Source organism: Lithobates pipiens, unplaced genomic scaffold (genome assembly GCF_037356315.1).
Source record: "Lithobates pipiens isolate NorthernLeopardFrog02 unplaced genomic scaffold, aLitPip1_a1.2 Scaffold_22, whole genome shotgun sequence".
Lineage (NCBI taxonomy): Eukaryota > Metazoa > Chordata > Amphibia > Anura > Ranidae > Lithobates > Lithobates pipiens.
In genome coordinates, this window is record NW_027507784.1 from 319,659,386 (window position 1) to 319,803,564 (window position 144,179).

Genomic DNA, 144,179 nt, shown 5'->3' on the forward strand with positions numbered 1-144,179 from the left:
GGGTGTGTATGGCTAGTTATTTCCCATACGTAGGCTGCCATGGAGTCTGTCAGTAAAATTTATATCAAATACTTACCGTAATTTTCCTTTCCTGATGGACTCTATGGCAGCAGGAGTTCCCTCCCATTTGCTGGAGTAGGCTAAGTTACAGAACGTGGTCTCTGACTAGAAGCAAAGATTTATGGGAGTAGGGTCCTATGAGGTAGGAGAGGCGGGATTACCTATACGTAGGCTGCCATGGAGTCCATCAGGAAAGGAAAATTACGGTAAGTATTTGATATAAATTTTCCGTTATATAGAGAAATCAGGATCTCCTTCCTCCAGTTTAGGATTCTCTATATAAAGATCTATTCAGAGGAATCAGGATCTCCTTCCTCCCGTTTAGTATTCTCTATATAAAGATCTATTCAGAGGAATCAGGATCTCCTTCTTCCTGCTGGCAATTTCCAAATTGATAATTAATGATCTATGTAGGGGAATCAGGATCTCCTTCTTCCTGCTGGCAATTTCTATATTGATAATTAATGATCTATGTAGGGGAATCAGGATCTTCTTCCTGCTGGTGATCCCTCTTGTGATAACTAAAGATCTCTATGGAGGAATCAAGACCTCCTTCCTATTGCAGTGATCTCTCTAGTGTTATAAATATCTACATAGTGGAATCAAAACCTCATTCCTCCTGCTGGCGATTCCTCTAAGCTATGCTTAGGTTCCGCTGAGTTTTAATGTCTAATTCCCCGTACACACGATTGGACTTTCCGACAACAAAACCGTGGTTCTTTGTTCGAAGGATGTTGACTACAACTTGTCTTGCATGCACATGGTCACACAAATGTTGGCCAACAATTACGAACGTAGTGATGTACAAGACGTACGTGATATCTCCATTTATATCTCTGGCTCGTACTTGATTCCGAGCATGCATGGACTTTTGTCCGACGGACTTGTGTACACACGATCGGAAAGTCTGACAACAAACATTTGTTGGCGGAAAATTTGAGAACCTGCTAGCCAACATTTGTTGGCGGAAAATCCGACAACAAATGTTCAATGGACCATACACACGGTCGGACTTTCCATCAACAAGCTCACATCCAACATTTGTTGGTGGAAAATCTGATCCTGTGTACGGGGCAGTTCCAGGACTGCATATTTAACTTTATTGCTAAATTAGCAATCAGGCTCATTGTTTATGATTTGAGATGCAAGCTGGGTTCATTTTTCTCTAATAACTACTTTGCACACCACAGTGTCTCGAATGATGTGTCTGAAGAAAAATTGAAGGTGAAGTATTCATTTAGTGAGTCCGTTTTAATTTGGTGTACTTGGCTACTCAATATTGAATTGCTTAGAGTCCATCTCCCACAACACTGGATGATCTTAGCGGCCATCTTGAGTGAGGGCAATGCTAATAAATACCTGTGTCCTGCTGCAGTTGATGTGCAGTTGCAAAGTGGATAGAGTAGGGATAGGATCCATGCTGGATAGGGACAGCTTATTGACAAAGAGGGACTGAATAAGGACACCACTGCCCGTCAGGAAAGTCCCGGTAGAAGACGCAGTATTTGCCGCTCTGGCGCACGCGCGCTACTTGGTGCTGAATGGCCTATTTAAACTGGAAATGCACACTGGATTGGTGCTGTCTGATCTGCAGCTCCCTGTGACCCCTGCTCCAGTTTACCTGCCTTTGTGTGTTTGATCTCCTGAACGACCCAGTTTGCCCTTTTGACTCTCTTTGCTCTCACAATCACACTAAATATTGATTGATCACATTGGACTTTCACTGGATACTTTATCTTCACTGATTTATGTTTGAAAATAGAGAACACTTTTTTGGACTTTTACATATATTGATTTATGTTGTGCTGATTTATAGATTTACATATATTGTTCACATATCAGAGCAAACATAATTGTTACACTTTATGCTAGGTATAAAGTGCAGTTCACTTATTGCACACAATATAAATATATATATATATATATATATATATATATATATATATACATATATACACTACCGTTCAAAAGTTTGGGGTCACATTGAAATGTCCTTATTTTTAAAGGAAAAGCACTGTACTTTTCAATGAAGTTAACTTTAAACTAGTCCTAACTTTAAACAAATATACTCTATACATTGCTAATGTGGTAAATGACTATTCTAACTGCAAATGTCTAGTTTTTGGTGCAATATCTACATAGGTGTATAGAGGCCCATTTCCAGCAACTATCACTCCAGTGTTCTAATGGTGCAATGTGTTTGCTCATTGGCTCAGAAGGCTAATTGATGATTAGCAAACCCTTGTGCAATCATGTTCACACATCTAAAAACAGTCTAGCTCCTTCCAGAAGCTACAAAACCTTCCTGTGAGCAGATTGAGTTTCTGGAGCATCACATTTGTGGGGTCAATTAAACGCTCAAAATGGCCAGAAAAAGAGAACTTTCATCTGAAACTCGACAGTCTATTCTTGTTCTTAGAAATGAAGGCTATTCCATGCGAGAAATTGCAAAGAAATTGAAGATTTCCTACAACGGTGTGTACTACTCCCTTCAGAGGACAGCACAAACAGGCTCTAACCAGAGTAGAAAAAGAAGTGGGAGGCTGCGTTGCACAACTAAGCAAGAAGATAAGCACATTAGAGTCTCTAGTTTGAGAAACAGACGCCTCACAGGTCCCCAACTGGCATCTTCATTAAATAAATGAATAAGGAAGGCTATCACTCCATTTTGCAAGGCCATGCCATACCCAGTGGACAGCGCTTGATTGGAGCCAATTTCATCCTACAACAGGACAATGACCCTAAACACACCTCCAAATTGTGCAAGAACTATTTACAGCAGAAGCAGGCAGCTGGTATTCTATCGGTAATGGAGTGGCCAGCACAGTCACCAGATCTGAACCCCATTGAGCTGTTGTGGGAGCAGCTTGACCGTATGGTACGCCAGAAGTGCCCATCCAACCAATCCAACTTGTGGGAGCTGCTTCTAGAAGCGTGGGGTGCAATTTCTCCAGCTTACCTCAATAAATTAACAGCTAGAATGCCAAAGGTGTGCAATGCTGTAATTGCTGCAAAAGGAGGATTCTTTGACGAAAGCAAAGTTTGATGTAAAAACAATGTTATTTCTAATACAAATCATTATTTCTAACCTTGTCAATGTCTTGACTCTATTTTCTATTCATTTCACAACGTATGGTGGTGAATAAGTGTGACTTTTCATGGAAAACACAAAATTGTTTGGGTGACCCCAAACTTTTGAACGGTAGTGTGTATATATATATATATATATATATATATATATATATATATATATATATATATTTTTTTTTTTTTTTTTATTACACACATACACAAAAAATACAATACAAATGCACAGAGGGTTCTCAATCACACTGAGGACAGTAGTCTATGCGTTTTGCAGGATACCCAGCTTCTTCAGGATCCTTCGAGCCTCTGGAACATACAGTATGAACAAATTCTTTCAGAAGCACATTTGTGAAGTCAGGCACTGATGTTGGATGAGAAGGCCTGGCTCGCAGTCTCCACTGTAATTCATCCCAATAGTGTTCTATTGGGTTGAGGTCAGGACTCTGTATAGGCCAGTCAGGTTCCTCCACCCCAAACTTGCTCATCTATGCCTTTATGGACATTGCTTTGTACACTGGTGCGTAGTCATGTTGGAACAAAAAAGGGCCAACCCCAAACTGTTCCCACAAAGTTGGGAGCATGAAATTGTCCAAAATTTCTTGATATGCTGACGCCTTACGAGTTCCCTTCACTGAAACTAAGGGGCTAAACCCAACCCCTAAAAAACAGACAACTCACCATAATTCCCCCTCCACCAAATGATTTGTATCAGTGCACAAAGTAAGGTCCATAAAGACATGGATGAGTTTGGGGTGGAGGAACTAGACTGTTCTGCACAGAGTCCGGACCTCAACCCAATAGAACAAATTTGGTATGAAGTAAAGCGGAGACTGCGAGCCGTTCCCCAATCTCCTCTGTGACAAGTGATCCCAGAAGTCACAAGGATTTAGTCACTTACAGTTTAAAAGCAGTCATATCCTGACTGTTACAGCCACTGAAGCATCTAACCAAGCATGATCTGTGTTCGGTTAGTGGCTTTGGATGACAAGGGAGACATCAGGAGTCTAATAAACCCCTGATGTCATTAAAAGCAGTACCCATTCCCTGCACAAGGTTGAATGGAGCTTGTTTGCAACATCATTTTTAATTCAATATTTTTTATTCATATTCATAAGAAATTACAAAAATACCTGATAATTTCAGACAGGTTATCTTGAATACATACAAATGTAGCACAAAAAAATTCTGAAGTCTAAAATGGCAAATATAAAGTATAAAGAGGCTTGTCAGTCATGTGAATCAAAAAATACTGTACATGAATAGAAACAAAATTCAGAGTGATCACAGCTCATAATAATTAATCACCCGAGGTGGAGTAGAGCCTGGGTCATATTAGAGCTGCACAATTCTGGCCAAAATGAGAATCATGTTTTTTTTCTTGCTTAGAATTAAAAGATCACGATTCTCCCGACATAAAATCTTTCGCATTATACAAAAAATTAGGCTAACTTTACTGGTTAGTTTTTTTTTTTTTTATCTATCTATTAAAGTAATTTTTTCCCCAAAAAATTGCATTTGAAAGACTGCTGCGCAAATACAGTGCGACATAAAATATTTTAACAACCACCATTTTATTCTCTAGTAAAAAAAAAAAAAAAGATATATATATATATATATATATATATATATATATATATATATATATATATATATATATATATATATATATTTTTTTTTTTTTTTGGGAGTTCTAAGTAATTTTCTAGCAGAAAAAAAAAAAAGTTTTTAACTTGAAACCAGCAAAAGTCAGAAAAAGGTAGGTGGTTAAACCCTTCTCACTGAGGCTGGATTCACACCTATGCATTTTTAGTGCTTTTTGCATTTTGCAGATTTGCACTACAGAACATGTTCCATAGGAAACCATGTTAAATGGACTGTAGTCCAAAACTGCAAAATGCAAAAAGCACTAAAAAGGCATAGGTGTGAATCCAGCCTCACACACAAAGTCTATTCCATTGACAAATTGTTACAATGTTTATACTTAGGTTTCACTGATAAAGAATGTTGTGATTCTTAGCAGACTGCCCGTTTTTTTTCCCTTCCTTTCCTTTGATGGATGTTGGCTTCAGAAGAGCAGAGAGAATTCTTTGCATAGCAAGAATGGTGAAACACTTTTGTCAAGATCGCAACAAGAAAAAATAAAAATAAATTGCGATAATGATTCTTGACGATTAATCGTGTAGCTCTAGGTCATATATAAGATTAGTACAGGTGCTAATGGGATATTAAGGAAGTGGGAAAGAGAGAAAGGTATTGTAGAACAGAGCAAAAGGGGAAAAGAGAGGTATGTGGTGGAAGGGGGACTAGGTAGGTTGGGGCTGTTAGTGGTCACCATCGGGGTAGTGAGCAAATCATGACCATTGTAGCCTGGTTGTTTAAAGCTCAAGGTGGTGATCGAAAGTCCCTGAAAGACAATGAGAACTCTAGGGGTACCATAATCTCTTATACTTTACCAAAAAAAAAAAAAAAAAAAAGGGTAATATAATGTGTTTGTGTACATTAAAATTTATTTAAAGAGTAACTATGCTTTTGTTGAGAAAAAAAAAAAAAGAAGAAGATTTCTCCTCTGGGTGATTGCAGGGATTTTAACAAACATTGTTACAGAGTCCTACCTTTTTTTGTCCTGAAGGAATAGCTGTTTGTTTGTGTCCATGTGCTAAGTAAATCTGTATGGGAGTGGTTATACAATTATCAGCCAGCTGATGCACCACCTGCAGGGCTCTAATGGGAAAAGTGGCAGGGTCTGCTTCCCTTTAGACATGATTTCAATTTGGGAGTATCTCACCAAAAATGACTGCTTCCCTTTAGACATGATTTCAATTTGGGAGTATCTCACCAAAAATGACAATTTTGTTGCAGGGGATGCCCAAAATCTGACTTGTATCTTAGTGCAGACTTCTTGGAAAATCAGCGAGCCAATCACAAAAGCAGGAAATTACATTTAATGGGGGCTTTCTGTGCACCATCTGTGTAGAGAACACCTCCAGGTAGCCCTTTTGCATTGAATTTTTACAGAAAATTTCAGCGTTGCTGATTGAAAAGGAAAGTTAATTTTTAACAACATTCAATTAAAAAAATGACTTGAGTCACAATTGTATACACTATATTATTATTATTTTTTATTTGTTAATTCGATTTTTTAATCCTACAGAAATTGGATTTACCCTTTTCCTGAAAATGTGTGTTTGATAAATAGCTGCACAAATATTGTATGACATAAAAAATTACAACAGCCACCATTTTATTCTTAAGGACCACTGCTTTCAGAAAATATATGTTTGGGAGTTCAAATTCCCCATACACACGGTCGAATATTCCGACCACAAAATCCGTCGGATTTTTACCAACGGATTTTGGCTGAAACTTGTGTTGCACACACACAGTCACACAAAATTGTCAGAAAAGCTGCATCGTCCGGAATGAGGTGACGTACGTAACATACGACAGGAATACGTAAAGGCCAGTAGCCAATAGCTTTAATGTCCAAACTTTTTCTGAGCATGCGTGGCACTTTGTGCGTCAGGATTCTCTACACAAGATCGGAAAAAGTCAGATCAGATTTTGTTGTCGGAAAATTTTAGATCCAGCTCTCAAACTTTTTCTGAAATTCCGATAGAGCCCACACACAATCGGATTTTCCGACAACATAATCCGATCGGACTTTTTCAGTCTGAATTTTCGTGTGTATGGGGCATAAGTCATTTTCTAGCAAACAACGCAGATTTTAACAAGTGTGCAAGAATTTTAAAATTGCCCTGGTAGGCAAACAGTTAAGGTTTTTTTTGCAGTATCCCGAGAAAAAAATAAAACAACAAGTTAACATTACCCTGACTTGTAACATCCAACATCTATTGTTCTCCACTCCTAATATTTGTCTCCCAAGATACTATACAATGGTGTCACGGATAATCTGCCTTGTGGTCAAATTTTGGGACATATTAAAGGGCACGTTTCAATAGTTATTTAGACATACATGACTTAAACCAGTAGTCTCCAAACTTTTCAAACAAAAGACCAGTCTACTGTCCTTCAGACTTTAGGGGGGCCGGATTGTGGGCAGCGTTGGTAAAATAAATGCCCCAAGCCCAAAATCAGTGAGAATAAATATGGCCTCAGGGTTGGTGGTCAGTAGGAGGAGTATTGCCCCATCATTGGTATTAATAGAAGGAATAGTATCCCATCATTGGTACCACTGGAAGACATAATGCCCCATTGATGGCGTCAGTGGGAGGAATAGTGCCCCAAGGGCCGGATAAGGGCTAGCAAAGGGCCACATCTGGCCCTCAGGCCGCAGTTTGGAGACCCCTGACCTAAACCATGTGAGCTTACATAAGGCCTGTCCAACAGCCAAGGCTGTTCAATTGGTGGATATAAATATACTTTAACTTCTGCTAAATTATTGACAGGCTGCCATTAGGCGAATTACTTCTCTATTTTCCCAAAGCTAGACAATCATCCTTCATCATGAGTTGATTTGTATCAGTAGGTTATCATTACCCAACTGATTTAAAACTTTACTACAGGTAACAGCCTGGTAACTGATAAGGCAAGAATTTAGGTGTCTCAATAGTAACACTTCCTCAATTTAGAATGGGAATAATTCTCTGGTAGACCAAGAGGACCTCTTCTGCTTTCTGGTCTTTAGGGTGGTTCTTGTGAAGGCCACATTTACTTGAGCAGCAACGAGACCAACCCGTACCAGTTATGATTTTTGTTTTTATTAACCACTTCCGGACCGCCCACCATCATTATACGGTCTGGTTTAAGATAAAAGTGGTCTCTGCGGCGGATTCGCCACAAGATCACTTTTATCGGCGACGGGAGAGGGCCCCCCTCCCTCCGCTTACCGGAGCCATCAGCAGCGGCGGATATGATCGTGTCTGTCCCCTATGGAGAAGAGTGAGGGGAAGATGGCCCCCACCCGTCACCATATCATTGCAGGCCAGAAGCGATGTCAAAGCATCACTTCCGCCCATAGCTCTTCAAGGGACATTTTTTTTCTTCATTTTTTTAAATGACAACATTTTTCTTTTTTTTTAATTGCATTTTAATGTAAATATGAGATCTGATGTCGTTTTGACCCCAGATTAGTCCTGTCATGCTCTTTTTTCTATTACAAGGGATGTTTACATTTCTTGTAATAGGAATAAAAGTGACACAATAAAAAAAAAAAAAGACAGTGTAAAAAAAATATATATATAAAAAAGGTAAACTAAATAAGAATTTTTTTTTTTTAAACATGCCCCGTCCCGCCGAGCTCGCATGCACGCATATGTGACTAGCGCACGTATATGAAACCGGTTTACAGACCACACATGTGAGGTGAGGTATCGCCACAATCGGCAGAGTGAGAGCAATAATTCTAGCCTTTGACCTCCTCTATAATTAAAACATGCAACCTGTAGAATTTTTTAAACCTCACCTATGGAGATTTTTAAGGGTAAAAGTTTGTCGCCATTTCATGAGTGGGCGCAATTTTGAAGCGTGACATGTTGGGTATCAATTTACTCGGCTTAACATTATCTTTCACGAAATAAAAAAAATGGGCTAACTTTACTGTTGTCTTATTTTTTATTAAAAAAAAAGTTGTTTTTTTTCCAAAAGAAAAGTGTGCTTAAGACTGCTGTGCAAATACAGTGTGACGGAAAGTATTGCAACAACCACCATTTTATGTGTTAGAATTTTTTTTTATAATGTTTGGGGGTTCTAAGTAATTTTCTAGCAAAAAAAAAAACCTGTTTTTAACTTGTAAACAACAAATCTCAGAAAGAGCCTCAGTCCTTAAGTGGTCTATTTGTGGGAACAAAATGATAAAAAATTTGTTTTGGTACAGTGTTGTATGACCGCGCAATTGTCATTAAAATTGCAACAGTGCTGAAAGCTGAAAATTGGCTTGGGTAGGAAGGTGTCTAAGTGCCCGGTATTGAAGTGGTTAATGAATAGAATGCATTAATATATAAAAACCTCCTGACTTTAGAATCACTTTAATTACACCTGCCAACATAGTATAATTACTGTTGCCAGGTGTAATACATACATATGACTAAGGCTATTGCCGAAACGCGTCAGTTTTATTGTTGTATTGTCACTCTGATGTACCAATAAACGACACTTCAAAGATTACAGTTTTGTCGGCTCTTCTTATTAATAATACATACATATATAGTGTTCATAAATATATAAAATATAGGATTATCATTTCCACATAAAGATTTTTTTTCACCCATTTTTCACATGCCTTATGCTTTAGCTGCAAAGCTTCTTTACAACGGTGCAGTCCATCTAATAAAAAAGGATATAGTTGTCTGGTATCTGAGCTACAGTGAGGGTGCAAAATCGGGTGCAGCTGTGTATGGCAGCCAATCAGATTCTAACTTCAGCTTGTTCAATTAAGCTTTGATGACCTGGAAGCTGATTGGTTTCTATGCAGAGCTGCATCAGATTTTGCACTCCCCAGTTTTAGTAAATCAACCCACTTGTGTAAACTTGAAACAACATGGTCTATATGGTTAGACATGATGTATCTCTATACTGTTTTCTGTTGAGAACTTTGCTTTTAATGTTAACACTTCAGCTAGCTAGTCTGCCACTGGGTGGTCCTGTGACAGAATAGTGTCTGGTTACAGTAGAGAGTGTCATCAGGTGTTAGGCCCCTTTTAGTTAAAGCGGTGTTCCGCCCACCGCTGCAAAAATTAAAAGCCAGCAGCTACACATACTACAGCTGCTGACTTTTAATAAAAGGACACTTACCTGTCCTGGAGTCCAACCATGTCGGCACTGCAGCTGGTGTTTCCATCAGCTGTTGGGTGCTGCCACCGCCACTGAGAATAAGGGAACCCAGCAGTGTAGCCTTATGGCTTCACGCCAGGAACCCTACTGCGCATGCACGAGACTCCGCTCCTCTCTCCTACTGGCCCGGCGGCAGGGGAAGGAGGATGGAGGAGGAGGGAGCCGAGTGGTGACGTCATGAGCCGTGGCCCAGACTCCCGTATGTGTAAACAGGATACCTGTCAAAGACAGGTATCTGCTCCCTCCCCCCCCCCCGAAAGGTGCCAAATGTGGCACCAGAGGGGGGGAGGAGACAAATCAGTGGAAGTTCCACTTTTGGGTGGAACTCCGCTTTAAGCCAGGTTGGGAGGATTCCTAGTGCACTTGGAGCATGGGAGCTAAACACTCCACACCAGCACAGATGTAGCCAGCACATGTAGGCCATGAACAGGGAAGGAGGCTGGGAGAAGAAGACCTGCACCTAAGAGAGCTGGCTGTAAACTTTCTAGTCCTTATGGAGATGGGGGCAAAGGTGGATTGCAAAAGGCCTTTTAGGATATGCCAAGAGTTCCCTGAGCGAGGCTGGGTCCTGCGAGAGGTGTACCTCTAGAGGAGGTGACTACAGAGAACACTAATGACCCTTTGTTAGGGGGAGATGGCTGCTAAAAGTTCTACATATGCTTTCACATGTGACTACTGCGGACAATCCACTACATGTGACTGACTATGTACTGTCAAGCGACTGTACAATATGTCAACGTGATGTGACTATTATGCCATTCCTTTAATTCCATCAGTAAAGTGCAACAATTCTATTGTGGACATTCTTTCCTTGGGATATAAAGGTCAACAGCCCCTACCAAGTTTCTTCAATCAAGTGGGCATCCCATATGTACCTTATTCCAATCCACATTCTATTCCCTTAATAAAACAAAAAAAAACAAAGTGCAAGGCCTGAGTATTGACTCGATGTGTCTGGAAATACATGTGCCTGGTTGTGCAGGGTGGGAGAAGAACCACATTCACCAGTGACCTTTACGGGGGTAGTGCTACACTTTTATATTTTAACAAAAAGTAGGTATTATATTGTGTTTGTGTGCACTAAAAAAGTTAGTCAAGTGTATTTTTTCCTGAAAATTTGCATTTGATAAATGGCTGTGCAAATATAGTGTGACATAAAGAATTTCAACAACCACCATTTTATTCTCCAGGGCCTTTGTTTCAGAAAATATATAATGTTTGGGGGTTCTAAGTAATTTTCTATCAAAAAGAAAATTTTACATATATGTAAGAATCGTCAGAATTTGCTTGGGCACAAAGCTTGGGCACAAAGTGGCTAAATAAAATCAGATTTTGTTTATGACAAATGTAACAATGTCAATACATCAGCGGACATGTATCCCATTCTCTTTATTTCTAACAAAATGTGTGATGGCTCTCAGTTTCTTCTCGTTAAACCATTCAGGAACAAGCAAAACTGAATGTCAGGCTCATAATACCCTCAAACGTATACCCTGGAGGATGAACAGATTCTGTGGCAGATGCCACCGTCATGTCCCAGGCATCCACAAAACCCACATTGACCCCTTGGAAAACCTCTTTAAGCACCAGGTACTGAGTATAACCATGAAAATCACCAATTCTTTCTAGTGGAGCATTTCTTTCTCTGGTGTTTTCAGTTTTGATAATAACCTTGGTTTCTGGGCTCCGAAGGAAGAGGCGTTCCACCGCTCTGCGGATGTTCAGTGCCCGTCTAATAAAAAGTTTCAGAGGGAATTGTCGGAAGTGCTGTCCCATGGTAATGACAAATATTGTGTCCTTTCCTCCACCTTGTCTGTCAATCTGGCGGCTTGTGTACATGTCCTCCATGAAGTAGTAGAAGACAAAGCTCTCTAACGGAAACCCATGTCTTTTATAAGACACATAGATATCTTTTTCCATGTTTATAGCCTCGAGTGTCTTCTCCCAAGAGTGCCATCCAGTCTCATGATGACGAAAATATTTCACAACTGGTGGAGACAAGAGAAACCTACCATGTTATATATACACTGGATAATATAATTTGCATGGTCTTTTTTAAGTGTATGTAAGGGCAAAATGTAAAAATATTTTTTATGTACAGAGCACCAGATATGGGTTCTGGACAGATGATACATGTAGCATTTGAGTTATGGTCCCTTGAGGGCAATGACTTGAGTGCAGTTTCAGGGGTGAGGGACTCTGGTAGGAAAGGGGCAGGGGCGGACTGACCATTCGGTCACTCGGTCACGGACCGAGGGCCCGGCCACTAGGGGGCCCCATCAGGGTTGTCAGCCATAATAAAAACCAGGGACAGTATGTAAAAAATCTGTGTTTTTTTACTTCTGTCCCTGAAATGTCCCTTACCGACATACTTTTAATGTAAAAATCCTGAGATTGTAGTTGCCCCGCCTCTCCACTGCCTCCTCAGCCAATGGGAAAACAGTGTATCCGCCTCCTTCTTCAGCGCGGCTTATTTGAGATATGAGCAGGAGATGCCGACAGCTGGACTGGAGGAGAGAAGAAGAAGAAGGAGGGGACAGCCTGCAGCCTGATAGAAGGTAAGCTAACTGAGCTGAATGTATTATTATGAGTGGTTTACCCTTGTCAGCAAGGGGGAGGGGGGGAGGCTGTGTTTGCTCAAGCAGGGCTCTTCCTGTCTCTGAAGCAGTTAGATCATTTGTCTGAGGAGAAGTGAACTGCTTCTGGAGGATGTGCTGAATGTCTCCCCCCCCCCCCCATCTGTGCTACACCTCCCTACTCATTACCTTCCTACCAGTACACAGGCACAGTCCCCTCACATGCATTACTATTCCTGTGTCTGTGAGCTGCTGGGGTACTACAAGTCCCAGCATGCCAGGAGATGGAGGCAGCAGTGTGTTCCATCAGACTTTTTTGGGTGAAAAGTGCTGGTGTGTGTACATGTATACTGTATGTGTACTGTGCATGCATGTGTGTGTATATATATATATATATATATATATATATATATATATATATATATATATATACTGTGCATGCATGTGTGTATACTCTGTGCACATGTATATACTGTGTGTGTGTATATATACTGTGCAGGCATGTGTCTGTGTCTATACTGTGCACTACTGTGTGTGTGTGTGTGTGTGTGTGTGTATCTACTGTGTGTCTATATATACCGTGTGTGTGTGTGTGTGTATGTATATATATATATATATATATATATATATATATATACTGTGCACTAGTGTGTGTGTGTGTGTGTGTGTGTGTGTGTGTGTGTGTGTGTGTGTGTGTGTGTGTATATACTGTGCAGGCATGTGTCTGTGTCTATACTGTGTGCGTGTGTGTGTATACTGTGCAGGCGTATGTGTGTGTGTGTCTGTAAGTATACTGTGTCTGTGTGTTACTGTGCATGCGTGTATGTATACTGTGCATGCATGTGTTTGTGTATATACTGTGCATCTGTGTGTACTGTGCATGCGTGTGTGTATACTGTATGATCCATGTGTGCTCACTGCCGCTCAACAGAATTTGATCCAACAATCCTGTGCCCGTGAAAAATGCCCTTGTTGCCATTCGGAGCCATCTGATTGGTGCACTGCTGAGCGCAACATCGGATCAGGCAGCAAGGCAGGTCTGGGTGCACACCTGTGCAGTGATAACATGGTGCACAGCTTTTATTCATATGCCCCACTGCCCGATCTGAGGCCAACCACTGCAGTTCACTATTCCGCTGGCTCTACGACAACACATGTGCAGTTCAGAGCCTGCAACATGTGGCTTTATTTTTTTTTAAAGGCCTTGCCCGCCAGCTGCCTACCTCACCAAGCACCAAGGTGCAAAGGTGTGTGTGTGTGTGTGTGTGTGTGTGTAAGGGGATATTCATGGAAGGTGGCACTCTGGGGGCTCTGCCGTAGGGCATGTCAAAAGTGTCCAATCTGTCTGCCATAATGTCGCAGTCCCGCCGTCATTACTAGTAAAAAAAAATGGGATTTTTATATACAGCTTACCTGTAAAATCCTTTTCTTGAGAGTACATCACGGGACACAGGAGCTTCATTACATAGTGGGTTATATAGGCACCTCTGGTGATTGGACACTGGTTGACCCCAATTAAGGAGAATTCCTCCCCTATATAACCCCTCCCATCTGGGAGGCACCTCAGTTTTGTAGCAAAGCAATAAGAAACCACGTAAAACCCAAGAGGGGCGGGAGCCCTGTGTCCCGTGATGTACTCTCAAGAAAAGGATTTTACAGGTAAGCTGTATATAAAAATACCATTTTCTTGATCATACATCACGGGACACAGGAGCTTCATTACATAGTGGGATGTCCCATAGCAATGCTCAGATTGAGGGGAGGGAGACACAGATCATAAATATAGGCCGCCAGGGACCGGAGGACCTAAACTGCAGCCTGCAGTACACTGCGCCCGAAGGCGATATCCTCTTGCCCTCTGACATCCACCTGATAGAATCTGGTGAATGTGTGGACTGATGACCAAGTCGCAGCCTTACAGATCTGAGCCAGGGAGGCCTGGCGATGCACTGCCCAAGAAGCACTAACAGCCCTAGTAGAGTGCGCTTTCACCCGAAAAGGAGGAATCTTCCCCTTTAAACCATAGGCCTGAGAGATAACTTGCCTGATCCATCTTGAGAGAGTGGATTTTGACGCCGCCTGGCCCTTTCTAGGGCCTTCCGGCAGAATAAATAAACAATCAGTTTTCCTTATCTGAGTAGTTGCTTGAAGATAAATACTGATTGCTCTAACCACATCTAAAGTGTGCAAAGATTCTTCTTCTGTGGATTGAGGGTCCGGAAAAAAGGATGGTAGGATTACATCCTGATTCAAATGGAAACCCGAAACCACCTTAGGCAGAAAGGACCTGTTGGGACGCATGACCACCCGGTCCTTATGGATAATTAAATACGGCTCCTTACTGGAAAGAGCTGCCAACTCTGATACTCTTCTAGCCGTAGATATGGCTACTAAGAAGACCAGCTTTTTAGTCAGGAGAGCTAAAGAAGCCAGGTGTAAAGGTTCAAATGGTTGCCCCTGTAAGGCAGAGAGAACCAAATTCAGATCCCATGGGCATACCGGAGGTTTAACTGGCGGTTTTGTCCGCATAGCCCCCTGGATAAAAGCCCGTACTAGGGAATGTGATGCAAGCGGTTTTTGAAAAAATACCGACAGGGCCGAAATCTGCACTTTGATAGTGCTTATGGCCAAATTCATTTCCAGGCCTGACTGGAGAAAGGCCAAGATTCTGTTAATGACATACTTTCTAGGATGCCATTTCCTGAGTTCACACCAGGAAACATATGTCCTCCAGATCTTGTAATAAACAAGTCTGGAGGCCGGCTTTCTGGCATTGACCAGAGTAGAAAGGACTGGCCCCTGAAAGGCCACGGTCTCTCAGAATGTGGGTCTCAGCAGCCAGACCGTCAAATTCAGACTGCGTAAAGCAGGATGGTAGATTGGACCCTGTGAGAGCAGATCTGGCCGGAGAGGGAGGGTCCATGGCCTGCCTACTGCCAACTTCATGATTTCTGCATACCATGGTCGCCTGGGCCAGGCCGAGGCCACCAAAAGGACCGACTTTGTCTCCCTCTTGACCCTTCCCAGGAACCGCAACAGAAGCGGGCTCGGGGGGAAGGCATAGATCAGATTGTACTGATCCCAGGGAACTGTCAGAGCATCTGACCCCTGAGCAAGTGCATCTCTTGTCCTTGAAACAAACTTGTCCAGCTTCCTGTTGAACCTGGAAGCAAACAGATCTACGTCTGGAGTACCCCACTTGTGACATATGTTCTGAAACACGTCGGGGTGCAGAGCCCATTCTCCTGGGCACAACTGCTGGCGGCTGAGAAAATCCGCCTGCCAATTCTCCACTCCTGGGATGAAGACTGCAGAAAGACACGGAACATGCTTTTCTGCCCAGACAAGTATGCGATTCACCTCTTTTTGGGCCACCAGACTTCTGGTACCGCCCTGGTGATTGATATAAGCCACTGCGGTGGCATTATCGGACTGAACCCGAACTGGGAAACCTCGCAGTCTGTAAGACCACTCTATGAGTGCCATGTAAACTGCCCGGATCTCTAAGATATTTATGGGCAGTAGATTCTCGGTCACAGACCATTTCCCCTGCGAGCATGTTTCCTCCAATACAGCTCCCCAGCCTGTCAGGCTGGCATCTGTTGTGATAATCTTCCATGAGAGAGGAAGAAAGGTTTTGCCCTTCAGCAAATTCTTGGTTTGTAACCACCAGACAAGACTCTTGCGTGTCCCTGGGGATAGACGCATAGGAAGATCCAGAGATTGGGGCTTCCTGTTCCAAGCCGCAAGGATGCATCCTTGTAAAGGCCTTGAATGGAACTGGGCGAATGGGACGGCCTCGAAGGAGGCGACCATCTTCCCTAACAGTCTCATGCACAACCGAATGGAGGAAGATCTTCTGCCCAGAATCAGGCGCACCAGATCCCCAGATACCCTGCCCTGAGCGGTGTCGATGATCATACCTAGGTATTCCAACCTGGTAGTCGGTTGTAGGGACGACTTTTCTAGGTTTATAATCCAACCTAGGCGTTCTAGGTGTTCTAGCGTTTTGGTGACGCTGCAACTTAGGAACGCTGCAGTTTTCCCCATGAGAAGCAAGTCGTCTAGATAAGCCATGACGGCTATGCCCTGAGCTCTTAAGATTGCTAAGAGAGGGTCTAGAATCTTTGTGAAGACTCGAGGGGCTGTAGCAAGCCCGAACGGCAAGGCCACAAATTGAAAATGGCGCCACTCTACCGCGTACCTTAGGAATTTTTGGTGTGCGGGAAAAATTGGCACATGGAGATATGCATCCTTGATATCTATTGATGCCATGAATTCTCCTCCTTGCAGGGAGGAGACCACAGTGCGGATTGACTGCATTCGGAAGGACCGGATGTGTAAAAACCGGTTCAGGTCTTTCAGATCCAAGATAGGTCTGACACTTCCATTTGGTTTTGGAACGGTGAAGAGATTTGAGTAAAACCCCGAACCCTGATCTTTCGGGTTCACTTCTACTATCACACCCTGGGATAGTAACTGATCTAAGGCCAGAAATAGCGGTTTTTGCTTTACTGGATCCCTGGGGATCCTTGACCTTACGAAAAGAGAAGGTGGAATCTCCTGAAACTCTAGCTTGTAGCCCAGAGATACTGAAGAGATCACCCACTTGTCCTGGATCTCTTCCCGCCAGGCGCCTGCAAACTGCAGGAGCCTTCCCCCCACTATGCCGAGCGGGGGCGCCCCTTCACAAGGAAGTTTTTGGGCTCTGCTTGGAGGCTTTCGCCCCCAAGTCTTTTTCTGTCCCTGGGCTTGGCCTTGAGCCTTTCTAGTAGAGGAGGACTGAGAAGGCCGTCGCCACTGTTTAGAGCTTGATGCTTCGGGAGAGAGAGCACGCCTGAATGAAGGACGCTTGCTCTTTTTGACTGGAAGGAGAGTAGATTTTCCTCCTGAAATATTTTGGACGAACTTATCTAGTTCTTCTCCAAACAAACGCTCCCCTTTAAACGGGAACCCAGTCAAATGCTTCTTGCATGACAGCTCAGCTGCCCAATTCTTTAGCCATAGGGCCCTTCGCATGTGAACCAACATGAAAGACAAACGTAATGCTGGTTGGACGGAATCCAAAATCGCATCAATTATGAAACACAGAATGTGAGGCAATTCTGTATAATTTTCTACTTCCTCACTGGGAAGGAGCCCAAGCATCTGTTTAACCTGTTCCTTGAGGAACTGACACAACCCCACGGCTGCGACTGTAGGTTGCACCACAGTGCCAGCCATGGAAAAGGAGGCTTTTAATAAGGTTTCCAGCTTTTTATCAGTTGGATCCTTGAATACCTGAGCATTATCCAAAGGACAAGTTAGGTTCTTATTCACACAAGAAACAGCCGCATCGACAGATGGGACCCCCCACTTCTTGGTGAAACTTTCCTCCACAGGATAATGCATAGAAAACCTTTTAGGAGGAGCAAACAGTTTATCGGGATGTCCCCAATCCTCATACATCAATTTATCCATTAAAGGATGAATTGGGAAGGAATAGGCAGTCTGTGGGGCTTTCCTGACTCCCAGGGAAGAGACAGAGGATGTAGCGACTTCAGCAGCAGGCATTCTGAATGTGGTACGCACCAATTCAGTATAATACTGCACCTGTTTTCTGAGCGCCTGGGAGGAGGGGACTATCTCCTCTTCCTCTGACTCATCCGACTGCTCATGATCCCTATCCAAAGATAGGGATCCCTCCTCATTTTCAGAAGAATCATCTGAGAGAGGGATATCAGCAGAGGGAGGGGATCTACCCCTTTTCCTGCTATCTTTTAGGGAAGCAGAAATAAAATTCATGATTCTCCCTTCAAAACCCTCCAATGTAGCCCTAAGGGAGTCCTCAGTGACATAAACCGGGGCTGCGACATTAGGAGAGGCTGCAAAACCCGACAGGGGCACTGACTCATCTTGAGAGGCTGGCTCCAGTCTTGCAGGGGGGGGGGATGGTAATTTACAGGCACTTTTGGAACCCCTGGACCTAGGCGGTGATTTACCAGTGCCCTTATTACCTCCCCCTGAAACCCTCTTACGAGGAGACATAGTACTAGGCTACAAAGCAGAGGTACTAGTACAAGTGCAATCACTGTTGTGCTTAAAGTCTCACAATAATATATATGCTTAAATTGCACAACCTGATGCTGAGTAGGTGTCTAAGGTTTGCCTGGATCCAATCCCCACGGATGCTTACTGCCCACAGCTCCTGTGTCTCCAATTACAGCCCCCTGACGCTCTGGGCTTTTAAAACTGCCGCCTGGCGCCTGCGCAGTACAGCGCCATGCACACTGACGCGCACGGCTCGCAACCACACCCCCCCTCTCCATTAGGCCGGGAGCGCGCGTGCACGAGGACCGCGGAATCCAGGGGGGGAAGGAGAACCCAAAAACGGAGCTGCGTGGGACCCCTGAAGTGTTTACCTTATTTGTGGCAGGGACTGCAATGGAGACGTGAGTTAGCTGGAGAATCAGGCTTTCACTGAGCATGTGTATTGAAAAGGCATGTAAGTATGCATCAGGCTGCTCTTACTCCCTCTAGTGGTGGAAACCAGGTAAGACATACAACTACTCACAATGAAGAAATCCATTCATATAATTAAATATACAGGATAACTTCCCTTACCTCTCCCCGCCGCAGGAATTGCTGAACCAGACAAATTCCAGCCTTCACCCATCACGGCGGGTATTGTTAGCCAACCTTCAGGTATATCTGGGGTTCCTTCTCGGAAGAACCTCCTACCTGGGCCATGTAGAAAGCTCTGCCAGAAACTTTCGTGCGCTCTGTATAAACAGTACACCAAGTCTGGTTTTCCCAGAGCCCAGTCTTCCAATGGAGAGGACTTACAGGCAAAACCTCGCTTCTTCGGCTGACGAGGCCCGGGTACCATACCATCTTGGGAGTCAAATATCGGCCCGAGGCATGGATCCGGTTTATTGTAGCCCTTAGGCCCTCGCAGGGACCTTCATAGAGCTAAAGTTTTACGTGACCATCACCATAGACACTGGCGAAAAAACTGAGGTGCCTCCCAGATGGGAGGGGTTATATAGGGGAGGAATTCTCCTTAATTGGGGTCAACCAGTGTCCAATCACCAGAGGTGCCTATATAACCCACTATGTAATGAAGCTCCTGTGTCCCGTGATGTATGATCAAGAAAAAAAATTATAATAAAAATGCCATAAATCTATCCCCTATTTTGTAGACGCTATAACTTTTGCGCAAACCAATCAATATACGTTTATTGTGATTTTATTTTTTAACAAAAATATGTAGAATACATATTGGCCTAAACTCTGGAAAAAAAAAAATTATGTATGTGTGTGTGTGTATATCTATCCATCTCTCTATCTATCTATCTTTCTTTTTTTTTTATAGTATAAAGTAAAAAATATTGCTCTTTAAAAAAAAGTGTCTGCCTTTTTTCGTTTTTAGCGCAAAAACTAAAAATCCCACAAAAGAAAGCTCTATTTGTGGGAACAAAAGGACATCAATTTTGTTTGGGTACAACCTCGCACGACTGTGCAATTGTCAGCTAAAACGACGCAGTGCCGAATCGCAAAAAGTGCTCTGGTCAGGGAGGGGGTAAATACTTCCAGGGCTGAAGGGGTTAAGACTCTCCCATTGACCATGCCCATTGTTCGCCATGGTTCACTATGCATGCCACAGATCATCATCTCCCTGGTAGGGGTCCCAGTGCAGTATTTTGCCCAGGGGCCCATGATGTTAAGATGGCACTGCCCATGAGAGGCTCGTGGTGCCTTTACTGGGTCACCAGCTCTAGGTCTCCTGCCACCCTGCATGTAGCCGAGCTTGGTGCCCCTCCTCAAAAAAAAATGGCTGCCACGTGGCGGCCATCTGTAAGCCTGGGGGCCCCATAATCTCTTATTGCCGGGGGGCCCCATAAGTTGTCAGTCCGCCCCTGGAAAGGGGTAAACTGATTTGCAGTTTGCCCAGGATTGGTAATGGTAAGTCCTTATATGTGATCCTTAATTCAAAGGCTCATAGAGACTTTCGGTGGGAAGGAGCCCCCAATCCCGAGTACAGGGACTTTGGTTCCAAAAGCGTTAACCTGCCTACAGAGGAGGTCTGAAAATGGAGCAGTAAAGAGTCAGAACCAGTCAGTGAGGTGGAGGAGAGTAGTTCACAGCTATGAGAAACTGTCTGGTGACTGAAATATTGGTTTGTTGAGCTTGTGCGGCCTTTGAGGTAAGTGGAAGGGAACCCGAAACCCAAGTGTGGAACTGGCATTCTGACGTGGAGCTGTTACATTGTGGTAATTACAGCTGTGTTCAAAATAATAGCAGCGTTTTTAAAAAAGTTAGTAAAGCTTGAAATCCTTATAATAGCTTTTATTTCCATACGCGCAAAGGCATTAGGAACAATGCACAGTCTATTCCAAATCAAAACACGAAAAATTTTTCAAATGTGTTATTACTTTACAGAAGGTAAAGAAAAAAGGAATATTATGCCGCGTACACACGATCGGAATTCTAGTCGGAAAAAGCTCTGATGGTTTTCCCGATGGAATTCGGCTCAAGCTGTCTTGCCTACACACGGTCACATCAAATTCCGATCATTTATAACGCAGTGACGTACAACACGTACAACGTGACTAGAAAAAAGGAAGTTCAAAAGCCAGTAGCCAATAGCTTCTGTCTCGTAGTTGAATCTGAGCATGCGTGATTTTTGGCATGTCGGAATTGCATACACACGATCGGAATTACCGATAGAAATTTTTTCCGTCGGGAAAATTGAGAACATACTATCAATTTTTGGCTGGCGGAAATTCGGACAGCTAAATTCCGATGAAGCATACACACGGTCGCATTTTCCGAAGAAAAGCTCTCATCTGTCTTTTTCTGGCCGGAATTCCGATCGTGTGTACGCGGCATTAGGCTTTTACAAAAAAAAATAGCAGTGTCTGCATTTTTCTATACAAGATCAAACATTTACTGTATAAACTGAAAAATGTTTGAAGATTTACCTTTCCTCTGAATCACTGAACTAATATTTAGTTGTATCAGCGCTGTTTCTGAGAACTGCTTCACATCTGTGTTGCATGGAGTCAGTCAACTTCTGTGAACAGGTATTCCAGCGCAGGGCGATTGTACTACATTCCACAATTCCTCTGCATTTCTTGGTTTTACCTCAGAAACAGCATTTTTGATGTCACCCCACACATTTTCTATTGAATTAAGGTCCGAGGATTAACAAAACTTTGGACCGCTGTAAAGCAAAGACTAGGTTTGGCAGTTTTTTTTTTGTTTGCTTTTTACACCTATTTGGCATAATCACTTTTATGTGGAACTGGCAAAACTAAGCCCTTGTACACACGGTCGGAGAATCCGTCGGAATGTGTCCTATCGGACCGTGTTGTCGGATAATCCGACTGTGTGGTATGCATCGGACTGATTCTGTCGGAATATCCGTCGGACCCAATTTTCCAACATGTTGGAAATATTTTCCGACCAACTGGTTCCATCGGACATACTCTGATCATGTGTAGAGAATTTTGATCGGACCAAGTGCCACGCATGCTCAGATCAAATTCCTAGACCAAAGCTATTGGCTACTAGCCTGAACGTAGTCCCATCGTAACTAAATAACGTCATCACGTTCTGAATGATCGGATTTTCCGACAACTTGGTCCGACTGTGTGTATGCAACAGTTTCGGACAAAATCCGACGGATTTGGTTGGCAGAATGTCCGACCGTGTGTACAGGGGCTAAGGAATCATTCTTTGTGGATGAATGTGGGGATCAAATATATCTCCCGGGGGCGTGGCTTGGCGCGCGCGGATAATGGCTGCCTGAACGCAGAGCTCCGGGAGACCCGCAATCCTTTAGCCTTTCCCTTGGCAGTTTGACGTCTGACAATGAGCAAATCGGGGCGCCACAACACGGGGACACGATCGTGCCGACCCTCAGCTCCCTCACGCACCCGCAGCATCCAGGACATCTTTGCTACTCAGACCCGCTCAGGCCGCAACATGCCGCCTAAAATGGCGCTGGCATGAGGAGAGAAGGAAGAACTCAGTGACGGCTCACAGTCAGTGGCGGAGGACACGGTAAGCGGACCGGGACACCCCAATCACCCCCTCACATTGGGAGACATGACCTCCATAGCCACAGACATTAAAAATACCCTCTTCTCAGCGATTACTGATTTGAAGGTTGATTTGCTATCACTGACTGAAAAGATGACCGCCATGGAGAGAGCGGAGGGCAGGAGGGACAGAGCTATAGACAGGCTGGAAGCCACTGCTGCTTCTCACTCTGCCCACTTGATTGAAATCAATCGCCATTTAGAAGACCTCGATAACAGAGGTAGAAGGAGCAACATCAGGGTGCGGGGAGTCCCGGAGTCAGTGGGCCCTGAACAAATCCCTTCTGCCCTGAGATCGATTTTTAACAATTTCCTAGAGAATCCAGCTGATACCCCCATAGACTTGGTGCGAACGCACAGGACTCTGAGAGCGAAGCCTATGGACTCAGCACCACCCAGGGATATCGTATGCTGTCTTCAAAGCTTTCCATTAAAGGAGGAGATTTTGAACCAAGCACGGAAAAATGACCATGTTTTCTTTAAGGACAGTGAGATCTCCCTATTTCAGGACTTGTCTCCTATCACTTTACGCAACAGGCGGGCAATGCGCCCTCTTCTGGATGCACTCAGAGGCAAAGGGATTGTCTACAAGTGGCGCTTCCCCTTTGCTTTGCAAGCTACTTTGGATGGGAGACAATTTGTTCTGAGGATGCCAGATGAGCTTTCAGATTTTTGCGCTGCCCTAAACATCCCACACACGGATCTACCGGACTGGTATGCCGAGTTCAAGATCCCTCCAATGGATCGTAGCCCTGTGGGCACACCCCATTCGTCTCCGGCCAAACCACCGCCTAAGAGGAGCAAAATGGGAAAGCCTGGAATCCTAGGCCCGAGCCGCTCATCCCTCTCAGTCCGGCCTCCAAGACACCGTGATTGCACCTGAAGGAGCTGCGTGACTTGGAAGGACAGGTCATGCTTGCCCATACTGTGGGCGTAAGGATTTTGTTTTGTTTTTGTTCCTGCTGCCCTATTCTCTCACTGGGATAACGATACTATCCAATGCTACTCTAATACCTCCCCCTGTTTGTTTTGTTTGTTTCTTCTTGGTTTCTTTCCTTTTCTCACCCAGGGTGGCCGTGCCTCTACAAAGATGGGCCGGGAGGATAGCTATCTGTTGAGACTTAGACTGGGACCTTCTCTACCCCTGGACTATATCTTAGGCCATGTTCTGGGTGGAGCTGGGCCCAGGGGTCCGCTGGGGCAACAGTAGCTCTTGCTTCTATAGTTCACCTTGGAGCACCACCCTCACTGCTCCGAGTTTTTATTTTGGAAACAGGTTAATATGGTGCCACTGTACCCTCCCTTTTTGTTTTCCTTCCCACGTCCTGGTTATCCCCTCCTGGTGCCGCTGGATTTTCTACAATTATTTTTGCTGCTGTGTTTGCTGATGTGTTTCCTCTCTGTTAACTGTTATATGCAACGCCTGTGTTTTGTTTAGTTATGTCCTTTTTATACTGCCAAGGAACTACACGTGCTTCCTTATGGGAATGTTGTTGAACCGCGGGCCCTTCTGATTACAGCTCTCCTGTATGGAACTTAGTTTAGATATTTCAGTGCACATAGCAGATTGCTCATAGTTCAGAAGTGCCTTAGCATCCTCTGCTCGGAGTTCCTCCCACCTACCCCACAGGTGGGCAGAACCGTGCCGCTGTTGCGACACGGATACTGCTCACATACTATTAAAAAGCTTGCAGTTTTGCTTACTGCAGACAGCTTCTTGATTTCTCTTCCCCGTTATACGGTCCGATCCTACGGGCTATACTCCCCTTCCCCACATTTTTCCCCTTCCCCCTCCCTCTCTCCTTTGATCTTTTTTTTCCTCATTTTTCCCCCTTCTTGTCTCTCTTTCTTATAGGTTGCAAGTCTGTTTGGAGCCGGAGGACTGTCTGAGCTATGGCTTATTCAATGCTGGGCCACGGACCCACTTTGGTCTCCCACAACGTCCGCGGACTGAATACTCCTGAGAAGCGCTCCTCCTTACTTAGAGAATTTAATAAGGTAAAACCCCTGTTTGTATTTCTACAGGAAACACATTTCCAATCCACCAAAATTCCGAACCTGAGACACAAAAATTTCCCCAAGGCATATCATGCCACGAACCCCATGGCCAAGACTAAGGGGGTCACGATCTTGCTACATAAAGCGGCGGGCTTCGAGGTCACCCAGCAGCTAGTGGATCCTGAGGGCAGGTATCTGTTCTTGAAGGGGATCTGGGGAACGATCCCGTTAACTTTAGCTAACGTATATTTCCCAAATAGGGCTCACATAACTTTTTGTAGACACCTTATCGAAGAACTCAAAAGCTTTGCCGAGGGATGTGTCTTGCTTGGAGGGGACTTTAATATACCACTTAGCCCCTCTCAGGATACGTCTACAGGTAAATCCAGTGTGACCTACAGCACCCTGAAACGTATCAAAAGTCTTCTGCACTCTATGACACTGGTAGATTCGTGGCGCACTCTAAACCCGTCAGGTAAAGACTTTACTTGCTATTCAGCCCCCCACAATAAATATGCACGCATTGATTAAATATTTATCACGCAAAAAGATTTGTTGGTGTTACGTGAGGCACACATTGGAATCCAAACACTCTCTGACCATGCACCTACTTCCCTCTCTATTGACCGTGCGGATCGCCGGCCTAGGCCATGCATGTGGCGATTGAATTCTTCCCTGTTAACGGACATTGAACTGTTACCCAAATTAACTAATGCTTTACGCTACTATTTTTCTGAAAACAGCTCTGATGGTCTCTCCCCCCTTACAATCTGGGAGGTGCACAAGTGCGTGATGAGGGAGCTCATCAGAGCAAGGGCCATCCGCAAGAGGGAAGCGGAAAAACGGATTAAGACCTTATCAGCCAAAATTGCGGGTCTGGAGGCCCAACATAAACAATCCCTGGACTCTCAAAAAGCGCAAGAACTTTTGGCGACACGCCACGAGCTCAGAGATATTTTGGAAGCAAAAAGTAAACGTGCTCTCTTCCTTAAACATAAAATTTATTACGAACACGGAGACAAGGGAGGGAAATTCCTGGCTAGGGCGTTAAAGGAGGCCTCCTAAGCTAACACCATCCTGGCGATTAAAGCCGTAGACGGCCAGTTAACGAATAGAACGGTCAAGATAGCGGAGAGTTTCCACCATTTCTATTCAAAACTTTATGATATCCCTCACCAACACAAACCTGGGGAGTTAGGGGGAAACAGGAATCAAATTATTCAGGACTATTTGCGGCATAGTGGCCTCCCCACACTCTCCCCGGAGGATGCGGAGACTCTAGAGAGACCAATTTCCTCGGAGGAGCTATTGAACACCATCAAGAACCTTAAGCCTGGTAAGAGCCCAGGCCCTGATGGGCTGTCAGCTCACTATTACAAGACATTTGTGAATATCCTGGAAAACCCGCTTTTGAAAACACTTAATTTTCTTATGGAACCTCACCAAATTCCTTCCATGTTCTTGGGGGCACATATTATGGTGCTCCCTAAACCAGGCAAGGACCCGTCGGATTGTGCTAGTTACAGGCCCATTTCCCTTCTCAACCGAGATTTGAAAATTCTGGCCAAAATAATAGCGAATCGCTTAAGCCCCTTTCTATCCCACATAATTGGTCCGGAACAGGCTGGGTTCATGCCGGGGAGGGAATCCAGAGACAATGTGACCAAGGCCCTGAACCTGATCCACCACTGCCACAGGTTGGGACTCGAGGGCCTTCTCCTGTCTACTGACGCGGAGAAGGCCTTCGACAGGGTTGTGTGGGACTACCTGTTGGCAACCTGCGCTCATATAGGTTTGAAATCTCACATGCTGTCCTGGATCTCCGCCCTGTACAGGAACCCCACAGCGCAGTTAAAAATTAATGGAACCCTATCAGAGGCGGTACATATTAAAAACGGGACTAGGCAGGGCTGCCCCTTATCGCCCCTCCTATTTATACTCTCCCTGGAACCTTTCATACGCGTTGTTAACCAAACTCCCGCTATCACAGGCTTCCAAGTCGGATCTAAAACCTATAAAACAGCGGCGTACGCTGGCGATTTATTGTTTTTTCTGACACAGCACCACATGTCCATTCCCAACTTATTAAAGGCATTTTCTATTGTAATATTTGGGGGTTATTTTAGCTTAAAGGTAGAGCTTACCAGTGAGCTGAGTCCACGCCAGATATGCCGTTTTAAGGGCTTGTAGGCCCACTTTTATTAAAGAAAGAAAAGTCCGATAACAAAATAGTTGCCCACACAGGGGTTTCAGCTTTCCACAGCAATAATGTACGTAGAACCAAAAATACCAAGCCACCTGGCTCTCTTTAGCAGCACTGCTGCTCAGACTTCTGCTGCAGCCCTCTTGGCTCTATAACAGAGTTCCTGTACACCCAGTACCTCAGCACTCTTTACTAGCTTCTTTTTCAGCCCACAAGCTTGGACCCTCTGTCTGCTCTGACAGACCGACCTGTGCAGACATGCACACTTCTTCTCCCTTACACGCCTGGACTCCTCGGGAGGGTGGAGCCCAGAACCATGGTGTTGGCTTTGTTTTAAGCCCAAGACCCACCTGTGCAATCATCCAGCCAGACTGCTGGCTGTTCCCAAAACCCGGTCCCAGGATTGGAGATTCCGTACTACCACATATCCCCCCCCCCTTTGTTTCGACCCAGAGGGCGGAACACCCAAGTTACTTTTGGCACCTCTGTGCCAGATACCATTTACAGAAGTACCCTCCTGTCCAACCTCGCTTCTCCTAACGGGGAACTCCACCCAATGCCTCCTTTGGTGTCTCCCTCTAAGCCTAACTGTCATTCTGCTATGAGCTTTGATGCGACCTTCCCAACTTTTCTTCCGAGTGCATTTTCCTTAAGCACTTCCTCTCCTGAAATCTTAATGGGTTCCCGTTGGTCTTCCTACCAACCCTTCTGCCTCCACGCTTCAGGTTTCCCCAAAACTCTCTCAGCAGTACTGTTCTGAGACTGTAGGGGGCCTATTTCTATAGTGTTTAGAACGGAAACCCACCTCTTATTTCTGGTACCTGACTCAGCAGTCACTAATTGATTATCAGGTTTACCTGTACCTTTGGACACCACATTATCATGTACCATTAATACATTATTTGGTTCATCATTGACAGACATATTCAAACCAACATTAGACCTCTCAATGTTGCACATGTCACCAATGCCTTTTTTTCCAACATTTGCTAGGGCAGAGTCTGCAGAGGGCACACATACCAGAGGGCCGCCATCACCCACAGGAACCTCACAGGACGCCACCTCCCCTGGGTTCACCCACTCTGCAGGCAGCTGTCCTACCACTTGACCCGTTCTGATGCCATCTGTATTTTTATCCACCGGAACAGGCCAGCTCTCGTCTGATCCACATACAATTTTTACCACGCTCCTTGCCCATTCCCCTGTCCCGGGGACCTTATTAGGTTTGTCACCTAAACCAACCACTGGACTGGGGACCTCAGTCTCTTTAACCACCTTTGTTTGAGCCCTGGTCAGGATCTCTGCTGCTTTCAGGTCCACACATGGCCCTTCCACCTCATGTGGTTTTTCTACTGGTGCAGTATACACGCCCTTCACCAACTGACCAGCACCACACTGGACCATAGCAGCAGAAATGCTTCCCATCTGGCTGTTAGGAGGTGTAACCACAGACATTTTAGGCTTATTTTCAACTTCTCTAAAGTCTGTCTCAAATATTTCTTCTGCACGTAGTCCAGCAGCATACGTAGCAGCAAATTTTAACAAAAGTAGCAAATTTAGGAATAAACCATTCCTGTCCCGTTTTGCTTTGCTCTGTACAGCCTGCCATACAGTGTTCCACCTAGTGGTACTCCGCAATACCAGACCATCAGACTGTGGAGGAGACACACTAGTATAGATTGGCTGTACATCCCAAAGTTCAAGCATCTCTTTTAATGCTTCGGTTATAAACCAGGCCCTTGACTCCAGACCCAAGTCCTTCCTGGGGATTTTCATGACACTGGGGATGCAGAGAGACTCACTTGCTGAGACTTGAAAAGTTGCGACGGTTAACGGACCCTTCTCGCAGCTGGAGGTAAACACAGCCTGGTGCTCCACCAGAGCGCTGCCAATTGCTGGACTCATACCCAACTTCTCAGGCTCAGCATCAGTGAACTGCTCCAGAACATTACCAGTGACAACGTCACTTTGACACTCCATGCCAACCTCAGTTTTGTGGGCCACGGACAATGTCTCTGCTGTGCCCTTATTTGGTTCATCCTGCTCACCAGGGTTAACCCCTGCAGCAGCCACCGCGCCCTCAGGTACAGGCTGTTCTGCAGCCCCTCCTGCTGGCCCAGCAGAAACCGTGTCCACCTTATTTTTGTGCATAAAAGCCTTATCTATCAGGGAGATAAGATTTTTGCTCCAACTATCCCAATCTGTTGTATGTGCGCTCCCTTCTGCGGTACTCCTCAGCACCGATCCATCTGCCCAAGGAGACACATAAGAACAGACTGGCTTAGTTGCAGACTCATTACACCAGTCATTGTAAATCATGTCAGACTGTGGTAGCACAGGTTGCAATACACCATATTCACCACCTTTCTCAGCTTGCATTTCATAAGCCTCACACACCTTTGCATTTTTCACAGGTTGTGTTAATCCACCATTTACCTGCACATTTTTAGTACTAGCGGCTTGCACTAACACATTACCATTACACGGTACAGTTCCATTCTGTCCCACCAGAGTGACATCGCAGTTGTCCAGGGCAACCTCTGACTCCAACACATGAAGTTCCCTGGAGATTCCTGTGGACAACTGTGCCGTCTTACCACCAGTTGCAACAGGCAACGGCCCCTTTTTGATAACCCCAGGTTCTTTCAGAGCAAACGTTTTCCCAACAGCAGCAAACTTTTCATTAACATTAACACTTATAGCATTTTTCGCATTTGTAGGCTGTCCTAGCCCATGGTCAACTTAAGCCTGATAGTCATTAGACACAACACTTTTAGTCATCAACACAGGTTCTATTTGGATTTTAACCCTTGCATTCCCACTATATAGGGAAAAGTCATTCTCAAGTGCACATTCAGTGGCCCTACTAACTGGGGTCACTCTCACATCGTCATGGACAGTCTCGTAACCAGTCCTTTTACACATGAAATCAGCAGTTTCAGCCCCCATTTCATTAAAGACAGTCTTACCCACTGCAGTAGTTGGTGTCACCATCTTCATTTGAGTACGTTGTCTTATGCACCAGTCCTCTGCTGCACTTTTACTGGCCAATTCCTCCTGGTGGCCATGGGATGAAACTACAGCAGGCATCTCCCACCGTTTAGCACCCCCTGCAGGCACAACAGGAAACTTCTTGTTGCTAGGGGTGACTGCAAACATATTTTCACCGGAATCTGAGCCTACAGACAAAACTTTCTCAGCAACATTATCTCCAGCCGTATTCCACAACCTAGGGCAAGAAAACATGCCATGCCCCAGCTGGCCACCTTCCAGGCATGGTACTGGACGATTTTTTCCCAAAGCGATTCTCTCCTGGTGATTCCCAGCTGGCCGGAATGCACAGGCCTCTTTGTGGGGACGCTGAACCAAACCTCTACTGCAGCTCCTTTCAGGCATAAATTTCACTCCGGTTGCCATGGGAGACCGCACTCTCCCAGCAGAACTTTGCTGGCTCTTTCCAACATGATAAATTGGCTCCTCCTTAAGCCACTTTCCACGATCCTTATTAGACATAGCCCATGGTACAGAGACAGCCCGACTGGCTTCCTCTGCGTTGCTATGGGCAAGCACTCTCATCCTCAGCCTTTGATCAGCCTCGCTCCTTGCATATAGCATGGGCTTCTCTCTGCTGGATCCCGTCTCATACTGTGACACATTCACATCTTTCACATTAGCTGTTTTAACTGCATCAGCTTTGCCAGGGGCAACAACAGCACTCTTCCAGTTATGAACATCCAGCGGCTTTCCCCTTGCACTGAGGGTTGGCTTCCTTTCCTCTGTAGCTTGGTCCAGTGCTGCTAAATGCCGCTTGCACCAATCCACTGCAGATTCAAATGCTGGTGGACTCTCTATAACAGCAGTCACCTGTGCACTCATTGCACCAGGGTTGCTAGGGACAACCCCAGCCCTTTTTCTCCTTGATACACTCTGATCAGGTATGTATGGGGCTCGTTTGGGTGGTAACAACCCCTCCAACCACAGAGCTCTGTCTCTCATTTCAGCAAACCTTGCCTCTTTTAGTGTCTCTTTTAAAGCAAGTTGCTTTTCTCTTAATGCAAGCTTTCCTCACCTGCACATTGCACACACTGATTGTGCTGTCTCATGCACACAAACACAGTTCATAGCAAGAGAAAATTTTTTTTTGACTTTTCATTCACAGGTACACCACCTGCAACACGCAATGCCTTTTGCCTGGCTGCACTTCCACACACAGCCAATAGTTCCTGACTTGAACTTACTGTAGAGCAAGGACCCGGATTCCACCGTCTTGTGCCCGCATTCGAACACCACTTGTAATATTTGGGGGTTATTTTAGCTTAAAGGTAGAGCTTACCAGTGAGCTGAGTCCACGCCAGATATGCCGTTTTAAGGGCTTGTAGGCCCACTTTTATTAAAGAAAGAAAAGTCTGATAACAAAATAGTTGCCCACACAGGGGTTTCAGCTTTCCACAGCAATAATGTACGTAGAACCAAAAATACCAAGCCACCTGGCTCTCTTTAGCAGCACTGCTGCTCAGACTTCTGCTGCAGCCCTCTTGGCTCTATAACAGAGTTCCTGTACACCCAGTACCTCAGCACTCTTTACTAGCTTCTTTTTCAGCCCACAAGCTTGGACCCTCTGTCTGCTCTGACAGACCGACCTGTGCAGACATGCACACTTCTTCTCCCTTACACGCCTGGACTCCTCGGGAGGGTGGAGCCCAGAACCATGGTGTTGGCTTTGTTTTAAGCCCAAGACCCACCTGTGCAATCATCCAGCCAGACTGCTGGCTGTTCCCAAAACCCGGTCCCAGGATTGGAGATTCCGTACTACCACACTATCTATGGCTATATCTCTAATCTTAAGATCAATTATACCAAGTCAGAGGCCATGAATATTTTGCTCCCGCACGAGGCTCAGGCACAGGTACAAACAAACAATTCCTTTAAATGGGTGGTAAGTGCGCACAAATATTTAGGAATCCTGCTACCTCCTCAGCTTAGCAGCGTCTTCTCCAAAAAAATTTACACCCATGCTGCAGCGGATTCAATCTGACTTAGCTAAATGGTCCCTTAAGTTCTTCTCTTGGTTTGGGAGAGCGGTCATAATAAAGATGGTGGTACTCCCTAGACTACTTTATCTTTTTCACACATTACCAGTCGCGGTACCGGCCAACTTCTTTAAACAGTTACAATCTGTGCTCTGGAGATTTGTATGGGCCGGCAAGAAGCCATGCATTGGCCTTCGTTTGTTTATGAGGCCGAAAGCAGTAGGTGGCTTAGGTTTTCTGAATTTCAAGCTTTACTAATACGCCGCGCATCTGGCCAGAGTTATAGATTGGCACTGTCACACTGAAAATAAGGACTGGGTGGCGTTAGAAGAGACAGTTTCCCACACCCCTTTAAAATTCTCCCCGTGGATACCCTGGGCTAAATGCCCCCCAGAATTGTTGCAGCACCCTCTCTTTAAAGCTACTTTACAGGTCTTTCACAAAACCACCGCAGATTATCGGATTGCTTCCTCACCGGGACCCCTAACCCCCCTGTTGAATAACCCGGATTTCCCTCCAGGAATGGGCACGAGAACATTTGCCTTGAGGGGTACATCACCCCTTCTGGCTCTACATCTGAAACGGTCCGGACAGATCCTTTCACATGATAGCTTGCTGGGTGACCTTGAACCTTGGGAACTCCCTTTTTGGAATTATAGACAGGCATGCCACTACTTACTTGACCCCAAGGGACAGAAGGAGATGTTGAGAGTTCCTACCCCTTTTGAAGCTATTTGCTTTGAGGGCAAACCGATGGAGAGGACAACATCACTTATGTACGCATGTCTACAGCAGCACGGCAATACGGACCCGGTCCGTTTTAGGGACCAATGGGAAACATCGCTCCAGATCCATTTTACTGACCTGCAGTGGCAAAATGCATGTATTCTGGCGCATAAGTGCTCTATTAGCACTAGGCTTCAGGAAAACTCTTACAAGCTTTTGTCACAATGGTATGCCACCCCAGAGAAAGTAAAGAGATGGTACCCTGCTTCCACAGACCTTTGCTGGAGGTGTGGTGAGGCTAAAGGAGACATGCTGCACATCTGGTGGAATTGCCCCCGGATCTCTGTATTTTGGGGAAAAATCTGTGACTTAATTTTACGCATTACGAACATGAATCTGCGACTTACACCGGCATGTTGCTTGCTACATATTTCTGATTGTCCCCTGGGTAGATACAAAAGGTCCTTGTCAAAACACCTCCTCATTGCCGCTAAATCCCTGATCCCTAGATATTGGAAGTCAACTTCAACCCCAACAGTTGGAGAATGGCTGAGGGAGGTAAACCGTATATTTGCAATGGAAGAGACTCTGGCTATAGCCAATGAATCATCTGAAAAATTTCACAAAACATGGTCCCCATGGGTACAGTTTAAGTACTCAGACGCATTTGATAGCTTGTCCACGGGTTGAGGGGCTCCTCGACCTTAGCGGAAAGTCCAATTATGTCTATGTCTGGCCCCGCCTGGTCCTTATCGGAAGGCGATGGTGAGAACCCCTCTGTGAGGGCTGCCTCGGAATACAGTCTTGCTCCTTCTCTATTTCTATTTCTATTCTATTCTTTTCTACCCTCCTTCTGTGTTCCCCTATACCTCCCCCCCCCCCCCCCTTGTTAATCACTTAACCTATTTCTCAGGATACTGTACTGTTTATGAAGGTGATATCACATAAGTCTTTCCAGTTTTCCTTTTTACAAATGATGTCTCAGCTGGTTTCAGTTCTTGAGTTCATGTTTATGTTAATGTAACCGGATTAGACATTAATAATTGTCATGCAATATTTGTTTATTATAAAAATTATATAGTATATGGCTCTCGTAAATCTATTGTCCAATATATACCATATTGACAGCGCTAAAACAACAAAACAATCAATCTTAAGAGGGTGATAGTCCCATGGTTATAAAAAACACCACAGTAATGTCCTTAAAAAGTCCCACGCATCTAAGGATGGGATTTCAGTTGAAACAATCAAATGATGAGAAACAAAAAGAAAAGTCCATCTCCAAGATAAGATAACCAGTGCAAAAAGAGCTTGACAGCCGGTGACACCCCTTATGGTAACACACTCACCAGAACCCAAAGGGTTAACAGGCACTTCGTTATGAGTAATCTTTCTCTGGTGTTCCTCTGTCATCAATGACCAAAGCAGGTTCTCAACCTCAGATTCTTTAATATCGCATCAATCTCAGATATTTCAGGACTTTTTATACTTCACTCCCAGAAACAGAAGTAATACGCATGACACTCTTTGATGGTCAATCAATGGGGCGATGGATGACCAAACAATTGGCAATGTTGATAGGCTGAAGCATTTCGGGGACACATCCACTTCCTCAGAGATCAACTATTCTTCAGTAGCAGCCTTAAATATTGCTGAATGTTAAGCGGACAGCCAGTCCATTTGAAACTCTGTAAACTCAGTCACAGTCCCTGTAGCAATTTCAGGCATCTAATCCTCAGCACTCTGAGGGCAACGATGCTGTATTTAGGGGTGCAAGCTGATACAGGTTTTTGTCCAACATCAACAAATCATCGTCAAACAATATTTGTTTATTGAAATTGCTTAATGTGATTTATTTTGTTTGTTATGCTATTTCACTTGAATAAAAATTTTATTGGAAGGCAAATATATCTCCCAATTGTTTACCGAATCTAGGTTAAAGCAATTTGACTGGTTGGAGGAAGATTTTCAGTTTTTATTTTTTATATTTGCAGCTATGTCATGCTGCTTCGGTACAAGGTAGATGCTCTTCCAATGCGATTGGTCGAATCCAATTTCTTAGAATCCATTTGTATGCAAAAAGAGAAAAAGGGTATTATTTCTCTGACCTATTTACATTTATTGACATGTATTCAAGCCTCTGATCTTCTGCCTTGTCGAGAAAAATGGGAAAGGGCTGTCGGACCAATAGATGGAGAGAGATGGGCACAGATCTTGACTGTTGGTCCCCTAGTTTCAGTATCGGCAGCTCAGAAGCTGTCCCACCTTTTAATTCTCCACCATACATATAGTACTCCAGTGCAGCTGCATGCTTGGGGTAGGCGTGAGACTCCCATTTGTCCCAAATGCCAAGTCCATAATGGTGACTTCATACACATGCTATGAAAGTGTCCAAAAGTAGTGAGGTATTGGGGACAGGTGGTGACAACCATTAACCGTAGATATCAAGTCCAGTTGGCCATTGACCCATTGACGTGTTTGTTTGGATGACCAGATGAGGAATTATATAGCATTCCTATATATACAGCCCTTATTCGGCTGCTATATTTAGCCAGAAAATTGATAGCAAGGTTTTGATTATCAAACCATTCACCAACGGGCACGCAGTGGATTCAACAGGTCAATACTATCCTATTAAGAGAAAAAAAAACTATACTCATAGGAAATCCCCAAAAAAGTTTATGAATATATGGCAACTTTGGTTGGATACCCCAAGGGTGGTGCCTGAACAGCTGATTCTTATTAGATTGTAGCAGATTTAGAGAGCTGGGTCTTCCCTACTGTAGAGAGGTAGGATTCCTATCTCTATTATAAATTTGGAATAACTGGTGTGTGCTTTAGTATATTCCTCTCATAAGCCGACCAGATGTATTCCAGGCTATCTTTGTTTTTGTTTTGTTTTCTCTTTTTTGTTTTTATCAGTTTCTTCTAATTCTGTTAAAATATGTTACTTAGAAAATCCTATGTGCAAGCGATTAAAGCATTATTGTGGTTGTTCATTATTAGACTGTAGTTGAAGTTATGCTATACACCCCTTACTTTGTAATATGGAAATTTTAGTTGGACTACTAGCTTGTACACAACATGGTTGTACTGTATAACTTTTTTTGTTACAATAAACCTTTATTTGATAAAAAAAAAAAAAAGTCAGAGGATTAAGTTGGCCACTCCATAACGTTAATCTTGTTGGTCTGGAACCAAGATGCTGTTTGCTTACTGGTGTGTTTGGGGTCGTTGTCTTGTTGAAACACCCATATCAAGGGCGTTTCCTGTTCATCATAAGGCAACATGATCTCTTCAAGGATTTTGATGTTTTCAAACTGATCCATGATACCTGTTATGCGATAAATGGGCCCATCACCATAGTATGAGAAACATCCCCATATCATGATGCTTGTGCCACAATGCTTCACTGTGACAGTGTACTGTGGCTTGAATTCAGTGTTTGGGGCTTGTCTGACCAACAGTCTGCGGCCCCTAGACCTAAAAAGAACAATCTTGCTTTCATCATTCTACAAAATATTGCGCCATTTCTCTTTAGGCTAGTCAATGTTTTGCTAATTCTAATCTCTTCAGCCCATGTCGTTTTCCCAACAATGGGACTTTTGGGGGCTTATTGTTGATATCTTGGTTTCACATAGGCGTCTTATAATTGTTACAGTACTTTACACCTTCTTTTATCACCGTGGAGCTGATCATTGGGTAAGTCTTTGCCATTTTGGCTACTGTATTCTTCCATCCATTTGAATGGTAGTTTTCTGCTTTCTTCCACGTCTTCCTGGTTTTGGTTGCCATTTTAAAGCATTTGAGATCATATTAGCTGAGCAGTTTCTGCACTTATTTATATGTTTTCCCCTCTCCAATCAACTTTTTAATCAAAATACGTTGTTCTTCTGGTCTATGGGGTCAATTCACTAAGAGTTAAATAACAGCAAGTAAAATGCGGTAAAATAACGCATGCGGTAAATCCGTTGTGAAAGTTCAATTCACTAAGAATTTAGCATTAAATTACTAATGCGGAATTTTTTTGATTGTTCGGTAACTATCGCATTTCTCATGCGGTAATTTATCGAACATGTCAGTGGTTAAGGGTTGTTTAAGGTAATTTCCCTATAATAAAAATGGTCAATTCACTATATAAAAATGTTTGTTATTTTTGTCTTGCAAAAAAAAAATTTTTTTTTTTTTTTTTTTGAAAATTTATGTTTATTGAATATTTTTAAACACACATATAACATACAAACATTACAAAAGGAGCCCCAAAACAGAGCCCCCAAACCCCCACCCCCCACCCAACAAACTCCTCCTTGTGCAGCCCTCCGCTCAACTTCTTAGCTCATTTTATGAACACAACCGTATCTCCCATACAACAAAAATGACTCGTATCGTAACCGACAATTTGAATACCCAGAATGAAGATGTAGACCAACCCAAATATAGCATCACCCTCCCCGCCCCTCCCCCACCCCTCAGAGAGTGCACCTCCCGCCTAGCACTTAATTCACAGTATCTGCAGCATCAAGCCAGCATCTCCACACCCTCTCAAACTTAGTAGGACACCCTCTACTGAGATAAGTGGCTTTGTATAACGGCAAAGCTTTATTAATTAAACCCTTCCAGTAGGAAATCGTTGGAGGTGCAGGTTTCTTCCAGCATAACAGGATAGCTTTACGGGCATAAAATAACGCCAAAGAAATCAGAGTCCTCTGCGCCTTTCGAGGTGCCAACTCCTCCACCAGCCCGAGCAAACACGTCGCGACCGTGACCGGAATCGGCACCGAAAGTACAGACTGTAAGACCTGCGTTACACCCCTCCAGAACTCAACAATCTGTGGGCACAGCCAAAACACATGATCAAAGTCAGCTCGGTCAGCTGTGCAACGCCAGCATCCCTCCGCACCCGTACCATAAATTCTGGCCAGTCTAGCTGGGGTGTAATATATTCTATGCAGTAATTTAAACTGAATAAGTCTGTCCCTAGCCGAGACTAGGGTCTGAAACGGGTAGCCCCACATGTCATCCCAATCATCCCCGTCAAAGTCAGGTACCAAGGCACTCCAGATGTCTCTACATTTTTGGATAGAACATTTTTTTACAGTACTCTGTATTTGTAGGCATCGAAATTTGAACTACCTTCTCAAATGTATGTCTCCTGATGCTTGGTAATCCAAGCTCCTTTACTAAATCCATCACGCCATACATTCATAAAAATTTGTTTTTTTTGTAAATGTATGGCCTACTAAGGTTGGTGAAAGAGCTCTTTTCCATGTTCTTGGTCCAATTCTGTGCTTCTGCCTATGTTTATATTGTGGAAACTAAAGAAAAAGGGACTATGTTATCCAAGTTTAACTTGTTGTAATGGTGTATATAGCCAAAAGTATTACAGTGGCCACTTCAAGAGGTTGACATACTCCATTGTTGCGCTTTTGTAGACGTTTACTTAAAAAATAAGTATTCTTTTTTTTTTTAAGTTCTTGATGCTAAACTTCAGCTGAAGTTAGCATTTAATTTTCACTGCATGTCATGGCTTTTTGATTTAATAAAAAGAAAAAATACTTGTGTGCTCATGATGTAAAATGACACATTTTTGTGTGTCCACTGCTGATGGAATGGTGTCAACTTTCTGTGGGTCCTCTGTGGGTGGAATTAGACCCCACTCTGAGGGTGCTCTTTGGGTGGAATTGAGCCTCTTTCTGTAGGCAGAATTATGCTCTCTGTGTCCATTTCTGAGGGTTTGAATAGGCCCTTCTGTCTGGTACCGCACTGGTTACCACCACCAAAGGGTGGTGCGTTAGGGAAACGGGTGGCGCTGCTCCCATCTGACAACACAGGGAAAGCCATAGGGAAGTCCCCATGCGTCAGAGTGGGCGGGTTCACCGGATGGCCCTGCCCTCCGTTATATAAGAACTGTCACCTGAACAGAAGCGTCACACAGCGGAAGACTCCCATTGAGGCGGATCGTGCAGAGGACGTAGCGGAGAAGAAGAAGCCGGAGAAAGATGGCGGACAAGAAGATCGGAGGAAGATAGAGGAATAAGCGAGGGAAGAACAAGATGGAGGAAGAAGAGGAAAACTGAAGGAAGACCAGAAGAAAGTAGATGGAAAAAGAAGTGGGGAAAGAAGAAGACATCAATAAAGGAATCGTCAAAAACCGTCTATTGTCTTTTTTAACATTTTTGACACTTTTTTTGCAAAATGGTAGGGGTACATTTGTACTCCATTACCAATTCACACGGGGGGGGCGGGGTCTGGGGGTCCCCTTGTTAAAGGGGGCTTCCAGATTCAGATAAGCCCTCTGCCCACAAACCCCCATAAGTACCGGGCAAGGGTTGTGGGGATGAGGCCCTTCTTCCCATCAACATGGGGACAAGGTGCTTTGGGGGGCTACCCCAAAGCACCCTCCCAATGCTGAGGGCATGTGGCCTGGTATGGTTCAGGAGAGGGGCGGTCTCACGTCCCCCCTTCTTTTCCTGCGGCCGGCCAGGTCAGCTGTTCGGATAAGGGTTTGGTATGGATTTTTGGGGGGACCCCACACCATTTTCTTTTTAATATTGGTGCGGGGTTCCCCTTAATATCCATACCAGACCTGAAGGGACCCCCACGCATTTTTTTTTTTTACATTTTGGTTGAGAAAATCCCATGCCCTTTTTATCAATGAACTTTTATGTGTATTCCCATACCGACAATTCATTATAGCCGCTAGTACTAGTACTTTTAAATGACTTTTTTTCCTTTTAGAAATGTCATTTTTCACTTGGACTGTTCTAAACACGGGACACATTCGCCACTTTACAGGCATAACATAGACAGCCCCCAGGAATATTACACTTTTATTGTTTCACTTTAAGCATTAATAAAATCACTGTTCCCAAAAAATCTGCAGTTTTTAAAACTTTTTTTGCAACGATACATGTCCCCTGGGGAAGATACCAGGTCCCCAAACACTTTTTATGACAATACCTTGCATATTAACCTTTAAAATTAGCACTTTTGATTTCTCCCATAGACTTTTAAAGGGTGTTCCGCGGCTTTCAAATTTGCCGTGAACACCCCAAATTGTTCGCTATTCAGCGAATGGGTGAACAGCCAATGTTCGAGTCTAACTCATGTTCGACCCGAACATGAAGCCCATCCCTAGTAGAAATATAATTTATACCCAAAATAGTGCTTGATCTGGTTAGTGATGTTGGACTGCTATTATTTTGAACACAACTGTATACCAGAATTATGGACTGTTTGCCTTTACTTCTGCTGTTTTTGTTGGCTTGTCTTTGACAACTCAATAAAGTTTTACAAGCGGTTTTACAAGCTGGCCGGTGACCCCAGTCTCCCCATATTACAATATATGCAGTACATCTCTATAATACATTTAGATTAGATATTTCCCTATCTTTTATCTCCTTTGGACCCAACCTTGTGCCATTTTTGTCTAAATAAGGGCCCCCAGTCCCTTTAAAAAAATAAAAAATAACTCAGGCTGCAACATTTACCTTCAATCCGAAGGTTTCCCCTGCAGTACTTTATTTTTGCCACACGATGCAGTATATAAATAATGTCCAGTGGAAGACTGAGGACATGCTATGAATGAAAGGTGTCAGGGCCCTGCCACATCATCAGGGCCTCACCATGACATCCTATTTTCACAGGCTATTTATGCAGAGAGTGAAGCTGACCTCATTGCCTCTGTATCTCCAGGGACCACCCACCCCTAGGCAGGGCCAGATTAAGAACATCATGGGCCTGATGCTGAGGATTTTGGTGGGGCCTTTTATAAACAATAAATAAATAAAAATGCAAACTATTTTTTGTTATAACAAATTAAATTAAAGAGAGAGAGAGGGAGGATGATGAGAGAGAGAAAGGGGATGAAATAGGGTGTGAGGGGTAAGGGAGGGAGGATGAGAGAGAAAGGGGGATGAGAGAAAGAGGATGCACATGAGCATGTGTGGGAATGGCATCAACGCAGCCTGGCCAAGGCAAGTGACCGAAGGCACAGAACCCAGAAGGAAGACCGGGTGAAGATGGAAGTGCCCGGGCCCCGCCGGATTGATCACAGCACAGCACTGGAGGGCTCAGTCTGACAATTTAAGTGTACCCTAATGTGCTAATATGCTGGGCATACTTGTACATTATGGCATAACCTACCCCAGGGCCTCTAAAAAGTAGTAATGTTATAAAAGTTTACTACCGCTTTAATATCACAGGAGCCTCTCATGGGGCCCCCTACTGACCCTGTGGCCCTTGGGCAGTGCCTAAGTACATAGTTGTCAACATTTCAAAAATATTTTCAGGGACGCTCTTTACAAGTGCTATATTTAGAGTAGCTGACATCCCCTATGTTCCTCTATACATCACAATAGTAATTACAAAATTAAATAAGTACTAATAATGGGGCAGAATAAATATGAGGACTGTGAGATTTCCTTTAGTTGGACTGACAAAAGTGTGCCCATTCTAGAGCTGGTAACATTGAGGATATTCAGTATAATTTTAAAGAACAGTTTTTGTGGGTAAGAGGCATAGGGGAGGAGTATGGATGGTATAAAAGTGGGAAGTATGTGCAGGTGAGGGAGAGGAATGTGGAGGGTCTAACAGTGGGCACTATGTACATGAGAGGAGTGCAGAGGGTATGGCAGAAGACACTATGTACAGGAGAGGAGTGTGAAGGGTATGACAGTGGACAGTATGCACAGCAGAGGAGTGTAGAGGGTATGACATTGGGCACTATGCATAAAAGAAGCGTGTGGAGGGTATCACAGTGAGCAATATGTACAGGAGAGAAGTGTGGAGAGTATGACAGTGGGCACTATGTATCGGAGAGAAGTGTGGAGAGTATGACAGTGAGTAGTATGTACAGGAGAGGAGTGTGGAGTGTATGACAGTGGGCATTATGTATAGGAGGGAAGTGTGGAGGGCATGACAGTGGGCACTATGTATAGGAGAGAAGTGTGGAGAGTATAACAGTGGGCACTATTTATAGGAGAGGAGTATGGAGGGTATGACAGTGAGTAGTATGTACAGGAGAGGAGTGTGGAGCTTATGACAGTGGGCATTATGTATAGGAGGGAAGTGTGGAGGGCATGACAGTGGGCACTATGTATAGGAGAGAAGTGTGGAGAGTATGACAGTGGGCACTATGTATAGGAGAGGAGTATGGAGGGTATGACAGTGAGTAGTATGTACAGGAGAGGAGTGTGGAGCGTATGACAGTGGGCATTATGTATAGGAGGGAAGTGTGGAGGGCATGACAGTGGGCACTATGTATAGGAGAGAAGTGTGGAGAGTATGACAGTGGGCACTATGTATAGGAGAGGAGTATGGAGGGTATGACAGTGAGTAGTATGTACAGGAGAGGAGTGTGGAGCATATGACAGTGGGCATTATGTATAGGAGGGAAGTGTGGAGGCCATGACAGTGGGCACTATGTATAGGAGAGAAGTGTGGAGAGTATGACAGTGGGCACTATGTATAGGAGAGGAGTGTGGAGGGTATGACAGTGAGTAGTATGTACAGGAGAGGAGTGTGGAGGGTATGACAGTGGGCACTATGTATAGGAGAGAAGTGTGGAGAGTATGACAGTGGGCACTATGCATAGGAGAGGAGGATGAAGTAATCTGGGAAGAAAAAATGTAAAGGTTTGTGGAAGGATGATTAGGGACTGCGTAGTTGTTAAGCGGGCCAGACATGGATTGAAATTACACCAATTAAGCAGAGACCAGTCATAGTCGATCTATGTATGGGCTAGCTGGTTTTACACAAGTCAATCTATTAAGCGACTTGAGTACAACCAGCCTGTCAGGTTTTCCACAAAACAATCAGTGCTGCCAGCTATAGTTAGAAACACTAATCATTGTATTCACTGGCAGAACACAATAACACTGCAGGAGTGATTGCCCCATTCACAGGTCAGCAGGTGAGAGGGTGTGTGGGGACAGGCTGGGGAGAGATACTAGTCAGTCCCTGGGTAGGCACTGGTTAGTATCAGAGCCAGATACACACAGGTTACATATGCCATGATCATTAGACTGAGAGCAATAATTCTAGCACTAGACCTCCTCTGTAACTCTAAACATGTAACCTGTAAAAAAATGTACAGCATCGCTTAAACACACAACAAAAAATTGTGCTAACTTTTGTGTTTTTTTAAATGAATGAAACAGTTTCTTTCCAAAAAAAACTTTTGAAAAATTGCTGCGCAAATATCGTGTAACATAAAAAGTTGTAAAGGTCACCATTTTATTCCATAGGGTGTCTGCTAAAAAAATGGCTTGATATGGATTGCTTTTGACGTTATAAATAGAGACGCTCCAAAATAATTTTTTTACTAGACTGTTTAGTTTACCTTTTTCTTATCATTGCTTCACTGTATGCACTTTATGGATTGAGACACACCCTGGATTTTTATTGCATTTTTTATTTATTTTCATTGTTTGAATCTTATCCGTAATTTTAGTATTTATTTATTTTTCACTATTTGCACTTTATTTGGAATATTTTATTATCCTTATTTGGAATATTTAACCATTCACATTACACTGGTTTGAACATTGTCTGATTGGCACTGATGCACTTTAAAAGGTGCACACTTGAATAAATTGATTCTGAATAGTCACATATAGCTACTTTTGTATTTGCGTGAAATTTTTTATCATCATTTGTCTAATTATTGAATTGATTTAGTATTTTTTGTGGAGCGCAACACCATTTTTCTATTCAATATATAATGCTTGAGGGTTCTGAGTAATTTTCTAGCATAAAAAAAATTATGATTTTTACATGTAGGAGAGAAGTCTCAGAATGGGCCTGGTTGCCAAGGGGTTAATTATCATAAGTAATATACAAATAATTATTATAAGCACTGTGAGGTCATCCTCTCAGTCTGCTGCAGAGTGTCCCAGCTTGTATTTAAACTGGCCGCTCTGTATGTAGTTTCTGATAGTCTGTACAAGGAGCCCCGTATCTCTGGAACCATACATGATAGCAGCCCCATATTTTAACCAATGCTGGAGTGGGTCTTTAGCTATATACCCCCCAAATGTGGGGTCTCTGTGACTCCTGGCTGCCGAGCTACAATCCTCGAAGTCAATCTTTTTTTTTTTTTTTTTACTTTTTTTTTTTGGGCAAATGGGCCTATCTTGAGAAAGGGGCCTGGAGCTGCAGCTCCAATAGCCCCTATGTTAATCCGCCCTGCCCCTAGGGAAGATCAGAGAGGATGAGGAGCCTATGTGTCACACGAGTGACCAGAAAACTTAAAAAAAAGTGTATTAAAACATGACACAGGAAAGCTCTGGATTTTTGACATGATAAAGCCTATCTCCTTTCCTTGCTGGAGGCTGTCCATCATCTAGCTCTTTTCTTTCCTATATTGCTGTCCCTGGATTTCTGTTTTTGCAATCAAGGAGGCTCAGCATCACATGTAGGTGATCTATATAGGGTAGTCTGTATGCAAATGCATCTTGTCTACTTCTCCAGGCTGAGATTTGCATAATAACTCAAAAGAGTCAATCCACTGCTTGTATTGAGGCTGAGGACTCTTCAAAGGAGTACGGAGGCAGGGTGCTGTGATATTTTCAGGAAGTTATGTACAGCGCCCTGACTGCCCCTGCCATTAGCCATGATCTGCCTTCATTGTATAGAGAAGCCAAAAACGAGTGATGCATACCTCCCAACTTTTGAACTTCAGAACGAGGGACAATTGAGGGAGTAAATGAGCTGCAGCGTGCATTGTGACAAAATGTGGGTGTGGCCAGAGTCTTAATGGTGGGAGTGGCTTAACAGGGTGTGGCTAAAGAAAACTCAGCTCTCTCATCAATGCTCCCCATATCTCACTAATGCCCCCCCACACTCTCTCATCAATGCTCCCCAGCTCTCACCAATTCCCCCTCCTCTCTTACTAATCCCCCCTCCCCTCTTACTAATGCCCCCCAGCTCTCTCACCAATTACCCCTCCTCTCTTACTAATCCCCCCTCTTACTAATGCCCCCCCCCCGCTCTCTCACCAATTCCCCCTCCTCTCTTACTAATCCCCCCTCCCCTCTTACACCAATTCTTCCTCCAGTCTTACTAATGCCCCCCAGCTCTCTCACCAATTCCCCCTCCTCTCATACTAATCCCCCCTCTTACTAATGCCCCCCCGCTCTCTCACCAATTCTCCCTCCTCTCATACTAATCCCCCCTCCCCTCTTACTAATGCCCCCAGCTCTCTCACAAGTCCCCCCCTCCGCTCTTACTAATGCCCCCCCAGCTCTCTCACAAGTCCCCCCCTCCGCTCTTACTAATGCCCCCCCCAACTCTCTCCCAAATGCAGATCAATATTTATTCCTGTACTTTTTTTAAGCACAGTGCTGCTGATAGCTCCCAGTGCAGTGATTGTAGCATGGAGCCGAGGAGTGTCACAGCACTTCACCGCCTCCATGCTTCAGTCCTGACAGGCGGGGAAAGACACCTCTGGCATCCCCAAATGTGAGGGCAGCAATGTGGGCAGTTGTGGACCCAGGGCACCCACCAGCAAATGTGGGCTATGCCCCCCGCCCTCCCGGGTGCCTGGTGCTAACACAGAGAAGCATGTGGAGTGCTTCTGTGTGAAAAGGAGTTCAGTTCCACTTACCTTCCACAAGCCGCTGACAGGCAGGAACGTGGCCGTTGAGAGGAGAGCATCGGGGCCGCTGAAAGGAGAGCACTTAGGCTGCTGGTAGGCAGAATCGGGGCCAATGATAGGCAGAATCGGGGCCAATGATAGGCAGGATCGGGGCCACTGAGAGGAGAGCATCGGGGCTGCTGATACGCAGGATCAGGGCCCCTTATAGGCCAGATCAGGGCCGCTGAGAGGAGAGGAACGGGGTCACTGACAGGAGGATCCGGAGCCGGGACGTGGGCTGAGAGGTGGCCTGCAAATGATGTCATCGGTTGCTAGAACACCAGCGGTCCTATCAACTGGTGATTGCATTGAGTAGGGGGAGCAGAGATTGCCAGCCAGATCTTCTCCAAGGAATCCTCAGTTGGTGCTGCGTGTGATAGCACACATTGCACCCATTGAGGATACAACTACAGAGTGGAGCCCAGTGCTCAGGGGCGGACTAACCATTGGGCCACTCGGGCACTGCCCGAGGGCCCCATGCCCCTAGGGGGCCCCATCAGGGTTGCCAGCCTCAGTAAAACCAGGGACAGTATGTAAAAATTTGTGGGTTTTTTTACATCTGTCTCAGAAATGTCCCTTACCGACATCCTTTTGGTCTAAAAATCCAGAGATTATAGCTGCCCCAGCTCTCCACTACCTTCTCAGCCAATAGAAACATGTCTGTGTATACTGTGTGATTGTATACTGTGTGTGTGTGTGTGTTTGTGTATACTGTGTGGCTCCATAATCTCTGATTGCCTGGGGGCCCCATGAGTTGTCAGTCTGCCCCTGCCAGTGCTCCAGCCCAGATCTGCGGGACCCTGGGACTTACTTCAAATTGCGGGACGGTCCCATAGAATCCGGGGTGGTTGGGTATGGTGATGACATTCCAAAGTCTAAAATAAAGTATGTGATAAAAACCGTTGAAGTTTGATTTGAAAATTTTCATTAACGTGCTAATGAGAGGGAATGTAAATACCAGGGAAGGTAAAATATAAGCAGATTAAACTTCAGTTTTAACACACCAATTTGGAGCAAATCAGAGAAGTTGATTGTCAGGGTTTACATACATGTTATCAAATATATATTATAGCTAAAAAAATGAACCCTTCATTGCTCCCTATTACAGACTGAGAACCTTAAAATACTTTTAGTTTTTTTGATAGTCTAGTTCAGAGGTCAGAAACCCATCGCTCCTGATCTACACATTGATTGAAGGTAGGTGACGAATAGATAGTGTTCAATTTCTGCCTTGCTGACCCTCAGCCCAGCTCCTCCTCCACCTGCAGAGCACTGCAAGGAAACTATATGCTGCAGTGTGCTGCATTGGTCTCTGTTGGCCTTCTCTTCTGTCCATCCCAGGTGCTTCTGTGTGACATATATGGGATGGACCAGGCATATATGGGATGGACCAGACATGAGGGCTGGGGGGCATTGGCATGCTAGAACAGGTAGATTTGTCTGCATTTCTGGCACACTGTCCTCTGCCCTGTGGACCCCATCCTCTGCCCTGCTAACCCCTGTTCACTTCCCTGATGACCTCTCTAATCAGCTCAGTTAACCCTTATAATCTGCCCTACAAACTGCTTACCTCTGTAGTCTACCCTACTGAACCTGTACACTACCCTATACACACAGCCCCTGTAGTAAGCCACTGACCCCATACACAGCCATATAATTACTGACCCCTGTATTGCCCTGCAAGATAGTGACCCCTGTACTGCTACAAACTCCTGACCCCTGTACACTGCCCTACATAGTAATAATCTCTGTACACTGCAATACATCCTACTGACCCCTGTACACTGTTCTACATGGTAATGATCTCTGTACACAGCAATACATCCTACTGACCCCTTTGTACACTGTCCTACATAGTAATGTCCTCTGTACACTGCAATACATTCTGCTGACCTCTGTACACTGAAATACATCCTACTGACCTCTGTACGATGCCCTACATACTACTGACCTCTGTACACTGCCCTACATATAATGACCTCTGTAGGCTGCCCTACATACTACTGACCTCTGTACGCTGCAATACATCCTACTGGCCCCTGTACACTGCCCTACATAGTAATGACCTCTGTACACTGCCCTACATAGTAATGACCTCTGTACACTGCAATGCATCCTACTGACCCTTGTACACTGTTCTACATGGTAATGCCCTCTGTACACCGCAATACATCCTACTGACCTCTGTACACTGCCCTACATATAATGACCTCTGTAGGCTGCCCTACATACTACTGACCTCTATACGCTGCAATACATCCTACTGGCCCCTGTACACTGCCCTACATAGTAATGACCTCTGTACACTGTCCTACATAGTAATGACCTCTGTACACTGCAATACAGCCTACTGACCCCTGTACACTGTTCTACATGGTAATGCCTTCTGTACACCGCAATACATCCTACTGACCTCTGTACACTGCAATACATCCTACTGACCCCTGTACACTGTTCTACATGGTATTGCCCTCTGTACACTGCAATACATCCTACTGACCCCTGTACACTGTTCTACATGGTAATGCCCTCTGTACACTGCAATACATCCTACTGATCTCTGTACACTGCAGTACATCCTACTGACCCCTGTGTAAACTGTCCTACATAGTAATGGCCTCCGTACACTGCAATGCATCCTACTGACCCCTGTACACTGCCCTACATAGTAATGACCTCTGTACACTGCTGTACATACCACTGACCTCCCTACACTGAAATACATACCTCTGACATCTGAACACTACCCTATATGCTACTTACACTGGCCAGAACTCAGAGCAGACAGCCAACTGTAATCTTTGACCTCTTCTATGTTGTTTAGGTAGATCTTCATCCCACAAAGATTGCCTACCCCTGGTTTTGTCCAGCTGCTGATGTGGGCAGAATCTCTGTGAGTCAGATAGACTGATTTGCTCCCTACTTGTTCCTCACCACAATTGGCAACTTCAGTGACCAGTAGTGATCTTCCCTCTCCTAAATTCTGTGCTTACCTATTGGTCTAAGACTTCCTAACCATTTCACTGGTTAATATTCAGACATGGAAAGTTAACCAACTTCATGGTTACAATATGTATTTGCATTTGAGCAGGTTCCTGGATTTGAGGGATCCTGCCTTCAGGCATGTTAGAAAGCACTTACTGTGGATGCCCTCTGTGAAGTGCATGATGAACTGGCGCAATGTTGAATCTCCGATCAGGAAGAGTTTTTTCCCTTGTAGGCACTTTACAAAGTCCTCTGCAGTTTTGTAGGTGGTCATTGTGCAGTAGGCAGGATTCCATATATTATTGAAAAAGTATCCGCTTGGAAGCGTGGAGTTCATTCCTGGCTGACATTTTGGCTTTGGAGGTAAAGGGATCTCTGAAAAAATGATGGTTTTACAAAGGGAATGATTATTATATAGAAGAAGAAGAAGTTCAGCCTCACAAAAATGGCTCTTTACTTCCATAGAACTTCCAGGGGCATTTTATTTAATTGTTATGGGATAAATGTCAAAATGATGACCCCCTCTGTACCATATGTTAAAAAAAAAAGTTCATTAGTACATGTCCCCCATGGCAGTGCCCAGATTCCTATGCCCTAAAAATGGCCAGGATAATAAGGATCAGCCTCATGAAGTTCAGGTTTCCTGAATCTCAAACAAACTTTGCAGGACTCTTGGAAACTCATACCTGGACAGGTTGGCCCATCCCTAACTAGCAGTAGAGATATAATGGTTGGATGAGTCCAATACCTGTCTGTTGTTTCTCCCATTATCTTGTACATTATGTAGTGATGTACAAGCTGGTCGGGAAGAAGAAGTATTACGGGAGATGGGGAGTGGAGATGTGCCAGCTTTTCAAAAGTCCGGCTAAGTACTTTCACACTTCTTTCCCAGGTGACCTATTGGGTAAAAGTGACCTTGTCATGAAAAGGTCACATTAAAGAGTAACCCCACTTTTGTTGAGAAAAAAACATTCCCCTCTGGGTGATCTATGTACATTACAAGGATTTTACCAAACTTTGTTGCAGATTCCTACCTTTTGTTAGAAGAAAAAAAGCTGTTTGTCTGTGTCCATGTAACGTGAATGGGAGTGATTTTATAAATATCAATCAATTGCTGCACCTGCAGAGTTCTAATGAGATGTGATTTTCTATTGGGAGTATCTCACTAAAAATTACATTTTGTTGCAGGGTATGTACAAAACCGGACTCGTATCATGCAGACTTCTGGGAAACTCAGTGAGCCAATCACACAAGCAGGAAATTATGTTTCCGGGGGTGTGCTCTGTACACCATCTGTGCACACATTCATGTTGCCATATTGCATTTTTACAGAGAATTACAGAGCTGCAGATTGAAAAGGAAAGGCCATTTTAATAACATTCAATTGTAATATAACTTGTGTAGTAGCAATTTTATATGCTATAATCATTTTTTTTTTATTTACAAATTTTTTTCCCCCATGAAATTGGAGTTACCTTTTAGGATGCCTACCCCTTCCTAACATATCAGCTTCGTAAGATGGAATGAGCATGAAGCTGCATGAATATTGGAGACAAAGCGTTAATATGCCTTTGCTAGCACAGATGAGATGATCTATTATCTTTATTATCTATATGTACAATAAGATAACAAACAAGAATGTTTCACTTGTTATTATTGAGTTACACCCTATACCAGCCTTTCTCAACCTTTTCAACACAGAGGAACCCTTGAAATAGTTTTCTGGTCTCTGGGAACCTCTGCTAAAATTTTGAATTCTACAATTCAGGATACATTAGTGTGATGGTCAGTGGGAAGAATTGGCCTTAACACTTGTGATCATTGGGAAGAATTACCCCCTTACAGGTAGCTAAAAAGATCAATGGTGTTGGTGGGAACTTATCTGAGAGGCAGAAATGGCCCAATGCTGAAGGAACCCCTAGCAACCTCTGGAGGAACCCTAGGGTTAAGAATCACTGCCCTATACATTCTACCATTTTTTTTTTTTTTTTTTTTTTACAGGCTATGTAAACCTCTTTTAGGCTTTTATTGCTGGCCATGCCCAGGGCCAGATTAAGAACATCATGGGCCTGGTGCTGAGGATTTTGGTGGGGCCTTTTATAAACAATAAATAAATAAAAATGCAAACTATTTTTTGTTATAACAAATTAAATTAAAGAGAGAAAGAGGGAGGATTATGAGAGAGAGAAAGGGGATGAAATAGGGTGTGAGGGGTAAGGGAGGGAGGATGAGAGAGAAAGGGGGGATGGGAGAGAGAGGATGCACATGAGCATGTGTGGGAATGGCATCAACGCAGCCTGGCCAAGGCAAGTGACCGAAGGCACAGAACCCAGAAGGAAGACCGGGTGAAGATGGAAGTGCCCGGGCCCCATCGGATTGATCACAGCACAGCACTGGAGGGCTCAGTCTGACAATTTAAGTGTACCCTAATGTGCTAATATGCTGGGCATACTTGTACATTATGGCATAACCTACCCCAGGGCCTCTAAAAAGTAGTAATGTTATAAAAGTTTACTACCGCTTTAATATCACAGGAGCCTCTCATGGGGCCCCCTACTGACCCTGTGGCCCTTGGGCAGTGCCTAAGTACATAGTTGTCAACATTTCAAAAATATTTTCAGGGATGCTCTTTACAAGTGCTATATTTAGAGTAGCTGACATCCCCTATGTTCCTCTATACATCACAATAGTAATTACAAAATTAAATAAGTACTAATAATGGGGCAGAATAAATATGAGGACTGTGAGATTTCCTTTAGTTGGACTGACAAAAGTGTGCCCATTCTAGAGCTGGTAACATTGAGGATATTCAGTATAATTTTAAAGAACAGTTTTTGTGGGTAAGAGGCATAGGGGAGGAGTATGGTTGGTATAAAAGTGGGAAGTATGTGCAGGTGAGGGAGAGGAATGTGGAGGGTCTAACAGTGGGCACTATGTACATGAGAGGAGTGCAGAGGGTATGGCAGAAGGCACTATGTACAGGAGAGGAGTGTGAAGGGTATGACAGTGGACAGTATGCACAGCAGAGGAGTGTAGAGGGTATGACATTGGGCACTATGTTTAAAAGAAGCGTGTGGAGGGTATCACAGTGAGCAATATGTACAAGAGAGAAGTGTGGAGAGTATGACAGTGGGCACTATGTATCGGAGAGAAGTGTGGAGAGTATGACAGTGAGTAGTATGTACAGGAGAGGAGTGTGGAGTGTATGACAGTGGGCATTATGTATAGGAGGGAAGTGTGGAGGGCATGACAGTGGGCACTATGTATAGGAGAGAAGTGTGGAGAGTAAAACAGTGGGCACTATGTATAGGAGAGGAGTATGGAGGGTATGACAGTGAGTAGTATGTACAGGAGAGGAGTGTGGAGCGTATGACAGTGTGCATTATGTATAGGAGGGAAGTGTGGAGGGCATGACAGTGGGCACTATGTATAGGAGAAAAGTGTGGAGAGTATGACAGTGGGCACTATGTATAGGAGAGGAGCATGGAGGGTATGACAGTGAGTAGTATGTACAGGAGAGGAGTGTGGAGCGTATGACAGTGGACATTATGTATAGGAGGGAAGTGTGGAGGGCATGACAGTGGGCACTATGTATAGGAGAGAAGTGTGGAGAGTATAACAGTGGGCACTATGTATAGGAGAGGAGTATGGAGGGTATGACAGTGAGTAGTATGTACAGGAGAGGAGTGTGGAGCGTATGACAGTGGGCATTATGTATAGGAGGGAAGTGTGGAGGGCATGACAGTGGGCACTATGTATAGGAGAGAAGTGTGGAGAGTATGACAGTGGGCACTATGTATAGGAGAGGAGTATGGAGGGTATGACAGTGAGTAGTATGTACAGGAGAGGAGTGTGGAGCGTATGACAGTGGGCATTATGTATAGGAGGGAAGTGTGGAGGGCATGACAGTGGGCACTATGTATAGGAGAGAAGTGTGGAGAGTATGACAGTGGGCACTATGTATAGGAGAGGAGTATGGAGGGTATGACAGTGAGTAGTATGTACAGGAGAGGAGTGTGGAGGGTATGACAGTGGGCACTATGTATAGGGGAGAAGTGTGGAGAGTATGACAGTGGGCACTATGCATAGGAGAGGAGGATGAAGTAATCTGGGAAGAAAAAATGTAAAGGTTTGTGGAAGGATGTTTAGGGACTGCGTAGTTGTTAAGCGGGCCAGACATGGATTGAAATTACACCAATTAAGCAGAGACCAGCCATAGTCGATCTATGTATGGGCTAGCTGGTTTTACACAAGTCAATCTATTAAGCGACTTGAGTACAACCAGCCTGTCAGGTTTTCCACAAAACAATCAGTGCTGCCAGCTATAGTTAGAAACACTAATCATTGTATTCACTGGCAGAACACAATAACACTGTGGGAGTGATTGCCCCATTCACAGGTCAGCAGGTGAGAGGGTGTGTGGGGACAGGCTGGGGAGAGATACTAGTCAGTCCCTGGGTAGGCACTGGTTAGTATCAGAGCCAGATACACACAGGTTACATACGCCATGATCATTAGACTGAGAGCAATAATTCTAGCACTAGACCTCCTCTGTAACTCTAAACATGTAACCTGTAAAAAAATGTACAGCATCGCTTAAACACACAACAAAAAATTGTGCTAACTTTTGTGTTTTTTTAAATGAATGAAACAGTTTCTTTCCAAAAAAAAACGTTTGAAAAATTGCTGCGCAAATATCGTGTAACATAAAAAGTTGTAAAGACCACCATTTTATTCCATAGGGTGTCTGCTAAAAAAAATGGCTTGATATGGATTGCTTTTGACGTTATAAATAGAGACGCTCCAAAATAATTTTTTTACTGGACTGTTTAGTTTACCTTTTTCTTATCATTGCTTCACTGTATGCACTTTATGGATTGAGACACACCCTGGATTTTTATTGCATTTTTTATTTATTTTCATTGTTTGAATCTTATCCGTAATTTTAGTATTTATTTATTTTTCACTATTTGCAATTTATTTGGAATATTTTATTATCCTTATTTGGAATATTTAACCATTCACATTACACTGGTTTGAACATTGTCTGATTGGCACTGATGCACTTTAAAAGGTGCACACTTGAAGAAATTGATTCTGAATAGTCACATATAGCTACTTTTGTATTTGCGTGATATTATTTATCATCATTTGTCTATTTATTGAATTGATTTAGTATTTTTTGTGGAGCGCAACACCATTTTTCTATTCAATATATAATGCTTGAGGGTTCTGAGTAATTTTCTAGCATAAAAAAAATGATGATTTTTACATGTAGGAGAGAAGTCTCAGAATGGGCCTGGGTGGCAAGGGGTTAATTATCATAAGTAATATACAAATAATTATTATAAGCACTGTGAGTTCAACCTCTCAGTCTGCTGCAGAGTGTCCCAGCTTGTATTTAAACTGGCCGCTCTGTATGTAGTTTCTGATAGTCTGTACAAGGAGCCCCATATCTCCGGAACTATAGATGATAGCAGCCCCATATTTTAACCAATGCTGGAGTGGGTCTTTAGCTATATACCCCCCAAATGTGGGGTCTCTGTGACTCCTGGCTGCCGAGCTACAATCCTCAAAGTCAATCTTTTTTTTTTTTTTTTTTTTTTACTTTTTTTTTTGGGCAAATGGGCCTATCTTGAGAAAGGGGCCTGGAGCTGCAGCTCCAATAGCCCCTATGTTTTTTTTTTTTTTTTTTTTTTTTAATTAATGTTTATTAAAGAAGAGAAGCGTGTACAGAGCATAACAATCAATATAGAAACCAATAGCAAGATCTACAACATTATAACGTTAGTTACATGGGCACATAAATATACACCCTCCTCTTCTATCATAAAAGAGGAAATATAGTAGACAGAATTAGAAGGGGAGTAAAGGAAAAGGAAAATAAACAGAAAGAGAGAGAGAAAGAAAAAGAAGGGAGAGGGGGGGGGGGGCGGGGAGGGGGCAGACCACCGTCAGACAACCTATTGCAAAATAACAGTAGATGTAGTAAAAACAAGCGTCATGTTCACTTCACTCTGGTTGAGACATTATGGCTGCATAACTCGAGGAATATTTGAAGGCAACCCAACAGGCCCAGATCTTTGTTGACAACTCAGATTTACCCCGGAGGGAAAGGGTCATATCCTCCATGTAATATGTGGTATCCACAGTGAGCAACCAACGCTGGAGGGTGGGGATCGTCTTCATCTTCCAAAACTGAGGAATGAGGGTTTTAGCAGCGTTTAAGAGATGTGGTGTAATCGACCTCTTGTAGGAGCCTGTCGGCCTTCCCGTGCAATGGAACAGGACATACCACGGGTCATTAGGTACCTCCCATCCCTGGATTTCTTTAATTGTGTATATGATCGCCAGCCAGAATGGGCGGATCCTCGGGCAGTACCACCAGATATGGGCATGAGTGGCTACCTCCCCGCACTCCCGCCAACAGAGTGGGGAGGACTGGGGAGAGAACCTATGTAGGACAACCGGTGTGTAGTGCCATCTGGTCAAAAGTTTATACGCCATTTCTGATGTCTTAGAGGATCCCGAGGAGGCATGAGCCAGTGTTAGGATTTGTGACTGCTGGGACGGAGACAGCTCCATTTGTAGTTCCCTTTCCCAGTACCGTAGAAAGGAGGGGGTACCCGTAGAGGTGAGGGACAGCAAGGCCTGATAGAAGTACGAAACTGGCCGCTCAATCGGGTCAGGTTCAGCAAATGCGGTTTCCACAGGTGTAAGCTCCGCCAGGGTGCGCAGGGGTTTTGGGAGCATGCGAACAAAGTTCAACAGTTGATGATGTTTCCAGCGATCCATGTAGGAAATGGAGGAGTCACCCATGATGGAAGCAAGAGGTAGCACCCCGGATGGGCCGGTGAACTGATGGAGATAGGTGTTAGTGCCCAGCCGCCACGGGTGAATCTGAGGGTCCATGTTACCCGGTGGGAAAAAGTTGTGACCCACCAAGGGCATCAGGGGGGAGTTATGCAGCCAGCCATTTCTCTTACAGATAGAGTCCCATACCATCAAGGAGGAGTGTGTAAGTGGGGACGTGGTAGGCAAAAGGGTTCGGAACTTCCTCGGTATCCACATCAGCGTGGAAGGTTCAGCTCCACAAAGGTCTGTTTCCACATTTACCCAGAGTTTCGTGCCCTTGCAATACTTTAAGTCAGAGAGTCTGGTCAGCACAACGGCCCTATAGTAGAGTTTGAAATCTGGTACAGCTAAACCCCCGCTACACTTAGGGCGGATGAGGAGCGTTCTATTCAGCCTGGGCCTTCTCCTATTCCATATGTACCGGTATACCATAGATGTCAAAATTGTAAAAAACCCCACCGGTATTCCAAACGGGACCATCTGCAACATGAAGAGCACCCTGGGCAGCAAGTTCATCTTAACCAGGCCTATTCTTCCCAGCCAAGAATGTCGTAGCTGGGACCACTTTTGGATATCGGATCTAAGAGTGTTGAGTAAAGGCAGAAAGTTAGCGCGGAAAAGGGACGATAATGAGGGCGTTAGGTAAATGCCCAAATATTTCATGGAGCTCAGCTGCCAGTTAAAAGGATAGTTCTTTTTCAGGTGGGATACTTGTTTGGCGGGTACAGAGATGTTTAACATTTCCGATTTGGACATATTGATTTTAAAGTTCGACACCGCGCCGTAGGCCGAAAACTCGGACATAAGATTTGGAAGGGTGATCAGAGGCTGTTGCACGTAGAACAAAATATCGTCCGCGTAAGCCGCGTATTTGTGTTCCGTCGTACCAATGGTAACACCACGTATATTCGGATTTTGTCTAACAAGGGATAAAAATGGTTCTAGGGATATCGCGAATAAAATCGGCGAGAGCGGGCACCCCTGACGAGTGCCGTTGTATAGGGTGAAGGGGTCACTAAGGGTTCCGTTGATCCGTATCTGAGCTGTGGGGCAGTGGTACAACGCCGCTATTTGGGAGCGCAGAGTGGGACCTATGCCCAGGTGCGCCAGCGTAGCCATAAGGAAGTCCCAGTCCACCCTGTCAAACGCCTTCTCAGCATCCGTGGAGAGTAACAGGGTGGGCTGGGCAGTCCGCCGCACATATGCCATCAAGGAGAGTGTGCGGAGAGAGTTATCCCGCGCTTCCCTCCCGGGGATGAATCCTGTCTGATCCCGTGAAATCCATTGTGGCACCAGGGGGAGCAGCCTATTCGCTATAGCTTTAGCATAAATCTTCGCATCTATATTCAAGAGCGAGATAGGGCGGTAGCTCGCGCAGTCACTAGGGTCCTTGCCCTCCTTGGGTAATACCGTGATATGTGCATGAGTGGTCTCCGGGCGAAGGTCCCCGCCGTCCGAGGTCACGCTAGCATATCTGGTCAAGTACGGCATCAGTATGTCAGCGTACGCTCTATAATACGATACCGTGAGGCCGTCTGGACCCGGTGCCTTACCGCGCGCCATAGCTTTCATGGCGCCCAGAAGCTCCGCAGTCGTCAACTCCCCCTCCAAGGAAGCCAAAACCTCCTCGGAGAGTTTCGGGAGAGCGGCGCGGGCCAGATAGTCCCCAATAAGGCGTCTCCGAGCCTCTCTATCATGGTCCCCCTGGTGCACCCGATACAGGCGCTGGTAAAAGTCCCGGAATGTCTTGGCTATACGGGGTGTCTCGAACACCAAGTCTCCCGAGGGGGTCTTAACTTTGGCAATAAACGCTGCATTCTTCCGCTGTCGCACCGAATTAGCCAGCAGTCTACTGGGCCTATCGCCCCACTCATAAAAACGGTGAGCTACCAACCGCGCGCGACGTTTGTGGTCTAAATGAAGGAGAGACTTCAGGGTCTCCCGTTTTTCCGTTAAGGCGTGGAAAAGGGCTGGAGTCTGGTTCAACTTATGTCGGCGTTCTAAGTCAGTAATGTCCCGCAACAAGTTGGCCTGTTGAGTTAAGCGCTCCCTCTTTTTCCTAGAACACAATTCTATGAACTTTCCCCTAATATAGACCTTGTGGGCCTCCCAAAGCACTCCCGGTGAAACTTCAGGACTGACATTAGTCTTAAAATAAAACTCCAAACTATCACCCATCACCTTTTTATCCGCTTCTTCGGCTATAAGGTCCTCGTTCAATTTCCAATTAGTGGCCTTCAGGGGTATGGACGCCACGCTAATGGTTAAGGATATCGGAGCATGGTCCGAAATGGGGGAGGAGTCAATGCTTGACTTCACTACGAGCGGAAGATGTTGGTGGTCAATGAAGCATAAATCTATTCTAGAGTAGGTTTGGTGCACCGGGGAAAAATAGGTAAAGTCCCTTTCCCGTGGGTGAGCAATTCTCCAGACATCCATCAATTGTAGGTCATGGAGTCGAGAACGTATATACCTTATTCCCCTGCCGGAAAGCGAGGAACCACCCCTAGAGGTGTCCAGAGTAGGTTCCAAGGGAACATTAAAATCGCCTGCTAGGAGAATGCATCCACGTGCAAAGTTCCGCAGGGAGCTAAGTGTGGAAGCCAAGAAACGCACCTGGTTTTTGTTAGGGGAGTATAAGGTGGCCAAAGTACACTGCATGCTGCCCAAGGTGCCCCGCAGAAACAGAAAACGTCCCGCAGGATCACACAACATTTCCTCAAACGTGAACGCGGTTCCCCTACGAAGCCCGATGGCCACACCCTTGGCTTTAGAGATGTCCGAGAGGCTGTAGTACCACGTAGGGTACTGTGGTGAGTGTAACCTAACTCGAGTCGTCTGCGTGAGGTGGGTCTCCTGGAGGAAGACCACGTCCCCCCGCAAACGGTCCAGTTCCCTATATAAATTGTGTCTCTTCCCTGGGGCGTATAGGCCCCGTACATTAAAAGATACAATGTTCACAGTAGCCATGGGGTCTCAGGAGGAGGAACCGCGATCACCACAACATTATCAATACAATACCAAGGCGGTCTGCCGCCAGAGAGGGGGGAGGGGAACAGAGGAGGTGGAGGCAGTAGACAGAAAAGGTGAGAGAGAAGAGGACAGGAGAGAGAAAGGCAACAAAAAAATACAAGGCCCCACCTTAGTGGGAAAAACAAATTGAACCAAAAAAGGTGCTGTCGAGAAACAGCCATTAGTGCACGCATTACTATGCCGTGCAAGAGCGGGCTGCGTGACCGCCACAGGGCCCCCACGCCCGCCACCCCAACGGGGGAACGGACGCCGAGGCCCCGCGCCGGGCAGCCCCCGCTCAAAAAGGGGGAGGCGGGACGCAGGCAGCCGGGCGCAAACCACACCATAAAGGTCCAAGGCAGCGCCCCGCGGTCCGGTGCCGACACCCAGGCAGAAAAATCTATGAATAACATCATCCAAAACCTAAAGCGCCTGTACAGAACAATATTGGTATAAAACTGAGGCGGTAGGGTACCCAATGGGGGGGGGGAGAGGGGAACCATGAGTCAGATACGCTCCAGAGGCACAGCGAGGAAGATGAAGAAATGTCACGCCAATAAAAAGACAAAGGGCAAAAGTGCAGCGATGTTCATATCCAGATTGAGGGCCCCCTAGGGGTGCTCAGCCCTGGCCTGCAAAAACACGTTGTCGCCAAAGGCGGTCAGCTTCCTCGCACAAACTTAGTAAAGGAAACATTCAGGCGGTATGCCCCACAGATGCAAGTAGACGTCCTGAACAGGTAACCAAGCTGAACAAGTTGGTGGGCAGGATGCCCTTTCAAGGGCGGCAATCAGGTGCAGAAGTACGGCGGGCACGGCTCACTCTCTGCCAGCCCTGGTCGGTCCCAGCGGGCAGGGGCGGGATGCCTTCATGCCATCCAGGTAGTTCTGGGGTAGGAACGGACATATCCGTGCAGAATTTGGACAGCTCCTCCGGAAATCGAAGTATTGCGGTTTTGCCATCTCTAGATGCGATCAAGGCCGCAGGGAAGCCCCACCTATATTTAATGGACGCCGCCCGGAGCAGTTCCGTGAGGGGCCTTAAAGCCCTGCGTCGATCCAAGGTTTCTTTAGCGAGATCCGGGAAAAAGGATAGCATCGCCCCATGAAAATCAAACGGATTAGCTCCCTTAGCTTTCTGCATAATCAGTTCCTTTTCAGGATAATGGTGGACCCGGCAAATAATGTCCCGTGGGACGTCTGTAGCAAGATTGCGTGGGCGGAGTGCCCTGTGCACCCGGTCAATCTTCAAAGGGGCGTCAGGTGCTCGTCCCAGAAGGCTATTAAAAATGCCCCGAACGGATGGTAACAGATCGTCGTCTCCAGTCGCTTCGGGAAGTCCCCGAATCCGAACGTTATTACGTCTGTTACGATTCTCTTGATCTTCGATCTTGTAAACGGTCGTACGGTGCGAAATGGCAAGTTGACGTGTAGTCGCCTGGAGGGATCGAATAGCGTTCGCGTGGCGATCGAGACGTTGCTCCGACTCTTCAACACGAACCAATACTTGCGAGAGATCCGAACGAACTGCGGAGACCTCCTTCCTGATGACCCGCTCGAGGTTCAGAAGCATGGCGGCGAGATCGGAGGTAGTAGGGAGATCGCTCACTCTCGGCGCCGCTCCGGCGGAAGGATGTGACTCACCCTCGGCCCCCGAGCCCGCCGAGGACTCGGGCGAGCGCGACCTCCGGTCCGGCCCATCGCGGGATGCGGAATCCACTCTACTCCGCGGCTTGCGGCCTAGGTCGTCCTGCTCTTCCACCTCGTCCGGTTCCACGGAAAGGAATCGCTTAATCGACCCCGTCGAGGCTCCTTTCTTGGGCAGAGACTTGCCCGTCCGCCGGCCCATCACTCAGGTAGGAAAAATATGAGTTTTTGGATGATTTTATGTATATTTCTCGGTGTCGGCCTCGGAGCTCACAGAGCACACGTCTGCTCTAGCACATCACCAGGCCACGCCCCCCCCAATAGCCCCTATGTTAATCCGGGCCCTGGCCATGCCCCATCAGCGAGAGATACACAGCAAAATTTATGAAGTCTTTCCAAAAAAAGGGGGTATTTACTCAACTTAGACATTTGTCACTTGAATTGGTGTCCTTATTGGAAGGTATCCCCCTCTATTTCTGTCGGACCTTTTCTGCAGGAAAGTCCAGTTGTGTGTGCGCGGCATACCAAATACAAAGATATTTCCAAACTCAAACTTGCCATCCTTCTAATTGGCCAGAACTGTAAGACATCCATGCTATCTTCTCCAAGGTTTCCTCCCGCTGTCCAGTACATCCCATAGCTACCAGACCAGTGTGAAACTTTCAAGACAGCATGAGCAGCACCAGCACACACCAAGCAGACTCTATCATTCAATCACAGCTCTCTGTTAACCACATGCCGACCGGCATACGCTAATTTACGTAGGCAGAATGGCATGGACAGGCAAATGGGCGTACAGGTACGTTCCTTCAAATTTTCCGCCACGCCATCACGTGCGCACCGGTCGGGACCTCCTTGAGTCCGATCGTCACGGGGATACCTGCGATCGCCTCATGGGAGGAAGAACGGGGAGATGCCAATGTAAACAAGCATCTCCCCATTCTGCCTAGTGACAGTGTCACTGATCTCTGCTCCCTGTGATCGGGAGCAGAGATCAGTGAAGTGTCACACACAGCCACACCACGCCACAGTTAGAAACACTCCCCAGGGCTCACTTAACCCCTACACTGCCACCTAGTGGTTAACCCCTTCACTGCCAGTGTCATTTGCACAGGAATCAGTGCATTTGTATAGCATTGATTGCTGTATAAATGACAATGGTCCCAAAAATGTGTCAAAAATGTCCGATGTGTCCAGCATAATGTCGCAGTTATGATAAAAATTGCTGATCGCCGCCATTACTAGTAAAAAAAAAAATAATATTAATAAAAATGCCATAAAGCTAGCCCCTATATTGTAAACACTATAACATTTGCACAAACCAATCAATAAACGCTTATTGCGATTTTTTTTTTTACCAAAAATATGTAGAAGAATCCATATTGGCCAAACTGGGAAAAAAAAAAATTTTAATATATTTTTGGGGGATATTTATTATAGCAAAATAGTAATAGTAAAAAATAATTTCGCTCTTTTTTTGTTTATAGCGCAAAAAATAAAAACCGCAGGGGTTATCAAATACCACCAAAAGAAAGCTTTTATTGTGGAAAAAAAAGGATGTCAATTTTGTTTGGGAGCCACGTCGCACGACCGCGCAATTGTCAGTTAAAGCGACGCAGTGTCGAATCGCAAAAAGTGGTCTGGTCTTTGGCCTGCAAAATGGTCCGGGGCTTAAGTGGCTAAGTAGACAGCACATAGATTTTTATAGCTGTCTCCCTGTTAAGCAGAGAAACCAAAAACGATATGCACTCACTCTAGCACCTACCTAGGAGGGCGCTACATTAACTTTACAGTAGGTAAACTCCCATGTATGATTTTTACCTATAGGTAAACCTCTAATAATAATGCTTACCTATAGGTACTATAAACATCTCCTAAACCTGCACCGTTTAGGAGATATTTACTTTAGATGCAGCTGGTGACATCACCGGCGCGTGGGCTCTGATTGGAAAGGCATACCAATACCAATCCTTCAGAGCTGTGCCGTGAATAGCGACTCCAGCGTGCATCATCACCAGCTCAGCCAATCAGATAGCCAATACCCGCAAACCCCCTAAATAAGACCGAGTGAAGATGAAAGCACCTTCATCGGTGACAGCACTTTTGGGCACTGTTTGTGAACAGTACATTCACCCTTTTACCTAGTGGTGTAACTAGAACCTTCAGGGCCCCGATGCAAGAAACCATGAAGGGCCCCCTGAACCCCAGCCAGGGCCCTTCCCTCGGAGTCTGGCGGTGGAACTCCAGGGCGTGGTCACAGGTATGACCTTTGTGAGCCCTGTAGTTCCACCACTGGTATCAGTAGTTTTTTTTATTATTATTTTTTTAATTTTTAGGTGCCCCATTGGGGGACTGTCCCTAGGAAGGATGGGGTCCCCGTCCCCAGAAGAGATGAGGTCCTTTTCTCCAGGGCAGATGAAGTTACTGTACCCAGGTGAGAAGGGGTCCCTGTCCCCAGGGGAGGTGGGGGTAAATGTCCCCACGTGAGAAGGGGTCCCTGTCCCCAGGGGGAGATGGAAGGGGTATGTAATGGTGTGTGGGGGAATGGGGTCCTCTCACTCACCATGACCAAGCTGCAGGCTGCGCACTCATCCATGTTGGCCTGGGCTCCATCCAGTGTGCTGGACGGGCGATCAGCATATCTCCCAGAAAGACCTTTCATCATCTGTGTATGACGGGGGAGGAGGGTGGCTGGCAGACAAGCCTGCAGTGTCCTCCGGGGGGCTCTCATAGGGCTGCACTGCATCTGTGTGCTTAAAGTTTGTTTACCCGGGAGAAGTATGCAGTGCAGCGTGGGCCGGACTCGGGGGGGGGGACTCTGGCTGGGGAGAACAGACATCGGACTGAGCGGCAATGCATGGAGCAGGAGAGGGGTACTCTGAGGAGCCGGCTGAGGACACAGGTCATGCGAGGAATGCACAACTAAAGAGCAGCCAGTGCGATAGTCGAGCATGGAGCTCTGCTAGTCACCCTCCACCTCCAGCCACCCGTGTGCATGGTGCACTGGTACCCCTAGCTGCCTATGCTGCTGCCGGCCATATGTAGAGGGGGCTGCATGGGCCCCCTGCATCACAGGGCCCAGTTGCGGTCGCGACTGCTGCACCCCCTATAGTTACGCCCCTGCTTTTACCTCCTCCTTCCTCTGTGTATCACCTTTTCAATTCATGTTTAGATTGGAAGCCCCATGAGCAGGCCCCTTCTATTACTTCTGTATTGAACTATTGTAATTGTACTGTCCCCCTGTACATTGTAAAGCGCTGCGTAAACTGTTGGCACTATATTAATCCTGTATAATAATAACATATTTAATGCATCATTCTCAAGCTCTGTGTTAACCACTTAAGCCCCGGACGGGCGGGCCAAAAACCAGAGCGTTTTTTTGCGATTTGGCACTGTGTCGTTTTAACTGACAATTGCGTGGTCGTGCGACGTGGCTCCCAAACAAAATTGACGTCTTTTTTTCCCCACCAATAGAGCTTTCTTTTGGTGGTATTTGCTCACCTCTGCAGTTTTTATTTTTTGCGCTATAAACAAAAAAAGGGACAATTTTGAAATAAACTTTTTTTTTTACTTTTTGCTATAATAAATATCCCCTAAAAATCTATAAAAAAAATGTTTTCCCTCAGTTTAGGCTGATACATATTCTTCTACATATTTTTGGTAAGAAAAAAATTGCAATAAGCGTTTATTGATTGGTTTGCGCAAAAGTTATAGCATCTACAAAACAGGGGATAGTTTTATGACATTTTTATTAATCATTTTTTTTATATTAGTAATGGCAGCGATCTGCGATTTTTATCGTGACTGCGACATTATGGCGGACACATCAGACACTTTTGGCGCTATTTTGAAACCATTCACATTTATACAGCAATCAGTGCGATTAAAATGCATTGATTACTGTGTAAATGTGACTGGCAGTGAAGAGGTTAACCAGAAGGGGGCACTGCAGTGTGTCCTAGGGAGTGATTCTAACTGTGGGGGGGAGGGGCTATGAGTGACACGACACTGATCACCACTCCTGATCACAGGGAGCTGTGATCAGTGTCAGTGTCACTAGGCAGAATGGGGAAATTCTTGTTTACATCAGCATTTCCCCATTCTTTCCCTTCATGAGACAATCGCAGGTATCCCCGCGGACTTGAACTGCGATCACACTCACGGAGCTCACGCCAATGTCGTGCGCGCGCCACCGCCTGCGTGCATGTGACCACACAGCGGCAAATTTAAAGGGATGTACCTGTGCGCCCATTTGCCTGTCCGTGCCATTCTGCAAACGTAAATGTACATGCAGCAGTTGGCAAGCGGTTAAACCCCTCAGTATCAGTATGTTTCTTCATTTCCAAAAAATGTAAGTAAAAAATGAGATCACCTTGGGGTGTCATATCAGAGGTTTTATTACTATTTTAGCATTTTTATTTTAACAGCAAGTAAGGAAATAGTTTTTGTTTTGTCTTTTTTCTCTTTTTTTAGTAAAAGATATAAAACCCAGTGGTTATTAAGCGCTTCAGCCCCAGACACTTTTACCCCTTTCCTGACCAGAGCAAGCGATTCGGCACTGCGTCGATTTAACTGATAATTGCGCGGTCATGCGTTATTGCATCCAAACATAATTGACGTCCTTTTTTTACCACAAATAGAGCTTTCTTTTGGTGGTATTTGATCACCTCTGCATTTTTTATTTTTTGCACTATAAACAAAAAAAACAATTTTGAAAAAAACTCATTCTTTTTTACTTTTTGCTATAATAAATATCCCCCAAAAATATATATAAAAAAAAATTTTTTTCCTCAGTTTAGGCCGATACATATTCTTCTACATATTTTTGGTAAAAGAAAATAATAATAAGCATATATTTATTGGTTTACGTAAAAGTTATAGCTTCTACAAAATAGGGGATAGTTTTATGGCATTTTTATTATTCATTTTTTTTTTTATTAGTAATGGCGGTGATGTGCGATTTTTATCAGGACTGCAACATTATGACGCACACATCAGACATTTTTGACACTATTTTGGGACCATTGTCATTTATACAGCGATCCGTGCTATAAAAATGCATTGATTACTGTGTAAGTGACACTGTCAGTGAAGGGGTTAACCACTAGGGGGCGATGAAGGGGTTGAGTGTGTCCTAGGGAGTGATTCTAACTGTGGGGGGGTGGGCTACTAGTCACGTGACAGTGATCACTTCACTCGATGACAGAGAGCAGTGAACGGGGCACTTTTTTACATAGGCACTTCCCCTTTCTGAGGCTCTGTGACACGATTGCTGGGAGACCAGCAGACATTGATTCCGCTGGTGCCGTGTGCACCCTCACGCTGCTATCACCGGCTCTTAAAGGGCACGTACAGGTACGCCAAGTTGCCCACCGCTGCCATTGTGCCGATGTATATCAGTGTGCGGTGTTTGGCAACTGGTTAAATACCAGCAAAAGAAAGCTTTATCTGTCAAAAAAAAAAAAATTATATAAATCTCATTTGGGTACAGCATTGCATGACAGGGTGTTTGTCAGTCAAACTATCACATTGCTGAAAACGGCTGGCTGGGAGAAGAGTATATAGGAAGTATAACGTTGAAAGAGGTTTGTGGGAAAGGATTATTTTTCAATAATGTTTTTTTGTTTCATATGGACTGTGTGGTATATAGTAGACATGTGCGTTTCGTAACAAATCAATTTTTCGGATGAAAATGTGATTTTCAAAGATTCAGATGTACACGCATCCTTGAATAGACATAGTAACAAATCCGAAAAAATAAGTTATTACGAAATGAATGAATGCATTAATTTCATTTGTATGACGCCACATGATGCGATAGTAGTTCGGGCCAAAGGGGAAATTAATTACATTTTCAAATTTGTTCTATAATTTAGATTCGAGTAAAGTTGTGAATTCAATTGGATTTGTAATTATCACAGCCAGTCAGTTCGGTTCCATAGTCTAATGGCATTCTTAGGTTTAAAAAATTTGGAGCCACCAAATCTTGCATTATTTATTCCGTTACGTCTTGAAATTTTAAATAGTTTCAATATATGAATAATGAATCCATTTGAAATATCAAAACCGAAAACGAATATATAGAAATCTTTTAAAAAAACGACAAAATTTCTCAAATCAACCTGGACCAACTAAACAAACGCAGAAGATACGAAACGAATTCTGAAAACGTATCGGTTCAACATAACAAATGACTAACCAAAATTTTTCAGTGAATGAATGCACTCGAAACGAAAGGAAAATTTCTGGCGTGCACGTGTCTAGTATATAGTAGATAACAGAGAGCTGTAATTGACTATGTTTAGCGTAGTTTGTTGTTTTTTTTTTAACACTTACATGATAGCTGCACCTGTTTGATATGTTTCAAAATTTCACTTTACTTTGTTATAAAAAAAAAGTCTGTTCTCTTAAAGCGGTAGTAAACCCGCTAATGTTTTTTTTTTTTGCCACCTGCAAAGGAAAAGGCACAATGAGCTAGTATGCACCGCATACTAGCTCATTATGAAATACTTACCTTAGAACAAGGCCCCAACATCTGTGCCGATCCACGCCGAGGGAGCTGACATGCTCCCTCGGCGTTTCTTCCGGGTATCGCGGCTCCGGCGCTGTGAGTGGCCAGAGCCGCGATATCCTCACTCCTGCGCATGCGCGCGGGAGATTTCATTCCGGCCGGCTGGCCACTGCCAGATTTTCAGCCGAGAATCCCCTTGTGCGCATGCGCCACTGCAGTCAGCGGCGCATACCGAGGGGAATATCTCCTAAACCGTACAGGTTTAGGAGATATTTTTTTTACCTACAGGTAAGCCTTATTATAGGCTTTCCTGTAGGTAAAAGTAAAAAAAAAAGAGTATACAGCCACTTTAAGTTTTCTTTAAAATTATTCAAATCTTTAAAATCATTATTATTAATAGGCTTTTGTTATATAAGTTTAGAAAAAAATTAGGATGCCACAGTGCTTGCTAACAAAATGTTAGTAATAATCAGTGCCAACATCTTCCAATTTATGAATATACTTACCATCACAGTTTGTTACGATTATGGGCTTTAAGTTTTTGGCAATTTCGATACCCACTCTTGGCCTACAAGAAATAGTTTCATTTTAAATTACTTAAATGTGTAACCAGCAAACTATCTACAAAAATGTGTTTAGCTTCTAGAACAGCCTTTTTAATCATTTTACTGCAGAGAAACCCCTAAAATAGTTGTCAGGTCTTGGGTAACCCTAACTAAAACCAGTTTGTCAGAGGTCAATGAGAATAATGCCCCTTAAGCCCCATACACACTATCAGTTTTTCTGCTGAGTTTTTCCTTCAGGCCGCGTACACACGGGCGGACTGTTCGCCCAACTTTGTCCGCTGAACAGTGTTTGGGCGGACAGTCCGCTCGTGTGTGGGCTTTCAGCGGACAGTTTCAGCGGACAGTTGGACGGACAAGGTTTTTCGGAATTTCCGAAAAACTGTCCGCTGAAACCTTGTTTCAGTGAACAGCCCGCTCGTGTGTAGGCTTGTTCGTCAAACAAAGTTGCGCGCATGCTCAGAAAGGATTTTCACGCCAAAAGCTATAATGCAGTGTATAGGACGTCGTATTTTTCGTCCCGTCGTACGTGCCGTTCACGTCATCGCGCACGGTTTCAGCAAACTGTTCGTTCGTCGTGTGTGGCCATGTCCGTCCATGCTAATTTTGAGCGGACTGTTTGCCGAAACTGTTGGGCCGCGTACACACGCGCGGACTGTTCGCCCAACTTTGTCCGTCCAACAGTTTTGGCAAACAGTCTGCTCAAACTTAGCATGGACGGACATGGCCACACACGACGGACGAACAGTTTGCTGAAATCGTGCGCGATGACGTGAACGGCACGTACGACGGGACGAAAAATACGACGTCCTATACACTGCATTATAGCTTTCGGCGTGAAAATCCTTTCTGAGCATGCGCGCAACTTTGTTTGACGAACAAGCCTACACACGAGCGGACTGTTCGCTGAAACAAGGTTTCAGCGGACAGTTTTACGGAATTTCCGAAAAACCTTGTCCGTCCAACTGTCCGCTGAAACTGTCCGCTGAAAGCCCACACACGAGCGGACTGTCCGCCCAAACACTGTTCAGCGGACAAAGTTGGACGAACAGTCCGCCCGTGTGTACGCGGCCTTGGACGGACAAAGTTGGGCGAACAGTCCGCCCGTGTGTACGCGGCCTCAGATTTACCAAAGCCATATTATATGAGGTCAAACTTAGGAGTGTCAATGCCGCATACACACGACCGGACTTTCCGTAAGAAAAGGTCAGACGGAATAATTTCATTGGATATTCCGATCGTGTGTGGGCTTCATCAGACTTTTTTCTTCAAAAGTTCTGACGGACCTAGAAATAGAACATGTTTTAAATATTTCCGACTTAATCAATTCCTATCGGGAAAACCGTTCGTCTGTATGCTGGTCCGATGGACCAAATACGATGCAAGGGCTGCTATTGGCTACTGACTATTGAACTTCCTTTTCTAGTCCGTCGTAGGTCATCGCGCTCGAAACGAATGGACTTTTTTTTTTTTTTTTATTCTTTTTATTGAAGTTTACATTTTAAGCAAACAAAAAACGAAAAACAAAAAAACCACAAAATGAGGACCACGCAGGGCCCAGCCATTCCTGACTAACATTGATAGCTCCTATCTACTACCCAGAACACCCCCCCCCCACCCTCCCCAAACCCCCTCCCATATTGTCACAGCTCACAGTGGATCGCAGAGACCCAGGTCAATAACAGAATGTCCCCATTAAATACCTTCTTTTATTGCCATTCACATATATGTCCTCAGCCGCTATAGGGCTCTCCCCTCACACATCTACAACCCAAATTCTCCCCCTTCCACACACCATACCATGTCCAGTTGTATTTCAGGGGTCATTGTGCACACAATAGATCAGTATCATCATCCCCAGGAGACTATCACCCCACAGTGTCTTCAGCCTCATACCACACCCTCCACACTCTATCAAATTTCTTAAGACGAAACGAATGGACTTTGGTGTGATCGTGTGTAGGCAAGTCTGTTCGGTCGGAACTCCGTCGGAAAGACTGTCAGAGTTTATTCTGACAGAAAGTCCAGTCGTGTGTATGCAGCATTACAGTGGTGGTCAGTATGCCACTCTAATGCCCTATACACACGGTTGGATATTCCGACCACAAAATCCGTCTGATTTTTTCCAACGGATTTTGTCCAAAACTTGTCTTGTATACACACGGTCGCACAAAGTTGTCGGAAAATCTGATCGCTCAGAACGAAGTGACCTACAAAATGTATGACAGGACTACGTAGAGGCCAGTAGCTAATAGCTTTTGTCTCCAAATTTTTTTTGAGCATGCGTGTCACTTTGTGCGTCGGAATTCTCTACACATGATCAGAAAAAGTCAGATCGGATTTTGTTGTCGGAAAATTTTAGATCCAGCTCTCAAACTTTTTCCGTCGGAAATTGCGACAGAGAAAGTCCGTTCGAGCCCACACATGATCGGATGTTCCGATAACATAATCTGATCAGACTTTTTTCCGTCAGAATTTCCAACTGTGTGTACAGGGCATAAGGGCTCATTTACACTTGCTTCGACTTTAACACACATTAACCTCCTCGCGCCCGCCCTATAGCCGAATTACGGCCGTAGAGCAGGCGCGTTCGTTCGGGCGGTCGTCCCTGGACGGCCTGATGTTTACTTCCGCAATGCGCGCCGCCGCGGGCGCGCATCGCGGAAGTTCTGTGTTCGCCGTGTCCCCCGGGGACAGGCAAACACAGATCGCTGTAAACGGCCAATCACAGCGGCCGTTTACAGCGTGATCGGCGTGTCCAATGGGAGATGATCTCATATGTAAACATATGAGATCATCTCGCAGCGCCGCTCTCCTTCCTCGCACAGACAGTGCGAGAGGGGAGAGATGAACGGCTGCAGCGGCAGCCGTTCTGATTCTGGAAAGAAAAAAAAATTTAAAAAATGAAATAAAAAGTGCCATCCGCCCCCAGCAGTGCCATCCGCCCCCAGCAGTGCCATCCGCCCCCAGCAGTGCTATCTGCCCCAGTGCCATCCACCCCAGTGCTACCTGCCCCCAGTGCCATCCACCCCAGTGCTACCTGCCCCCAGTGCCATCCACCCCAGTGCTACCTGCCCCTAGTGCCATCCACCCCAGTGCTACCTGCCCCTAGTGCCATCCACCCCAGTGCTACCTGCCCCCAGTGCCATCCACCCCAGTGCTACCTGCCCCCAGTGCCATCCACCCCAGTGCTACCTGCCCCCAGTGCCATCCACCCCAGTGCCACCTGCCGTCAGTGCCACCTGCCCCCAGTGCCACCCGCCCCCAGTGCCACCTGCCCCCAGTGCCACCTGCCGTCAGTGCCACCTGCCGTCAGTGCCACGTGTCATCAGTGCCACATAGTGCCATCTGTCATCAGTGCCACGTATCAGTGCCATTTGTCATCAGTGCCACCTGTCAGTGTCACGTGCCATCTGTTGTCAGTGTCACGTGTCATCAATGCCACTTATCAGTGCCATCTGTCATCAGTGTCACGCGTCATCGGTGCCATGTATTAGTGCCATCTGTCATCGGTGGCACATATTAGTGCCACGTATTAGTGCCATCTGTCATCGGTGCCACGTTTCAGTGCCACGTGTCATCAGTGCCACGTATTAGTGCCACGTGTCATCAGTGCCACGTATAAGTGCCACGCGTCATCAGTGCCACATATTAGTGCCATCTGTCATCAGTGCCACATATTAGTGCCATCTGTCATCAGTGCCACCTGTCATCATTGCCACGTATCAGTGCCATCTGTCATCAGTGTCACGTGTCATTGTCCTGGTGCTTCAAAAGTGTAATAAATAGTCAACAAGTTAGATGTGTAACTTATGTTCCTAGAACACATGATGGCGCTACCTGCATGTTGGGCCTCTCTATGTGGCCAGGCTGTGAAAAAGTCCCACACATGTGGTATTGTAATACTCAGGAGGAGTAGCAGAATTTTTTGGGGGGTGTCATTTGTGGTATACACATGCCACGTGAGAGAAATAACCTATTACAATGACAATTTTGTGGAGAAAAAAAAAAAAAATGAAAAATCTTAATTTTGCAAAGAATTGTGGGAAAAAAATGACAACATCAAAAAGCTCACTATACCTCTTACTAAATACCTTGGAATGTCTACTTTCCAAAAAGGGGTCATTTGGGGGGTATTTGTACTTTCCTGACTTGTTCGGGTCACAAGAAGCGAGATAGGCCACCAGTACATCAGATGTGATCAATTTTGTGCGATTCGCACCACAGCTTGTAGACTCTCTAACTTTCACAAAGACCAAATAATATCCACTAATTTGGGTTATTTTTACCAAAGACATGTAGCAGTATAAATTGTGACCAAAATTTATGAAGAAAAATTAATAATTTGCATAATTCTGTCACAGAAACAAAGAAATATGCGTTTTTTTTCAAAATTTTCGGTCTTTTTTCATTTATAGCGCAAAAAATAAAAACCCCAGAGGTGATCAAATACCACCAAAAGAAAGCTCTATTTGTGGGAAAAAAAGGACAAAAAATTCATTTGGGTACAGTGTTGCATGACTGAGTAATTGTCATTCAAATTGTGAGAGCACCGAAAGCTGAAAATTGGTCTGGGCAGGAAGGTGTTTAAGTGCCCTGTAAGCAAGTGGTTAAAGCGCCTACTGCTTCAACATGCTTTTTTGATGGGTTTTTGATGCTTTGTGGTGCTTTGATAATGCTTTAGTGATGCTTCAGTGATGCTTCGATGATGCTTTTTTTAAAGCTATAATGAAGCTTGGCAGATGCCCTGTGTGTGTTGATATCTCATACCTGCAATTACTCCAAAACAAAGCAAAGTTTAAGCTGAATTAACCAGATCCGGCCCAGCCTACGGGACGTCATATGAGGTCCACCAGGATGTGCTGCCAATGAGGCGTACAGCACAGCGATTGGTAATGAGCCATGTCCTCAGGACTCATCCCAACCCCATTCAGGGTAGACAGCCAATCCAATCACAGCTGGTCACAAGTGTAAACATACAGAGTCACGTGCTGTTCCCAGCTTTCTTCTCCTCACATACCAATCATGTGAGGAGGAGAAGTGTCAACTGTGAGTGAACATCAACTCTGCTACTTCTGTACACATTACTGTGCACCACCTCCCCCCAATAAAGAGAACCTGTTGGATTAGCCCAACACTGATCTGTCACGCAGTCCAACAGTGGATCTGTCATACAGCCCATCGGTGCCGCCATCAGCAGATCTGTCACAAAGCTCATCAGTGCCGCTGTCAGCGGATTTGTCACACAGCCCATCAGTACCGCCATCAGAGGATCTGTCACACAACCCATCAGTGCCGCCATCAGCAGATCTGTCACACAGCCCATCAGTGCCGCCATCAGCGGATCTGTCACACAGCCCATCAGTGCCACAATCAGCAGATCTGTCACACAGCCCATCAGTACCGCCATCAGCGGATCTGTCACACAACCCATCAGTGCCGCCATCAGCAGATCTGTCACACAACCCATCAGTGCCGCCATCAGCGGATCTGTCACACAGCCCATCAGTGCTGCTATCAGCAGATCTGTCACACAGCCCAACAGTGCTGACATCAGTGGATCTGTCACACAGCCCTTCAGTGGATCTGTCACACAGCCCATCAGTTGATCTGTCAACCCTTTAGTGCCACCATCAGTGGGTCTGTCACACAGTCCATTAGTGCTGCTGTCAGTGGATATGTCACACAGCCCATCAGTGGATCTGTCAGGATAACCCCTTAGTGCTGCCATCAGTAGATCTGTCAGAGAAGCTCATCAGTGGATCTGTCACTTAGCCCCATCAGTGGATCTGTCACACAGACCGTCATTGGATCTGTCAGCGCAGTCCATAAGTTCAGCCTAATCAATGTCACCCGTCACAGAGCCAACATCACTGCCACCCATCAGCAGTGTACCCATCGCAGTTTCACATCAGCCACCATGTCCAAAAGATATTTTACACCTGAGGAGGCATATACAATCCTTACTATGTCAGATGATGAGTGCATCAGGGAGCCCTCACCATCTGATTCTGATTTGGAATACGAGACAGTAGGGAGTAGTGGATCGGGGACTGAATCGGAGGAGGAAACAGTCCCTCCCAAAAGAATAAGAATAACAAGATCAGAAGACCTGCCTACCACCAGCAGCGCCATACACCCCAACAGCACTAGCACCAATGGTGCTAGACCCCAGCAAGAAAGGCCCAGTCCCAGTACTGGAATAACGCACCAGACCCAAAGAATCCAGACTCAAATCTACCTTCCCAGAGCCCTGGCAAACCCATTATGGGTGCTCCAGGGCCTTCAAAAATGTGATAGGTATTCAGGAAATTAGATGTGCAATTTATGCTCCGCCTGGAACATACGCTACTTGGATGTTGGGCCTCTGTATGTGGCCCGGTTGTGAAAATGTCTCACACATGTGGTATTGCCATACTCAGGACAAGTAGCAGAATGTATTTTGGGGTGTAATTGCAAGTATGCATATGTGTGAGAAATATGACAATTTTGTCATAAAATTTCTTCATTTTCGAAAGAATTGAGGGAAAAAATTAAAATTTCAAAAAGCTCACTATGCCTCTTACTAAATACCTTGGACTGTCTAGTTTCCAAAAATTGATCATTTTGGGGTTATTTGTACTGTCCTGATGGTGAAATAGACAGTCAGTACATCAGGATTGATACGTAATCTAGCTTGTAGACCCTATAACTCTATAACTTTCACACAGACTAAATAATATCTACTAATTTGGGTTATTTTTCCCAGTCCAGAGCTTTAAAAAAGCGTGGCCATGTTTTGAAGCAAGCTATTACAGACAGCTAAAAAGATCATTGATATCATGCTGCTGGCTTTGCCAAGTGGCGTTGGACCAGGAATTATGCCGACACCGTCAAATAGGAAGTCAATCAGCCACAGTCCAAGGAACCCCAGCAACTAGGGATGAGCTGAACACCCTCCAGTTCGATTCGCATCAATACAGGCGAACAGGCAATTCATTTTTTTGAACGCTGTTAAAGTCTAGGGGACTCGAACGTGAAAAATATAAAGTACTAATTTTATAGGCTTTTATGCAAGTTATTGTCATAAAAAGTGTTTGGGGACCCGGGTCCTGCCTCAGGGACATGTATCAATTCAAATTTTTTTTTAAACTGATGTTTTCTCAGGAGCAGTGATTTTAATCATGCTTAAAGTGAAACAATAAAAGTGAAATATTCCTTAAAATTTTGTACCTAGGGGGTGTGTATAGTATGCCTGTAAAGTAGCGCTTGTTTCTCGTGCATAGAACTGTCCCTGCACAAAGTGTCATTTCTGAAGGAAAAAAAGTAATTTAAAAGCACTCGTGGCTATAATGAATTGTCGGCTCCCGGTAATACCGGGAGCCGACAATTCAGGCATACTATACACACCCCCCAGGTACGAAATTTAAAGGAATATTTCACTTTTATTGTTTAACTTTAAGCATCATTAAAATCACTGCTCCCGAAATAAAAATAAAAAATTGCATTGATACATGTCCCCTGGGGCAGGACCCAGGTCCCCGTGTTCAAAAGACTCCTAAGCATATAAGCCTTTAAAATTAGCACTTTAGACTTCTCTCATAGACTTTTACAGGGTGTTCCACGGTTTTTCGAATTTGCCCTGAACACCCCAAATTGTTCGCTGTTTGGCAATTTGACTCGAACTCATAACTCATCCCTACTGGCAACCTTTGGAGGGTTTCACAGAACCCTGGTTGAGAATGGCTAACCTAGAAGAATGTAAAATAAAACTGTTCCACTTTTCTTCCTTGACTGTAGGATTGTAACAGAAAAGGTAAACATAAATGAACAGATATAGAGGTCAAATATATTGTTATCTATTCCTATATAACCTGTTTGTACCTTTTGTATGATATGGCTATTTACAAGAAAGGCGAGGGGAGCATTTTTCTTTTTTATTGAACCTGTACATGTGCGTCAGGGCTGGGCAAGGTCCATAAACAGTAATCTCCTTGGGGTGTGTAGAGCTGAATCCCTAGCTACAGCAAATTTTTTACGTCAAAGCGTAAACTTATACTTAACTTATACTTAAGTGGTGAGCACATAGATCAGGGATATGCAATTAGTGGACCTCCAGCTGTTGCAGAACTGCAAGTCCCATGAGGCATAGCAAGACTCTGACGGCAACAAGCATGACACCCAGAGGCAGAGGCATGATGGGACTTGTAGTTTTGCAACAGCTGGAGGTCCGCTAAATGCACATCCCTGACCTAGATCTTTTCTTTCTACCCATGACCTGGCATCCTTGCTGAGATCTAAGTATTGCCATACTCAGGACAAGTAGCAGAATGTATTTTGGGGTGTAATTGCAAGTATGCATATGTGTGAGAAATATGACAATTTTGTCATAAAATTTCTTCATTTTCGAAAGAATTGAGGGAAAAAATTAAAATTTCAAAAAGCTCACTATGCCTCTTACTAAATACCTTGGACTGTCTAGTTTCCAAAAATTGATCATTTTGGGGTTATTTGTACTGTCCTGATGGTGAAATAGACAGTCAGTACATCAGGATTGATACGTAATCTAGCTTGTAGACCCTATAACTCTATAACTTTCACACAGACTAAATAATATCTACTAATTTGGGTTATTTTTCCCAGTCCAGAGCTTTAAAAAAGCGTGGCCATGTTTTGAAGCAAGCTATTACAGACAGCTAAAAAGATCATTGATATCATGCTGCTGGCTTTGCCAAGTGGCGTTGGACCAGGAATTATGCCGACACCGTCAAATAGGAAGTCAATCAGCCACAGTCCAAGGAACCCCAGCAACTAGGGATGAGCTGAACACCCTCCAGTTCGATTCGCATCAATACAGGCGAACAGGCAATTCATTTTTTTGAACGCTGTTAAAGTCTAGGGGACTCGAACGTGAAAAATATAAAGTACTAATTTTATAGGCTTTTATGCAAGTTATTGTCATAAAAAGTGTTTGGGGACCCGGGTCCTGCCTCAGGGACATGTATCAATTCAAATTTTTTTTTAAACTGATGTTTTCTCAGGAGCAGTGATTTTAATCATGCTTAAAGTGAAACAATAAAAGTGAAATATTCCTTAAAATTTTGTACCTAGGGGGTGTGTATAGTATGCCTGTAAAGTAGCGCTTGTTTCTCGTGCATAGAACTGTCCCTGCACAAAGTGTCATTTCTGAAGGAAAAAAAGTAATTTAAAAGCACTCGTGGCTATAATGAATTGTCGGCTCCCGGTAATACCGGGAGCCAACAATTCAGGCATACTATACACACCCCCCAGGTACGAAATTTAAAGGAATATTTCACTTTTATTGTTTAACTTTAAGCATCATTAAAATCACTGCTCCCGAAATAAAAATAAAAAATTGCATTGATACATGTCCCCTGGGGCAGGACCCAGGTCCCCGTGTTCAAAAGACTCCTAAGCATATAAGCCTTTAAAATTAGCACTTTAGACTTCTCTCATAGACTTTTACAGGGTGTTCCACGGTTTTTCGAATTTGCCCTGAACACCCCAAATTGTTCGCTGTTTGGCAATTTGACTCGAACTCATAACTCATCCCTACTGGCAACCTTTGGAGGGTTTCACAGAACCCTGGTTGAGAATGGCTAACCTAGAAGAATGTAAAATAAAACTGTTCCACTTTTCTTCCTTGACTGTAGGATTGTAACAGAAAAGGTAAACATAAATGAACAGATATAGAGGTCAAATATATTGTTATCTATTCCTATATAACCTGTTTGTACCTTTTGTATGATATGGCTATTTACAAGAAAGGCGAGGGGAGCATTTTTCTTTTTTATTGAACCTGTACATGTGCGTCAGGGCTGGGCAAGGTCCATAAACAGTAATCTCCTTGGGGTGTGTAGAGCTGAATCCCTAGCTACAGCAAATTTTTTACGTCAAAGCGTAAACTTATACTTAACTTATACTTAAGTGGTGAGCACATAGATCAGGGATATGCAATTAGTGGACCTCCAGCTGTTGCAGAACTGCAAGTCCCATGAGGCATAGCAAGACTCTGACGGCAACAAGCATGACACCCAGAGGCAGAGGCATGATGGGACTTGTAGTTTTGCAACAGCTGGAGGTCCGCTAAATGCACATCCCTGACCTAGATCTTTTCTTTCTACCCATGACCTGGCATCCTTGCTGAGATCTAAGTATTGCCATACTCAGGACAAGTAGCAGAATGTATTTTGGGGTGTAATTGCAAGTATGCATATGTGTGAGAAATATGACAATTTTGTCATAAAATTTCTTCATTTTCGAAAGAATTGAGGGAAAAAATTAAAATTTCAAAAAGCTCACTATGCCTCTTACTAAATACCTTGGACTGTCTAGTTTCCAAAAATTGATCATTTTGGGGTTATTTGTACTGTCCTGATGGTGAAATAGACAGTCAGTACATCAGGATTGATACGTAATCTAGCTTGTAGACCCTATAACTCTATAACTTTCACACAGACTAAATAATATCTACTAATTTGGGTTATTTTTCCCAGTCCAGAGCTTTAAAAAAGCGTGGCCATGTTTTGAAGCAAGCTATTACAGACAGCTAAAAAGATCATTGATATCATGCTGCTGGCTTTGCCAAGTGGCGTTGGACCAGGAATTATGCCGACACCGTCAAATAGGAAGTCAATCAGCCACAGTCCAAGGAACCCCAGCAACTAGGGATGAGCTGAACACCCTCCAGTTCGATTCGCATCAATACAGGCGAACAGGCAATTCATTTTTTTGAACGCTGTTAAAGTCTAGGGGACTCGAACGTGAAAAATATAAAGTACTAATTTTATAGGCTTTTATGCAAGTTATTGTCATAAAAAGTGTTTGGGGACCCGGGTCCTGCCTCAGGGACATGTATCAATTCAAATTTTTTTTTAAACTGATGTTTTCTCAGGAGCAGTGATTTTAATCATGCTTAAAGTGAAACAATAAAAGTGAAATATTCCTTAAAATTTTGTACCTAGGGGGTGTGTATAGTATGCCTGTAAAGTAGCGCTTGTTTCTCGTGCATAGAACTGTCCCTGCACAAAGTGTCATTTCTGAAGGAAAAAAAGTAATTTAAAAGCACTCGTGGCTATAATGAATTGTCGGCTCCCGGTAATACCGGGAGCCGACAATTCAGGCATACTATACACACCCCCCAGGTACGAAATTTAAAGGAATATTTCACTTTTATTGTTTAACTTTAAGCATCATTAAAATCACTGCTCCCGAAATAAAAATAAAAAATTGCATTGATACATGTCCCCTGGGGCAGGACCCAGGTCCCCGTGTTCAAAAGACTCCTAAGCATATAAGCCTTTAAAATTAGCACTTTAGACTTCTCTCATAGACTTTTACAGGGTGTTCCACGGTTTTTCGAATTTGCCCTGAACACCCCAAATTGTTCGCTGTTTGGCAATTTGACTCGAACTCATAACTCATCCCTACTGGCAACCTTTGGAGGGTTTCACAGAACCCTGGTTGAGAATGGCTAACCTAGAAGAATGTAAAATAAAACTGTTCCACTTTTCTTCCTTGACTGTAGGATTGTAACAGAAAAGGTAAACATAAATGAACAGATATAGAGGTCAAATATATTGTTATCTATTCCTATATAACCTGTTTGTACCTTTTGTATGATATGGCTATTTACAAGAAAGGCGAGGGGAGCATTTTTCTTTTTTATTGAACCTGTACATGTGCGTCAGGGCTGGGCAAGGTCCATAAACAGTAATCTCCTTGGGGTGTGTAGAGCTGAATCCCTAGCTACAGCAAATTTTTTACGTCAAAGCGTAAACTTATACTTAACTTATACTTAAGTGGTGAGCACATAGATCAGGGATATGCAATTAGTGGACCTCCAGCTGTTGCAGAACTGCAAGTCCCATGAGGCATAGCAAGACTCTGACGGCAACAAGCATGACACCCAGAGGCAGAGGCATGATGGGACTTGTAGTTTTGCAACAGCTGGAGGTCCGCTAAATGCACATCCCTGACCTAGATCTTTTCTTTCTACCCATGACCTGGCATCCTTGCTGAGATCTAAGGAGACGTGAGAGAAGTTTATGGTCCGTGTTAACCCTTTTGATACCCGCTTGCATGACCACCTGTTTGCACAGTGGTCCATGCCATAAGGTGAGAGTGATTAGTTAGACTGGAGGTGGAGGGATTGTCGCGCTACTGTGGGAAAAAAAAATACTTCCGTCAGTGCTACAGTTTGAATTTAAAACGTATTTGTGTGAACTGTGAAGTTAAGTCATGGATTGTGGAAACCAACTAGCGTCAGGTGATTGTATATAGTGTATACCACATTTACCACTAACTAATGCAGAGTTGCAATGCAAGGAGATCAGCTAAAAGTAGTTGGATCTGTATGTGCGTTATAATTAATCGAAATTAAAAAAAAAAAATCATTAATCGAACAGCCCTAATATATATATATATATATATATATATATATATATAAACTGGATATGTATATTTAAACAGTGTATTCTGGTTGTTACCCATTGTTTAGTTGGAGAATACATAAGACCAATTTCCATAGGGAATGCATCATGCATTAACTGGATCTTTTTCTTTTATGAAAAGGATCTTCTCTGTCTGGAAATTTTCAGATTTCTTTGTGTATTATCAGTTTACATCAGCAATAAATGTTGAATAAACCCCACGCTTCAATATTATACCTTTCAAACATTGGTTTCTCTTCAGGCTTCAAATATGATGCACCGAGGTTCACGGCTCTCATGTCTCTTAAACAGTCACAGGCTAAATTAGGGGGCTTTTGGCAGTAGAAGACCTCTTCATAGAGGTTGTCTTTATACTCACAAAGCTCTCTGGCCGAATTCATTTGGAAGCCACAGGGAGAGATCGCCTGCTGACCTAGGTAGACATATCTCCCCTGGAAGCCGAGAACTCCCAAACTTGAATGTCTTGACCTCCAGAGGGCTGTGATTCCTTCACTGGGGTGCCATAACAAAATGGAGACTTTGATTTGGCCTGCCCAATATAGGGGAAAGTGGATATGGTAAGACCCATTGTTAAAGTCTTCCACCTTTCCTGATACAGAAGCTCTGGGCGTTAGAGAAAAAAGCCTAGGTCTTATAAAATCTCCTCCGTAAGTTTTCCTGTTGTTCAAATAATCATACATGTCCACTTGTATGACAAAGTCTTCCCCAACGCAGTATCGTTCTCTGGGATTTGATAAAAACACTTTGCTGTTTTGCGCGCTGGTGGTTTTGTTGAAATAGCTGAATGTCACATTGGGGATAAGGCTTTGGATTTTGGTAAAGACGCCATCAATTTGGATTTGCAGTTGACTTGCTTTTAGTGGAGGCTCTAGAACCTTCTCCTTATCTGGAACCATATCTTGCTTGGTATGCCCCAAACAATTTCCCACAATTACTTTGAGAGAATGCTGTAAAGGAAATATAAAAAAAAATATTTTTTTTTTCCCTCCCAATGTTTAAATACCATAATACAACGTATTTCAAAGAGGTGTAGATGGTAAAATGTCAGTTTTCTACTACAAATAAAACTTGACTTTACAGGTCTACAGAAACACCTGCAACACTGATAGCTACTGAGAAAGATTTAGATATTTTTTTAAATGTTGATGTTATTTTTCTTCTAATTAAGCCTCGTACACACGGTCGGATTGTTGGCCAACAGAGTGTCAGACTTTTGTCCGAAGGGCGTGTGCCAAGAACTTATCTTGCATACTAACGGCACACAATTGTCGGCCAACAAACACGAACGTAGTGATGTACTATGTGGAATTTCAGCTCTTGTGCCCCACCCTTTGGGCACCTTGTGCTAATGTCGGGATTGGTGAGCATTGATTCCAAGCATGGACTTTTGTGCGACAGACTTGTGTACACACGATAGGAAACCATTGTCCACCGAAAATTTACTAGCCTGCCATCCACAAATTTTTGTCGGAAAGTTGGACAACGGTTGTCTGATGGAGCGTACTAACGGTTGGATTTTAAGCAAACAGTCTTTCATCACACAATTGCCGAAAATCAGATTGTGTGTACGAGGCTTTAGATATAAAGGTCTGTGACACCATTAATTTTCAACTTTGTATTCCCTGAATTAATACAAAGCTTCCTCTGCTGCTGCATGTGTTACTGGCTGGATCACCAGGTGAAAATAAAGAAAACAAAAATCCCCAAAAAAGGAAAATGAATGCAGTCACCATATTTAAAGTAGGAGTAAACTCCCCTGCATGACTTTTACCTATAGGTAATAGTATAGTAAGGCTTACCTATAGGCACAATAAATATCTCCTAAATGTGCACCTCTTAGGAGATATTTACTTTTGATGCAGCCAGTGACATCACTGATGCATGCACTCTGAAGGAACGGAATACCGTGCTGTTCCTTCTGAGTCCCGTGGTGTGAATGAAACAGGAAATGGTTCTGGACAGCCACACGCTAAAGAAATTGCCTTTTTATTCAGAAAATCACATCTAAATCAAAGATACGTGCCACATCAGACAGGGGAGTTGACGCGTTTCGCACTAACAGTAGTGCTTACTCACAGCTATGAGTAAGCACTACTGTTAGTGCAAAACGTTTCAGCTCCCCTGTCTGCTGTGCCATGTATCTTTGATTTTGATGTGATTTTTTGAATAAAAAGGCAATTTCTTCAGAGTGCGGCTGTCCAGAATAATTTCCTGTTTCATTGCTACTAGCAATTTGCCAGCACCTGTGGCTCCAAAACTGAGAGAGAGGTTCACTACTTGTTTGTCCTGCTGGAGCGGTGATATCTTCCCTTCCCTCCTGGGGCATTAATGGTGGCTCCCTTGCATATGCACACGAGTGACGTCATCATGGTTCCGGCCACTCACACAGCCCGCAAACCTGGAAGGAAGACCCGGTGAAGGTGGAAGTGCCTTCGGCAGTGACAGCGCGCCACTGGAAGGCTTCATTCTAAGGCCCCTTTCACACTGGGACGCTTTGTAGGCGATACAGCACTAAAAATAGCGCCTGAAAACTGCCATGAAACAGCGGCTGCTGTGTCTCCAGTGTGAAAGCCCCGAGGGCTTTCACACAGGAGTGCTTTGCTTGCAGGATGTTAAAAAAACTCCTGCAAGCAGCATCTTTGGAGCACCGCTCCTTCACCGCTCCTGCCCATTGAAATCAATGGGGCAGCGCAGCTATACCCTTTTTCGGCCACTAGCGGGGGTTAAAACCGCCCCGCTAGAGGCCTAATAGTGCCGCTAAAACTACAATAAAGTGGTGCTGAAGACTCCGCTCCTGCCCCAGTGTGAAAGGGGCCTAAGGTAAGTTTCATTATGGCTTTACCTTGCAGGATTTAGGAAAAAAAAAAAAACACAGCGGTTTACTACCGCTTTAAGATTGGAAAACACCAATATATTAAATTTTTGGCTTTCGGGTTTATTACAGATGTACCCATTGATTTATGTGTTATCTGCTTTAGACCCTTCTAAGCATAAACTTATAATGCTGCCAATTGTGGCAGGATCTCCACTTTTCTGGTATTCACATTTTCTTGCAGACATGATGTCTTCCTTCAAAGACCAGCAATCAATAAGTAAGCTGACCAGGAATGAATATTCCTTTTTTTTTTACCTGTATTGCTGTCCAGTGCCAAAGGAAGCCCAGGAGGAAAGAAAAGACTAAAACACGCAGTGCAAACTTTCTCTTGACCATTCTGTCATGTGATAAGGAAACCTGATAAAGAAATAAATATTTTTAGGCTTATTTCAAAGACCAGTGAATTTAGTCTAGGTTTACACTAACGCAGCTCAGGAACGCACGCAATTATCCCGACCCCTACAGAAACAGGCTGGGCTCTAGCAGTCTCTCAAATGTGCCATTCATTCTTAAAGTGACACTAAGGGGGGTATTTACTAAAGGCAACTCCACTTTGCACTGCAAGTGCACTTGGAAGTGCAGTCGCTCTAAATCTAAGCCCTTGTACACACGGTTGGAGATTCCGATGGAATGTGTCCTATCGGACTGTTTTGTTGGATATTCAGACTGTGTGTGGTCTGCATCAGACTGATTCCGTCGGAATATCCGACGGACCAACTTTTCCAACTTGCCGGTAAAATTTTCCAACAAAATGCTCCTATCGGACATACTCCGATCATGTGTAGCCTACTCCGACTGACAAAGTGCCACGCATGTTCAGATCAAATTCCTAGACCAAAGCTATTGGCTACTAGCCTGAATGTAGTCCTGTCGTAACGAAATAACGTCATCACGTTATGTACAATCGGATTTTCCGACAACTAAAGCCGCGTACACATTGGATTGTATGGCCTACTTAGTCCGTCATACAATCCGACGGACAGTCCGTCATACTTTCGAATGAACGGACTTGACCACACACGGATGCACAAACAGTCCGTCGAAAGCTTGCGCGATGACGTGTACAGCACGTACGACGGGACTAGAAATAGGAAGTCCAATACACAGCAATGCAACCTTTCGCCGTGTAAATCCTTTCTGAGCATGCGCCATTCTTAGTCCGTCGAACTAGCCTACTGACGAGCGGATTGTCCGCTGAAACCAAAGTATGACGGACAGTATTACGGAAATTCCGAAATACTTAGTACGCCAGACTGCACGCTGAAAAAGTCAGCTGAAGCCCACACACGAGCGGACTGTCCGCTGAAATGTGTTTCGACGGACTAAGTAGGCCATACAGTCCGCCCGTGTGTACGCGGCTTTAGTCCGACCGTGTGTATGCAACATCACTTCCGGACCTCTTCTGGAATTAATCAGTCGGAATTTCTCAGACGGATTTGGTTGTCGGAATCTCCGACCGTGTGTACAAGGGCTAAGAGGTAGATCTGAAATGAGCGGAAGCTCTGCTGATTTTATCATCCAATCATGTGCAAGCTAAAATGCTGTTTTTTTTTATTTTCCTTGCATGTCCCCCTCAGATCTACAGCGACTTTACTTTACTTTACTTTACTTTACAGTGCAAAGTGTATTTTCCTTTAGTAAATAACCCCCTAAAGGGGGTTTAAATAACAAACATATCATACTTACCTCCACTGTGCAGTTCGTTTTGCACAGAATGGCCCCGATCCTTGTGTCTGGGGTCCCTCGGTGGCTCTCGCGGCTCCTCCCCGCATCAGATAACCCCCTGGGAGAAGTGCTCTCCTGGGGGGGGTTACCACGCGGGCACGCTCCCGAGTCCAGCATTCTGCGTCCATAGAAGCCGAATGCAGGACTCAGCCACACCCCCCAATACCCACGTCATTGGATTTGATTGACAACAGCGGGAGCCAATGGCTGCTCTGCTATCAATCTATCCAATTAACAGCCAAGAACCCCCTAGCAGAGAGATGGCGTGTCCCTGTGGGACAAGTTTGAGGGTTCAGGTAAGTAAAACTGGGGGGGGGGGCTGTCATTGACAGGTGTTTTTTCACCTAAATGCATAGGATGCATTAAGGTGAAAAAACACGAACCTTTACAACCACTTTAATGGCACCCCAACACATCGGCAACTGATACACATTTATGCACACTCCAAACCAAATGCTACTGCTGCACCATGAAATTTGTTTCAGCGTGATTTCAAAAAAGAGTTGGGGACTTTTCTCCTTGCGTTTCTCGCAGGTTGGACAACCCATTGAAAAGAATGGGCTGCTCAACCTGAGGCCTGGACGTGCATATTATTATTATAATTATTACTATTATTATTCAGGATTTATATTGCTCCAGCAGTTTGTGAAGTGATTTACAATATACCTTATACTATATACCCATACCTCCCAACATTCTGAGATGGGAAAGAGGGACACCTATTAGCAAAAGTATGTAGGCATAGGACACACCCTCTGCCACGCCCCCTTAAAGGAGAATTAAACAAAAAAGGATTAGTTAAAACCACAAGCGCTTTTTTTTTTTTTTTTTACCACTACTATTCATTTTTACTGGCTTTTGAAATTTACAAATGCAGCAATTTAGAAAATGGATGAAAGGTTTAGCACTGGGAAACACCTTTTGAAAGATAAATAGTGCATTTTATATACAACTATATAGATCAGACCAAAATGAGGGACAGATGAGAAAGGGATGAGGGACAAGGGGCCTTTGTTCCAAAATAGGGGCAGTCCCTAAAAATCAGGGACAGTTGGGGGCTATGTATACCATATATAATACAATATACCATATATGCAATACAATATACAATATGCCATATATGTAATACAATATACCAGGGATATGCAATTAGAGGACCTCCAGCTGTTGCAGAACTACAAGTCCCATGAGGCATAGCAAGACTCTGACAGCTACAAGCATGACACCCAGAGGCAGAGGCATGATGGGACTTGTAGTTTTGCAACAGCTGGAGGTCCGCTAATTGCATATCTCTGCAATATACCATAGCACATTACATCTCATTGGAAGATTGCAGCACTCGTTTTCTATCCACTGCAGTAACAAACAGAACACTGATATATTATTACCACTAGCCAACCAGCCGCCATCATTCTACTGTGGCAGGTCAGCTCTCCTGCGCAAATTGCCGTAGCTGTACGTCGTCCCTTTAAACAGCTATTGCAGGCATGTTGCACAGCAGGGGACCCAATGCATGTGGCTGGTGGGTGCAATGTCTGCCGGCCACACGCAATCGTGGGCATGAGAGGCAGAACAGTGATGTGTGTGTGTGTAAACGCACAAATCCCTAGTCTGTCAAGAAAGGAGAGACAGATTGTCTGTTCCTACTAGCCAGTCAGTCACATCCCCCCACAGTTAGAAACACACACGAAGGAACACGTTTAACCCCTTGATCGCCCCTAGTGTTAACCCCTTCCCTGCCAGTGACATTTACACAGTAATCAGTGCATTTTTATCGCACTGATCGCTGTATAAATGTCGAAAAGTCCCAAAAGTGTCCGATCTGTCGCAGTCCCGCTAAAAAACGCAGATTTTTTTAACTAGTAAAAAAATAAATCAATAATACAAATTCCATAAATATACCCCTTATAACTTTTTCACAAACCAATCAATATACGCTTATTGCAATTTTTTTTTTTTTACCAAAAATTATGTAGAAGATTATAAATCGAGGACGAATTTTGTTTTTTTTTTATATTTTTTGGGGGGACATTTATTGCTTTTTTTTCAAAAATTGTTGCTCTTTTTTTGTTTATAGTGCAAAAAATAAAAACCACAGAGGTAATCAAATACCACCAAAAGAAAGCTCTATTTGTGGAATTTTGTTTGGGTACATCGTTGCATGACCGGGCAATTGTCAGTTAAAGCGACGCAGTGCAGTATCGTAAAAAAAAAGGGCCTGGTCATTAAGAGAGGGGCAAATCCTTCCGGGGCTGAAGTGGTTAAACTGCTATTTCAACTACCCTTCTCCAAGATGTCCAAAACCAACTGCACTCTTAATAATAAAAATACACTCATATATACTGATATATACTGTACACATGTGTATATGTATGTGTATGTATGTATATATATAGATAGATAGATAGATAGATAGATAGATAGATATAGACATATATCTATAGATATATATCTATAGATATATATCTATATATGTGTGTATATATATATATATATATATATATATATATATATATATATATATATATATATATATATATGTGTGTATATATATATATATATATATATATATATATATATATATATACGCACACACACACATACTCTATAAATACATATACTGTATATCTATACATATTTAGATATACCTATACATAAATTTATGCAATATACACATAATACAAATGATTTAGCATATTGCAGTAACTCACATACAGTACATCTAATAATAATCTTATGCAGACACAACAAATTAAAACTGCAACAAAAAAAGTGATGGATCTTGCTATGAATTAATAATTGTAAAAAGTAGAATGTCTCACAGTCTAGATGCAGGGAATCCCAGGACTATAATTCTTCTTTCTCTATATATACGGTAAGTAGAAGAGAGAAATCCTTATCATAGAAGGTAGGTGAGCCTGTGGTAGTCTCTGTACACAGTGAGTTAGGGAAATCTTATTTTCCCGTCTTTCCTTTGCAGTAACATCCACTCTTCTCACCGGCTGAAGCTTGGCTCCTACCTCAGCCGGTATCTCCCAGGAATGTAGTAGCTCTAATAAAAAAAAAAAAAAAAAAAAGACAGTCTTCATCCTTGGATAATATCACTGTACTTTTATTAAAGTGGTATTAACATTAAATAATAAAAACCTGCTGACAGGTAGCATAGCTCCCAACTGTCCCTGAAAAAATGCACTGATCAATGTATTCATGACACTCGCAGGGAAGGGGTTAACACCAGGACTAAGGCGGACTAAGACTGGGATGCCATTAAAGTTCATGTGTGTGTAAAGGCGTCCCAATACTTATAATGTATATAACCTCAGTCCTATCCTCTAGAAAAACAAATTCAACTAAAATATCTGTATCAGATCTAATATACACCTTCTTAAAAATGGGAGAATTGGCATCTCCCACCTATCAAAAATCCATAGCTCCCAACTGTCCCTGATTTCGAGGGACTGTCCCTGATTTGGAGCAATGTCCCTCTGTCCCTCATTCCTCCTCATTTGTCCCTCATTTTGGTCTGATCTATATAGCGGTATATAAAATGCACTTTTTATCTTTCAAAAAGTGTTTTTCCAGAGCTAAACCTTTCATCTGATTTCTAAATTGCTGCATTGGTAAACTCCAAAAGCCAAAATAAAGGAATAGGAGTGGTATAAAAAGCACTTGTGGGTTTAACCAATCTTGTTTTTTTTTTCTGTACAATTCTCCTTTGAAAGACATTTTGTGCTCTACAAACTATTATTGCCTTGTTTCTTCCCATAATTATCTAGTTTACACAACCCTACTAGGCACACTAATATATAAAATTATTTATGAAACCACACACATTGCTGCTAGTAAAACACTATCTTATTTATTTCCCAAGAAATTAGGAAAGCTAACATAAAGTAGTAAAAGGACATTACAATATCACGCAGCTTACAATCAGAACATATAATACAAGAATATGAAAGATACTTATCACACGGTCCTCCTTGAGGCTTTGCTGCATCGGCTAGGCTCAGACCAGGAGAGGGCCTTCACCATGAGGTTTAGGCCGGAGCCATCTCCCAAAGTAGGCCGAGTCACCACATGGCATGGTCTTACAGCAAACAGAAAAACATTGTCTGTGTGTGAGCCTTTTCATACCAACATACACACCCACTCATAGCCACCCCCATTTGCCTTCCATCCAATAGATTTCGCCAAGAGGCATTCCTTCACATGTATGTCCATTCTTCAGGAAGCATGCTGTATTGTCCACTATTGATCAGTGTCCCCAACGATGAGCCACCCAGCTTGCTTTTACTCCCTTTGAAGCCTGCAGCCACACACACATCACAGCAGGGGGGGTCCGAGTCCAGCTATTGTTCTTCTGATTACAAAGCTTTCATGTGCTTCATTCATTTGAGGCTAAGTTGCTACCTCAATAATGAACAAATACCAGAAGTATTATATGAATTCAATCCAACATAATCCACTTTGCGCCTGAAAGGCGCATACCACCCCTCTTCAGACACGGTTCCTATTAAACAGTCCACAACTGTCCTAACGTGTGTGGCTCCCCAACATGTGTTTCTGAACCAGTACTTATGGAACAGTCCTTAGCTGTGTAATGTGATGTGGTTTTCAACATGTGCTTCAGAAACAGCTCCCGTGGAACAGTCCATAATGGTCTTACCGTATTGTGTTTTTCAACATATGCAGAAACAGGTTCTATGGAGCAGTCCATAATTGTTTTACCGTGTGGTGCTTCCCAACACGTGCCGCTTTGCCACTGAGTGATACACCACCATCATTCTTCAGCGACAGCTTCCATGCCACCATTCTGGATCTTCGGCATCTTCAGGACGGCAATACGGGCAGGGGGTGTCCATTCACTCACCAGCACACATTCAGAGTAACATATCAACCAGCTTTCAAATACCGAGTCTTGAGGAGGGCCTTTCTTGCCCATATTACTAGTCTACAATACCCATAGGTCACACTCTACCACAAAAATAAATCAACTTATTGCAATAATATATACATATGTATGTATTACGCACCCCGCTCCCAACCTCCTATAACCTTTTACTGTAAATACGGGTCGGGTTTAGACAGGCTTGCTCGCAGCGGCGTTGCAGGGCTCTGACTTGGCAGCAACGTCTCCAATTTGTACACAGAGAGCTCACCGTCAAATCGTCCCTCAACTTGCATAGACAAATGGGAGACCCTTCTAGATAAATATCGCTTAACTACACATATAAGTTTACAACAATTACCAAACCCACACAATTCCACCCCTGTGCCTGGATTTCAGAGATCATGCCCATTGTATACCATGCACCTCTACCTACGGTTAGGTTCAAGGAACCCTCTAGTTCCATGACTAACACTACACCGGTATTCTTTAGGACAAAGAAACAAACTCGCCTATGTCCTAAATAATACCTGGGTGCCTTCTTCCCAGCAATGATCTCTCCATCCAGAATACAGAGAGAAATAACTTCCCAACATTATTCGTTCATCCCCATGTATTGACCTGGCCTACAAAGGACATCATGGTCATGCTTCCGACAAAGAGAAATATCAACCTGCCTCCAGCGTTCATCTTCTCTGATCACATGTGTGATATAGCCTCAAATGCAACAAGATAGAATCCCCAGTCAGTAAGCCCATTGATGCCACCAAATATACAGACCAAGTCTGCACTTCTGTATATGAGAACATACAGCATAACACCTTTCACAATCCAACTTAGTACCACCCATACCGGCATTCGACCACTATTTTGGATTAGTGTAAGCAACGTGTTTTGGCAAAATCTTACTGAGCGGTGATGCTAACTCATCAGGCCACTGCCCCTCATACAGAGACGGTACAATCAGCTTGATGTTGGCTGATATTTCCACCTGCCACAGAGTGCGCGCCAGAGCCAATGACAGGTTTCTGTCCTCCCTACCAACCTCTCAACATGGTTGACAAAATCCGGAGCCACTCTAACCTGAGTGTTTCTGTGACTTCATTGAATGTTATCAAGGATACCACCAATCTCCCGGGGTAACAAAGTCACGCTCCTTCTCTGAAGCTATGGCTGTGAGTTTGTTCCTAAGGAGGCTGATGTCCCCTCCATTAACAACACCCATCCCAGCTATTGTTCCCCCCCCCCCAATATAGTGCTGAATACATCCCTCCTCTTTCGGGTTACTCCTCAGAAATAAGCATCCTGCATGGACTTGAGCGCATCTCTGGGAGTAAGTCACTGGTACAATAACCGCACTTGATTCAGTGTATACTCAGCACATATAGGGTGATAGGTTTTTGTCAACCACCGTGAGATGTTGCAGCACCGTGTGGTGAAGTCCTACGGTACCCTGGTAGCAGAGGCGTACTAAGTAGGGGGCGGGGGGTGCGGCCCGCCCCAGGTGATGCACACTTGGGGGGGTGTCAGGCCGGCACCCCCCTCCACGATTATAGTTGTGGCAGCGGCGTGCTGCGGACAGTGCTGCTGATAGGCCAACCAGCGCCGGGTCACGGCCGGCCAGCCATTCACAGTGCGTGCGGCCGGGTCACGTCACGGCCAGGCCAGCCATTCACAGTGAGTGGTGCGCGTGCGTGCGTATAGTAGTCCCGCCCCCCCGGCGCCGCGGAGTGATTCCGTCTCTCCGCGTGTAGGAGGAAAGCAGCGCCAGGGTGGCACTGGTAGTAGCGAGGGCACCCCTCAACTGCAAGGAAGTCCGAGCCACATTCCATACATTGCAGCCCGGTGTCAGGTGGGTGCCGGAGTCACCTGTGTCAGGTAAGTGCTCATCACCTCAGTCCTTCTGTACTGCTTGTGTGGGCATGTTGGAATTTGTAGTGCCACAGTCTGAATAAATGGGTGTGATTGAATGTCTATATCACCATCTGGGACCCGCACTTACTGTTGTAGAATGGTGTCTATACCTGTCCGATATAGAATGTGTATATAGAGTGTATACACACAATACATACTGTATGTGCTGTAATGTGTGGACAAGCCTAAAACGGTATTTAACCCAAAATCAAACATTTTATTATATTTCATCTCGCCATTTAAATATAAATATAAAATATATATATACTCACTCTTCCTTTTTTTTTTTTTTTTTTTTTGCCAAAAGAACAACTCCAGCAGATGTATACAAGCCATTTACTAGTAACTGGGTGCTTACAATGATCAGCTTATATTTCTGTAAAACCTTCATACCAATTTGGAGGGGGGGCAATTGTTTGCTGTAACTGCTTAAGCGCTGCCTAGAGTTTGTTTAATGTATCTAAATCTGCCAGTACATCTAATGATATCCCCACCCCCAGAGCAGAGGCGTACTAAGTAGGGGGCGGGGGTGCGGCCCGCCCCAGGTGATGCACACTTGGGGGGGTGTCAGGCCGGCACCCCCCTCCACGATTATAGTTGTGGCAGCGGCGTGCTGCGGACAGTGCTGCTGATAGGCCAACCAGCACCGGGTCACGGCCGGCCAGCCATTCACAGTGCGTGCGGCCGGGTCACGTCACGGCCAGGCCAGCCATTCACAGTGAGTGGTGCGCTTGCGTGCGTCTAGTAGTGCCGCCCCCCCCGGCGCCGCGGAGTGATTCCGTCTCTCCGCGTGTAGGAGGAAAGCAGCGCCAGCCCCAGCGACTCACTCACTACTCAGGCGAGCAGGCGGATCTGGCTCTGTAGAGGCATCAGGCATCGTCGGCATCTGTACTGTGACTGTCTGCTCCTAGGTAAGAGTGACTTTTACACTGAAAATGGCAAACAAGTTTATTTTAAACCGCCATCTCACATTTTCAGGCCAGAGTTTTTACGAAGCCGAGCATTTTCTAAATTATAGTGGATGGCATTATAACTAAATGTTTTATGGAAATGTACATTTTTCTCCCTCTTATTGAATAAATTGTTCTCTTTCCTACGCATCATCTGCTCATGCCATTTTCTTATTCTGCTGCAATTCTCTGGCAAAAATAGAGATGAATATAAAGTGTATAAAGATGAAGATGTATATAGTGGTGGGCGTGGCAGCGGCGCGCTGCGGACAGGGCCGCTGTCATCAGTGCCACATATTAGTGCCTTCTGTCATCAGTGCCAAGTATCAGTGCCATTTGTCATCAATGCCACCTGTCAGTGTCACGTGCCATGCCATATCAGTGTCACATGTCATCAATGCCACGTATCAGTGCCATCTGTCATCAGTGTCACGTGTCATTGGTGCCACGTATTAGAGCCATCTGTCATCAGTGTCACGTGTCATTGGTGCCATGTATTAGTGCCATCTGTCATCAGTGTCACGTGCCATCGGTGCCACGTATTAGTGCCATCTGTCATCAGTGCCACATATTAGTGACATCTGTCATCAGTGCCATATTAGTGTCACGTGTCATCAGTGCCCCGTATTAGTGCCATCTGTCATCAGTGCCATATCAGTGTCACGTGTCATCAGTGCCCCGTATTAGTGCCATCTGTCATTAGTGCCACGTATTAGTGACATCTGTCATCAGTGCCATATCAGTGTCACGTGTCATCAGTGCCCGTATTAGTGCCATCTGTCATCAGTGCTCCATATTAGTGCCAGCTGTCATCAGTGCCATATCAGGGTCACGTGTCATCGGTGACACATATTAGTGCCATCTGTCATCAGTGCCACGTATCAGTGCCATTTGTCATCAATGCCACCTGTCAGTGTCACGTGCCATCTGCCATCAGTGTCACATGTCATCGGTGCCACGTACTAGTGCCATCTGTCATAAGTGCCACGTATTAGTGACATCTGTCATCAGTGCCACGTATTAGTGCCACGTGTCATCAGTGCCACGTATAAGTGCCATCTGTGCCACATATTAGTGGCATCTGTCATGTGTCACGTGTCATCAGTGGCATATCGGTGTCACGTGTCATTGTCCTGGTGCTCCAGGGCCTTAAAAAGTGTAATAGTTAGTCAACAATTTAGATGTGTAATTTATGCTCCTAGAACACGTGATGGCGCTCCCTGCATGTTGGACCTCTCTAAGTGGCCAGGCTGTGAAAAAGTCCCACACATGTGGTATCGTAATACTCAGGAAGAGTAGCAGAATTTATTTTGGGGTGTCATTTGTGGTATACACATGCCATGTGAGAGGAATGACCTATTACAATGACAATTTTGTGGAAAAAAAATCTTTATCATCTTTATCTGGCTCTTGGGACACTATTCCTCTCACTGACGCCAACAATGAATCACCATTCCTTCCATTGACACCAACAATAGGGCATGATTCCTCCTATTGACATAAATAATGAGGCACATTTCTTCCCACTGACATTAACGATGGGGCATTCCTACCACTAATACCAATGATGGGTGCTATTCCTCCCACTGACATCAATTATGGTGCACTATTTCTTCCACTCACACTAACTACGAGGCACTATTCTTCCCACTTATACTACTTATGAGGCACTATTCTTCCCACTGACACCAGTTATGGGACACTATTCCTCCCACTAACACCAATGTTAGGAACTATTCTTTCCACGGACACCAATGATGGGACACTTTTCTCCCCACTAATACAATTGATGGGGCACTATTTATTTTCCTACTAACCATAGGTGCTACATATTTTTTTTTTTTTACTCCCAATGACCACCAAGCCTGAGGCACTGTTTACTCCCACTGCACTGATCCAGGGCATTTTCTAACACCACTGGCCACAGCCCCTAAAGTCTGAAGGATAGTGAACCCTTCCATTTCTTAGAAAGTTTAGAGACCCCCTGCTCTACAGCATTCTACTGTGCTGGAAGTTTCTGATCCTATCCAAACTTAAAGTGGAGTTCCACCCACTTTTCCAACTTTGCTTAAAGGAAAGACAACCCTTTAAAAATTTTAAAACATTGCCTATGGAGATTTTTAAGTACCGTCATTTGTCGCCATTCCATGAGTGTACGCAATTTTAAAGCGTGACATGTTTGGTATCCATTTACTCGGCGTAACATTATCTTTCATATTATTCAAAACAATTGGGCTAACTTTACTGTTTCATTTTTTTATTTTTTTATTCCTTGAAGTGTATTTTTTTTTTTACACAAAATTTGCGTTTGAAAGACCGCTGCGCAAATATTGAGTGACATAAAATATTGCAATGACTGTCATTTGCTTAAAATATATATATGTTTGGGGGTTCTAAGTAATTTTTTTGGTATAAATTCACTTAGAAGGATATTGTAAATTTAAGCTACTGTGGACCCACTTATTAAGTTAAGAGGGTTATGGAGGTCTGGAGAGTGCACAATTTGAGTATAAGCACCAAAAGTGCATGGGATTTTGTATTAAGAGAAGGAGTTGTTTTCTAGTCCACCATGCACAGTTTGCTGGTGCACAACTGCACATGTTGAGATTTGGAAGAAGAAGCACTGGACTTTTTAGAGACATGTATTTGTGCTTACGATCAAAGTATATTTTTCAGAAAACACCAATATGAAGCGAAATCGACCTAGTGGGTTTCAGCAACGAAAGATGAAGAAGGCAAAAGAACAGTCAGCTGAGGCAATGTCTGGATCCATTTTAAAATATGTCACACCTTCAACATCTACTGCAGTAGGAGAAAGTGCTGAAGGCATTCAGACTTTTGAATTAGAGAGAGAAATACCAGAAGTATCTTCTCAAGAGCATTCATATATAAAAAGGCAAGAATTGGAGAAGATCGACTTATCTTCAAGCAGTGAGAGTGATGTCGTGGAAGGAGATGCCAGAAGAAGCCTCCCCCAGCAAGACTCTGATGAAGAAGCAGAGCAGACTGATAAACTATCAGTTTATTCTGATGTTGCTGCTTGGCCAGTTCCAGATGAGTTAAGAGTGGACCTTATTAAGAGGGGAAGTGAACCTTTCCAAAATAGAGATGGGCCTTTCAGTGCTGTTGAAAGACGAGGAGAGAAATCGAAAGGGAAAAGTCGACAGCTCACCACTGCATGGTTCTATAAGGCTCTTCCAAATGGTGAGAAAATTCTTAGAACCTGGATGGTGTACTCTCCATCAAAAGAAAGTTTGTTTTGTTTTTGCTGCAGACTTTTTGCGCTTGATGAAAAACTAACTGTAACATCCAGTTTTGTTACCGGGTTTCAGTTGTGGTGGAAGCTGAATCCAAAGGTATCTGATCATGAAGCTTCTGAACAGCATCTTACATGCTTGGAGAAATGGAAGACCTTGAGAACAGGACTGAGGCTACAAAAATGTATTGATCATGTCCACCAAACAACAGTGGACAATGAGAAAAAGAAATGGAGGGATATTTTGCATCGCCTCTTGGATATAACCTTGTTTTTGGCTCACCAGAATCTTCCTTTTCGTGGTCATAGAGAGATCATGTCATCAGTAAATAAAGGAAACTTCCTGGAATTGGCAGAATTGCTTTCAAATTATGATCCAGTTTTAAAGGAACATTTCATAAGGCTGAAACGTTCTACCGAATCTGGGAAGAGAATGACCTCTTATTTCTCGCCAAAAATTCAAAATGAATTTATTTGTCTTCTGGGGAATCAAGTGAAAAAGAAAATAGTGGCTGATATCAAGAAAGCCAAGTACTTTGGGATTCTTTTTGACAGTACCCCTGATGTGTCACACATTGATCAGATGTGTGAAGTGATCAGATATGTTCATATTGAAGGTGATAATGTTGAAGTAAAAGAATCATTCTTGGGCTTCTTTCCTATTGCTGGAAAGACTGCTGCTGAGCTCACAGACAATATCCTGCAACATCTGGAGGAAGCTGGACTGGACATAAGCCTTTGCCGTGGTCAAGGATATGACAATGCTGCAACTATGGCAGGGATTCATGGTGGTGTTCAGGCAAAGATAAAAGAGATAAATCCCAAGGCTTTGTTTATCCCATGTGCAAACCATTCTCTGAATCTTTGTGGGGTGCACTCTTTTGGAAGTGTTGCTTCCTGTGTTACTTTTTTTGGAACATTGGAGAAAGTGTATTCGTTCTTTTCAGTTTCCACACATCGTTGGGAATTGCTGATGGAGAATGTAGGTGTGACAGTGAAAAGACTTTCCCAAACAAGATGGAGCGCTCATTATGATGCTGTGAAGCCAGTGAGGGCAAATTTTGAAAAACTTACTTCAGCCCTTGAAAAGCTGTGTGATCCCAAAGAAAATGTGGACACAAGAGGATCTGCTCAGATGTTGCTGCCTGCTGTATGCGATTTTACTTTTTTGTGTTATCTTTCTTTCTGGTGTGACGTTCTGGGAGAAGTTAATATCACACAGAAGTATTTGCAAACAGTGGGACTCACTCTTGAAAAGTGCATTGTGAAGCTACAAGCTCTAAAAGCATTTCTTGCAGGTCAACGAAATGAAATTGTGGAAAAGGCAATTCATTATGCAACTACCATGTGTGAGGAAATGGGCATTTCAATGGAGAGAAGAGGGCGAGTAAAGCTCCGGAAAGCAATGCCAGGAGAGAAGGCAAAGGATGCTGGCCTCACATTGCCAGAGGAAATTAAAAGGGCTATGTTTGAGTGCCTTGATCGCTTTTACCAGGAGTTGGAAATTCGCACTAAGGCAATTGAAAATATCCTCTCAATGTTTGCTGTTATTCAGCCAAACACTCTGGTTGCTGCAACCGAAAAAGATCTACACAATTATACTTCAAAATTGACTGAGGTTTTTGATGAATTCTCGAATGAAGACATCTATGTGGAGATTGAACGCCTTCGGAGGCATTTGGAAGCTGCCAAGATCAGTATTGAAGAGGCAAAGAAATGGACGGTTCTGCAATTCCTGCAGTTCATTATTAAATGGGATTTTTGTGACTCTTTGCCTAACTTGTCTCTGTGTTTTAGATTCTTTTTGACTCTCTGTGTGAGCATTGCCTCATGTGAAAGAAGTTTTTCAAAATTAAAGTTAATAAAAAACTACTTCCGCTCTACCATGAGTGAGACAAGGCTGACAAATCTGGCCATCCTTTCAATCGAACACGAATATGCAAAGACGATTAACTTTGATGCAGTCATTGATGAATTTGCAGAACTGAAGGCTCGAAGGCAGAGGATGTGAATGACTCCTTTCAATATAGATTGAGCGGTCACTTTGGAGTTTGGATCTGTTGTTTGCTTAAAATAAGCAGTATTATCTGTTCAGTAAATGTTATAAATAATTGAAATAAGTTTAAGTAAGTTAATAAGTTATTTTCCAATTTTTTTTTTAAGTTGATGGAACGTTTCCAAATTTGTACAATAAATATTCTCGAGAAAATGAGAAAAAGTTGTGGGTGTTTTTTCATTTAAAAGTTGGGGGGGGGGGTGACAGGTGTAGGATCCGCCCCGGGTGCCAAACGCTCTAGGTACGCCCCTGCCTGGTAGCCAGCGTTTGTTCCCTTTATTTTAACAGAGCATGCTCCTGTGTGTATTTACTGGCATTATCTGTGCAGGATTTCAACCTCTCAGGTGAGACACCAACCGGGCGTATCCTCCTCCTGTCTAGTTCTGGTGTCCCGCATGTCCTGTAACCGAAAGCTTCTCTCTAGGACCGCCAGGATTGAGACACCACCCCTACGAGGATGTTTTCACCCCATTGATGTGTCACCTGGCACCCTTTAGTCTGACCAACAGCTACCTTATTATGCATAAGCGCCAGTCTGCCTCCTGGGTACCTGCACCATATTAACTCCGTTACATCAATACATGTAATACATTAAAACCTTTCTTCTTTCAATTCCTCCTTCCAACAAAAAAACACATATTTTACATTTTCATGTTTTGACGGATTGGATGTGTCATAATTCTTCCCCAACCTCCAACCCATTGCACATGTATAAATAACATGTTTGCATTCATCAGGAGAGACTTCAGCAAAAATATTTCACAAGTTCTCTTGCTAGGCACAGTCTTTCAGATTCAGCATTAGCACCAAATTGTCCATACGAAAAAACAGGTATTAATCTGAATCTTTCAGTTTTCCTTCTCTCCTGATGTTTATCGGAACTAATTTGTGGTATGGTGTGGCACAGACAAACTGCCAACCAGATGATCATCTGTGATCCATGTTCCAGAAGCCTCTCCAATTCTCGCTCCACTTGGATTCTGGAAGTGAAAAACAAGAGCAGTATCAAATTCTTATCCACAATATCTGCTCGCTTACCATGTTTACTTATAGTTCCCTCCTTGGAGCCCAGGACCTCAGTATTCCTGGCTTCTGCAACTCTGACCAAACTATCCAAACAACCATGACCTCTTTAGGCTGAACCCACTGTAAAATGGATCCCCGTGGTATGATCAAAAAATGTTTAAAACTGAACGTCAATGTTGCTTCTCAAAAACGTCCAATTTTACAAGCTACAAAGACAATGCATCTATCTGTATCTTTACGATGTATGCACTACCCCCTTTCAGATGACTGGTTCTAACTGAGGGCATTGTCAATTTCCCCCCTTTCAGGTGGACTAGACCTACTACTTTTTCCACCTGAATAAAAATATAACTAAAATAGACGACTAAACCAATATCAAACAAAAAATTTGGAGAGAAAAAAAAAAAATAATAATAATAAAAATAAAAATAATTAAAAAAAATGTAAAAAAATAAAAAATCTGGCCATGATCATACAAATAACATGACAAGACAACCACCATACAACAATGACAAACACTCAACTTTTAGTTGATAACCATGGACTTTTCTCCTGAAAAGAGTGCTCCTTCCGAACTGAAATACAATTAGTTAGTGGGGAAACAAAAACAAAACAAAAACAAAACAAAGCATGTGTATCTCATCACAACATTGTAGCTTCATTTATATCTTTTTAGTACTATTTATTTTTCATTGTTTGCAAACAATTACTAACTAATGAGCTCATGGTACCATGTGATAATCGATTATGCATTTACAATAACCTAACCCATGTTCTGCTATATTTTACCACTGTTGTTCTCACTTTGACAGACCTGCAAACAAACGCAAATGTTAGTATCTAAAGCCGTTAAACTTCTTCCATGGTTTCTGGAAAAAAAAAAACACAAAGACAGTGATTACACACAATTATCATGACAATTGACTTTTTAAGTCCCCAAAGCCTTTCCCATTAATGCAATATAGTTGCCATACCTTTCTATATTACGCAGTGGTATTGGAAATCTTTGCCATATTACTCAAGAAAAATGTCAATGCCATTTGCGTCCAATTACATACAAGCCAAAATGGTAGATTAGCCCAGGGCGCAAATATTGCAATGTTCATCCAGTCTTGTTGCTGGCTGTGTTTAGGGTGTGGATTGTCATTTCTTATCTCTCCTTCAGCACTGTGTAATCTGTCCTGGCTGCTATCTCTCATATCAGGCCTTTGAGTTACGCTATCCCTGTCCTGGGTGGGGGTTTTCATTGTAGGTACCTGTATTGCTGGGGTTTCCTGTTCCATGCTAGCAATTTTAAGGACTTTATGAAATCTATGTCTATGCCTATTCCATTTACTATATCTGAACTTTCTCTGCCTTCCTGTACCTCTGCTTATTACGGATACATCTGCCTTTGACCCATACTCCCTTTCCCTGGACTCTTGACAGAAGTCTCTGAGAATATTGACAAAATTTTGGTAGGATCTAGCATTCCTCAGAGCCATTCTAGTGGGATAGCTTACATAACACTTATTGGCCATTGAGTATATGAAACTTGCATCGTCCTCCAATAAGTCAGGACAGTTGAACACTTTCATATACAATGCAAGATACTCACTGCAGAACAAAATTGGGTCATCTCCTCTCCTAAATTTCATTAGTTGCAAATCACTCATACCATTATCACGACTGTCCACAATACGCTGCAACTCTTTCCTCCGCACCTCTGCATCTGCTACGTTATCATTAACTTGTGCCGATAACTGACCTACCAAAGGTCCTGGTAGCCATGCTTTCAGAAGAGAGCATGCATCCTCATTACTCAAATGGAATTTAACTACTAGAGCTTCAAATTTATTGGACAGACTCATTGGTGATTCCAGGGCATTAAATTCACCCAAAATCTGGCACAAAGTAAGTCTCTCTTGGATTGTAATTAAACTCTCATTCTGTCTTGAAGCTATAGGTGCCATAGCAGACTGTGTTTCATCACGGCCCTTCTCCTCATTGATTGTGCAGATATCGGCCAATTGGCATGTTCCTTTGTGCTCATTGAGTGATACCATAACTTTCTCTGTAGTAAGAAGCTGGGAGCGTACATTTGCTAATTCTCTTTCTAAAGACATAACCAACTCTTCCATCTCTGACAACTTCATTCGCAATGACTCTAAAACTTTGCTCTTCATATTACAGTCCATCCTGTAACTGTGGAGCTGTTCTTGTAGTTCACCGTTTCTCTCTGACAAATCTCCTGCTTTTGCCCGCAATTCATCCATCTCATCACTGGAGGCTGTTGCAATCTTTAGAAAGTTTTCACTGACTTTCGCTATGTCCTCACCCAGATGCCTCCTCTCTACTTCCCACTTCCCCCCCATTTGCTCAGATATAACTTTAATTCTGAGCAAAACTGCAATTTCATTAGCCAACTTTTCTTTCTTAACTTTTTTTAGCTGTTTGCCCGATACTCTGCTATTATGTTGCTGACACTGAGATAATAGAATCTTATACCGGCTTTCAAGAGTTTCATCTGCACATGAATGGTAACTGGCAGAGGCATACTTTTTAACATATGTATACACAAGTTCCATTTCACAACCATACAATCCACACAATACACACTTCTATTTGTACTAACGTACCAACACTGCATTGAGTACTAAATCAAACTCAATTATCGTAGCTCTTACAACTCACACAAAACAAAAACAAATCGCTCTTCTAGCATTCACTATTCTTAATTCGTTACCACTTTTACCTGATATCATTCAAAACAATTCAATTTTTGCCTATCCATAGTACAGACTCACCACACTTATTGTGGCATTATCAGCTGCCTTGTACCTGAGCACTTCTGTCCTGTAAGTTCTATGCAGCTTTTAGGATTGCCACATGTTATCTGGGGTGCCAAATGAAAGACATTTTGTGCTCTACAAACTATTATTGCCTTGTTTCTTCCCATAATTATCTAGTTTACACAACCCTACTAGGCACACTGATATAAAATTATTTATGAAACCACACACATTGCTGCTAGTAAAACACTATCTTATTTATTTCCCAAGAAATTAGGAAAGCTAACATAAAGTAGTAAAAGGACATTACAATATCACGCAGCTTACAATCAGAACATATAATACAAGAATATGAAAGATACTTATCACACGGTCCTCCTTGAGGCTTTGCTGCATCGGCTAGGCTCAGACCAGGAGAGGGCCTTCACCATGAGGTTTAGGCCGGAGCCATCTCCCAAAGTAGGCCGAGTCACCACATGGCATGGTCTTACAGCAAACAGAAAAACATTGTCTGTGTGTGAGCCTTTTCATACCAACATACACACCCACTCATAGCCACCCCCATTTGCCTTCCATCCAATAGATTTCGCCAAGAGGCATTCCTTCACATGTATGTCCATTCTTCAGGAAGCATGCTGTATTGTCCACTATTGATCAGTGTCCCCAACGATGAGCCACCCAGCTTGCTTTTACTCCCTTTGAAGCCTGCAGCCACACACACATCACAGCAGGGGGGGGTCCGAGTCCAGCTATTGTTCTTCTGATTACAAAGCTTTCATGTGCTTCATTCATTTGAGGCTAAGTGGCTACCTCAATAATGAACAAATACCAGAAGTATTATATGAATTCAATCCAACATCCTTTAACCACTTTCAGCCCCGAACCATTTTGCTGGCTTAAGACCAGACCACATTTTGCGATTCGGCACTGCGCCGCTTTATATATATATATATATATATATATATATATATATATATATATATATATATATATATAATGTTTGGGGGTTCTGAATAATTTTCTAGCAAAAAATACTTATTTTTACTTGTAAGCAACAAATGCCAGAAAAAAGGCTGGGTCAGCAAGTGAACCAAACTTGGTACAATCATTGTAAAAGTATATAGGGGGTTATTTACGAAAGGAAAATCCACTTTGCACTACAAGTGCACTGAAAATGCACTTGGAAGTGCAGTCGCTGTAGACCAGAGGGGGACATGCAAGGAAAATAAAAAAACAGCATTTTAGCTTGCACATGATTGGATGATAAAATCAGCAGAGCTTCCCCTCATTTCAGATCTTCCCCTCAGATCTACAGCGACTGTACTTCTAAGTGCATTTGCAGTGCAAAGTGGGTTTGTCTTTTGTAACTAACCCCCACAATGTGTATACAGTACTGTGCAAAAGTTTTCGTCAAGTGTAAAAAAAAGCTGTAATGTAAAAATGCTTTCAAAAAAATATATTTCATTGTTTACGAACATCATATGCAGCTACTGTACCCATCAATTGCCGCCACTGTGCCATCATACGCAGCTACTGTACCCATCAATTTCCGCCACTGTGCCATCAAACATAGCTACTGTGCCATCAATTGCCGCCACTGTGCCCATCAAACATAGCTACTGTGCCATCAATTGCCGCCACTGTGCTATCAAACATAGCTACTGTGCCATTAATTGCCGCCACTCTGCCCATCAAACTTAGCTACTGTGCCATCAAACGCAGCCACTGTTCCCATCATACACAGCTACTGTACCCACTGGTCCACAGGAAAACTGACAGGCGGACCTGATTGCAAAGCTTGGGTGAAAAATTCTTAAAGGAGAGTGATTTGGGGGTGGTAAAAATGCAGCTTGGCTGTGTGTTTTTACTGTCCCTTCCCCCATCACATGTGTAAAGTAGCATCTCACTATGTGCTCATGGTCATTATGATGATCAAAGCATAGCAGGTTCTCTATGGCTCTGTCAGTGTAACATGCTGTGTGGTGCTGACTTTCTTATGGCTGTGCTGTGTTATAGTCTGTAACACACAGCACACCCATATATTAAGAAAGTCAGCACCAAACAGTCATGTTACACTGACAGAGCCATAGAGAACCTGCTATGCTTTGATCATCATAATGACCATGAGCACACAATGGGGAGTCAGGGGACTAAGCCTCAGCCTGTGTGATGTGGGATGTGATGTTTGTAGGGGAATTGCTTGCCTGTGGGACCAGTGTCAGGATTACTCTCTCTTTCAGTCTCTCTCCTTCAGGCTGCAGCAGGAGGGCACTTACTGAGGGAAGGGAGCCGCATTACAATTGAATCCATCCGCCCAGGAAAGCATACAGTGAGCACAAGGTACACAGATGCAGAACAGGGTTGTATGCCTCCACCCAAAAATGGAGAAAAAGTCCCTCTTCTTCTCTCACCTCCTGGGCCCCTCTATTAACCTGATGGGGCCCAGGAAGGTACTATATACCTTGCCAATCAAGTAGGAGCAGGTTAATAAACTTATTTAGCGAATTCGTTTTTTTAGCTAGAAATCTGCTCGGGCCCCTCCTGCTGGCTGGGCCCGGTACAACAGGGTTGGTTGTACTGCCCTATCAGCGGCCCTGGTGCCCCTTACTGATCGAAGTCTGGATGAGGTCAGCCTGAGCAGCAGACATAAGCCAATTTAAGGTATGTTTCAGTTAACATCTCTACTATACACTGCCTTTGTCGCAGTACCTCATTCTGTATGACATGATCTACATCCCCTGTTCTGCCCCCCTCATTCTGTATACCATTCTATATTTTCCTTGTGCATCCAAGCCTCATTCCAAATGCCGTGTTGTATGTTCCCTATTCCTCATGTGCCCATCTCATATACCATGCTTTGTGTTACCTATGCCTGAACTCCTCATTCCGTATGCCATGCTGTACATTCTTTATTTCACAACACATTGTGTTGTATGCCATGGTGTACGTTCCCTACTTCACAAATGTTTTTATAAAATATGCTATACATTCCTTTTTCTGAACCATCTTATTCTGTACAATATATTATGGGGTTGGAGGAGGAAGATATCACGGACATTGCATCCCAAATGTTAGACTAACAAAACCAAGCCAAGGTGCCAATTACTGAACACAAAATTAAAAGTGTATAACAAATTTATTAAGTGATCCACATAAAACCACATGAAACCAATGCGTGATTCTTTGTACTGTATACAGTCCGTTAGTGCTCATTCTGTGTTTCCTTTTCTCCAAATACTTATTTTGTATATAATGCTTTCCTTTACCAATTTGTGCTGCCTGTATGCCATACTATATGTTCCCAGTTCTGCACAACCTCATTTTTTTTGCCATGCTGTACGCTCCCTATAGATCACTACCTCTTTCTGCATGCTATGCTGTATGTTCCCTACACGTGGAAGGCACAAGTTCACTTTCAACCACACCCTCTAAGTTGAGATTGTGTCAAGACATACCCAACCCTAGTCCCTACTAGACCTTAGCTCAGGGGTGTCCAAACTACGGCCCTCCAGCTGTTGCAGAACTACACATCCCATGAGGCATTGTAAAACTCTGACATTCAAAGACATGACTAGGCATGATGGGGATTGTAGTTCCTGAACAACTGGAGGGCCGTAGTTTGGACACCCCTGCCTTAGCTTGTTCTACTAAGAAGCCAATCAGCAGGACATTTTGATAACAGAGCTTGTGCCTCCAAAGATAGTTTTTTCCTCTCCATAAAAAAAAGTCTAAACACAAAAACAATGCAAGCAGCAAAATGTTCATATTGGTTTGACTTTAACCACTTTCAGACCGGACCATTTTGCTGGTCAAAGACCAGACCACTTTTTGCGATTCGGCACTGCGTCGCTTTAACTGACAATTGCGCGGTCGTGCGACGTGGCTCCCAAACAAAATTGACGTCCTTTTTTTCCCACAAATAGAGCTTTCTTTTGGTGGTATTTGATCACCCCTGCGGTTTTTATTTTTTGCGCTATAAACAAAAATAGAGCGACAGTTTTGAAAAAAACGCATTATTTTTTACTTTTTGTTATAATAAATATCCCCCAAAAATATATAAAAAAACATTTTTTTCCCTCAGTTTAGGCCGATACGTATTCTTCTACATATTTTTGGTAAAAAAAAATCGCAATAAGCGATTATTGATTGGTTTGCGCAAAAGTTATAGCGTTTACAATATAGGGATAGTTTTATAGCATTTTTATTAATAATTTTTTATTATTTTTTTTTTTTTACTAGTAATGGCGGCGATCAGCGATTTTTATTGTGACTGCGACATTGTGGGGGACCCATCGGACATTTTTGACACATTTTTGGGACCATTGTCATTTATACAATAATCACTGCTATATAAATGCAGTGATTCCTGTGTAAATGACACTGGCAGTGAAAGGGTTAACCAGTGGGTGGCAGTGTAGGGGTTAAGTGTTCCTAGGGGTGTGTTACTAACTGTGGGGGGGTTGGGCTTTCATTTAGTGAACACTGATCTCTGCTCCAATCACATGGAGCAGAGATCAGCGTCACTAGTTGCTAGACAGAATGGAGAAATGCTGTTTACACGGCATTTCCTCCATCCAGCCGTCCCGTGAGACAATCGCGGGTATGCCCGCGGTGATCGAGTCCGCGGGTCCCGCGACCGGACTCACGGGGGTCCCGACCAGCGCAGGAGTGCGCCGCCGGCGGCGCGCTCCCGATGGCAGGGCGGCATTGAAGATTGGACGTACATGTACGCCAATATGCCTGCCCGTGCCATTCTGTCAACGTACATCGTCGTGCGCTGGTCGGGAAGTGGTTAAAGGTGAACATTATGCTTTGCTGCTCCCATGTTTTACTGAACTTTAAATTCACTTGTTTTCCAGTTGATCTGGAATTCACCAAGAAAAATTTAGTCCTTTGCTATGGAAAGAAAATCCTTGGATTTGGCCAACTTGGACTGCAGCCCCCACAGCCACTAGGCTAAGTGGACTGAAAATAGTGGCGATGATATTGACTATTAATAATCCTACTTTGATTATTAATAATTCCCTTTCAAAAGTGTTTATCTAATATCTTCTGCTCAATTTTATGAAGCATGTGTAAAGGACATTCTGATAAGGTTATCTAGAACTTCCAAGGGAGGATGGATAACATTGCATGCATGCATGAAATGTCAGAAAAAAGACTGGGTCAGCAAGTGAACCAAACTTGGTAAAATCATTGTAAAAGTATATAGGCGGTTATTTACAAAAGGCAAAGGAATGCCACTGAAAGTGCACTTGGAAGTGCAGTCGCTGTAGATCTGAGGGTTGCAAGGAAAATAAAAAAACAGCATTTTAGCTTGCACATGATTGGAGGATAAAAGCAGAGCTTCCCCTCATTTCAGATCTTCCCCTCAGATCTACAGCGACTGTACTTCTAAGTGCATTTGCAGTGCAAAGTGGGTTTGTCTTTTGTAACTAACCCCCACAATGTGTATACAGTACTGTGCAAAAGTTTTCGTCAAGTGTAAAAAAAAGCTGTAATGTAAAAATGCTTTCAAAAAAATATATTTCATTGTTTATTTTTTATCAAGTTACTAAATGCAAAGTGAGAAAAAATAATGTATATCGAGTCAATATTTGGTTGGACTACCCCTTGGCTTCAAACTAGCATCAAATCTTCTAGGTACACTTGCACAGTTTTTGAAGGAAGTCGGCAGGTAGGTTGTTCCAAACATCTTGGTGAACTAACCAAAGATCTTCTGTAGATGTAAGCTGCCTCAAATTCTTCTGTCTCTTCATGTAAGCCCAGACAGACTCTGTGATGGTGAGATAAAGGCTCTGTGGGGGCCAAACCAATACACTGAAGACTTAATGACATTGGCTGCATGTTTGGGGTCGTTGCCTGTTGCAGAATAAATCTGGGACCAATCACACATTTCCCAGATGGTATTTCATGATGGATAAGTATCTGCCTACTACTTTATCTTAGAAGTGACAGCAGGGAGGCTCTCTGAGGACCCTATCAAAATGTTGCTATAGAGCCCTATGCTCTGTAGTTAAACCAGTGAACAACTCCTCAGCCCTCAACATAAAAAAAATGTATCTGTCCTTTGTTCTTACATACATACAAGGGGTCTTCAAAAAGTTTCCATACTTTTATATAAAGTATATAACTTAGTTAAAAAAAGTGCAGAAACTTTTTTGAAGAACCCTCGTATTATCTAGGATATTTTGTCTTATGTGTAACTCCAGCCAAGCCCATTCTTTTAAAGTGAAGCTGAAAAAAAAAAATTGCAGATTTGGAGATGTCACTACTCTGCAGCTCACTATTGTCTATACTGGAGGCTCTGACATGAAAAGAGCAAAGCCCTGCCTCTACCAAGATGGCCACCTAAACACAGAAACACAGTGTACAACAAGGCATGGTAAAAGGAAAATATCATATACAGGGAGACCACAGGAGTTTAGTTCCTTTTTAATATGGTGATAAAACCTCTGCTAGGTTTGTTCTGCTGACTGGAATTTTATATTTTCAGCAGTACAGGAAGTGAGAGCATTTCCCAAAGACATACAGGACAAAAAAACTTTTTTTTTAGTAACAGGGGAGGTTGAAACTTTAGTCCAACATGCATAGCTCCCAACTGTACCAGATTTCGAGTGACTGTCCTTGATTTGGAACAATGTCCCTCTGTCTCTCTTTCCTCCTCATTTGTCCCTCATTTTGGTCTGATCTATATAGTATATAAAATGCATTACTTAACTATCAAAATGTGTTTCACAGTGCTAAACCTTTTGTCCAATTTCTAAATTGATGCATTTGTAAATTCCAAAAGCCAATAGAAAGCAATAGTAGTGGTAAAAAAAGTACTTGTGGGTTTGAACAATCGTTTTTTTTGTACTATTCTCCTTTGAGAGGATATGCAGCCTACATACTTTTGCTAATAAGTGTCCCTCATTCCCATCTCAGAAAGTTGGGAGCTATGCAATATGTCAAGACCCCATGGATTACTGAACATTCAAGATAGAGAAGCCTGAATTCCATTTTTCCATCCATATATTTATTCTTCCAGCCCTGTTAGTTTTAGGTAGACTTGTGCACAACGGAAAATTTTGTTTAGATTCAGTTCGTTGTCATTTGTAAAATACATAATTTCGTTGTGTTATATTCATTATGTTACGTTAATATGTATTCGGATATATCATTATTTCTGTAGAGTATCGATATTCGTTATACTGAATCTCGAATCAAGTCGCATTCATTTGTTATATGCGCTATAATTTTGTTCGTATTAGTTGAAATTCGATATTTATGTATGTATATATATATTCGTGATAATGATTCATAGTTTGGAAAGTCGTTTTTTTATTGAATCTATTAACACGCATAATGACAATATCTCTTCTCCTTTGCTCAAATACAATACAACACCCTTCTCAGTCAGTTCTCACGAATGCACTTTGCCAGTAATCCAACCTCCAGCACAAAATTAATCAGCTGATTGGACTGTAAAGCCCCATACACACTATCAGATTATCTGCTGACTTTTTCCTTCAGATTTACCAAAACCATATAATATGAGGACAAACCTTAGGAGTTTCAATGTGTATGCAATCAGGCAGACCCTTCTACTACATGGTTTTGGTAAATCTGAAGGAAAAACTCATCAGATAATCTGATAGTGTGTATGGGGCTTTAGATTTACTTTGAGTTGACCTTTTGTTTCATTGGATCTTTAAGGAATTACTGAATCATGTCAAATTGATTTGTTATATCCGCTCTAATTTCTTTCGTATTCGTTGAAATTCATTATTTTTTTATTCGGACATTTGGATGCTATTCGGCCGAATTTCGATTAGTTACGAAATGAATTGCACAAGCCTAGTTTTAGGCACCCTCCTATCTACTGGTGGAACTACCGCCATAGCTTTCCAAGCCTGAGCCATTGATGAGAAGCATTGGGCAGAATAAAGATCTCCTGTACTGTGAGTCAGCAGTTACACTGTGCTGTCCTACTTCATGCAGACCTCTATCAGTACAGGATCCACACAGGATTTGACAGCTCACCAGATTGCTGCTGTTCTTTGTGAACACAATTGCTGCCAGAGGAGGTCTTTCACTACTTGCTTCCTCTGTGGATATGACAATTGACATCTAAAGCAGAGTTTAGCAGAGGAAACGAGTAGTGGAAGACTTCCTCTAGCATCTTCTGCATTTATGAATTGCAATGTCAGTCTAGTAGGCTGTTGAATCATGTGTGTGCCCTTCTCTGATCGAAGTCTGGATGGGGTCAGCCTGACCAGCAGACATAAACCAATTTAAGGTATGTTTCAGTTAACATCTCTACTATACACTCCCTTTGTCGCAGTACCTCATTCTGTATGACATGATCTACATCCCCTGTTCTGCCCCCCTCATTCTGTATGTGAAGAATATTAATATTGTCTAATATTCTGTATCTCAGAGGCGTTTCCGAATCAATAGCATTGATAGTCAAACTGACTTAAAGAAAGTGTGTGTTTATTTGTCACACAGTTGGCATCATAAATACAATGTAAAAAGTATAATAGTTCAGTTCAGTGTAGGTAAAAATATATGAAAATAGAATAATTAAAAAGCTGTAATAAGCTTATGGAAGCATGTTTGTTTCAATGGTGCTGCCTTCTGTCCATATTGACCTCGTGTGAGTCCTCCAAGAAGAAGCAGGAAATTACGTTCTTAGACTTCTGGCAGAATTCAGCTGTCCCAAGTCATCAGTCTCTGTGTGAATATGTCAGGGTGTGTGTGTGTGTCTGTGAGAGTATGAGGGTACGTATGTGTGTCAGTCAATGAGTGCCCTCTGAGTGTCTCAAAACATCTCGGCTTTTATGCTACATGTGAACGTCATAACCTCACAAATTTAGAACCTTGTATGGCACACATTCATGTCTGCTAACTTTCGCAATGTGCGATCCAAAAGTAGACTAATGCCGGCCATACACGGTTCGAATTTCGAAAGAATTTTCTTTCGAAAATCGTATCTAAGAATTTTCGTATGAATTTCGCACCATTAGTGGGCTGCAGCAACAGCCGATTTTCGTGCAGAAATAAAATTTGAGGAATCGGACATGTTGGAAATTTTTAGAAAAACGAACGATTTTCTAATCAATGATGGGAGAATCGTGCGAGAAACGTAAGAAAATGTACGGAGATAAAAGAAAATGTACGGAGATAAAAGAAAATGTACGGAGAGAAAAGAAGATTCCCAGCCAAGAAAATTATTTTCTGTAGCAACATGAGGTGAAATTGAAGGCTTGGTCGGCCGAATTTCGAAAATCAATGGTGGCATCATCGGATCACAAAAAAAACGAATTTTCTGATTTTGAAAAGAAAATTCGTTCGAAATTCGACCGTGTATGGCCTGCATAACTCAGAGAGTAATATGGAGCTTGATTGACAAGCTCACATGTAACACTCCATACGTGACATAATGTGCTGTTCATATAATGTCATAACCATACATTTACATAATATGAACACATATTAGCAACTTTACATTAAGTAACTATATACTAATATGTATTAACATGACTGAGACTACTCTAAACTTATTTTAACAAGATATAATCCACAATGTATCATTGCTTTAGCTACGTAGACACATGTCTATTTTTGTCTTCTCATGACATTCTGTACCAAGATACCATATATGTCATGCTCAAATTGGCTACATTCAGAAACGTATTACTAACTCTGCTTTCGCTGAGGATATATTTCACTGAACACTTGATCAAGGTCATTCACACATACTATTTATTATGATTAATCATAAAACCAAATATGTTTTGCAAGCTTGCCATAAATATATTATAATACCTATAAGTGCCGAATTATGAATTTGGAATAATATTCTAACAGTATGCCATCCTTTTTTTCCTTGTGCATCCAAGCCTCATTCCAAATGCCGTGTTGTATGTTCCCTATTCCTCATGTGCCCATCTCATATACCATGCTTTGTGTTACCTATGCCTCAACTCCTCATTCCGTATGCCATGCTGTACATTCTTTATTTCACAACACATTGTGTTGTATGCCATGGTGTACGTTCCCTACTTCACAAATGTTTTTAGAAAATATGCTATACATCTTATTCTGTACAATATATTATGAGGTTGGAGGAAGATATCACGGACATTGCATCCCAAATGTTAGACTAACAAAACCAAGCCAAAGTGCCAATTACTGAACACAAAATTAAAAGAGTATAACAAATTTATTAAGTGATCCACATAAAACCACATAAAAACAATGTGTGATTCTTTGCTACTGTATACAGTCCGTTAGTACTTATTCTGTGTTTCCTTTTCTCCAAATACTTATTTTGTATACAATGCTTTGCTTTACCAATTTGTGCTGCCTGTATGCCATACTATATGTTCCCAGTTCTGCACAACCTCATTTCTTTTGCCATGCTGTACGCTCCCTATAGATCACTACCTCTTTCTGCATGCTATGCTGTATGTTCCCTACACGTGGAAGGCACAAGTTCACTTTCAACCACACCCTCTAAATTGAGATTGTGTCAAGACATACCCAACCCTAGTCCCTACTAGACCTTAGCTTGTTCTACTAAGAAGCCAATCAGCAGGACATTTTGATAACAGAGCTTGTGCCTCCAAAGATTGTTTTTTCCTCTCCATAAAAAAAAAAAGTCTAAACACAAAAACAATGTAAGCAGCAAACTTTTCATATTGGTTTGACTTTAAAGGTGAACATTATGCTTTGCTGCTCCCATGTTTTACTGAACTTTAAGTTCACTTGTTTTCCAGTTGATCTGGAATTTACCAAGAAAAAATTGAGTCCTTTGCTATGGAAAGAAAATCCTTGGATTTGGCCAACTTGGACTGCAGCCCCCACAGCCACTAGGCTAAGTGGACTGAAAATATTGACTATTAATAATCCTTCTTTGATTATTAATAATTCCCTTTCCAAAGTGTTTATCTAATATCTTCTGCTCAATTTTATGAAGCATGTGTAAAGGACATGCTGATAAGGTTCTCTAGAACTTCCAAGGGAGGATGGATAACATTGCATGCATAGGCAATACTCATGTCCAAGCCATCGACAAACCCAATGTTCAACCCTTGAAAAATCTCCCGGAGTGCAAGATATTGGACATGGCCGTGGAAGTCACTGAAACGTTCCATGTCCATGTCCATGTCCCGAGCGTTTTCCTCCTTTATAATCACTCTGGTGCGTGGACTACGAATAAAGAGCCGCTCTATCGCTCTCCGGACATTGATTGATGACCTGATGAAAGTTCGAAAGGGGAAAGGCCTGAAATGCTGACCTAAAGTAAGAATGATGATAGTGTTTTCTCCTCCGCCAATATGGTCAATTTGGCGTGCCATATAGGCATCTTCTTTGATGGAGTAGAAGGTTTTGCTAACAAATGGAAAAGTGTGTTTCTTCCACTGGACATAGATAAACTTTTCCAGGTTAATGGCCAGAAGAGTCTTTTGCCAGGACTGCATCTCATCTTCTGTGTGATTGAAGTAATCCACAACTTAAAGAAAAAAAAAAACAATTATTCGTATTAACACTCCAGGTGTTTTGGAAATGTTGCTCTTAAGGAAAGGAAGGAAGAAGGAAGGAAAAGCTTTGAATGCTTACTTTTAATTTTCTCCACAGAGAATGGACCGGAACATAAAGCGTGGAGATTCCTATCTAATAGGGAACATCTGGAAATAAAAATGGTACCCTGAAAAGTTTACCTTTTGCTTTGAATGCCTCCTATAATGTTCAGTGCACCTCCTGTGCTTTGATTCATATTTGCTTTATATTTGCATTGTGGGATCATGTAAGGCAGGGATCTCCAAACTACAGCCCTCCAACTGTTGCGGAACTACACGATCCATGAGGCGTTGTAAAACTCTGACATTCACAGACATGATTAGAAATGATGGGAATTGTAGTTACTGCACAACTGGAGGGCCATAGTTTAGAGACCCCTGATGTAAGGCACTACTGCCTCTGGCTGCTAGTCCCATGAGATTTGGTGGTGCCACCACTGTGCTTTTCTCCATTCTCCTTGCTGGAGAGAAAGCTGTACCTGAGTTCCTGCATTGCAGAAATCTTCCTGTCTTTGCTTTATTTATTCTAGTTCTTAAAAAATTAATCAGATCAACAGCCATTGGGTGGTAGCCCTGAGATAAAGATGCAAAAAACTGACTCTACCAAGATGGTTGCTTCTACACAGAAACACAGTGTAAAACAAGGCGTGCTAAGTTGGTAATGGACACAGCCTCTCCAGTACTGGTTCTTTTTAAATATGCTAAATACTACAGGGTTTTTACAAATTTGGTTCCAGGTGGTGGGAAGACGGAAGGAAAATTTCAAGGAAGGAAGGAAAAAAAGTCTGTAAGATGTAATGTAGGAAAAAACCCTCAAAACATATATTAGAGGTGGAGAGATAAAGAAAGAAAAAAGTAAAGCAGATCTCTGGTAAGGAAGAAAGATCTAAAGGAAGGAATGAAAGAATATCTCTCTAAAATGACTTTTAATATTCACTGTATGTACAGTGTAATATAAAGTATGTTGACTGCAGCAAAGGTTTTCAATTTTTGCTTCCAGAGTGGAGGATCATAAGAAAGGAAGGGAGCGAGGAAGAATGGAAGGGAATCTGAAGAAAAGAGAAAGGAAGGAAGAGCGAGGGATTGAAGAAAAACCTAAAGAAATGAAGACTCCCCTATACTTACTTTTAATATTCTCTGCAAAGTGTCTTATATATTGGCGAACTGTAGAATCCCCCATGAGGAACAGCTTTTTGCCCTTGAGAAAGTCTTTCAGCTTATCATTGTCAGTGAATTGTGTCATCTTACAGTGGCTGGGCTTCCACACATTGAGAAATATCCACTTGGGATGGGATAGTAGAATCCTGCTCTACACTTATCAGTGGGTTCCTTCTGTTTTCCTAAACAGAAAAATACCAATTAGGCACTGCTTGTGAAACCTTAAATCTGACATATTTGTTATACGGCTACAATCACATCAAGTATTATTACGGGCTGGAACACTGGGTTTGTAGAGCCTGGGCTACCAGATACAAGCAGAACTCCAGGAAAAAAAAAATCACAAGGAAAGTTACATGCAGCATTCTGAGATTACATTTTAGAAATAGATTACATGAAGGTCAAGCATATGTCCCAGTAGCTGTGTAGATTTAATGGACAAACCCTTTGGAGAGTTCAGTCGGGGACTCTAATTACATACTTGTTCTTATTATGGACAATGTGAACAAAAGTATGTTGACACCCCTCCAAATTATTGAGTTCATGTATTTCCAGGGGATAGCAGTATTAATGATATAGCACAGCGTTTCTCAACTTCAGTCCTCAAAGAGTCCCAACAGGTCATGTATTCAGGCTTTCCATTACTTTGCACAGGTGATTTGATCAGTTTCACTGCCTTAGTAATTACCACAGCCGTTTCATCTGAGGGAAATCCTGAAATCATGACCTGGTGGGGCGCCTTGAGGCCTGGAGTTGAGAAACACTGATATAGCATACAAGGCCATTTTAGACAACCTTGTGGTGACAGTTTAGAGAAGGCCCTTTTTTTGTTCCAGCATGACTGTCCCCAGGGGTCAAGTTCTGGGGAAAAAAGTGTGGGAACTCCCACGCAAGATCCACTCCTCCACCAAAAAAAAAATGATACGCTCATATGCACGAACACTTCAAAAGTGGTATTTTTCATCCAATTTTCCTATTGTGTGTATGAAGCTTAACTCTTATTACATTTAAAAAAATCCTCAATAAACATAAATACGGTAATTCTCTGAATAATCAGCATTCATTGAATTGTTCTTCCATGCAAATGTGAACATCATATTCTGATCTTTATTGGGGATGTTATTTTGTATATAGAGTGTTTATGCGGTGAGTTTACACTTTTCATTGAACAGAGTTTGGATAACACAGGGTTAAACGGAAATGCCATAAATGAACTGCACATTATCTGGACAGAATGCTTGGGGAGATAGTGATGTGTTCCTGCTTAGGAGATGTATGTTAGCTTGGGGGGCTGCAAACTCTGCAGGGCTCCAACACACACTCGCTGCTATTCCAACCCTTCACATATTTCCACATGAACTTCCCTCCTGGCATTAAACTTTGCCAGGTATTGTGCTCAGCTTACCACCCCAAAGTGATGTTCCTCCCTCAGCTCACCTCTCTCCCTGCATGTCCTGTGAGCAGAATAGCTGATCTACCCGTCAGATAGACCTAGACCTGATCTACCCGCCAGCTATCTGTGATTGACAGGTAGATCGAATCGGAAGCTGTCATGGGGCCCCCTACTGGCAATGCCTGAACGGTCAAGTGTGCGCCACTTACTATTACGAGCTGTGTCGGTGGCTGCTGATGTAGCACCTGCCACACACCTCGCATACTTCAAAGTCTTGCAGGACACGGCTGCTAATGGGAACGGAGTTCCTGTTGTGGAAAAAGTAAAGGAACTCCGTTCCCATGCGTTCCCGCAGGACTTGAGCCCTGACTGTCCCCTTGTGAAAAAACAGCTCCATAAAGATATAATTTTGGTAGGAGGCAAAAAATATTACAAAAGCCACCTCTAAATTGTTGTGGATAAATGTTACCTTTTTCAATCTAAAAACACATTTTCATTTTGATGAACTTAATTTAGTAAATGGAAACTTACTGCCACAGCTGGCAACTTTGATGGGTTTTAAAGGCTTTGAAACTTCCAACCCAATGTTTGACCTAAAAAATAACAATAGTTGACCAACAAATTCAGTTTAATTATAATTAAAACCTCTTCTTGCCACATGTACACATATACACTATATTGCCAAAAGTATTGGGACACGTGGGGTGCCTGCCTTTACACACACATGAACTTTAATGGCATCCTAGTCTTATTCCGTAGGGTTCAATATTGAGCTGGCCCACCCTTTGCAGCTATAACAGCTTCAACTCTTCCGGGAAGGCTGTCCACAAGGTTTAGGAGTGTGTTCATGGGAATGTTTGACCATACTTCCAGAAGCATATTTGTGAGATCAAGCACTGATGTTGTACGAGAAGGCCTGGCTCACAGTCTCCTCTCTAATTCATCCCAAAGGTGATCAGGTGGAGGTCAGGACTCTGCGCAGGCCAGTCAAGTTCCTTGTGGGGGGAAACTGGAGCAGCTGGGCAAAGCCTACCAAATAGGAGGAACCTATGAACCTCATGTTGAAAGTGTTCTTAGTGGGAACTGAAAGCAGGGCCAGAGTGTTGCAAGACAAGAGGTTTAAACAAATCCACTATATTGTCTTATCAGTGTAGCACCCTCTACCTTAGGTAAGTAGGTGCTAAAGTACTGGGTTTGTTTTTGTACTGTCAGTGCAGGTAAATTTAGACAGGCCTATGCTGAGATCTAGGCTTGCTTGTTTTGATCTGGGGGCAGGAGAGTGGTTTAGTAATTGAAATGTACTTCAGCTCTTGGGCACCTCCTCTGGTTTTCAGAAGGTTCTGGAAAAGAGACAGGGCAGAGAGCTGGAGTGACATGGGGTGTATGTAGGGGCCCTGACCAATCCCAAACTAGGATTTCCAGGGATCAGGCCCCCTATATATATATATATACCCATGGTCAGGCTGCTGTGGGAGAAGTTGGATGAACTGAATGTGGCGTGTTAGACTGTCGTGGTCTAAGGGAACCCCCTTTCTGGGGAGCACTTGGGAGCACTGCCAGGCAAGTCATTCAGGAGGGATCCATGCCAGGGTCGGTGAGGGAAATGCACAGTGGAAAGCTCTGGAAGAGACATGCCGGGAGTTGGATGTGGAGCCAGAGGGAGAGACTGTGGGGTTGTTGTGAAGTCAAGTTGCTGCCGCCAGGAGGGCTGGCAGGATTTGCATTGTGCATGTTGGAATGAGTAGTCCACCAACTGTCAGTTAGCACATTTATTCTTCTCATCTAAAATGGTTGCTACCACAAAGGGGACTGAAAACCTCTGCCTGTAATGAGCTATCAGGAAAACGTCAGGACTTATTCAGAGTGAGGCCTAACCATGTGCTAATGGTGACAGGAATCTAGATTCAGACAGTGAAGCAAGTGATCTCAAGTAATGTGCTGGAGGAGATGTGCAGAGGAAGAGACTGTCAGATCTAGATTCAACTACTTTTATTCTACTAAGAAGTATTCATGATCTGGGCATCCAATGTCCCTTTTCCCCATCCAAGTTTAATCCCCTAATAAAAACAACAAAAACAAGCAAGAGACTATTCATTGTCTGGGAAAGTGTGCCAAAATGGATGCCTGACAAGCAGGTTGAAATGTGTGGATGTAGAAACACGCAGCGACCTCATGGGCCATCGCTACATCAATCAAAATTGATAACTTAATTTTAGCTGCTACAATTGGTGCTTTTTCATACTTACATACAAAAATAGAATAGACACCTTGTGGAAGAAAGAAGAAAAATACAGCTCCCGCAAGAGGTATATCCAAAAAAGTAGGGTTTCTTCATGGCAAGGTAAACCACATGTAAAATGGCCTTTATATAAAAATGGTGTTTTTTGCACTAGACACATGTCAGCACACCACTATCCCCGATTAAGCCTTTTTAAAAAGCAAAACATGTTGAGTTTTGGGCACTTTTATTATCACCTTCACTTTATTATCTCATCAGAGATTACAGTAGATATTTGAGTATTGAGGAAGCTAGTGGAGATTGATATACTGGCTTATATATAGGTATATTTTTAGAATTTATGGAGCATTAATGCAGTTTCTAGGTGACAAGGAGGAAGTAATTCACATGTAGCCAGTATATTCAGAGAATCTCCATAGACATAAATGACGTATATCCCTGTTAACTCTCTGCTGGAAACACAGGTACAACATGGACATTTAGAGGCTTTCAAAATCATTTTTAACAGAAAGAAAAAGAGGTGATAAAAGACAGTATACATTGGCTGTAGCCCCCAACTATTACAGAGGCATATGCTGCCCCTGTCTAGTCCATCCCTGATAGTTCTGCCCAAATCAAAAGTTACCTTTTGTATAACTGGCGCATTGTCATCCACTAAAGCTGACCCTCCTATTCACACTAATTGCTCTCTTAGCCAATAAACTCCCACCCACCAGCATGGTGGGCATTTCCACACACCGTGTGACATTGCAAGGTAGAGGGCACTGTTGAGGCTGATGTTGTGATCTCAGGACATTGCCCAGGACACAGCATTGGACAGAAAACAAAGATGCAAAACTGTCCCAGCAAATCTGGGAAAATGGGCATCTATAAAGGAAGGATTAGATCCTCCTTTGGATCTTTACTGCTGTCTGGTCCCAAATAAGCAGATATCCCTTTGCTTTCTGTGAGCTCCCCAGGACAGGAAGTGAGTGTAAATCTCTCCACTGCAGACACAGACTAGTATACAAACTTGACATAGGTTATCTTTTCACAAAAAATTGTTTTTGCTTGGCTTCAACCAGGAACCCAAGGCAACTTGGGTGACACGGTACATTGTTTCCAAACAATAGGCTGTCCACTTGTGTGCATTACCTGTTAAGAAGAAGCTGCTCAACCTCTGTAAGATAGGAATGATCTTCGTTGACGGAATTCATATGGGTTAGGGCTTCACATGAGTAATTTTTTGGCTTAGCACAAAAAAAAGCCTCCTTATCCCTTTTATCGATGTAGGCACAGACTTCTTCCTGGATGTCAAGATGGAATCCACATTTGCTGTTGGCATAGCTCATTGCACTTGTGAAATTTCCAGTGTACTTAATATTGGCAAAGCCTTGATTCCTGCCACGCCATAAGGCAGAGACAGCCTCACTTGGGTGCATTAGGACTATAGATATGTGCACAGTGCCCTCCCAAAATAAGGTGAATTTTACTAAATATGTCCCATTGTTATAATCTTGTATACTGCCGCTAGCACTACTATTTGTAGAAGGCGAGTATATTCTGGCTCTTAAATAATCGCCACCGTATGTTTTTGGTGCTCCAGAATAATCGTATGCATCAACTCTCACAAGCAGTAGGTCTTCCACACAGTAATTGTCTTTTTGGTTAAGAACAGTCACTTTGGTTTCCTCTGAGCTGGTTGCCTTTTGCATGTCATCGATGGCCACCTTGGGAATGAGTGTGTCAATTTTATTAAAAATATATTCTATTTCATCATCGGTTTCCATTGGTTCAGCAATGGACTGTGTAACGCTACATTCTTTTTGTGGTTGGCAGTTACATAACTGGAGCATGTTCATTTTAGGGACCTGAAACATATGTAAATTTTTTTAAACTGTAGTTTTGCATTAAACAACAAAGCATGCTTCATCTTTTACTTGTTCCTTGAAGGGTTAGTCCCTCACCCACTGGCTAGCAGTCTCACTTTTCCTATTGTACTCCCTTAAATGAAAAATATAAAATCCACAGGGGCTCCCTTATGGTATCACAGCAGGTGAGTGGAGCTGAGAACAAGGGTAAAGGAATGTTGCCACTGGAATACAAAAGAGCAGCTTTATTAAAGTTTTCACCCAAGATTCACCCAACTTTCACTCAAGATTTACACTCATTTTCCTAATTCAATGTCTTTATGGACCATTTTATTGCCAAAAAATAATACAGATTTAATTTCAAATATATATTTGTATGACAATTTAAAACCATTAATTGATATTATTTATTTATTTTCTGTATTCAAAAGGCCTTTTTTTATTTTGAACATGTGACCAGCAGGAGAGGACTAGAGGCTCCTCTTGCTTATGTTTCCCTGCAGACAGGCTGTGACAAAGTTTTCACCCAAAGCAAAAAGAAAAGCAAAGCAAAAAAAATTAGAGGCAAACCCCCCTACCAATTAACCACTTGGCAACCAGCCGCCATCGTTATACGAAAAAGGTAGGTCGGCATGTTCCCGCAAATCACTATATGTATACGTCAGCTCATTTAAGGAGCAGGTGCATGCGCACGGCGGGGCACCCGATGCACGTGGCCGGTGGCCACAATGTTCGCAGACCACCTACGATCATGGTAATGAGCGCCAGAATGGGGATCTGTAAACAGACAGATCCCCATTCTGACGGGAGAAGAGAGAGATTTGCTGTTCCTAGTGATCAAGAATAACGATCTCTCTCCTCCTCAGACAGCTCAGCCCCCATTCAGTTAGAAACATCTCCCAGGGAACACATTTAACCCCTTGATCGCCACCTAGTGTTAACCCCTTCCCTGCCAGTGACATTTACAGTAATATCCCACCCCCCCCCCTCCAGAATGGCTTACTCTACGGCAACATGGGCCCCTTGGCTTGAATATTAAAGCTCACAGCGCTGTCTGGATTTATACCAAAATAACCTTTGAACAGTAGAACCAAGAGCGCTACGCATCTCATAACACTGGGGGGTCTTTGGGGAGGGCAGTTGGTAGTGATCCCACCCCCTCCTCATAAACTCCCCCCCCCCGCTAACCTAATCTGTCTTTCTTCTGGCCCATATTTCCTTTCCTTGTCCTTCCTTCTCTCTTTCTTTTTGTTCTTGTCCAAAGCTCTCAAAACAGGGAGTGGAGCCATAGGTCAGCATGGTGGTTGAGCGCCACTTCCATTCCCTGTATGCCCTCCAGCATCACTAGACGCTATAATGAGAACCCGGATCTCAAATGCTCCATTCCAACAAATTTCAAGCGGTACACTATACTACACCCTTTTCTAACGGGTTAGTGCTTACCAATAAAAGTCTTCATGCCTGGTCTTCCTTCCTAGGATGCTTCGAGGCAGTTCATTGTGCTTTCCACTTTCAGGTACATTAAACCCGATGCCTCCTCTATGGTGGAACCATGTACTTGTATCCTTTCTATTTGTCTTATGGTGCTGATTGTATTATGTACTGTTTATGAAAAAGTTTCAATAAAAATTTTTGTGGAAAAAAATATCCCACCCCCATTGTGTTTAGTTGGTTCATGGGCATGAAGGAGAAGGGAGGGAGTGGGTTGTCATTTACCACATGGGCTGCTCAGATGTGAAAAGGAGAACATTCTCCACATAGAAAAACACAGAAAATTGACCATATACAGAGTTGCCACTACAGCTGCAAAATCCCTAGCTTCCAGTCACAATTTTGGATTTTCCCATCACTTGGGGGCATATTTATGAAGCAGAAAATCTGGCATTTACCAAACATTCATGGTAGTTGAATCTTATATGTGTGTGTCTGGTGAGTGACACATTCATGGCTTTATCTTTGTAGCTATCTCGAAAATGATCATGCCAAAGGTGTTATTCAATATTTTTATAATTACAAATAAGATAAGATAAAATTTATTGTCATTGTAAAACAAATCACAATGAAATTACATTTCTACTCCACACATTATTCATACATCACAATTTTCAACCATGCATTTACCACATAGGATTTAATTATACCAAAAAGTGTATAATATATAAAAGTGTCCCCATATAATAAAAGTATAAAAAGTGTCCTCATATATATATATATAAAAAAAAATAAACAAGACAATAAAATAAATAAAAGTATGTAACCTCTTTCATTTCATTCCTGCATTGATAGCCTTAACAGCCCTGGGAAAGAAGCTCTGTTTAAATCTATTGTCCTTGTTTTAATCACCCTATGCATATATACATAAAAATTCTGAATTAAAACAATGGTGAACACGCTTGTTTTGCTTTGATTCATAATTTGATTATGTATGAATTTGCAATTATGTAAATAGTCTTCTTTTTCCTGTGAATTCTTGGGATGTGGCTGTGGATGATTGTCCCATATGCTGGTATACATATCTCTATATAAAGTCTCCCCCACAGATTCACACAAATTTCACTCAAGATTCACTCACACAGCAGGTCAGAAGGATTTTTTTTTTCTGATCTCTCTCTGCTGTTGCAAAGATTGAAAAAGCATGCATTTTCTAGTCAGTCTCATGGTTTTATTTCATGGACTAGACTCTTTTTGGGCTTACAATATTCCTTTTTTGGGTGGCAGACGGATACATCTCAAGTGGTCCAAAATCAACTGCCTGACGATTTTACTTAGGATGATTTCCTAAACCCAATCCACATAAAAGAAAGGTGATGATATAAAGGCCAAAGATAGACCATTCAATAATACCTTGAGGCTGATCCCAGCTTCCCAAGCTCTCTAAGTCTCTAGTACTTTATCACTGAGTGATAACTTTCATATGTTAATAAACAAACATATTCCTTTAATTTTGGATAGCTATCATGACCTGTCCTGTACCTATATTTGGTTTTGGTGTTGTTGAATTTTATATTTGCCATCTAATCTTAGAAGAGCTTGAATTAAAGATAGACTTATGGCACATAGAATAGAGGTAGAAGTTCAAGACAAAGTAGCACAGTTAACTATCAAAGTTTAGGGCAGGGTATCCCAGTTTTGGTAGGTTTACTTTTAGAAATGCCATCTGCTCCATCAGCTGTGGAGCCACTTGGGATTGCTGCGGGGAGACAATATTTCCAGTAATGGAAAATACCCACTCACTTTGGACTGAGGGTGGGGGGCAGGATATAAGCTCTTGGGCTACAATGGAGAGAGCAGGCCAAAGCCATCTCTTTTCATGCCAATATTGTAAAGGCTCAGTAGTAGCAGGCAAATGTGGCTCGGAAAGATAAGCCTTTACTGTATCTGAGACACTACTTTGTTTCCCGAGGGACAGTCTAATGGGTTCAATCAAACAATCTAATGTATGTGCCCAAATCTCATCTGGTTGTGTTCGCAGCAGTGGTACTGATAGGTGTTGACACAGTATCAGCAGGCTCCTCCAGTGCTTCTTCCTCCACCTCTAGTGACATGAATAATTGTCTTTGCCTTTCACACACCCTCTCAATTAATTTATTCCTCCAGGTGGTTAGTACATTGCTGTGGAGGGGCATTTTGCCTCAATGTGATCACACATTGAGGCAAACATTAGCTCAGGGAAAAGCTTCTATGAGGTCATTAATCCTTCGAGTTAGTTGACCCTTAAGCCTCCTTAGAAGTGCAGCAATGTCTGCAATGAATTTGCCACCAGGTAACAGCTCTCTATTACTGAGAAAGTCACCCAGTCTAATGTTAAGGTGTGTGAATAATAGGGGGATAACTTGAGACAAAATAGCATTCTCTTGGATCAAGCTTTCTGTGGCGAAGGGACTAAGCACTGCCACCAACTGACCAATGATTTCCACTCCTCCCTGCTTAATGGTCGAGCTATGCCTATAAAATGCTCATGGGACATGGCATGAATTGCCTTTTGCTGCTCCGGTATTTTCTCAAGCATTTCTAATGTAGAATTCCACCGAGTGCTTATGTCCTGCTTCAAGCGGTGCTGACTAAGGCCAGCCTTACTTTGCTCAGTTCGGAATATGTGGCTATCTTTGGCACTTCTGTGAAAATGGTCTGCTATCTTACAACATGATTCCAGAACTGCTGACAACGTTTGACTACTGTCGTTGTCCAGAGCAGCCTTAACCACAAGATGCAGGACATGTGCCGAGCAGCGAACTCCTACATATCGCCCATCACGCAGAGCCTTAATCATATTTGGTGCTCCATCTGCTACCACAAACCCTAATGCTGTGTACACACGACCGAATTGTCTGGCGGACTTAGTCCGCCAGACCGCATTACGTCGGACAATTCGATCGTGTGTGGGCTCCAGCGGACTTTTTCATCATAAAGTCCGGCGGACTTAGAAAGTAGTTTTGACTCAAAATTTGTCCACCGGACTTGGCTTTCAGCGGACAATCCGTTAGTCAGTGTGCTAGTCCACTAAGAATGACGTATGCTCAGAAGCAAGTACGAGAAGGAAGCTATTGACTACTGGCTATTGAACTTCCTTTTTCTATTCCCGTCGTACGTGCTGTACATCATCGTGTTAGAAATCGCTGGACTTTCGGAGTGTCCGTGTGTGGCCAAGTCCGTTCGTTAGAAAGTCCGGCGGATTGTTTGCTGGATTGTTTGCCGGACTAAGTCCACCGAACAATTTGGTCGCGTGCACGCGGCATAACTTTGGCTGCATGCCTGCTTGGTCTCCAAGCCACTCCGCCACCATTTTGTGGAGTGCACGCAAAATATTATGAGCACTGTGTTGCTCATCTATAACCTCTGCATGCAAGAGGAAGGAACGGTGCTCCTGCTTAACAATAACTGCCTCTGCTCCTGTGCAGGGAATAAAGAATGATAATCCTTGCTTAATTTCTAATAAGTCCAGGGGCGGACTGACAACTCATGGGGCCCTCGGGCAATAGGAGATTATGGGGCCCCGTGCAATAGAAGATTATGGGGCCACACAGTACACACACACACATACAGTATACACACACAGACACATACTGACCCTGGTTTTATTGAGGCTCTCAACCCTGATGGGGCCCCCTAGTGGCATGGGGCCCTCGGGCAGTGCCCGAGTGCTCCAATGGTCAGTCCGCCCCTGAATAAGTCCTGTACTTACTCCAGTCCGTTCCCTCAGTCACCAGATCGGACTCAGTCTCCTCCTCAACTGAATCTAAAAAGATTCAGGAATGCCATGTGCCTCAGACACAAAAGGGATAAGCTGATTGGCTAAGATATTAAGTAAGATACATCACTCACTACACTGCCCATTTGAAAAAACGATTGGAGAACACAAAATTACGAACAGACAAAGAAACAAATTTACAAACATACGAATGAAAATACGAACATACATATTAAGATACACTTACACTGTCCATTCAAAAGAACGATTCGAGAACACGAACAAACGAAATTACGAACATACAAAGAAACGAAATTACAAACACACGAATGAAAATATGAACATACGAAATTACGACCAGACACAGGATTGAAAATACAGAATGCAAATCATTCGTTATAGATGTAATTTTCCTTCTTCTAATGTTTCGGTGTTTTCGTATTTTCGTAAGTTTGTTCATTTGTAAGTTCGTATTTTCGCATGTTCATTATTTTGCTTATTCGTAATTTCGTCATTTTCGCAAACTTGGTTCTTTCAGCTATTTGGATGTTCGAATTGATCCGAATGTATGAATACTAACAAATTTGATTGAAAATCCATACGTTACGAACCGAATCGCACATGTCTAGCAGTGAATGTGTCACCAAGCATACACCTGGAAGATTCAACTAAAATTAATGTTTGGTAAATACCAAATTCTCTCCTTTGTAAATTTGCCCCTAAGTGATGGAAAAATCCAGAATTATGACTGGGAGAGGAGGTGAGAGGAAAACTCTCCATAGATCCTCTTAGGCACATACACTATATTGTCAAAAGTATTGGGACGCCTGCCTTTACATGCACATTAATGGAATCCCAGTCTTAGTCCATAGGGTTCAGTATTGAGTTGGCCCACCCTTTGCAGCTATAACAACTTAAACTCTTCTGGGAAGGCTGTCTACAAGGTTTAGGAGTGTGTCTATGGGAATGTTTGACCACTCTTCCAGAAGCGCATTTGGTCAGGCACTGATGTGGACAAGAAGGCCTGGCTCGCAGTTTCCACTCCAATTCATCCCAAAAGTGTTCTATCGGGTTGAGGTCAGGACTCTGTGCAGCCCAGTAAATTTCCTCCACCCCATGTCTTTATGGACCTTGCTTTGTGCACTGGTGCACAGTCATGTTGAAACAGGAAGGGGCAAACTGTTCCCACAAAGTTGGGAGCATGAAGTTGTCAAAAATGCCTTGGTATGCTGACGCCTTAAGAGTTCCCTTCACTGGAACTAAGGGGCCAAGCCCAACCCCTAAAAACAACCCCACACCATAATCCCCCCTTCCACCAAATGATTTGGACCAGTGCACAAAGCAAGGTCTATAAAGACACGGATGAGCAAGTTTGGGGTGGAGGAACTTGATTGGTCTGCACAGTCCTAACCTCAATTCGATAGAACTCCTTTGGGATGAATTAGGGTGGAGACTGCACGCCAGGCCTTATCTTCCAACATCAGTGCCTGACCTCACAAATGTGCTTCTGGAAGAATGGTTAAACATTCCCATAGACACACTCCTAAATTTTGTGGACGGCCTTCCCAGAAGAGTTGTTATAGCTGCAAAGGGTGGGCCAACTCAATATTGAACCCTACGGACTAAGACTGGGATGCCATTAAAGTTCATGTGTGTGTAAAGGTAGGTGTCCCAATACTTTTGGTAATATAGTGTATCTCCTCTTTTCCTTTTCTTGTGATAACTGTACAATGTGATCACCAGGACAAATAGAGAGTAAATCTCACTTGTGAGACACAGAAAGCAAAAAAGCCTGATAGATGTTATAACTCTTCCACAATCTATCCAAAAGAAAAAAAAAGTATTTACGTCACTCCTGCCTATTCCTTGACCTAGACCTTTGATCAAGCTAGTTTTATGTTCGTGTTGTTATTCACCTTATCTCTAGAAACACTCCCAATTGTATACATCTGAACACCATAAACATTTTTTTTGTAACCCAGGGCTAAGCCAGTAAAGCTTAAAGTAGTTGTAAACCCACATAAAATAAAATAAAAAAAACATGCAAGACAATGGCATAATGAGCTAGTATGCATAGCATACTAGCTCATTATGTAATACTGAGATCGGAGCCCCTGCACAGTGCCTGTACACAGCACTGGCCGGCGACATTTCTCCCTGGATTTACTTTCGGGTATCGTGGATGCGGCGCTGTGATTGGCCGGAGCAGCGATCACGTCACTCCCACCGATAACGGCACAGTCACTGAAGCAAACGTACATGCTGTTTGCTTCAGTGCGCATGTGCCGATGACGTTGGCACATGCAAATAGGGATATCTCCTAAACCGTGCAGGGGTAGCTACAGGTAAGCCTTATTATAGGATTACCTGTAACAAAAAGTGGATTGTAAGGGTACACTAGAAGAATTTTGTGTGAAAACTTTTTTAGGGCTGTTTTTTTTAATATTCAAATCTTTAGGGGGGTCAAATTGATAATAGTATCAACCACAATAATGAAAAAAAAATAAAAAAAAATCAAAAGGGCAGGATGGAAATTTCCAGACTATTGCCCCATACACGCAGTCGGAAATTCCGACGACAAAATCCGTCGGATTCATTTCAAAATCATGTGTGAAAAGCAAGCAACATTTTTGAAGTACTGTTGAGCAACATTAGAATGTACTGTGAGAGTTTTCAGAGGGATCTTCGTACGAATGTTCACGTGAAATTCTAATAGTGTGTCGCCACCAATATTAAGACTGGAATCTGACTGTAGGCAACAGAGATCTTTTTTTTCTTATTACAAAAAGTATTCATTATGATATATTAACCACTTCCCACCCAGCCACGTACCCATACATCGCTGGACTTTCGGTGGTTATACCAGGATGATGCCTACAGCTGCAGACATCATCTTTTATATTTTACACAAAATTGGGTTATGTATTGTGTTTTTTTGCATTAAAATGCAAAAAAGTTTTTTTTCCCCAAAAAATTGCATTTGAAAAACAGCGGCACAAATACCGTGTGGCAATAAAAAAAAAAAAATGTACAACCCACAAATGTATTCTCTAGGGCCTCTGGTTTAAAAAATATATATAATGTTTGGGGATTCTAAGTACTGTATTTATTGGCGTGTTATATGCCAATACTTCAATCTGCCTCAGAGGGGACAGGGAGGGGGGTGGGACGAGCGCCATCAGATCACATACAGTGAGAATATCCCGGCTTCCGTAATAGGAAGTCCCATCTCCTGGGCCCCCATTGGACCACTGTTCTGTCTATCATAGAAGATTCTCACTGTATGTAATCTGACGGCGCTCATCACATCCCCTCCCTGTCCCCTCTAGGCTGCAGATGGGCATCGATCAGGCTGCATTGATGTCAATGGGGAGGCTGCTGCATTGAAGGCAATGGTGAGGCTGCTGCATTGAAGGCAATGGTGAGGCTGCTGCATTGATATGGACTGATGAGGCTGCATTGATGCGCGTACGGGTGTCGGTGCGCGTTGGCGCCAATCAGCCTACTTAAGTGTTCCCCCGCGGTGTGCTCGGTGCTGTCTGATCTGCAGCTTCCTGTGCCCTGTTATCTGTGACTTTGCTTGTGTTCCTGACCTCCTGTTTACCCGGCTCGTCCCTTGGATTATCCTGTCTGCTGCCTGCCTTTGACCTCGGCCTGTCTCTGACCTCGCTTCTGCCCGCTTCTTTGTACCACGCTGCCGGCCTGTTGCCTACCCTGCTTGTGACTCGGACTTGAACTTGCTTATCCCTATTCTGCACTGCCTGCTGTCATCTGTGCCTGTGGCTGGACCTGCGCACCATCTCCTGTTTGCATCTGCTCCTGCATCCAGCTGTGAGAGTCTGTCTACCTGTCCGAACCCAGCCGTTGGATCTCTTCTCCAGCATCTAACCCGCCAGGCTCTCATACCTGTCTGCGCTCCCGTGCCACCTGTCCATCCTACCAGGGGCTTTGAACCAGACGCATAAAGGAGACTTTCCCCTGCTATCTCGGGCTCACCTGTCAGGTACGTGGATCTGACACTTATTTTGATTCAATGTTCCTTATTTAAAATTTAAGTTTGTTTTCCCTGAAACGTCCCTCTTAAAATTAATGTGCGTGTTATACACTGATAAATACGCTCATTTTCTAGCAAAAATCACTGATTGTTACATGTGCCAGAAAAGACTTGGACTGGGAGTAGTTAAAGTGTATCTTTAGGTAAAACTTTTTTTTTATCTTGGAAGTGGGGAAGGGTTAGACTCTCTATCAGGCTTTTATTGATGTCTTTGCCTTCATTGGGGGAATTTACCCTTTTTGTCCTGGTGACCTTAAAGGGATTTAAAAGTCTTGTTTTTTTTACCTGCTCTTTTGCAGTAGATTTGCACAGAGCAGCCCAGATCCTCCTCTTCTCGGATCCCTCTTTGCGGTTCCTGGCCTCTCCCTCCTGTTGAGTGCTCCCACAGCAAGCAACTTTAATGCAGAATGCATTAAGATTAAAAAAACCTTCTGCCTTTAAAACTACTTTAAGCCCTTGTACACACGGTCGGACATTTCGACAACCAAATCCGTCGGATTTTGTCTGTTGGATCTTATCCGAAACTGTTGCATACACACAGTGGGACAAAGTTGTCGAAAAATCTGATCTTTCAGAACGTGATGACGTAATTTCCTTACGATGGGACTACGTTCAGGCTAGTAGCCAATAGCTTTGATGTAGGAATTTGATCTGAGCATGCGTGACACTTTGTCCGATCGAAATTCTCTACACATGATCGGGGTATGTCCTATCGGACCAGTTGGTTGGAAAATATTTCCAACATGTTGTAAAATTTGGTCCGACGGATATTCCGACAGAAACAGTCCGATGCATACCACACACAGTCGGATTATCCGACAACACGGTCCGATAGGACACATTCCGACTGATTCTCCGACCGTGTGTACAAGGGCTTAGAATGAAAGTGAGAGGTTGTCCCCAGAACAAGAGGTAAAGGGAAATATTCAATGTCCAAGAGAGAAATTCCCATTACTTTGGGAGATTCCTCCCACCCCCCAACTTCCTGTTGCTCCTCTCTCCCTGTCCCTTTCCCAAAAAACAAAACAAAAAAAACAACTTTTACTTTACATACCCCTTAATATTTAATACACACATGAACTTGGTGTATAGTACCTGCATTTTTTTCAGGCTGAACCCCAAGAAGGTTATGGCAGTTACTGCTGCCACTATCACGACCGATCTGAGAGACAGCTTCATGTTTCGCAGAGAAGTTGTCTCCTGGAGGACAAAAAAAGAAGGCAATGGGCATTATTTTTAGTATCCAAAGAGAATATGTCCTGAGAGTGGAAGCTACCATCTCATGCTAAAGACACTCTTGTCTAGAAATAGTGTTAGTTCAAAAGCAAGCCAGGGAGTTTGCCATGTCAGCCTCCAAATGAAGGTCAAGTGAACCAATCAAGGCACTCTGAAAAAAAAACGAATAGGGAGATAAAAAAAAAGAAAGAGAGAAGGTAGGGAAAGATATAGAGATGAAGAGAAACGGAGTGCAGATGGAAGAAAAATAGAGAAAGCGAGAGATGAGACTGGGAAGCAGGGGAAAAAGACTGAGAAGAAAGAAGGTGGATAATTAAATGAGATAAAGAGGTAGACCACTAAATAAGTATGAGACTCAATTATAATGTAATTCTGTACCTTTTCATTCCTCTTTGAGTTTATGGAGGCAGAAATCATCCTTCCTTCATAGTTGCTGGATCACATGAAAGCCACACAACCATCAGGAACACCAAAGCTGCTGTAGGACATACAAAAATCAATGAAGTGCCAAGCTATTGAAGAACATGAACATAATGTAGGTGGTGTGTTTTTCTAGTGACACAGAATGCAGAGAATGGAACCACAGAGAGCATTGTTCTTAGCCCTTGTACACACGGTCGGAGAATCCGTCGGAATGTGTCCTATCGGACCGTGTTGTCGGAAAATCCGACTGTGTGTGGTATGCATCGGACTGTTTCCATCAGAATATCCGTTGGGCCCAATTTTCCAACTTGTTGGAAATATTTTCCAACAAATTGGTCCGATCGGACATACTCCGATCATGTGTAGAGAATTTTGATCGGTCAAAGTGCCACGCATGCTCAGATCAAATTCCTACACCAAAGCTATTGGCTACTAGCCTGAACGTAGTCCCGTCGTAACGAAATAACGTCATCACGTTCTGAACGATCGGATTTTCCGACAACTTGGTCCGACCGTGTGTATGCAACAGTTTCGGACACAATCCGTCAGACAAAATCTGTTGGACAAAATCCAACGGATTTGATTGGCAGAATGTCCAACCACGTGTACAGGGGCTTAAAAGGTCATGGCTTAGTGCAGCCATTCTCAGTTAGGGTTCCTCCAGTTTTTGATGTGAATGACCTCCAGTGGTATGGTTCCTGTATCACTTTGGATCCTAGCCTCTTGGTAGAGCCAGCTGCATGACCCTAATGATCTTTTTAGCTGCTTGGGGGAAATATTTCCACTGATCATCAATATAAGGCCATTCTTCCCAGTGACCACCAATAGAAGGGACACTCATTCCACTTGCCACCAATGTATTCATTTTTAGCGGTAGTACCTTGAGACCTGGAGACCTAGGGTTTGTCTGGGGTTAAAAGAATGAGAAAGGCTGGTTTAGTGGTTCAAAAATTTTCACATCTACCAGTATTTGGTACTTTGTGAATCTCGACATGACATCTTAGAGCCGCAAAGGAAGTTGGTACTGGAAGACTTCCCTCTATCCTGTGCCGTGGTTATGGTTCTGACCAGGAGGCAGGTATCTATATATGTCCTGTAGGTCCCACTCTGATTGATGTTTGAATGGTAAAATCGTTCCACTAAAGTCCACCAGTCAAACATTTCATAATATAATTAAACCATGGGGAGAGGCAGAACAAATTATCCGTGTTCCCCAGTCCAGTCTCCTTAATCTCTGTCCGATAATGGCATCTGGTAAACAATACATTTTGATGTATACTTAGTGTATACATTGGTGAACATTTGTTATTGGGGGATTATTGAACCACATTACAGTGTTAAATGAAATCGTTAGATAATTCAGTTTTGATGCAACTAGTCTCACTGATTACTGTTTAGCCCCGTACACACTATCAGATTGTCTGCTGAGTTTTTCCTTCAGATTTACCAAAACCATGTAGTAGAAGGGCCTGCCTGATTGCATACACATTGAAACTCCTAAGATTTGACCTCATATTATATGGTTTTGGTAAAGTTGAAGGAAAAACTCAGCAGACAATCTGATAGTGTGTACGGGGCTTTAGATGTAATTTAGGATGTTTTTAGATACACTGCATAGTGCTGCAACATTTATGCTCTGCAATTTTGAAACTCTATTAACCTGTACAAGGTTACATAGTTGGTAAGGTTGAATAAAGACACTAGTGCATGCAGTTCAACCTGTGGGGGTTGCCTGAGTTTATCACAATAATAATTCCCATATCCCTGTATATTGCACTTGTTCAAATACCCATCTAATAGTTTTTTTGGAATTATCAACACTGCTGCCACCACTGCTTGTGGAAGGGAGTTTCACATCCATACTGCTCTGACAGTAAAGAACCCTCTATGCAGTTTAAGGTTTAACCGCTTCCCCTCCAGTTTCAAAGAATGGACGCATGCCTTTTTAAACTACCTGCAACTGAATATTTTTTTCCCCCCCATGTATAGAGCAGGTTGGAGCCGAATTGTCAGCACCTGTAGAAAGCAAAAGAATGTAGCCTGGCCAAACAGGCAGGTATCCAGAGAGACGTTGTGAGCCCTAAGCGCTTCCTTCTTGTCAGGGACCTTTTCCTGTTGATGGTTCTGTCCTCCCCATTAGGCAGAATACCTGTCCCTACTCTACTGATTCCCAAATGCGCACCAAACCTGGGAGCCAGGGCCTTAAAAAGGCTCTTCCTGATCCAAGATGGCTACCAGGGTCACATGGGATGGCAGCATCCAATGGGATAGCTTTCCCAGTGACCCAGGAAACCATAGAAGAATCCTGTTCCTCCTGACTTTCTTCTCCAACTACAGCACTGCTGTGGGAGAGCGCCACCTGCAGTGGAGAAAGTAGCCTACATGCTGCTTCATTCACAAGTTATTCTCTGTTGGTATAGTGATGTCCAAATCAGGACGTTTTAACCGCTTCTGGGCCAGCCGCCGCAGTTATACTGCAGCAGGTTGGCTCCCCTGCGCGAGCCATAGTAGCTGTATGTCGACTCTTTAACATGCCTCTGTCGGCGTCCGCGTGCCCGAATTGTGTCCCCGGAGCTGATGCGAATGCTCTGCAGGAGCGAGGACCGCCGGGCACCTGCGATCACTCATGACAGAGCGAAAACCGGGATCTGTGTGTGTAAACACACAAATCCTGGTTCTATCAGGGGAGAGGAGACAGATCATGTGTTCATACTAAGTATGAACACTGATCTCTCTCCTCCCCTAGTCAGTCTCATCCCCCCCACAGTTAAAACAAACTTAGGAAACCCCTCGATAGCCCCCTAGTATTAATCTCCTTCCCTGCCAGTGACATTTATACAGTAATCAGTGCATTTGGACCATAAATGTGTCAAAAGTGTCCGATTTGTCCGCCACAATATCGCAGTCGGGATATTTATTATAGCAAAAATGAAAAGATATTTGTGTTTTTTTCAAAATTGTCGCTATTCTCTTGTTTATAGCGCAAAAAATAAAAATTGCAGAGGTGATCAAATACCACCAAAGAAAGCTATTTGTGAGAAAAAAGGATGCAAATTTTGTTTGGGTACAGCATCGCATGACAGAGATATTCCACTCTTCAGTTGAATTCTAAGCACTCCTTCCTGATGAGATTAGGATACCAATATGTCGATAGTAGTGGTGCGCTATACTAAATATATAAAAGATGAATGGGATCAGTAGTGTCTAATGATAATAATCAAGCTGGTCCTAAGAACGGGGTCACCTACTATAAATACAATAAATATAGCAGACAGAGTGATATTGAGAAGTATTAAAACTTAAGTATAAACAGATAAAGTCATTCCTGACGTAAAAGGGTGTCTCATAAAAGGCATGTAAAGTATATAAAAGTAATATAAAGTAAATCCAAGATTGCGATTAAAAATAGACCTACGTGCTGGAAAATAAATATTAAGGTGCTAATATCCAACGTGCTATCACACAGTGAAAACAGTGCATATATTCAGTCCACCAAATAAGCAGCGCTGAGGGTGTGAATAATCAAATATTAATAAAAAGCAAAAAAAAAATCCACAAAAAAGCTCAATGTCCAGTGCTTTAAATGACATCCAAGAAAGTGCTGTAGATAGTGGGTATCCCGTGCGGTCCTACGTGATAGATATATGGGTGTCCCCTTACCTTACTGCTGTAAGGTTACAACATGGGTGTATGTATCTTTATGGTCCTTGGTGGACTTTCCCTTTACGGTTTCCTAGTGTAGTCCCCCAGGTCTTGGTTGGCATTTTTTTACCCTGCCTGTTAAGGCGGTGTAAGGTCCCTTTAAGGATGTGCCTAGGAATACTCAGGATGGGAGGTCTCACCACAATATCGCATAGGGGGGTATAAGCAAAGAGGAGGAATACCTCATAGTGTAGTATTTCAAAACGTATATTTATTTAATAAAATAAGGCAAACAGTATAGCGCGGCTATACCGTCGGCAGCGGCGCTTTGCGAGTAGTGTTAACCCTTTTTCAGCCGCTAGCGGGGGTAAAACAGCCTCGCTAGTGGCCGAATACCGCTGCTAAAACGACGGTAAGGCGCTTTACCACCGACGCCCGCACAGCCCCAGTGTGAAAAGGGCCTTACACTAGTGATTACTAGACTAGAGCATGCAAAATCTAGTGTAACTCTACATAAAAACCAAATCAGCTTCCAGGTTTCATTGTCAAAGCTTACCGTATATACTCGAGTATAAGCCGAGATTTTCAGCCTCTTTTTTGAGGCTGAAAGTGCCCCCCTCGGCTTATACTCGAGTCATCGCTGTCTGCCCGCTCGATCAGCGTGTCGAGCAGACAGACAGCGGCCATTCTATTCAAAAGCCGCGCCTCCGGCTCCGCCTTCGCCTGTGATAGGCGGAACACTGAATTTCCCAGCAGCCTGTGTTCCGCCTATCACGGACATCGTATCATCCTCGTACTACGGACGAGGATGATACGACGTCTGTGATAGGCGGAACACAGGCTGCTGGGAAATTCAGTGTTCCGCCTATCACAGGCGAAGGCGGCGGCGCAGCTTTTGAACTTTACAATGGCCGCCGACGAAGAGGGCACAGGACGGGACGGGACGGGACGGCGGCGGCAAGGCACGGCACGACACGGGACGGATGCAAGGAGGCAAGTCACGGCACGGGACGGAGGCAAGGAGGCAAGGCACGGGACGGAGGCTCGGGACAAAGGTAGGCTGGACACACACACACACACACACACACACACACACACACACACACACACACACACGGATGGAGACACACACAGGGATGGATGGATGGATGGATGGAGACACACACACACACAGGGATGGATGGATGGATGGATGGAGACACACACACACAGGGATGGATGGATGGATGGATGGAGACACACACACACAGGGATGGATGGATGGATGGACACACACACACACAGGGATGGATGGACGGACACACAGGGATGGACGGACACACAGGGATGGACGGACACACAGGGATGGACGGACACACACACAGGGATGGACAGGCATGTCTCACCCTCGGCTTATACACGAGTCAATAAGTTTGCCAGTTTTTTTGGGGGTAAATTGGGGGCCTCGGCTTATATTCGGGTCGGCCTATACTCGAGTATATACGGTAATTGAACAAGCTGAAGTTAGAAGCTGATTAGCTACCATGCACAGCTACACTAGATTCTGAGTACTCCATTTTTAATTTATTTCCCCCTATGACTGCTCTGTGCCCCCCTCCCTTTTATAATGTAGGGATTGTCTTATCCAAAAGCCCCATTATTGGCTCTTCTAAGCCTGCTAGTCAGGATTCAAAGGCCATGCATTGCATGAAGGTTTACGTAAATAAAAAAATCCTCAGCAGAGAATCTTGAACTTGCAGGATTGACTTCCAACCCATATTAGTGAAATTTAGAAGACATGATAATGCTCAGTGCTTAATTAAAATAAGAAAAAATAAATTTGAAATAATACAGTTCACCTACCATAACACAGGGTCCTATCATTGTTCAGATAACAGGACTGACAAATAATCTGCAGGTCTTGCAGTCCTTGCTGTAGACACTTGTTGGCTGATTTCTATATACTGATTTACAGCTCTGCATGTTAATGAGGTCATCCCGTTAAGGGTGTATCAAGATACTTGTGACTATTTGTTAAGCTAAATGACACCACTTAAGGGGAATCTAAGAGCTGGCTATATATGTAATGGGAATACATGTATTAATATGTATTTTTAAAATGTATCCAAACCAACTAAAAAACAAAACAAAAGTACTGTGTATTTTTTTTTCTATAAAAAATGTAGATTCTTTAAAAAAAGTATTGTATTTTAGCTTACCAGTCCTTAGATGTTCATTTTCTTTTTTTAGGCTTTTTTTTTCTCCTTAATTTTCACCTGATGAATTCCCTTGGCCAAATGCACACTTCCTGTTTTAGGGTGACAACTCTCACTTCCCATACTGGATAACAGGATCAGGATAGAACTTCAGCACACTATCCCTCTCCTTTTCTCTGTGACATAGAGGGATACAGTCCTCAAAGATAGCTGAGAACGAAGTGAAGTAAAGTTATCTGCTTTTATATATATATATATATATATTATTCTTTATTTCTTAGTCAAGGAATTCAGCAGTACAATACAGAGCAGGAAATGTTTTCCAGAGTAACAGTTAAGCAACACAGCTAAATGTACATAATACAACAGCTTATATCATTTCTGACATGATCAACAAGTATTTTTTATTTGTACTTAAAGCGGGAGTCCACCGTTTTTTTTTTTTTAAAAGCCAGCAGCTACAAATACTGCAGCTGCTGACTTTTAAAATAATGACACTTACCCGCCCCCCAGCGCGCCCGCGATGTCGGCACCCGAAGCCGATCTCTCGATCGTCTCTCGGGTGCTGCCGCCGCCATCTTGGGTATGGGAATCAGGAAGTGGAGCCTTTCGGCTTCATTTCCCGGTTCCCTACTGCGCATGCGCGAGTCGCGCTGTGCAATAAGGATAGTCCCCGCTGTCTCTGGGATCCGTGTGTTTCCCAGCAGGCAGCGGGGGACCTTCGGAAAGGGGCGTCGATTCTGCGGAAAGGGGCGTACCTTCTGCAGAATCTACGCCGGAAGTGGGTGCAGATACCTGTACTGTACAGGTACCTGCACCCCCCTCCCCCTGAAAGGTGCCAATTGTGGCGCCGGAGGGGGGGAGGGTTCCAATGAGCAGAAGGTCCACTTTAGGGTGGACCTCCGCTTTAATGTCAGAAACCATGAATCAGACTGAGACAGAAGTACAGTTACATCACACGTGTTTAACAATAATATTAAAAGGTAAACAGAGTAAATGTAGTCAAAATATAGCCAGAGTTCAGGAACTGGAACATACATGCAGACAAGCCAAAATGTCAGGGAGCCAGAGAACAGCGTAGTAGAACAGCAAGCAGGATCTGGAGACAGAAGGAATGTCAGCCAAGCAAGTCTTTGAAGGGGTGTTCCGGCCGCAATTTTTTTTTAAATGTCAGCAGCTATAAACACAGTGTTGCTGCTGACTTTTAATAAGGACACTTACCTGTCCAGCGAGCCCGCGATGTCGGCCCCCCAAGGCCGATTCGTCCATCGGATCGGCTACCAGCGCCGTCATCTTAAAGAAGGGAAACAGTCAGTGGAGCCTTGCGGCTTCACTGCTCATTTCCTACTGCGCAAGTTGCGCGGTGCTTTGTGACTGGCCCCGTTGTTTTCTGGGACACACATGTTAGGAGGCAGATTATTCTCTGGTTAGTTAAAAAAAAATGTTTTTCCATTTTTTAAAGAATATTAATGCATTTTTTTATTTTAGGGTGGCCCTCTGCTATAACAGGAATGCAGGAGAGCGTCTCTAGAGATGTGACCAAGGCGAAGGCAGAGATCATCTGGACTGGAGGGCTTAAAGAGGAGGGCCGGTTTTGAAAAAAAAAATGTAAAAGGCTGACCCGTCCCTCGGTCTCGGGTCCCGGTGCCGCCATTTTGGGTAAGGGAAACAGGCAGTGGAGCCTTGCGGCTTCACTGCCCGTTTCCTACTGCACTTACGCGAGTCGCGCAGCGCTTTGTGAATGGGACAAGCTGTGTTCTGGGACACACAGTTCCCAGAACACAGCACGACCCATTACCCAGAAGACGCCGCACGGAGGAGAGAAGAAAGAAGATCTCCGCGGAGGAGGAAGAGGCAGATTAGGATGATGTACCTAGCAACAGGCATTTCTGGTAAATTAAAAAAAAAAAATTCTTTTTTTTTTCAATGATTTTTTTCAAATTTTTTATGTATTTTCTTTTTTGAGGGTGGCCCTCCACTTTAAGTAGGCATGACTGATGAGCAGGATCCTCAACAGGCAAGTCACTGTGGAGAGATAGGAGCTGGAAATTAGCCGACAGCTGAGCGGCCAGCTCAGAGAAGGAAGGGCTGGGCTTAGCCCTGACAGTACCCCCTCCTCAATGACCCCTCCCCCTTGGAGGACCACCAGGCTTGAGGGGAAACGTCTATGGAAAACACGGAGGAGGACAGTGGCATGTGCATCTGAGGATGGGACCCAAGAGTGTTCCCCCGGCCGTACCCTTTTCAACGCACCAGGCACTGTATGTGCCCACAGAACCTACGGGAGTCAACAATGGACTGTACTTCATACTCCTCATGGTTCTCAACCTGAACAGGGTGAGGATGTGGCATGAGGTAATAAAGTGGTTTCAGACCAAAGGTTTTAATAAGGAGATATGATATACATTTGAGATACGCATACTAGAAGGAAGGTCTAATGCGTAAGCCAATGGGTTAATCCTTGCAAAGAATACGGAAAGGCCCAATAAACTGATGTGCAAACTTCAGAGAGGGAGGTGAAGTCGGAGGTTTCGAGATGACAGCCAGACCCTATCCCCAACCTTGTAGGAGAAAGGCACAGGCAGGCGTCTGCGGTCAACATGGAGTCTGTACCTATCATTAGCATGGTATGCCCAAGTGGAACGAAGACCACAGGGATGCTCCTCTAATGCAGGAATACTCTGCGGAACAAAAGAGTCAGGCAAAATGGAAGGTTGGAAACCATAGTTTGTCATAAACGGGGACAATTGGCAAGCAGAATTTAAGGCACTATTGGGAGCAAACTCTGCCCACAGTAAGAGGTCTGACCAGTTGTTATGATGGTCAGAAATATAACAATGTAGGAATTGCTCCAAGGACTGATTGGCTCATTCTGTGGCCCCATTAGACTGCGGGTGATACACAGAGGAGAAAGCAAGCTGAATTCCCACTTCAATCACCTTGTGCCACCCATGTACGCGAAAGATCTCCTGAGCAAAAATGGAAGCCAGTTCCTTAGAAGTGGGCAACTTCTTAAGTGGAATACAATGAGACATTTTTGAGAACCAGTCAACCACAATAAGGATAACTGTGTTGCCCTGGGAGTTGGGTAACTCCACAATGAAATCCATAGACAGGTGGGCCCAGGGCCTCTCTCCATTGGGTATGGGTTGTAGGAGACCCATTGGAAGGTGTCGTTGAGTCTTACTCTGAGCACACACGGAACAGGCAGCTACGAAGGCGGTTACATCAGCACATAGACTAGGCCACCAGAATTGTTGGGAAATGGCCCAAAAGAGTTGATTCTTCCCAGGGTGGCCAGCAGCCTTGGGAGAATGGTAAGTCTGGAGCACGGCAGTACAGAGACTCTCTGGGACAAAGCAGTGGTTACAAGGTTTCTCAGGAGGAGCATGGACCTGAGCAGTAAGAATTTTGTCACCCAAAGGAGAAGTGAGACTGGTGCAAACCGTAGCCAGAATACAATCAGGAGGAATCACAGGAACCGGAACCAACTCCATCTTGGAAGAGGAGGAATGCTCCCACTGTGCCATCAAATGCTGCCACTGTGCCATATCAAATGCTCAAACTGTGCCCCCCCCCCCGCACCGCCTGCCGTCTACCCGGCACTTACCCTGTCTCTCAGTGGGACATGTTGTTAATTTGTAACTTATATGTTAATTTTAAATAAATATTTGCACTATATATTACAGATTGTTTTTGTGATTAATCACTACGCATTAAGATGTTAAATTTGTAAGAATGAAAATACATCCTGCGAGAGGGAGAAGGCGGAGCCGAGCCAAGAGGTAATGCTGGCTTAGAGCTCCATTCTCAGCAGGACAATGGAGGTAACTTGACCCTCCGCACATATATCATACCAAACGGTAGATAAATATCCCTACCTTACATAGGTGACATTCGGGGGGGGGGGGTCAGAGGAGACTCATGAGGCAGAAAATTAACAATAAAGCGCCGCCTCACACATACAGCAGTATGGCACTGAAACCATCCCCCTCTGAGGGGAGACACAGTGAGGAGAACAAACAGACAGCCCCTTCTGCTGCTTTACATAAAGATGTTCTCTCATTAAAGGCACATAGTATCTCTAACCAAATACCTGAGAAAAATATGTCAGTTCTGGAGAATTTAGAACTTTCCACACAAAAAGACTTATCCCCTCCTGTAACGCTGAAACAAATAGAAAATCTGCTTCAAAAATCACTAAAATCCACTGCAGATACCCTCACCAAAAAACCTTACTAAAGAAATTAGAGTACTTGGTCAGCGTACATCAGCATTGGAAATTAGAGCAGACAATCTGGAAAATTATACATCTAACATTGCCTCAGAAATTGATTTTCTTAAAGAGGAAAATGACATATTACAATCCAAATTGGAGGATTTTAAAAATCGTGCAAAACGCTCCAATATACGTATTGGAGGAATACCCGAATCTGTGACTGATTTAAACGGTGCTATTACTGGAGTTTTTCAAGAATTACAACCAGCTATCCCACTAGAGCGTCTTGAAATGGACCGGGTTCATAGAGCCCTAGCACCAAAGAAAACAGATGGTCCTCCCCGTGACATTATCGCTAAATTGCATTTCTACCGAACTAAGGAACTACTGCTAAATACAGCTAGAAATAAAGATCCCCTAATTTTCCAGGGTCATAAATATCAATTATTCACAGACCTCTCACAAATTACAATCAACAAAAGAAGAACCCTGAAACCACTACTGCAAATATTACAGCGAAATGACATAATCTACCAATGGGGCTTTCCTTTCTCAGTGCGTTTTACTTTCCAAAGTCGCAAATATATGTGCCGAACAGCTAAGGACCTGCAAACTATTTTACAGAAACTAGGGATGATAAACACATCAAGAGATGCTGCGGAAACTCGCCAAAAATCATCCTCATATGCTGATATTCTCTCCTCTGCTTCCAGAAGAGAAGAACACTACAATCCACAGAAAAGAAGTCGCATACAATCTCCACCTCCGGATCCAGATCTGGCTGACACTATGGACTGATAAACACTTGTACTGAGGCTACTATCTTGCCTTTTCAACAGAATGGCTACTTCCGAGTTTTTTTTCTGACTTCCAATCAATATTTTTATCATAATCTTATTTAAGAAATGTTCTTAATAATTTAGGCACCTTATTATAACTGTTTTTTTCTCTCTCTCTTCTCTTCTTTGTCTCTGAGGCTGCCTTAATCTTACATTTTTATTTTTTGCTTGAAAAATGAAATTATATGATTGGCTCTTGGTGTTCTGCAGGGAAGTTCCTTGCACCCTCTCTTGCTACCCTTAGCAGCTCGGTGTACACCGGGCAGTTGACAGTGGCTCATGTACCCTTGGGGGGAGAGTTTTTCTCCTCCCAACGGATACATTAAAAACATAGATATGTTAAGATATATTTCAATATTGTATATTAATTGTATTTTCTTTTTCAGTCATTATCTCCTTTCCTCTCCCTCCCTACACCCCTATACTCTGGAGACAAATAATTTCTTATATGACACACGTTCTAACATAAACACCAACATATATTTACTTTTCCCAACTCCATGGCCCCATTAAACATCATATCATTAAATACTCAGGGACTAAACTTTCCACACAAACGCACTAAAGCCTTCCGCACATTTTCATCCAAAAAAGCACATATAGTTTGCCTCCAATAGACTCATTTTGCGTCACAATCCACTCCCAAATTTTTCAGTAAAGACTACCCCCAAGTATACACAGCTTCGGCCTCCTCTAAAAAACGAGGCGTGCTTATAGCTTTCCATCGCAATACACCATTTTCACTAATGAAGGAAATCAAGGATCCAGAAGGTCATTACTTGATTCTTAAAGGACACCTACTTGATACCGCTATCACCATTACATCATACTACGCTCCTAACAAAAATCCTATTTCTTTTCTTTCTCATTTATTTCAAACTATAGAACACCACAAAATAGGTACTACAATTCTATGTGGAGATTCTAATCAGATCATATTTCCATTTTTGGATAAATCACCTATCCCACAGTCACAAAGAGCAGACAAACAACTCTTATCAAAACTAATTACAAAACATAACCTAGTAGATACTTGGAGAGAATTGAATCCAACCAAGAGACAATACACACATTACTCGTTCCCTCATCGCTCATTCATAGACCATATATTTATGTCCATAGGGCTAATTCCAGAAATAATATCTACACAAATTATTCCCATCCCATGGTCCGACCATAGTGCACTTTACATTACTTTTGCCTCTATCATTTCAAAAAAAAAAAGATCCAACATGGATATTAAGAGATTTCCTACTCAAAAATCCAGCTCATAAAAATAATATTGAAATTGCGCTCAAAGATTATATAAAATATAACTCCACACCTGATGTCTCTCCGACTACATTATGGGAAGCACACAAACCTGTTCCCCGTGGCATATGTCTACAGCAAGCAAACATATTCAACAGAGAGCGGAAAATCCTTTGTCAGACTTTAGAAACAAATTTCAATAAATGTCACACAGCATTCCAAAATAACCCTTCTTCTTTATCTAAAATAAATCTTGACCAAGCTAAATTGGAATTTGATCTATTCCTTACTGAAGCAGCAGATAAAACCATCAAGAGATCACAACACAATTTCTATATCAATGTGAATAAACCTCACACACTATTAGCCAGGGCTAGGGATGAGCCGAACACCCCCGGTTCGGTTCGCACCAGAACGTTCGAACGGACCCCAAATTCGTACGAACGTTAGAACCCCATTGAAGTCTATGGGACTCGAACGTTCGAAATTAAAAGGGCTAATTTTAACGGCTAATATGCAAGATACTGTCCTAAAAAGGGTTTGGGGACCTGGCTCCTGCCCCGGGGGACATGGGTCAATGCCTAAAATGTTTTAAAAAATTGCCGTTTTGGCGGGAGCACTGATTTTAATGACGATTAAAGTGAAAAAAACGTGAAATATTCCTTTAAATATGGTGCCTGGGGGGTGTCTGTAGTATGCCTGTGAAGTGCCACATGTTTTCCGTGTTTAGAACAGTCCCTGCACAAAATGACATTAAACGGAAATAACACCATTTAAAACTGCTATGCGGTTTTAATGTTATATCTGGTTCCTGCAATATGGTTGAAAATCATTGAGAAAATGGCATGGGTAGCCCTCCCTGTCCATTACCAGCCTATTTGGGTCTTGTACGCATATTAAGGGGAACCCTGTACCCATATTTAAAAAAGGAAATGCGTGTGGCCCCCAGGCCCTATATACTCAGAACAGCAGTATACAGGCGGTGCAAACAAGACAGGGACTGTGTAGGTTTGTTGTGTTAAGTTGAATCTGTTTGTAATTTTCAACTGGTACATTTTTAAAGTGTAGCTCCAGTCAAAAAAACAATTTTTAAGCTTTTTGGAAAACATAGGGAAGGGTTATCACCCCGTATAATTTGTTTTGTCGTCCATCTTTTTTCATCTCACTTGCTGTTGTCTCCTTCCGTTTGCAAGTAGGAGATGTTTGTAAGTTGGATGTTTGAAAGTAGGGGCCTGCCCTATATGCTCTGCAGAAATGGCGGAACAAGGTGTTGGTTTTGCCACAACATTGTAAGCCCTCAAAGTGACTCTTGGTGGGCGCTAGAGCGCCCTGCTGTGAACGATTATATCAAGAATTGTAATTACATGCCATTGTTGAACAGTGGTAGAAAAATTGACCTTTGGTGGTTGTGGTGCTGGTGCCACAACACTATAAGTCCTCACCGTTACTCTGGGTGGGCACAGGAAGGGGCCCTCCTGTGAAATATTATATCAAGAATTGTAATTACATGTCCCTGTTAAACAGGGGCAGAAAAATTTGGCCTTAGGCACTGGTGCTGGTGCCACCACACTGCAACCTCTCCCATATACTCTAGTTTTATTGCAGGAATTAGCCCTGCTGCAAAGCATTGCATCAAAAATTGTACTTAAACGCCCCTGTTAAACAGGGGCAGAAAAATTGGGCTGATGGCATCACCCAGAACCAGAAATGTTCTTCCAACATATCAGCGGAGGAGGAAGAGGATAGACAATCAACATAACAGGACAGTCACTCAGCATCAGCATAGGCAGTCTTGAAGGGATGTGATATTTCAAAACAAATTATTCTGTTACATCAGCTTCAGGTGCTTGGTAGCTGTGGGTGATCCAAGACTGATTCATCTTGATGAAGGTCAGTCGATCAACTGATTCGGTGGACAGGCGCACCCTGTGATCGGTAACAAAGCCACCAGCAGCACTGAAGGTGCGTTCCGAAAGAACGCTGGATGCAGGACAGGCCAGTAGCTCAATTGCATACTGTGCAAGCTCTGGCCAGTGATCCATCCTCAAGACCCAGTAAGCCAGAGGATTTTCGGTGGGAAAGGTGTCTAAGTCTGACCTTGCCCCTAGGTATTCCTGCACCATGTAAATCAGACGCTGGCGATGGGTGCTGGAACCGATCATACCTTGGGGCTGCGGACTAAAAAATTGTCTGAAAGCATCAGTCAGACGGGCACCTTCTCCACCGCTCCTTCTGACCGATGCCTC

General features: G+C 43.5%; 3 protein-coding genes across 4 annotated transcripts; 1 reads left to right on the forward strand and 2 right to left on the reverse strand.

Annotated features, from left to right (window-relative positions):
• Positions 1 to 11,095: 11,095 nt before the first annotated feature.
• LOC143924941 (NXPE family member 4-like) lies at positions 11,096 to 88,132 on the reverse strand. 2 transcript variants are annotated; one of them, XM_077449476.1, is made up of 7 exons: positions 87,779 to 87,983; positions 86,638 to 86,867; positions 82,346 to 82,447; positions 79,432 to 80,162; positions 66,707 to 66,768; positions 48,333 to 48,551; positions 11,096 to 11,924 (listed from the first exon to the last, which is right to left on the reverse strand). In XM_077449476.1, exons 3-7 carry the CDS (start codon positions 82,424 to 82,426, stop codon positions 11,377 to 11,379), a joined length of 1,641 nt encoding a protein of 546 aa, XP_077305602.1. In that variant the 5' UTR covers positions 82,427 to 82,447; positions 86,638 to 86,867; positions 87,779 to 87,983; the 3' UTR covers positions 11,096 to 11,376. The 2 variants fall into 2 exon arrangements, with proteins under 2 accessions (XP_077305602.1, XP_077305603.1); XM_077449477.1 differs by lacking the exon at positions 48,333 to 48,551 and having other exon boundaries at positions 87,779 to 88,132.
• A 5,954-nt stretch (positions 88,133 to 94,086) lies between these two features.
• LOC143925742 (zinc finger MYM-type protein 1-like) lies at positions 94,087 to 96,834 on the forward strand. The gene has a single exon (XM_077450194.1). The coding sequence runs from the start codon at positions 94,255 to 94,257 to the stop codon at positions 96,832 to 96,834; it is 2,580 nt and encodes an 859-aa protein (XP_077306320.1). The 5' UTR covers positions 94,087 to 94,254.
• Positions 96,835 to 110,867: 14,033 nt separating this feature from the next.
• LOC143924942 (NXPE family member 4-like) lies at positions 110,868 to 135,399 on the reverse strand. Its single transcript, XM_077449478.1, is given in 8 exon segments — positions 110,868 to 112,179; positions 113,372 to 113,518; positions 113,521 to 113,586; positions 115,329 to 115,390; positions 118,171 to 118,886; positions 129,224 to 129,328; positions 129,743 to 129,842; positions 135,272 to 135,399. Coding segments are annotated over 7 exon segments (1,680 nt in total). The 5' UTR covers positions 129,782 to 129,842; positions 135,272 to 135,399; the 3' UTR covers positions 110,868 to 111,634.
• Between the last annotated feature and the right edge of the window lie 8,780 nt (positions 135,400 to 144,179).

Coding starts and splice junctions, on each gene's coding strand:
- LOC143924941 (XM_077449476.1), bottom strand. CDS start 82,426: ATGGTCAAGAGAAAGTTTGCACTGCGTGTTTTAGTCTTTTCTTTCCTC. Junction 80,163..82,345: donor GGCACTGGACAGCAATACAG/GTAAAAAAAAAA, acceptor TTTCCTTTACAG/CATTCTCTCAAAGTAATTGT. Junction 66,769..79,431: donor GAGAAACCAATGTTTGAAAG/GTATAATATTGA, acceptor TATTTCTTGTAG/GCCAAGAGTGGGTATCGAAA.
- LOC143925742 (XM_077450194.1), top strand. CDS start 94,255: ATGAAGCGAAATCGACCTAGTGGGTTTCAGCAACGAAAGATGAAGAAG.